This window comes from Lontra canadensis, unplaced genomic scaffold (genome assembly GCF_010015895.1).
Source record: "Lontra canadensis isolate GAN:19392208 unplaced genomic scaffold, GSC_riverotter_1.0 scaffold37, whole genome shotgun sequence".
Lineage (NCBI taxonomy): Eukaryota > Metazoa > Chordata > Mammalia > Carnivora > Mustelidae > Lontra > Lontra canadensis.
In genome coordinates, this window is record NW_022631031.1 from 3,820,615 (window position 1) to 3,964,793 (window position 144,179).

At 34.1% G+C, this 144,179-nt stretch overlaps 1 protein-coding gene and 1 pseudogene across 1 annotated transcript; both read right to left on the reverse strand.

The window, feature by feature from the left end:
• Positions 1-8,709: 8,709 nt before the first annotated feature.
• LOC116874442 lies at positions 8,710-9,959 on the reverse strand (annotated as a pseudogene).
• A 17,766-nt stretch (positions 9,960-27,725) lies between these two features.
• On the reverse strand, positions 27,726-117,641 carry LOC116874523 (cyclic nucleotide-binding domain-containing protein 1-like). Its single transcript, XM_032869231.1, has 6 exons — positions 117,503-117,641; positions 90,523-90,713; positions 41,451-41,588; positions 40,099-40,231; positions 30,098-30,180; positions 27,726-27,941 (listed from the first exon to the last, which is right to left on the reverse strand). The coding sequence occupies exons 1-6, from the start codon at positions 117,603-117,605 to the stop codon at positions 27,726-27,728; spliced, it is 864 nt and encodes a 287-aa protein (XP_032725122.1). The 5' UTR covers positions 117,606-117,641.
• Positions 117,642-144,179: the final 26,538 nt, after the last annotated feature.

Sequence of the window (144,179 nt, forward strand, 5' to 3'; positions counted from 1 at the left end):
ACTTATTCCCCCATCTGCCTCCCTGATAGACTACTATGTAGCAGAGGCTGAACACCTGTCCTAAGGTCACCAACTGCTACAGCAAAGTGCTTATACCTATAAATGCTATCATATATATCATATGATAATTTCTTTCTAGTCTTTCCCCTTTAGACCTAGACATGGTAGTGGTTTTCTACTATACGTGTCTCTGTGTTTCATCATCTTTTGGTACGTTTCCTTAATCTTACCCTCACCTTTGCATGTAGTCTCTTCCTTAAACTCTCTTCCAACACTCCCAAGTAATATGTTGTCTGCCAGACTCTTACTGATACTGATGGGCTTCAAGTCCCATAAGATATTCTATCAATATTTTCATTAGCATTCTATTCAATTCATGTATTTGTTTAGGTGGAATTAAATATTTACAATATTCCATTCTAATTTCTATTCCCTAAGTATTCTTTATAACATTCAAAAGAGTGTATAGTTTGGACCATAAAGGGGTTTACACTTTTCTAACTGAGTTCATTTCTGGGTACTTAAATTTTTTATATTTTAAGTGATGTTTCCCATTATTTTGCAAAGTTAGTTACTGTTTCTTGTACAAACTATGACATATTGATGTAATAAAAGAAGAGTTTTGAGGAAAAGACTGACACCTGACCCAAAGTCAATTTCAATTACAGTGTCACAGAATAAATAAAGCATAGTAATTGTTATACTCGAGAAGTTTATTCTACAAGAAAAAGTAGTATTGCGCAAATGTGGATCAGATGGAAGATCCACAGAGGACTTCCTTTTGTGCAAGATGTGTGGATCATCAAAGAATTTCGGTGGCATTACTAATGACTAACTTGATGCTAAGCAAATAGAAATATTTAAAAGGAAACATTTCAAATAACACAGGAACTGTATAATTACCATCTTCCAAAAATATTTCTGATTTCACTGGTATCATCGTTTTTTCCCCCAGAACTGTGATTAATGTTGATATATATCATATATATACATATATATATATATATGTATATATATATGGAGATGGATGATTAATCTTGGTATATATATAAGATATATATATATATACACACACACACATACATATAGTTAAACACATAAGTAGGTATATATATATATATATATATATATATATATATATATTTCATTTCTGTGGAATACTGAAATGAAACCCATTTCAGTGGGTTATTGAAAGTAACCATTGTATATAGCCAATTTTCAGTTGTAATGGCAAAAATAACTTTATCTTACAGAATTACCTAGAGGATTAAAGAGATAATCTAACCTAATCTGCAAGAGACAGTGCTTTATAAATAGCACTAATTTAATAGAAGAAAATTATTTTGTATTTATGTAGAAAAATAGAAGTTCTTACGTTTTCACCTGATAATCATATATTTTAATCATAAATTCTATTTAATCATGGTAATTGTCCATTTAACAATGATACTCTGATTAGTTACTTCATTTTGACAGTACCTAACGATCCTACATTGATTTTATTTCAATTACTTAAGCAACATCATCTCAGAGATGAATAATCACATACTAAATGGACTGGCTCAAAGGAGTACATGGGTAGTATGATGTATTCATAATTTGTATCTAGTATATATGATAATTAAATTTATTCATTATTTGAGATAATGATTTACTTCATTAATTTCATGATAATTAATTTTGATTCAGGAGATATTCTATTTGGTATATGTTAATGTAATCTGGACCAGCATAGCTAAACTGTTCAAGTAAAGAGATTTATTTTATTATATGCTTTCAGAACATTGGTTATTTATACTCAAATTAGTTCAATCATTCTCTATATTTATGCAAATGTATACTTTAATATATCTATTAATGATCCAGTCATCATTTTTGTGCACAATATTCTGGCTTGAAAAATATGTGAAAATTTTCATTTTTAATATTTTAGTATTTCTCAAAACAACTTTAAAAAGATATGCTAAATCCCATTTCCATTTTCAAAAGTGGAATATTAATGTTTTTCCTATAAGATTTTATTTAAAATTTTTATACTAATCATTTTTATATATATATTTGTTACCCTGAAACTATTGATTTCCTTTAATCTCATTACTTTTACACATTGAACTTTCAATGTGAATTGTATACCCATAATTTTCCTATTGTCATCTCTATTTTTAACCTAACGACTGATAATTTTTCCTATTGTCATCTCTATTTTTAACTAACAACTAACATTTTAAATTGTTTTTGCCACATGACATCTAATTAAATATCTTCTTCCCCACATGTGCAAATTGTTTTCTAACACCCTTTATTTTCAAGAAAATACTAGTCTTTCCCATGATGCATGGTACTTCCTGTTATATACTATACAATATTCTTCTGCATGTTAGTGTCTTATATAAGATAATACCCTAATAAAAACCCAAGCCAAGAGTATGAAAAAGTTGTTGGAAATTTTATAAGAAGTAAACTTAAAGCATTTGTCAAGAATGATATAATTATACACATTGATGAAATATTTCTAAGAATTTTTCCTAAGGAAATAATCAGGTAAATAGGTACTTGGGTATTAAGTATTCAAAACCAAGCATGTAATATTTTATGCAACTTAAATGACAATCAAGAAAGAAATGTTTAAATAAATTATAATAAATCATAAAATATATTATGCTTCCACTAAATTCAGAACTCAAAACTGTTATTGGTGTGCATATATTCATTTTATAAGAGCCAGTGAAAAAGAGTTCCATTAACTCTATAGTATTCAGCTTTGACAAAATATATAAATATTATTTGCTTTTGAATTAAAACACTGGAAAAAACATAGGTAAAGTTTAATAATTCTATAAGAGCATAATTAGAAGTTGCATATGCTTTATAATTTTTTGGTTTCCCAAAATGTATACACTGAGATATAAATTACTTTCATAAATAGATGTCTGGGGCCACTGAGAACAAATAGGAGGTGTATAGTGTGCTGCTTCTACAGAAAACTCATGGTATAGCATATAGGCCAATAAAAAATAGCGTGGTAGTCTTTCCCTCACAGGGAATGAGAATTATGGTACATCATTCAGTGTTCTGCTTGCTGTTTGTTAGGCTGCTTGATGGGTTGGCTTTTGCTCCATTTCTCTTGGATTATGGGTGGTATCTGGCATCTTCTTAGATGTATGGGGGCTGCTAAGAACAAAAAGGACAGGGTGGCATGTTGCTAGTTCAGAGGACCCATTGTACATCAGAAGATACCAGAAAGTATAAGAGATTATGAGTTCCTGAAAAAAAATCTAACCAGCAAATTCCTCTAATTAAGAATCCACACACATAGATCCAGAGAAGGCATACCCACAGAAAAGTTTGAAAGGTCCCAGATTTCCTAGCTAGATGGACTGGTGAAAGTTTTTCCCTGTATAATCATAGTTCATAAAAACTGGGAGAGGTGGATGTTTTTTTCAAACGTACAAATACGGAAAAATAACCCAAACAAAGGGACAAAATGAATCTTCAGAAACCAATCCCCCCAAAATAGAAATATATGAATTACTTGGCAAAGAATAAGAAATAACATGCATAAACTTTTTCAGAAAGTAGAAGCTAGGAAGATGGTAGAGGAAGCCTCAGACCTGTATTCCCCTCAGAGAAATGGAATTAACATTACACGACTAATTGCCTTTGTGAGAAATCCAGAAAGCAATTAAGAAGTTCCTGTAATGTAGACAAGCACAAAACCAACCACATAAAGTCTGGTAGGAAAATTCATGGCACTTTCTCACCAGACTCACTCCTAGTCGTGTTGTGGCATGATTAGGAAGAAACCACTAACACCCAGATTCTCCCTGAGTAGGGAAAGAAATGGAAGGTACATACAATGTTCTGAATTTTGGGAAGCTGCCCAGGGGACTGATTTCTGTCTTGCCTGAATTTAAGCACTGATGGGAAAGGAATGCCAGGTTGGGATCCACTAAGAACAAAAATGTTCAACATATACCAGAGTATACAATACCACAGACAGACACTAACTAGGTACTGTTCATTAGTAGCACTTGGCAAACTTCTTCAGTAAGATTACACATATAAATTCAGAGAGACTATATCCCAGAAAAGCCTTGAAAGATGCCTAGAATATCCAGCTGGGATGATTTAAGAAAAACCTCCCAGGCCAAAGACCATAACACAAAGACTGGAGAAGTGACTGATTTTTTTTTTAATTTCCAAAGTCCCAACAGAAGATAACAAAACATACAAAGAAACAGGGGGATATGAACCATTCAGAGGGACAAATTAAATCACAAGAAGCTGGCCCTAAAGAAATGGAGACAATAACTACCAGACAAAGAACTAAAGAAAAAAAAAGGTCATAGAGATGTTGAATGAATTAAAAGAGAACACAGAGAGGCAATTATATGAAATCAGGAAAATGATGTATGAACAAAATGAGAATATCATCAGAGATAGAAAAAATATAGAAGAACCAAACTGAAATTCTAGAACTAAAGAATAAAACAAATGATTGAAAATTTCACTAGAGGGATTTTATAGCTATTGACCTGACAACAGAAAGAATCAGCAAACTTGAAGATAGGACTTTTGAAATTACCGATGTACAGGAGCTAAAAGAAAAATAATAGAAAAGAACAAAGAAAACCTGAAGTACTTGTAGGACAGCATTACATAGAACATGCATATTATAGGAGTCACAGAAGGAGATGAAAATAAGAAGGGGCAGAGATCCTATGTGAAGGAATAATGGCTAAAAACTTCTCGAACTTGAGAAAAAAAATGAATATATACATTCAAGAAGCTCAATTCACTCCAACTAGAAGAAAGCATACACACAGACAAATCATAATAAGATTGTCCAGTCACATAGAGAATTGTGAAAGCAGCAAGTAAAAACAGCTATCACATACAAGGCAACTCTAGGGATCTGCTGTATAACACTGTGCATATAGTTAACAACACCATATACTACAAAGTCGTGTAAGTCTGTGTTTGGTGTTTATTACCACAACAAAAAAATAAATTGGTGCTAAGTAACTTGAGTTATTACTATTTTTTTCATTATTTCTGCCTTAAAACCTAGCCTGAGTAATACACACACATACACACAAGTGCAATTTCCTATCAACAAAAATTAGTTTTTGAAATATTGTTAATCAATCATTGACTGGGGGAAGATGGCACATAATTTTAACTTTGACAAAGTAATTTTTCTCTATTGAAACTCCGAATTATAATCACACCAGATGTGTTTAGAGAGACACCTGAGAAAAGTCTCAGAAATATTTTTAGTTAAATTTTTAGAGTTGTTGAAAATATCTTATTTTTCAAGTTTGAAGACTTGATCTTATTCCCCTTATCTAAAAATGCAAATGTAGAAACAAAAGAACCTGTGAAATTATCTAATTTAATTAAATGATTAGTATGTACCTTTCTCATGCACAAAACACTATTAATCATGTTTTCGAAAAGCCTGAAATATAGTTACCGAGAAGAGGCAAATAATGAAAAATAAAGCAGTAGTATAGGACAGTAAAATGTTTATTTGCTTCCACATACATTTTGTTCTTTTTTTCTCTTTTGGAGTTAAAATAACATCTTCACAATGTAATGTAATGCAAAAAGCAGCCATTCAATATATTTTCTTCATATGGTGTGAAATCTGGACTTGGTCTTGGGATGTGTCACTATTCTAAGAAGCTTTCAAGCTGGAGGACGTAAATATTTTTTAAAAAATTTATTCAGGGGGCGCCTGGGTGGCCCAGTGGGTTAAAGCCTCTGCCTTCAGCTCAGGTCATGATCCCAAGGTCCTGGGATGGAGCCCCGCATCGGGCTCTCTGCTCAGTGGGGAGCCTGCTTTCTCCTCTCTCTGCCTGCTTCTCTGCCTACTTGTGATCTCTGTCTGTCAAATAAATAAATAAAATCTTAAAAAAAAATAAAAAATTTTAAAAAAATTTATTCAGATCACTTTAAAATAGTGCAATTATCAAAAAGAAAAAAGACATAATTCACTGAAAAGACATCAAAATAAGTTATACAGGGTCATGTACATTACGTTTATCAAAATATAAGCATTTATAAAATGGTTTTATAATAAAATAAAAACATTTATAATCTACATAGAATCTTTTTCCTGATTGGTTAGCACTGTCTCTATTTTCAAACTCTACAACTTTCACTGTTAATTTCTTTCTCACAGAGCAATGTTATTTTGTAATTAATCAGTATTTGTTGATTAAAGTATTAGAATTAAATTTAGATAAAATTATGTTAACTTCCTCTCTCTCTACATATATGTATAATTATCTGTATATATATTATAACTAATTTTAATAATAAATACAAATATATAAAAATATGTCATGTATAAATTAATATATTATAAATTATAATATATAATATCTGTGTGCATATATATACATATGTATATGTGTGTGTGTGTGTGTGTGTGTGTATATAAAACATCTGTTGAGAAAAAGTGTATTTTTCCTGTGGCTACAGAAGATATAAATCTAATTTCGAGAGATGAGAACTAAAATGACTGGGTGGAAAACACAGGATATGATTTGTAGTAAATTAGATAGTGCCAAAAAATATTAATAAAATGAAGACATGGTAATAGCAAGAATCCAAAATGGAACACAGGGGGATAAAAAGAAATGCACATACATACACACACAGAGGACAAAGCAATAGTGAAACAGAGGACAAGTTCCATCAGCCTAATATACATATAAACTGGGGTATCCCCAAAAAGGAAAGACTATTTGAAAAAATATCAGCCCAAAATAGTCTACATTTGATTGAAATGAATTTTTCACTCAATAATATCAGAATACATATTGTTTACAAGTTCACATGGAACACTTACCATATAGACCATATTATGGACTATAAAACAAGCCTTGACAAACTTTAAGGAATTCACAACACATAAAATATGCTCTTTGACAAAAATAAAATTAAAATATAAAATCATTAACTGGAAAAAATACTTGGAAGTGTAATAACATATTTCCAGATAAACTATGGGTCAATAAGTAATCAAAAGGAAAATTACAAAGCGTTTTGAGTGAGATGAAAACAAAGACCAATAATCAACATTTGTGCAGTACATCTAAAGCAGTACATAGAGGGAATAGCACTAAATGGCTATATTAACAAAGGAAAAAGTTCTTAAGTCAACAACCTCAGTTTCTATCTTGATCCTATAATGGTGTATGAAACTCAACATATGCAGAAAAATAAATATTAAAGAGAGGCAGAGAAATCAACCAAAGGGAAAATAGCAAAATACAGAAAATCAATAAACAGACAAAGCTGATTCTTTGAGAACGTCAATAAAATTAATATACCTCAATCTAGACAAATCACAACAGAAAACTCTGATAATAGGCCTCAGAGATTAAGTACTATTATTATCCCTATTTCCAAAGGAGAAAAATGAGGCACAAAGTTACATGACTTGTTCAATATCTCACAAATAATAAGTAGTGTAGCCAGAATTCAAACCCAAGTGATTATCCTCCTCCAGTGATGCTCTTTAATATATATTATGCTATGTAATGTTTATTTATATAATTATAAATTCATATTCATTAGTATTTCTATAGTTACATAATTATTATGGATATAATTCAGTAAACAATTACATACCACTAGAACCAATCTCTAAACACATTCTACCTCTTTTTCACTTTTAAGCATATCTTGAACATCTATATACATCTGCATATATGACTCGCTTCATTCTTTATATTTGCTTCATTCTTATATTCTTTATATTTCCATTCAATGAATGTCCCATAATTCACTTAACCAGCCCTTTCCTGATAGACATTAATTAGTTTCCCACTGCTAAAAAATGTACAATTAAAATTATTATACATATACCTTTGAATTAACAAGTGTATATTTACTAGTAGTATAAATTTTTAGCAATAGAATTTGCTGCTATAAAGTTTTTTTTTATTTTTTGTAGATTTTGACAAATTAGTCTTGAAACATGCTGTACCAGCTGACATGCCCACCTAAAATGCACAAGATTCTTGTTTTTAACTTCCTAGAGAATCTTGTATATTAAAATTATTTTCAATTTTTGTCAATGGGATAGGTAGAAAATTCTAATTAAAATAAAATTTTCAAATTATGAGTGAAGCTGAATTATGCAAGGTTTTTATTACCTCATAGAGACTGTCTTTTTTTTTTTTTTTCATTTAAGACAGGAATACTTTATTCAAACCCATCAGAGAAATGGACAGCTTGAGTCTGTAATAAAGTATTGTGGTTTTGTTTGTTTGTTTCTTTTTTTTTTAAAGATTTATTTACTTTAGAGATACACAGAGAGAGAGAACGAGTACATGAGCAGGGGATGGGGCAGATGGAGGAGAGACAGACCCTTAAGAAGGCTCTCTACAGAGGGTGGAGCCAGAAAGTGGACCCTGAGATCATGACCTGAGCCAAAATAAAAAGCTGGTCACCCAACCAACTAAGCCACCCAGGTGCCCCAGAAAGTATTGTGTTTTAAAGCATAGGTCAGTCGTTTTACATGAAAGTATACACTATTATATACAAATCAACTGACCAGAGCACAACTTTTCAGTGTTTAAAACAGAATAAGCTACCCTGTAAGGGCAGAACATTTGTGACCTTTTTACTATAGTATTCCTCTCCTTCTTCATCCTCTTCTTCAACAGAGTCCACAACAACCTCCTTATAATCCTACTTAAGAGCAGCCATATCCTCACAGACCTCAAAAAACTCTCCTTCCTCCATGCTTTCACCCACATACCAGTGAACAAAAGCAGTTGGCACACATCAGGTCAAACTTGTGGTCCAGGCAAGCCCAGGCCTCAGCAATGACTGTGATGCTGTTCAGCGTGCACACAGCTTGTTGTACTTTGGCCATGTCTCCACCAGGTACAAAGGCTGGTAATTAATGTTGACTTTGGAACTGGTGGGGCAGCAGTCCACAAACTGGATGGCACATTTGGTCCTGATAGTAGCAATGGCAGCACTGACATCTTTGGAAACCAAGTCACCATAGTACAACAGGTAGCAAGCCATGCATTTGCCATGGTGAAGGTCATATTTCACCATCTAGTTGGCTGGCTCAAAGCATTCATTGGTGATTTCAGCTACAGAAAGCTGTTCAGAGTCAGCTTTCTCAGCAGAGATGACAGGAGCATATATGGCCAGAGGAAGGTGGATGTGAGGACAAGTCACCAAAAGTTGGTCTGTCTGATTCTGTCAGATCAATATTCAGGGCTCCATCAAATCTGAGGAAAGCAGTGATTGATGATACAATTTGACCTATCAACCAGCCTACTTAGGTTATTGTAAGTTGGGCATTCAGTATCAAGGTTTCTACAACACATATTATAGATGGCCTTATTGTCTACCATGAAGACACAATGAGTGCTCCCAGGTGGTGTGGGTAGTGAGGATGGAGCTGTAAAGCTCAACTAAAGCTGTGGAAATTGGTGGGTGCGGAGGCAGGGGATGAGCTGGGTAAATGGGGAACTCCAGCTTGGACTTCCTGCCATAATCATCAAAGAAATGTTCCATCAGTAGGTTGGTGAACTCCGAACCATTCCCCTCCAAAGTTGTGGAAAGCCAAGAAGCCCTGAAGACCTGTGCCCTAGTGGGCCAGTTGGTGAATTTGGTCCAACACAAGGTCACCAATTTCCTTGTAGAGCCCTAGGGTATAGTTATTGGCAGCATTTTCCTTGCCTGTAATGAGCTTCATCAATGACTGTAGGTTCCAGGTTTACAAACACTGCCTTGGGCTCATGCTTTCCATTGCCCATCTCACTGAGCAAGGTGTTGAAGGAGTCATCTCCCCCAATGGTCTTGTCACTTGGCATCTGACCATCTGGCTGAATGCCATGTTGCAAGCAATAGAGCTCCCAGGAGGTACTGCCAATATGGACACCAGCCTGGCCAACATGGAGGGAGATGCATTCATGCATGGTTGCTGATTCGTGGCTGCTGAGCAGATGGCAGAGAGGAAGAGGTTGTTTCTTCTTATAGTGCAACTCTCAGATGGTCAACACAAGAGAACTTGCTGAGAACTTTCTATTCTCTTTTTTCTTCATTCTCTTTCCCCTACCCATCCTCCTTGAGATTTTATGACTATTGGTAACAGCCATTTTTAAATTAAAATAATTTATTTCTTATGTGTACAGCAACTTTATTAGCCTGATATTTATATATTAATAGTTATGGAACATTTTTTCCATTTAGAATACTGAATTTTTGTTATACAGAGATAAATATTTCAATTTGTCTTTTACCTTTTTCTGTTGTCATGTTTTAAAGGATTTCCTCCACCAAGGTTAGAAAATGAATTTGCTATTGTTTTCTTATAGCAATGTTATGACATCATTGTTTACATAGAGGTTTTTAATCCACTTGAGATGTATTTGTACACTACTTGTCTAACAATCAGATATTTAATAAACTATCTTTTTTCCTACTCTTTTGAAATAACACCTCTATATTATACTAAATTTCAACACTAAATTTGTCATACGGAATTGCCATGTTTTCTTCCTTAGTCTTTCAATTAGTCGGCTTGCCAAATAAAATATTTTATTTATATTATATTCTCTTAGTATTTTAAGCCCTTCAACAGATGAATGGATAAAGAAGATATGGCACATAGATACAATGGAATATTACTCAGCCATCAGAAAGAATGAATATCCAACTTTTGCATCAACATGGATGGGACTGGAGGAGATTATGCTGAGTGAAATAAGTCAAACAGAGAAAGTCAATTATTATATGGTTTCACTTACTTATTAGGAGAAGGAAAGGAAAAGTGAATTAGGGGAAATCGGAGGGTGAGACCAACCATGAGAAACTGTGGACTCTGAGAAACAAACTGAGGGTTTTGGAAGGGAGGAAATGGGGGGTTGGGTGAGCCTAGTAGTGGGTATTATGGAGGGCATGTATTCCATGGAGGACTGGGTGTGGCACATAAACAATGAAACTTGGAACACTGAAAAAATAACATAAAATTTTTTAAAAAAAGAAAAGAAAGCACTTTTAAAGTTCACTTATTTTATTTTGTATGTAGATATCAGTATAAACATCAACTTTAAAAAGAATTCCTGCTGCTGTTTTTTATTATGTTTACATTAGGCTAACAAATTTGTGAAAAAAATCATCTTTGCAGTAATGTAGTTTCCTATTCAAGAAAAAGTTTTGTTTCAATTTGTCTTATTTCATGTAACTCAGTTGACTTTTACATATAGTTCTTATTAAGTGTGTTTCTAGATATTTCATATTTTTGGTTGCTATGATATATATAAAATCTCTTCTTCCTTTAAATTTTTAAATAGGATTTATAAAATAAAACTTAAATATTAAGCTTGCCACCAGTAGTTTCACTGAATTCCATGGTTCCTAATAATTTTCTCATTGACTTCACAAATAAATAATATAATTCGTAAGTAATGATGATTTTACTTCCCACTTTTATAAGTTCATATTTATTACTTATTTTATTTAAAAATGTTTTACTGAGTATTTTATGTAAGTGTTGAATCACTAAATTATACACCTGAAACCAAGATTACACTGTATGTTAAATTCTAAACTGGTATTTAAATAAAAACTTAAAAAAATAAATAAAGAAAAATGTTAGTAAGTTCATCACTTTAATAATAATTCTTTTGCTATTTACTATTAAGAACCTAGCTAACTTATTTTTTGAGATCTGGATCATTTTATATTATAGAACATTTTATCTATTCTTAATTTATTAGGATTTTGTGTCGGAATTTCCTCAAAGGCGTTTTAACTGCCATGAACACAAGTTATGTTGCTACCTTGATCTATATTTTAGTAAAGATACTAATGGCTTTTTAAAAAAAATTATTTTGAGTTAATTCCCATTGAATTCCTTGAATGAGTCAACTTTTTTAGTGTCTTATTCCTTAAAGTGCTACTGGATTATGTTTTTCAATATAATTTTCAGGATTCTCATATTGATACTTACATTTGAAATTCCTAGTCTTTTTAATATTTTTATATACTTTTTGTATTATCTTCATCCACTTTAACTTCCATGTTTTACTAAATTTGAAAGAGACCATTGGTATCACTTGTTCTTTACAAAAATTTAATCATATTAAATTTAGCCATATTAAAATATTCATACTGTTATTACAGTGTGCTTCTGATACTCAGTAAGAAATTTTCCAATATTCTAGAAAAGGATGCTATGATTAGTCTTCTGAGACAAACAGACAAAGCAAAACCAACAATTTATACTAGAAAACATGAGATAGAAAACTGGGGCTAAGACAAATTTTTGTCTTGATGTACCATTATGGAAATTATTTCTGTTTCTGACAAGTTTTTTCCTACTGTCATTATATAAGAAAAGTGAGTAAAATGTTAGAAATGTGAAATCTATATAACTATTATAATGTATTTTCTTATATTTTTCTATTTTTTTAACAAGTAATTCTACAAGTAACTTTCAATCTAATGAAGAAAGCATATGAATAAAGTATAAGGCATCAGATCTCCCTGTGATAAACAAAAACATCACTTATGCAGGTTATGCAGGACATTAAATAAGTGGCTGAGGTGGTTTGTTAAGTGATATTCTTGTGGTTCAAATGCAATAAAAACTATTGATAGTTTCTTCACAACTGAAAGATTTGTTCAAGTAAGGTATAGTTCTCTTTAAAACTGTGTCTTAAATATTTAACAAATAGCATGGATATATAAGGGTCCAAAGTGCTTCTTGAAAATAACTACTTAAGCACATAAACAAAATTATTCTGTGTAAAATGCCTAAATAACTATTGTCACATTATTCGAAAACATATCATTTATTTTTGGAGAGTAACTCAAATTTGATTTATATTTTATATTCTATGGCAAATATTATCTCAAGGTAAGTTGCAGCAATATTTTCTAAAATAACATTTGTCAAACAAACATAAGTGGATTAATATTAATACAGTATGTGCAAAAAAGAAGCAAACCTCTCAAGTTCAATATCACTTTGTTCTGTCTGAAATGGAATTTAAGTATATATTTTAATATAAAGCCTTGCCAAGTTTTCTGGGTGAAGAATTGACTTAATGTTAAAATAAACATCAGAAGGGTGCCTGGGTGGCTCAGTGGTTAACATCTACCTTGGGCTGAGGTCATGATCCCAGGGTCCTGGGATTGAGCCCTGCTCAGCCTCCTTGCTTAGCAGGGAGTCTGCTTTTTCCTCTCCCTCTGCCCTTCTTCAGTCTCGTGCTCTCTCTCTCTCTCTCTCTCTCTATCAAATAAATAAATAAAATCTCTAAGTAATAATAAATAAACATCAGAAAATAAGGTTATTATTATAAAAACGGTCAAAAATTAAGTATTAAAATAATTCAGAAAATAAAAAGTATGTTATTTGAGATGTTTAAACAGAACTACTATAGCACTTCAGCCTAAATTTATGTTAATGCTCACATTCTTCTCAGAGCTGTAACTATCTCCTAACGTCTCCTGTAAGATTTGGGTATCTACAGAGACCAAAAGGGAAATACAGATCTTTGACATGGCTGCCCTCCACTAATCCAAGATTTGTCTTGATTCTTGATTGAACAAACGACTATATGGACCATTTTTATTTGAAATATTTAGTTTTACCAGAATGCTAGATTTATTTTAAAAAATTATTTATTTATTTATTTGACACAGAAAGAGAGAGAGAAAGAGAGCACAAGCAGGCAGAGCAGCAGAGGGAGAGGGAGAACCAGGCTCTCCACCCAGTAAGGAACATGATGTGGGGCATGAACCCAGGACTCTGGGACCATGACCTGAGCTGAAGGCAGATGCTTAACTGACTGAGCCATGCTGGTGCCTCCCAAAATGCTAGATTATAAAAAGATGCAAATAACATCTTTTATTAAAGTCTGAAAAGCAACATGTGCACTTATGAATAATTAATGACTCGTGGCTGTCATTTGCATGTAGAAATGCAAAAAAATTGAAATAGTAAATAAGAATGCTATAGGCAGAGGTAGACTGCACTTAGCAGAGATTTTTTTTTTCTTTTCTTTTTATAAACAATGTAAATCTCCACTATATTTCACTAGCGCTAAGATCCGCTCCTTTTGTTATTAGCTAGTAGCTTGGAAAATCTTGCATAAACATTTGTTTGATATCCAAAATATATAACAATGCCACTGACATAAATTCAGTACTGCTAACATCTAAAGAAATGAAACTAATCATGTGCTATCATGTGCTATTGACCTAAGAACACACAGGAGGTTGTGCAAATATAACATATATAATTCTCATATATAATGAGAAATGATTAAAACAAAACCACTAGTACCTTGGAGCAAGGTATCAATTTGTTAAAATAGATTATTATTGTGGTGCCTGGGTGGCTCCGTCAATAAAGCATCTGCTTTCAGCTCAGTCATGATCTCAGGGTCCTGGGATTAAGCCCCACCCAAATCAGGCTCTCTGCTTAGTGAGAAGTCTGCTTCTCCCTCTCCCTCTCTGAGATCTCTTGCTCTCTCTCAAATAAAAATAAAATATTTTCAAATTTTATAAAATAAAAATAGATTATTATCTTGAAACTACTGATACAATGCTTTGAGGAGACAGAAAGTACAAGAGAGTAACTTCTAGGTGCTCAGTCCAGAAGAAAATAGACATGATAGATGATAGCTAGATAGTTAGATAGAGGTATAGATATATAGACTTTTGCTTTGTTTAAACTATGGAAGCCTGCAAAACTCTTCTTATAATAATCCTGAGCAAGAGTCATTCTATAGATTCCAGAAAATTCATGCAGGGGATTATATTTCATGAAGTCATATAAAGGCAGTTGCAAATACAAATACCCAAAATGATATCATTAGAAACATTGCCTCTGAGAAAGTTAGAGGATGATCTGTGATTTAACAGCTAAACAGCAGAAAATGCTTTTATGTACTGGAAAATGCCAGGTCTGATGCAAGTTATAGTGTAATACAGCAGGAGAAATGATTTGGGGTCATGAAGAAATAAAATCATAGAGAAGACAAAGCATATCTGGGTCTAAACGGAGGCAGTCCTCTCTGCCTTTACGTGCTGCCCCAAAGCTTTAAAAGTTAGATAATGCCACACTTTACTTGGATAAAGTTTGCATTTTTTGTTGTCTCAGCATCTCTGTAGAGACACACTCAACCTCTTTGGCAATCCAAGTGGTTCAAGGAGAACTTTACCATTTTCCAGGGGCAGGGCTGTGATCAAGCTCCAGCTAAATGACAAAATCCCTCTCCTAGCCAGAGTGAGTTGTTGAGTGTATATGTGACTCAGACTCAGCCAGTGAGACTTACTAGATTTTTCCTGGAACAATCAGGAACAGACCTTTTCACAGTGATTGTTTCCTGTAACAAAAATGCATCCCCTAGATATTTTTGGCCTTAACATGGGGAAACTTGCTGGAGAAGGGAATGAATACAAAGCAAAACAAAACCAAGGACTGGAACAAACAATCATAGTGCAATTAGGTCAGATTTTGCATCAAGTTTTCCTGAAAGATAAGTTCCTGAACTTCCCAATTACATATACCAATAAATTACTTTTAGTTTATTAGTATATTTTCTCTTGATACATGAGTTCAATTTCTGTCATTTAGGATGCAAATATATCTAACAAAACACATTAAAGTAAGAATTCATGAAGCCTTTCTTGAATACCCTTGCTAGGTTCTGATCATTTAAGTTTTTACCAAAAGTTCTCCTAAACAGACTCCACTTAAGAGAAATACCAAGATAAAAAAAACTATAGGGGGAGGAGTCAAGATGGTGGAGAAGTAGCAGCCTGAGACTACATCAGGTAGCAGGAGATCTACATTTACAAATCCAACAGGAGACCAAAGAGAAGAACAGCAACAATTCTAGAAACAGAAAATCGACCACTTTCTGAAAGGTAGGACCAGCAGAGAAGTGAATCCAAAGCGACAGGAAGATAGACGGCAGGGGGAGGGGCCAGCTCCCGGCAAGCGGCAGAGCAATGGAGCACAAAATCAGGACTTTTAAAAGTCTGGTCCACTGAGGGACATCACTCCAGAGGCTAAACCGGGGTGAAGCCCATGCGGGGTCAGTGTGGCCCCAGGTCCCGCGGGGTCACAGAAGGATTGGGGTGTCTGGGTGTCGTCGCAGAGCTTGCAGGTATTAGAGTGGGGAAGCCGGCTACAGAGACGGAGCCGAAGAGTGAGCCTCAGCTCAGGGTTACCTTGAATAGGTCGAAGGCTGGGTGAGCTCAGAGTGCAGCCAGAGGCCAGGGACACGGGACTGATTGAGCGCTTGTGTCTGAGGGTGCACTGAGGAGAGGAGAGGAGCTCTCAACTCCTCCAGGCTGGAGATTGGGAGGCCACCATTTTCATTCCCATCCTCCGGAACTCTACGGGAAGCATTCAGGGAACAAAAGCTACGAAAAGCGAACCCGAGCGGATTACTCAGCCCGGCCCCTGGTAAGGGCAGTGCAATTCTGCTGGGGCAAAGACACTTGAGAATCACTACAACAGGCCCTGCCCACAGAAGATCAACAAGAAATCCAGCCAAGAACTAGTTCATGTACCAAGGAGAACAGCAGAATCCCAAAGAAGGAGAAAGCAAACCATGGGATTCATGGCTTTCTCCCCATGATTCCTTAGTCTTGCAGTTAATTTAATTGGTTTTAATATTTTTTTTCTTCTTCTAAATTTTTTTTAACTTTTACCATTTCCTCTTTTAATATTTTTTAACTAATTTATCTTAACAATACCTTTCATAAAAAAATAATAATCATCATCATTTTTGAACCATCATTATTATAGTCATATTTTATCCTTCATTGTATCTAACTTTATTTTTTGTATACACATAGGATTTTTTCTTCTAAAAAATTTGTGGTACAACTGCTACTAATAGATAAAAATATGCCCTAAATCTAGGTCCAGGCTAGTTCTTGTCTTCAGCCCGAGCAAAATCTCTCCACTTTCTTTTTCTTTATTCTCCCAACCAACTTACTTTATCAACTCCTTTAGAAATTAAAAATTTTTTTTTCATCTTTATAGGCAAATTCCATCCCTTCATTGTATTTAAACTTATATATGTTTTTCATTCTTTAAAATTTTGGGAGGTAGTTTCTTCTAAGAGACCAAAATACTCCCAAAATTAAGTGGGTGACCCTGTTCTAGTCACCAGTCTAGTATATAAAGTTTTTTTTATATTTTTTAAATTTCTTTTCTTTCTTTCTTTTTTCTTTTAATTTTTTTTCTGAACTTTTTTTTATTCCCTTTCTTCCCCCCATGATTTGGGGTCTCTTCTGATTTGGCTAAAGTGCAATTTCCTGGGGTCTTTGCCACCCTTTTAATATTTCATTTGCTCCTTCATATACTCTTATCTGGACAAAATGACAAGGCAGAAAAAATCACCACAAAAAAAGAACAAGAGGCAATGCCAAAGGCTAGGGACCTAATCAATACAGACATTGGTAATATGTCAGATCTAGAGTTCAGAATGATGATTCTCAAGGTTCTAGCTGGGCTCGAAGAAGGCATGGAAGATATTAGAGAAACCCTCTCGGGAGATATAAAAGCCCTTTCTGGAGAAATAAAAGAACTAAAATCTAACCAAGTTGAAATCAAAAAAGCTATTAATGAGGTGCAATCATAAATGGAAGCTCTTACTACTAGGATAAAGGAGGCAGAAGAAAGAATTAGTAATATAGAAGACCAAATGACAGAGAATAAAGAAGCTGAGTAAAAGAGAGACAAACTAATACTGGACCACAAGGGGAGAATTAAGTGACACCATAAGACAAAACAACATTAGAATAATTGGGATTCCAGAAGAAGAAGAAAGAGAGAGGGGAGCAGAAGGTATATTGGAGAGAATTATTGGAGAGAATTTCCCAAATATGGCAAAGGGAACAAGCATCAAAATCCAGGAGGTGCAGAGAACCCCTCTCAAAATCAATAAGAATCGGTCCACACTGCGTCACCTAATAGTAAAATTTACAAGTCTTGGCGACAAAGAGAAAATCCTGAAAGCAGCCCGAGAAAAGAAGTCTGTAACATACAATGGTAAAAATATTAGATTGTCAGCAGACTTATCCACAGAGACCTGGAAGCCCAGAAAGAACTGGCATGATATATTCAGAGCACTAAATGAGAAAAACATGCAGTCAAGAATACTATATCCAGCTAGGCTATCATTGAAGATAGAAGGAGAGATAAAAAGCTTCCAGGACAAACAAAAACTGAAAGAATTAGCAAACACCAAACCAGCTCTGCAGGAAATATTGAAAGGGGTCCTCTAAGCAAAGAGAGAGCCTAAAAGTAGTAGATCAGAAAGGAACAGACAATATACAGTAACAGTCACCTTACAGGCAATACAATGGCACTAAACTCAAATCTCTCAATAGTTACCCTCAATGTTAATGGGCTAAATGCCCTAATCAAAAGACACAGGGTATCAGAATGGATAAGAAAACAAAATTCATCAATATGCTGCCTACAAGAAACTCATTTTAGACAAATACACCTCCAGATTTAAAGTGAGGGGGTGGAAAACAATTTACCATGCTAATGGACATCAGAAGAAGGCTGGGGGTGGCAATCCTTATATCAGATCAATTAGACTTTAAGTCAAAGATTATAACAAGAGATGAAGAAGGACACTATATCATACTCAAAGGTTCTGTACAACAAGAAGATCTAACAATTTTAAATATCTATGCCCCTAACATGGGGCAGCCAACTATATAAACCAATTAATAACAAAATCAAAGAAACACATCAACAATATTACAATAATACTAGGGAACTTTAACACTCCCCTCACTGAAATGGACAGATCATCCAAGCAAAAGATCAACAAGGAAATAAAGGCCTTAAATGACACACTGGGCCAGATGGACATCACAGATCTATTCAGAACGTTTCATCCCAAAGCAACAGAATACAATTCTTCTCTAGTGCACATGGAACATTCTCTAGAATAGATCACATCCTGGGTGCTAAATCAGGTCTTAACCGGTATCAAAAGATTGGGATCATTCCCTGCATATTTTCAGACCACAATGCTCTGAAGCTAGAACTCAATCACAAGAGGAAATTTGGAAAGAACCCAAATACATGGAGACTAAACAGCATCCTTCTAAAGAATGAATGTGTCAACCAAGAAATTAAGGAAGAATTGAAAAAATTTATGGAAACAAATGATAATGAAAACACAACAGTTCAAAATCTGTGGAACACAGCAAATGCAGTCCTGCAAGGAAAACATAGCGGTACAAGCCTTTCTCAAGAAACAAGAAAGGCCTCAAATACACTACCTAACCCTACACCTAAAGGAGCTAGAGAAAGAACAACAAAGAAAGCCTAAACCCAGCAGGAGAAGAGAAATCATAAAGATCAGAGCAGAAATCAATGAAATAGAAACCAAAAAGCAATAGAACAAATCAACGAAACTAGGAGCTGGTTCTTTGAAAGAATAAGATTAATAAACCCCTGGTCAGACTTATCAAAAAGAAAAGAGAAAGGACCCAAATAAATAAAATCATGAATGAAAGAGGAGAGATCACACCAACACCAAAGAAATACAAACAATTATAAGAACATACTATGAGCAACTCTATGGCAACAAATTTGACAATCTGAAAGAAATGGATGCATTCCTGGATACATATAAACTACCACAATTGAACCAGAAAGAAATAGAAAACCTGAACAGACCCATAACCAGTAAGGAGATTGAAACAGTCATCAAAAGTCTCCAAACAAACAACAGCCCAGGGCCAGACGGCTTCCCAGGGGTATTCTACCAAACATTTAAAGAAGAATTAATACCTATTCTCCTGAAACTATTCCGAAAAATAGAAATGGAAGGAAAACTTCCAAACTCATTTTATGAGGCCAGCATCACCTTGATCCCAAAACCAGATAAGGATCCCATCAAAAAAAGAGAATTACAGACCAATATACTTGATGAACACAGATGCAAAAATTCCCACCAAAATACTAGCCAATAGGATCCAACAGTACATTAAAAGGATTATTCACCATGATCAAGTGGGATATATTCTAGGGCTGCAAGGTTGGTTCAACATCCACAAGTCAATAAATGTGATACAACACATTAATAAAAGAAAGAACAAGAACCATATGATACTCTCAATAGACGCTGAAAAAGCATTTGACAAAGTACAGCATCCCTTCCTGATCAAAACTCTTCAAAGTGCAGGGATAGAGGGTACATACCTCAATATTACCAAAGCCATCTATGAAAAACCCATCACAAATATCATTCTCAATGGAGAAAACCTGAGAGCTTTTCCACTAAGGTCAGGAACACGGCAGGGATGTCCATTATCACCACTGCTATTCAACATAGTACTAGAAGTCCTAGCCTCAGCAATCAGACAACAAAAAGAAATTAAAGGCATCCAAATTGGCAAAAAAGAAGTCAAACTATCACTCTTCGCAGATGGTATGATACTATATGTGGAAAACCCAAAAGACTCCACTCCAAAACTGCTAGAACTTGCACAGGAATTCAGTAAAGTGTCAGGATATAAAAATCAATGCACAGAAATCAGTTGCATTTCTCTACACCAACAACAAGACAGAAGAAAGAGAAATTAAGCAGTCAATCCCATTTACAATTGCACCCAAAACCATAAGATAACTAGGAATAAACCTAACCAAAGAGGCAAAGAATCTATACTCAGAAAACTATAAAGTACTCATGAAAGAAATTGAGGAAGACGCAAAGAAATGGAAAAATGTTCCATGCTCCTGGATTGGAAGAATAAATATTGTGAAAATGTCTACGCTACCTAAAGCAATCTACACATTTAATGCAATCCCTATCAAAATCCCATCCGTTTTTTTTTTTTTCAAAGAAATGGAACAAATAATCCTAAAATTTATATGGAACCAGAAAACACCTTGAATAGCCAGAGGAATATTGAAAAAGAAAGCCAAAGTTGGTGGCATCACAATTCCAGACTTCAAGCTCTATTACAAAGCTGTCATCATCAAGACAGTACAGTACTGGCACAAAAACAAACCCACAGATCAATGGAACAGAATAGAGAGGGGAACCCTCCTACACTGTTGGCGGGAATGCAAGCTGGTGCAACCACTCTGGAAAATAGAATGGAGGTTCCTCAAAAAGTTGAAAACAGAACTACCCTATGACCCAGCGATTGCACTACTGGGTATTTACCCTAAAGATACAAACGTAGTGATCCGAAAGGCACGTGAACCGGAATGTTTATAGCACCAATGTCCACAATAGCCAAACTATGGAAAGAACCTAGATGTCTGTCAACAGATGAATGGATAAAGAAGAGGTGGTATATATACACAATGGAATACTATGCAGCCATCAAAAGAAATGAAATCTTGCCATTTGCGACAATGTTGATGGAACTAGAGGGTATTATTCTTAGCAAAATAAGTCAATCGGAGAAAGACAACTATCATATGATCTCCCTGATATGAGGAAATGGCGATGCAATGTGTGGGGTTTGGGGGGTAGGAAAAGAATAAATGAAATAAGATGGGATCGGGAGGGAGACAAACCATAAGTGACTCTTAATCTCACAAAACAAACTGAGGGTTGCTGGGGGGAGGGGGGCCGGGATAGGGGGGTGGGGTTATGGACATTGGGGAGGGTATGTGCTATGGTGAGTGCTGTGAAGTGTGTAAACCTGGTGATTCACAGATCTGTACCCCTGCAGATAAAAATGCATTATATGTTTATAAAAAAAATTAAAAATTTAATTAAAAAAAAAAAGAAAGAAATTGAGTCTCAGATTTGTCTTATATCTAGCCAAGGATAGAGCTGGGATTCAGACTCAGCCAGTTTAAGTTCAAGCTCCATACTCCTCATTGTCATGTGCCACTTAATGGCACAGGAACAGATGGAGGTGGAGAGTGGAAGACTTGGAAGGCATGGTAATGGAGTTTTAAACTCCCCAAGGCCAATTTTAAACACCAGAGATCATAATTCCAAGTATGCTCTATGCCAAGAGTACAGATACTTTTTTATGTGAGTGTATTTTTTAATGGCCAGGTGATTCAGAACTTAAACTTATAGATTTGTTCTATTGACTTAATAAATGGGGTTCCTAGACAAAAAAAAAAAAAAAAAAAAAGAAAGAAAGAAAGAAAAGAAAAGAAAAGAAACTGTAGAACATGACCGATGCCCATGTCTCATTGAGTATTGGCAGCTAGTAAGTTATACTTTAACATATTCAAATATTCAAATGTTTCAAGTACAATCAAAAGAGCTGTATTCTAGGCAACAGTTGATTGTGTTCGTTTCAACACAAAAATACACTGTTTATGTCCGTTGTATTTCTCATTGTAATCATGTTTTAATAAAATATTAAACCAATAAATATTCTATGTGAGAGTTTATTTCTATGAAATCTAAACATGAGTGCATTAGAAAGACATAATAGTTGTGTGCTGCACAGGAAAATATCCTAATTTGATAAAGGAAAGAACCTGGACAAAAAGCAAAATCTAATCCTCACAAAATATTTTATTTCTTGTTACTCTTTAAGTGTATTAATATTAGAATTCATGGCTGTATTAAAAAAGTAAAGATCTCTAAGGTAGATTCATATTCAAGGAGGTCTTCAACTTCCATCGAAACATGGAAAATAGGGAATATGTAGACTATTTTAAGTTAAAATAAAGTTCTTAAGCTACCTATATGTCATCTTACACAATTATTTAATTTTTCTCAATTATGTTACCAGTTGCTGGTTCTAACATACCAACCCATACTCCTCACTCTGTCTCATATTGGATTGTCTACTGTCCTTATTCTATTTTTCTCCAACAAGCCAAGGACCCAATAAATTTTACCAAATTTACAATATAAACTTCTTTCAATCTATGATTTTCTGGGTAACATATTTGAGTATAATTCAGAACTGTAGATACCCGAAGATTTATCATTTCATTTATACTGTCCTCTGTAAGGCCTAGGTGAAAAAAAAAGGAGGGGGGACAGAATATTGTGAGGAGCTTTTTAACCATATGTCTATTTCTCACTGTTTATTATAGTAATAAGAGTTTCCTGAAACATCAAACACTTTGGTATATCCTTCTGAAAGAGAGAGCAAGGCAAATTCTGTAAACTGCATGGCATCTAACAAAACCATGGGGACTACAGAAGTCTGGCCATCAGCAGAAGCGGAGTAATAAACATGGGCATTGATGAAGGAAGGTTAATTCTCAGAGTGCACAGAGGCAAATACGTGAAAATGACAGGAACCTGACAAATTTAAAAAAAATTAAACTCCAGATTTTTTCTTCCTGGAGTCTAACATGCCTACTTCTGCTAACAAATAGGCAGCTGCTTCTGACTCTTCCAAATACTAGAAAATCTCTTGGAAAAATAACATGATGGAAAGAAGATTTTCCATTATATCATATTTTCATTTTGTCATTAATCAGTTCTGGATTTCAAATTTGAAATTTACTAGAAGTCTAACCTTGGAAAAATAAATTTTTGAGCTTTTGTTTCTCTCTCTCATGAAGTTTCTTTTTATTAATATAAAATATACTTACCTGATAGAGATTTATGAGAAGTAAATGAGAAAATACATATAAAAGTAACCAAAAAGTAGCTGACATAGAGTGGATGTTAAATAAATGCTCATTTTCCCCTGACCCAATCAGTTGTATTCCTTTTTTTAGTGGAGTGAAGTAACGAATATAAATTTGAAGCTAAAAGAATGACCAGTTATGCTGTTCAATAGCTCAAGGTGGTAGTGATGGGTTGGGTGAAGGGTTACTTTTTATTTTTAGAAACAGAGAAAGATATTTTTCAAGTCCTCCATCATAAGTAGGGGTGACATGATTTAAGAAGGTTTTGCTCACTGTCCTAGGAACCTAAGCAACTAATACCATTTTCTTGGTGGGGTGTAGTGAGGGAGGGGATGGGAGGTATTACAGGTTCCAAACATATGATGTAAAGAATATATATATCTGCAATTAGGGCCCAGTTTTGTGGAAAATCAAATTATCTTTATGATAAAAAAATGTATGGCAATGGTTATATTCTTAATAATGATGAACAGATTTATAAAGCTTGAAGATTCCTCTCTCAAACTGTTAGAGAATGCCTTTAAATGCTAACTTCCTTGATAATTATAGAATACAGTTTAGAATTTATGTAATTCTACCTGAATAAGTTTAGAAATATGAATATCACTTTATAAGTCATTAACATCTGTGAAGATAAAGATCTGTGGTATTCCATAGGTTTATTGGTTTAATATAGTCAACATAGCCTGCTAAAAAATGAAAATACAAATATTGCATGTAACTATGTTTTAATTTTTCTGAGATTATCTTAAAACCCGCCCCCCAACACACGTGCTTTCTCATCTGTAAACATGACATTCCAGAAAAATTTAGGATGCTCAAATGTCAGAGCAAAGAAAACAAAACTATAATGACATGGTTCGCTTTCTTAGCTGTATTCACTCTTTAGAAAGTAGTCATTAAAATGATATATGAAATCTTTAAAAATGTAGCCATATAGTTACCCACTGTTCAGTAGATTTAAAAAATCCAGTTCTGCAATTCTATTACACCATTATTTTTGTCCTTTTTTTGTTTTGTGATATCAGAAAAAGTATTGCAAATTCTACGTCTGCACTATCTAATATGGAGCCACCAGTCACAGGTACATATTAAGCATTTGAAATGTGGCTAGACCAAATGGAGATGAGCTGTAATTACAAAATATACACTGCATTTTGAAGATTTAATATAAAAATTTAATACAAGGAAAATTATATAAATTATCTAGTTCGTAATTTTATATTGACTGCCTGTCAAAATTAGACATATTGAGTTAAAATATATTAAATTTAATTTCATCTGTTTCTTTTCACTTTCTTAAGTGTAGCTAGTAAAAACTTTAAAATTATATATGTACCTTGTATTATATTTCTTTTGGACAGCATTACTCTAAGATTTATACTTCCTCAAAACCAAATATTATTACATTATGATCCTTTATAAATTATAGGTTCTGTTTTAGGTTTTTAAATCTTATTTCTATTTTATAGCCATCATAAGTGCAATAAAAAAGAAGTGAGTCATCACTGGTCAACACAGTCTTACCAAACTAATACAGACACTGCTTCTAATTATTATGGCTATTACTATTCATGTCTTCTTCCCGTGTTTTTACTGGGAAGTAAAACATACTCTTCTTTTTTGGGTGTTGAATTTGATTAGTTCTTTGTAGATTTTGGATACTAACCCTTTATCAGATATTTCATTTACAAATATCTTCTCCCATTCTGTAGGTTGTCTTTTAGTTTTGTTGATCATTTCCTTTGCTCTGAGGATTTATATCTTGATGAAGATATAAATCATTTATTTTTGCTTTTGTTTCCCTTGCCTCAGGAGACCTACCTAGTAAGGATTTTTATGGTTTCCTGTCTCACATGTAGGCCTTTCTTCCATTTTGAATTTATTTTTGTGTTTGGTGTAAGAAAGTGGTCCACTTTCATTCTTCTGCTTCTTTCCAGTTTTCCCAACATCATTTGTTGAAGAGACTCTTTTTTCCATTGGATATTCTCTCTTGCTTTGTTGACAATTAGTTGACCATATAGTTGTGGGTTCATTTCTGGATCTTCTATTCTGTTCTTTTTATTTGTTGTTATTTTTCTAGCTTCTTTAAGTGTTAGGTTAGGTGTGTATTTGGGAATTTCCTGCCCCTTGAGGTAGTCCTGTATTGCCATATATTTCCTTTTTATGACTGGTTTTGTTGCATCCCAAATGTTTTTAACCATTATGTTTTCATTTTCATTTGTTTCCATGTATTTTTTATGTCTTCTTTAATTTCCTGGTTGACCCATTCATTCTTTAATACTATGCAATTTAACCTCCAAGTATTTGTGGTCGTTCCAAATTTTTTCTTATGGTTGACTTCAAGTTTCATAGTGTTGTGGTCAGAAAAGATGCATGGTATGACCTCAGTCTTTTTGTACTTGTTGAAGCCTAATTTGTGACCTAGTCTGTGATCTAATCCAGAGAAAGTCCCATGTGCACGTGAAAAGAATGTGTACTCTGCTGCTTTAGGATGAAATGCTCAGAATATATCTGTTAAGTCCAGCTTGCCCTGTGTGTTATTCAAACCCATTATTTCCTTGTTAGTTTTTGCTTTGATTATCTTTGCATTGATGTAAGTGGAGGTTAAAGTCCCCTATTATTATTGTATTATCATCAGTGAGTTCCTTTATGTTATTATTAATTGTTGTATATATTTCAGTGCTTCCAAGTTGGGGGCATTAATATTTACAATTGTTAGATCTTCTTGTTGGATAGACCCCTTAATTATGATATAATGCCCTTCTCCATCTCTTGTTATAGGCTTTGGCTTAAAATCTATTTTGTTTGATATAAGTATTGCTACTCTGGCTTTCTTTTGATGACCATTAGCATGATAAGTATTTCTCCATCCCCTCTCTTTCAATCTTCAGGTATCTCTGGGTCTAAAATGAGTCTCTTCTAGGCAGCATATCAATGGCTCTTTCCTTTTTATTGATTCTGACACCCTATGTCTTCTGATTGGAGCATTTGGTCCATTTACATTCAAAATAATTATTGATAGATACTTATTTATTGCCATTTTATTATTTGTATTGTAATTTTTCCTGAAGATTTTATGTGCTCCTTTTTAGTCTTTGTTGCTTTTTGACTTTCCTTACTACTCAAAGAATTCCCTTTAATATCTCTTGCAGGCCTAGTTTGGTGGTCATGAACTCCTTTAGTATTTGTTTGTCTGGGAAACTCTTTATCTCTCCTTATATTCTGAATGATAGCCTTGCTGGATAGAGTACTTTTGGCTGCAGATTTTCCCCTTCAGCACATTGAATACATCATGCCACTCTCTTCTAGCTTGCTAAGTTCTGTGGAGAGATCTGTTGCTAACCTATGGGTCTTCCCTTGTAAGTTAGGGACTTCTTTTGTCACTTTGCTTTTAATATTTTTAAATTTATCACTGTATTTTGCAAATTTACCTACAGTATGTCTTGGTGTTGGCATGCTTTGTTGACTTTGATAGGAGTTTTCTGTGCCTCCTGGATATGGATATCTGTTTCCTTCCCCAGATTAGGAAGGTTTTCAGCTATTATTTCCTCAAATAAAACTTCTGCTCCCTTTTCTCTCTTCTCTAGAACTCAGATGATATGAATGTTATTATGTTTGATGAAGTCACTGAGTACCCTAAGTCTACTCTTGTGATCCATCATTCTTCTTTCTCTCTTTTGTTCAACTTCATTATTTTCCATAATTCTCTCTTCTATACCACTTATTCATTCCTCTCTTTATTCTATTCTTGTGGTCATTACATCTAGTTGGTTTTGAATCACAGTTATTGCATTTTTCATTTTGGCCTGATTGTTTTTTAGCTCTTTAATGTCTGCAGTAAAGTTTTCCCTGATGTCTTCCATGCTCTTCTCAAGCACAGCTAGTGTCCTTATCACTATTGCTTTAAATTCTGTATCAGGCATCTTTATTATATCTGTTTCAATTAGATCTCTGGCCATTGCCTTTTCTTGTTCTTTCTTTTGGGATGAATTCATCTTGCATTTTGTCTAGGTCTCTCTCTGTCTTCTGTGTGGTAGAAAAACCTGTTATGTTTCCTGCTCCTGAGAGTAACAGCTTTATGAAGAAGAGATTATATAGTGCCCAGGGCCTAGTGCTTCAGGAAGTATCTATGGCGTGTGCTCTCTGCACTCTGCTGCTGTGTTCTGGCTGCTTTATCCCTCAGGTCAGTCATCTGCAGTTTCTCCTTGTCTGCAGTGGGCAGTGTTTGGACCTTGGCCAGAATGTGGCAAGTTTTAATTAGGTGTGCAGGATTTGTTAAAAGAGAACTGATGCTATTTCCACAGAACTGAACCTTTGCAGAACCCTATGGTCAGTAGATGTGGTACATATGAGGGAATTCTGTTGGTCTCTGGGGACAAGGGACCCATGGCACTAGTCCTTAGGGACACCAGCTAAAGAAAAGCAGTCCCAATGGAGTGCAAGGGGTCAGAACTTAGTCTAAGCAGGTTAGGCAACAGTGTTGGCTCTGTGGTGTTTAACGAAGTTGGTTTATGCTGAGGTGTGGGAAGGGAAATGGCACCAGCCAGTATCTTTGTTCCTGAAGAAGGGAGTCTGTGCTTGCTGCTCTCAGGGAAGCACTTTCAGAAGAACAAATAATTTCCCCTGTGCATCACAGGCATTTTTCAGATCATTGCTTTCATACTATCTATCTCTGGGTTGTTTGCTTGCTTACTTGGAGTGGTACAGCACACTTCTATCACAGTCAAACCTACTGACTTTTAAAACTCAGGGACCTGGTGTGTCAGGGACCTGTGCTGGTCCTCTGGGAAAGGATCTCACCATGCTGGGATTGATGCAAGTTTGACCTAGAAAGGCAGTCATGCTAGAGCACAAGGACATGGGATTTGGAGCACAGCAGGCTAAACAGGTTAGCTGCCTTCAGCAAGTGTCTCTGTGCTTATGTTGAATGGCAGGGAGAGAAATGGTGCTGGCTAGTTCTTTTGACCCTGAAGAGGCAATCTCACTTCTCACTGATATGCTCCAAGAAGAAAAGTCTCTTCCTGTGCACCTTAGGCAATCCTCTGATCGTGCCGCATGCCTCAGGGTTGCCTTGCCTTCCTTCTCTCCAGGAATAAGGAAGCACCCTGAGGTCTCTGTCCCAGCCAAGCCTGAGACCTATAAACCTCCAGTCTTTACTGGACTTACTTATATCACTGCCTTTCTGCAGGTGGAAGACCGGATGGGTGCATCACAGGATCCATCATAGATAGCTTCTTTATTTAGCAGATTGCTCTGGGTTTTTATAAGCCAAATTACAATTATACTTATTTAGTTAGTTAAGTATAAAAATAAATAATTATTATGGAATATCTTCAATATACCAGAAAGTTAAAAATCATCCATACTATCAAGTAACAAAGATTGTTTTTAACAATTCAGTTATAAATAATAGTTTTAGTGTAGTTCAATAATTAGCATTTAAAGTTCTACTCTGAAATTTTTAGAAATTACTTTGATTAAGGTGAATGGTATTTATAATTAACATTTATATAGATTTAAATGTCCATGTATTTGGTGTGCTTCGAAAAAAATTATGTCATATATTTGGTTTTTAAAATGTGAGAAAATGGAATTGTGCCATTTTATTTTTTTGATGGAGGAAAATGCAACTTTACTTCTAAATGTAAAGAGATAGAATGTCAAAATTCAATTGCCTTAATAAGGAAGATTATAATTTCTATAACAACAAAATAAAAGAGACAATGGTCATATGTGGGAAGTAGAAAGAAGTGGAGGAAAGTGCTCTATAAAGAGCTTCAGTATTGCCTGGTTTGCTCAAGAAAAGTTCTATTTACTCATGAAGCAGTTGAATAGATGAGTGCTCTATTATTAGAAGATATTTAATTGTACCTTATCTATTTCCAAAGGGCTTGAATTAATTAAATAAATGTTTAATTTATTTTAATTTAATTTCCATCTAGCAGCTGGATCATTATTTAAATGAGCAAATTTTTTACTTTACATAATTATTTAAGATATTGTTCACCTTTCTTATACTGTTGTTATAATTAAAGGGCTAAATTTGAAGTTAAAAAATGAAACTACATACTTCCTACAAAGCATGTTTAGATGTATTCTATGGATATTAATATATCTTTGTCAAATTACAAAATCAATTGAGAACAAAATCAATGGTTTTATAGTGCAGGTGTTATAGTTTCCAGCAGTTACCATAACAAATTGTCACAAACTAGGTGGCTTAAAATGTGAACTTTATTTATTGGTAGTTATAGAGTCCAGATCTCTGAAATCAAGATGTCAGCAGGGTCCTGCTCCCTCCAAAGAATCACTAGGTAGGGAAACTATTTCTTCTCTTTCTTAGCTGGCATGCTTTAACGTTCCTGGCCTGCTGGCTCATCACTCCAATCTATTCACATCACCTTCTCTTCTGCTTGTGTCTCAATGAAATCCTTCTTGGACCCTTCTTATAAAGATACACAAATGGCAGATAGAGCTTACCTGATTAATCAATGATAAGATCTTCCTCTCAAGAGCCTTAAGGTTTCCATATCTTTTGCCATATAAAGTAATATTCACAGGCTCTAAAATTAGGAAGTGAATATATCTTTGGGAAGCCTTTTTTTCTGCCTATCACAATAATAAAAAGCATAATCTAACTACAATATTTAAATTTGTATTTATCAAGCTGATCAAATGTTTGCAATTTTTCAAAGATTTATTTATTTATTTATTTTAGAAAGAGAAATTAAGAGAGATAGTGCACGGTGGGGAGAGGGAAAGGGAGAGAAAATCTTAAGCTGACATCCCTCTGAGTGCAGAACCCAATGAGGAGATCAACCTTACAACCCTGAGATCCTGACCTGCGCTGAAATCAAGAGTAGATGCTTAACAGACTGAGCCATTCAGACACTTGCAATTTTTCAAACATGAGTGCTGTCTAACAAATAAGAACTTCCCCAAACTTATATTTTCAAGCAACAAATATGTTTAGGTCTTAATAGTAATGCATTTTATTTCTATTGGCAAAATTTTCAGAATTTTGCATCCAGACTCTAATAAACTTGACTTAGTTTTAGAGATCTCATGCACATGCATCCAAATCCACATTTTATATAATTATTTATATTAATTATGAAGTGAAACAAAATTTCATAATGAAAACTAACAGAAACATTATATTTAATGATCTTTCGACTCTAATAAACTTGACTTAGTTTTAGAGATCTCATGTACATGCATCCAAATCCACATGTTTTATATAATTATTTATATTAATTATGAAGTGAAACAAAATTTCATAATGAAAACTAACAGAAACATTATATTTAATGATCTTTCTATCCACAATATTTCTGAAGTAAATTATTAAATTACGTATGATAGTAACAGTAGCTATTTTCATAGAATGTTAAAATTACTAAATTTTACCTAGTTGTTTTACATTTTCATTACTAATTACTTTTAGCAAAAAGATTTACTAACAAATCATGAGGAAAGAGCTTTAAAAAAAAAAAGGAGCAGAAGTTTCATGGGAGAAAATTAGTTTCTTGAATTGCAAAAGAAACTGTAATATAGAAAGATCCAGGTAGAAATACTGGATCATAATTAAATGATCTTGACAAATAAATTTAGAAAATAAAGTAATAAAAACACATAATCTGAACTTGTATCTAAAGATAATATCACCATAAATCCTTTAATGGAAATAAAAATTAAAGATGAAACTGTAAAGTCAAGTGGTAAGGACCTTAAGTAGTCTTGGGAACATTTGCAGATGGCAACAACTGAAGGGTTTGAGTTTTAAGGACCAAAAAGAAAGGGAAGGAAAAATGTGTTCTCTTACACATTAGAGAATAAGAACAAACATACTACATAATAAAAACATAAATTATAAATATCTGTCAATGAAAGCATGAGTTATAAATATCCACCCACAGCCAAACAAGTTATTGAGAAAGTTATGTTTAGCTTGAGTTCTGGAATAGGATGAAAAGAAACTCTCTCGTGAATATTTATAAATAATGGCTTATACTGACAAAAGACTTGAGAGAGGGGATGGGGTGGTCCGCATTTAAATATCTCTGGGAAATACTAGGATAGTTTTGTTCCATCTTTGAGGTAGTAGGTGAGAGCACAGGTTTACTTAAATTTGTACTTGAGGATCCTGCCTGCTGTTTGTAGTTTAGGCTGACATACACATATTTGCATATATCTATGCAGCAACAAAGTATTCTGGTTGAAATTAAAAATGAAACAAAGCATCCCATACAAGTGCATAACGCCAAAGGTACTAAGGAATAGAGAAAATGTATTTGTAAATGTCCATTCCATACAATACACTGAATAATTAAAATGCTTCTCACATTAATTTCTTGCCATTAGTAGTATCGCTGTTGCCTTTTATCTCTTTGCCTCTGCACTACCAAAATGGACTCTTAATTGTTTTCCTGGTTTTCTACTGCCTCTCTCCTTTCAACCATCATTCATATTGCTCTACCTGATTCATTCCTCTAAAACTTTTACTAGGTATCTTTTACTATTAAAAAATCTTTAATGATACCATGTTAGCCATAAAATAAAGTACAAGTACATGAATATGGCATTTAAAAAGCCTCAGACTATCTATAGTTTTGACTGAGCTCCTAATGATTACAATTGAGCACCTAACCTCAGTTGGGCTATTTGATCCACTCTTGTGAATCATATGCAAGGCATATACTGGCTCATGTTATTTTTCCTTTCTCTCCTAGAATTATCTTTCCTACTCTCTGTCCAACTATATCCAAAAAAATCCTTTCTTCCATTTAATATTTATTGTATCTGTTGAAAATAGTAATTTAACAATTATCATGATAAATAATATATATGTCTATGAGTTACCAAAAATTATTTTAATGCAAGATATTTGTGACCCATCTCATTAATTTAAAATCAGTCATTATTTTTTATAATTATTGAATCTCCTGAAATAAATCCAAACTACCCTACATAGTATTGAATGCATTGTAGCTACTCAAATATTTGATTTTATGTAATTTTAGAATGCATTTCTTTTAATATTCACAAAAGCAACTAATACAATGTTTTGTACATAATAGGTATTCAATAAAAATATTAATGATTAAAGCCAAATGAAGAAATTCTTTAAAAGCACTTACAAAAGAGATCAACTTTGGTAGAATGGATAATTAAAGTACTATTTTTGGTTTCTAAGTATATAACATAGACTCTATCTAAGTTTAAATAGAAAAAAAATTATTAGAAGGTATTAGCAAGTTCTAGGAGGACCATGAAATTAGGTTTCAATGCTACAATTTAAGAAAAAAGCCAATGGAAAGGTCCACCCACAATATAGAGCTCTTCTAAAAGAAGCCTCTCTCCTGCACATCGCTCATAATGCTAGGGGGGAAATCAGAACCACCATCCTCATCACCATGCCTGTAAAGAGTTGCTCCCTGACTTCTTCCAAACATTGTGTTTGTTGGAAAGAATTCAGGCCATAATCAAAATTATGTCTTTTCAAAAAAGATTCTAGGAGATGTAGTCTTTAGCTTTTCTAGCCTCTACAATGGAAGAAGGCAGGTTAAAGATGTTTGAGAGGGGTATTGAGCAAATATAATCTGCAGTATCTATCATACTAAGAAAATATTTCTTACAGAGATATTTATAAAAATAGTGTATACGATGACAAATATAAAAAGTATAAAGGAGATTATACTTGAACTATATTTATCACTGAACTATATAATCATTCCATGCCTTATGTTTTAGAAAGTTGGCTGCATATATAGTTCACAAATTTGAAAATAATGACTAAAAATACAAATGATTAATTGACAGATTCTACAAATTTTTGGTCCTGGTGATTTCTTGAGGAGAACATTCTTTCAACTGCCTTTAACTGGTGTTAATGTAACTACCATGCTAATGCTTGTTTTATTTGATATCATCTCAAGTTAAGGTTAGCTTTTATTATCCTTAGTTTAAAACACTGTGATCCACCCCCAGCATTCTTCATTGTTGACTGATTGAAATCATATAATTCTCTTAAATTTCTACTCAAAGACAATAAAACAACAAATTTTGTTTTGAGATTTAACAACAAAAGTGTGTTCAAATATACAAAGGTTTATTTAGTGAATAAATTCCCTCATATAGAGAAAATATATTCTCAAAAAAGTGGAAACAGCATATATAAAGATCTTGAGGGGAAGGAGCCACTAGAAGTCATAAAAATCCAGAATTTTCAAGGAAAATTGAAACATGAACAGAAAAAAGGATGATTCAATATAAAACGGAGACACAGGCAAGGCCCAGATGCAACTGGCCTTTTAAACTATATTAAGGATTTTGTATTTTAATCTAATAACAATGGGAAGAAAGAATATTATTAAGGAGATGAATGATAAGATAAATTTTGATGAATGATATGATAAATGATGAATGATGAGATAAAATTTTATTTTAGTACCAGTCAGTATACTAAAGTGTATAGGATATAGTGTAGCTGAGAGAAAGGAAGGTGGGGAAGACAGGAGAGAAGACAGGAGAGAAAAAGTTAACATGGTTTCTGGAACTAGGTAAGATGAAATAAGTGGAAGACACATTATAGTAAAAATGATACAAGTCAAAGACAAGGAGAAAATCTCAAAAGCAACAAGAGAAAAATGACTCATCAATTAGAGTGAACCACAATAAGATGAAGACCTCACTTCTCAACAGAAACAATTTGAAACCAGAAGACAGTGGAATAATGTCTTCAAAGTGTGTCAAAAAACAACAACAACAACAACAACAACACTACCAACAAAGGTATCTTTTAAAAAAGAGAAACATTCCCAGTTAAATAAAACCTGAGATTATCTGTTGTTATCACAAATAATAAGGGAACTTCTTCAGACCTAAAGCAAGGAACACCAAACAGTAATTCAATTCTGCTAGAAAATTAAAGAGTACTTCTAAAGGTAAATATGTAATTATAGAGATCAGTGTTATGTGCATATTTCTTCTCCTTTCTTCTTTTAAATGACTTAGAGAGTGATTTTAAGTACATAATCCTGGTTTGGGATCTATTATATATGAGTGTATATATATTTGCCAATAACAGCACAAGATGGTAAACTGGAGTAAACTAATACTGGACTAAGGAAAGGATATCAGGTGATACTTCAAATCCACAGAAATAAGTGAAGATAGCTAGAAATGGTAAATAAGTCATTTAACATTATAAACATATACTTTTCCTCCCTTTTCACAGTTCCTTTAAAAGATGTAAAATCATATAAAATAATAGCAATTTATCGTTCAGTTTGAACATATATAGATGTAATATGTATATGATAATAGCATATGAAGAATGAAAACAGAGTTATATATAGTAATATTTCTATATCTAACTGGAATTGTTAGTCAAAATCTGAAGTAGATTCTGGTAAGTTGTGATGTATATAGTTAGCTCTGGAACAAACATAAAGGAAATAATAAATACAGTGAAAAATCAGTTTTTCTGATCCAGCTTCCAAGGAACTCGGGAGTCATTACTTCACTCTAATAATAAGTAAAGAGCTAAAAACAAACAAACAAAACAAAACAAACAAAAAACCTAAAAAATAAAGAATTTTTAACTTCTAAGAGGAGTGAGATCAAAGGAAAAACTTCTGCCCCACAAACTGGAGCAACTAATAAGTAAATACAAACAATCGCAACTTGCCAGAACAGAAATCTCCTCAGGAACCAGTGCTGGGGTAGAAAAATCAAAACTGTACTTGACAAATTACTGAAGGTTCACTGTGGCCAAATCTGAGTTTGAAATTCCAAGGAGACACAGGATTCAGGAAATCCCACGCTTTTGTGAGTTTTACCTTCTGGGTCTCTGTTAGGTTCCTACAGTATATATTAGAGTAAAATTCCTTAAGCTTCTGGAATGAAATAGGCAAGGCACTCTGTGTTTAACAAGACCTGCCCTTGGGGAAAACTAGTTAACCAGAGCCTAATCTAGTAGGATTTTTTTTTTTTTAAGATTTTATTTATTTCCTTGACAGAGACAGATCAGATGTAGGCAGAGAGGAGGAAGCAGGCTCCCTGCCGAGCAGAGAGCCCGATGTGGGACTCGATCCCAGGACCCTGAGATCATGACCTGAGCTGAAGGCAGAGGCTTTAACCCACTGAGCCACACAGGCGCCCCCCTAGTGGGATTTTATCAGAACCTAACTGAACTAGAGAAGGGACGTACCTAACTAACATCAGTCCACTCTACACCATTCTGTTCTATCTAATGTGGGGGTAGGGGTGAGTGGAGAGAACTAAGAAGTATAAGTGAAACTCCCATTCCAGAGACATAAGCCCACTAAAAGACTGAGTCCTAATGACAAGACTATAAAACATTTCTTCCCCTACACCTTATAACCATATTACTAAAGCCTATTTATAGTAGTTCTATTTACAAAGTACCCCATGTCCACCAATCAAGAAAAATGTCGAGAGAATGAGAAGACAAAGCACAGATTGGGAGAAAATATTTGCAAAGCACATATCTGAGGGAAAAAAAAAAAAACAAACTGTTATCCAAAATATACAAAAACTCTTAAGAATAACAAAATATCTGGGCCCCGAGGGGCACCTGGGTGGTTCAGTGGGTTAAAAAATGGGCCCTGATCCAAATAGACACCTCAACAAAAACATGTATAGATTAGAAATAAACATGTGAACAGATGCTTCACTCAAATGTTTTCAAGGAAGGGCAAATTAAAACAACAGTGAAATACCACTATAAATCTACTTGAGTGGCCAAAATCCAGAACACTGACAACACTAAATGCTGACATGGATGTGGAGTAATAGGAACTCTCACTGACAATGGAAATGCAAAATAGTACAACCACTTTAGAAGACAACTTGTAGTTTCTTACAAAACTAAACTTATTCTTAACTATCCAGGAAGATTTTTTTTTACTATTATTATATTAGCCATTTTATCTTTCAGAACTAAATTGGTTACTACTTTTCTAAAGTATCTCTAGTTATTGTTTGCTACATCATATGCCCGGAAAAAATGGAGCATAATGATGTATGCAGGATAATAATAAGATATACATAAATAGTTCACTGCTACCAAGTTAACATTTTTTTTCTTATATACAATAACCACAGAAACAAGCTGATTAGTGAGATAAGCTGGTTGTCTTTTTCCAGCAAGTCATACTTTGAAAAAAATAACACCTGGGAAGAGTTTAATTAGGGTGATAGGAGCTGTACATGCCCAAATTACCAGTAGCATTGTACACATCTATTATAGTGAGGATCCTTTGGCAAGTGAAGCAAAAGTAAGACGACTTAGGAAGTTAACAAAGGAAATAGAGCCAGAAATAAGCCTTACTTATTTCATAGATTGCCAAGGATTAATCCTAAATTCTATCAAGCTTTTGAGTAATTAACTAAATCTCTCTGAAACTTCATCCAATACACAACCCTAAAAGAAGATCAAAACACACATAATTATGCTTTGGAAATCATACTAGTGCTAATTTTAAACCAAGATAATAAAAGTATAATTTGAGCTAGAGTTTTTACACTTTCTGATAAAAATTCAAAATAAATCTTGAGTAAAGTCCAAAAGTATTACATCTAATGCTTCTCTTTGATATATCATGTTTGTCACTGCCATATAAGAAAATTTGATTAGGTTGACAGAACTTATTCTTCACCTACGTATGTTTATTTATAAGAACCACAGTATTTCACAGCTGAAAGAGGCTTTAAAGATCATTTATTATAATTGTCATTCTTCTCTAAGGAGGACAAATGATTTTTAAAACTGTATAAATGTAACCACTACATATTTTTATTTGGGAATCAGTCAGAAAATGATGCTACTTTTGACTTATTCAATATAATCACAAACTGTCCAATACAATAGATGGATTCCACCATTATTTTTAAAGACATTTGTAAAAAGAACTTGAACCCAGCATTAGCCTAAGAAACTACTTTAATTCTGATGATAAATTTAAATATTTTTTGATATTTTAGAGTGAGGCACATATTAGTCATCATTAGTAATCAAAGACATTAAAAGCTCATAATTATTCCCCTTTTTAAAATTCCATATTCTTCTGTCTCACGTACATAATTGAAAATATCTTGTTATAGTTTCTTTTCTCCTTTTTATTTTATTTATTTTTAAATTATATTTTATTTATTTGAGAGAGAGAAGGAGCGAGACAGACAGCATATGCAGGGGGAGGATCAGAGGGAGAGGAACCACCAGACTCTAGGCTGAGCATGGAGCTCACCGTGGGGCTCAATCTCATGACCCTGAGATCATAACCTCAGCTGAAATCAAGAGTCTGATGCTTAACTGACTGAGCCATACAGGTGTCTCTTTTTCCTCCTTTTTAATCACCTAAAAATATTAATGTCCTTACAGATAGGTAAGACTGAGACATTGTTTGTTATACAAAATAGCCCTGGAAATGAGGCATGGACCAAAATGTGACATATCTGATACAAAAAGAGGAACCAATGATAAATCAAAACACCCATATTAAAAAAAAAGTTTCCATACAGGGGCACCTGGGTGGCTCAGTGGGTTAAAGCCTCTGCCTTCGGCTCAGGTCATGATCCCAGGGTCCTGGGATTGAGCCCCACATCGGGCCCTCTGCTCAGCAGGGAGCCTGCTTCCTCCTCTCTCTCTGCCTGCCTCTCCCCCTCCTTGTGATCTCTGCCTGTCAAATAAATAAATAAATAAAATCTTTAAAAAAAAAGTTTCTATGCAATAAATATGCAGACTTTAGAAATGTCCAATTCCTAATTTTTCCCAAGTTAGGGAATTGCTTTCTTAAATATACTGTTGGCCAAAAGTGGCATTAATAACACATTGGAAAAAAATGTCTCATAAACAAAAATACATCTAAAATTCAATTTTTGCAAGCAAGAAAAAAATATATATTTGGCTAACTATGGGTTAAACACTATTTTCAAAAAGTGATAAATAAAATATAAAAATAAGCACAGGAAAGAAATTTGGAACAAATTCTGTAAACGAGTATAATCTCAACAAATTTAACAAGTTTATTAGAGAATCTTGGTTTTTGAAGCATAACCTCGTCTCTAGTGATACTTACTTTTCTTCTAATAAAAGAACCTTCTGCATTGGTTCTATGCTACACCTCACCTTTCTATTACACAGTGACTCCCTCAAAGGATATCTTAGCCAGATTTTTCTTAACTCCACCATATTTTTATTAACAGTCACATTATGGAATTTGCAACTCAACTCATCCTTTTTAGCATTTTAATTTTAAATTTAATTCAGAAATTTTCTCCTCCTGGCAACATATCCCTTACTACATTTATGGCTCTGTAGCCTTGAAATGGAAGTATTTCTCTTGAACATTATATCTTCTATTATAATCCACTGTCCAACTAAGAGAAAAGCCAGGCAAGGCTGCAAACCTCTCTCTGTTATTTGTGACTATCTCTTGTAGGGCAGTAGGGATTCTTACTAGAAGGAGATCTAAAGCTGCTCTGACCCACCTACCACAATTCCTCTTGTGTCAGTGTCTTAGTCAGTTTGGGCTGCCATAACAAATATCAAAGCTTGGATGGCCCAGACAAAAAGCATTTATTTCTCACAGTTTGGGATGCTGGGAAGTTGAAGATCAAGGTGCCAGCAGATTCAGTGTCCAGTAAGATCCCTCTTTCTTAATTGCAGAAAGCTGCCTCCTTCTATCCCTTTATGGCTGAGAGAGAGATCATCTCTCATGTCTCTTCTTATATAAAGAGACTAATCCCTTTCATGCGGGCTCTCCTTTAGTGACTTAATCACCTCTCAAAGGTCCCACCTCTAAATAGCATCATATTGGGGATTAGGGCTTCAATAAATGGATTTTGTGGGACACAAACATTCAGTCCATATCAGCTGACATCTCTCATTTAATAGGCTTTCATAGATAGAAACAATTATACAAAATGACTTAATGCCACCTACACTTTTTCTGTACATGTTAGCAGGAAATCCACACATCCCTGCCATGCCAAATACTGGAAATGTTGGCGGCTTCACTGTTGCTATTCCTTCTCTCAGCCTCACCTTTTCTCTATATTTTCCACTGATAATGTGTAGTGCAAGTACAGAGAAGCAAATTTGCTCCTTAAGTAGGTGTTCAATCAGGAGAACAGGAAAAATGAATAAAACTTCTCACTGCATTTCTACTTTTGTCCTTACATTGACTGGATAGGGCAAGAACGGCAGGGCCATGAGGAAATACAGAGGGATATGAAAGTAAGGCAAGTTCTGAGATCACTCTTCAAGCCAATACATAATGATTTTTTAATAAAAAACAGGCAATAATCTAAATGTCCAATTAAAAGACTACATTAAGAAGTTAGAGAAACACTCATATGAAGATATATTATATAAAACTTTAAAACCATGAAAAATTACTAATTCCAATAATATGTTATGTAACGAAAATGATCCAAAATTGCATTAAACTCACCATGACCTGGAGGAAATTTTTTCCATTTAATGAGTGCAACTAGCTCACGTATGGATAAAGTGGGCCACTCTTCATAATATGGACATTTACAAATTAATTTCACCTTTTCTTTATTTTCGAGTTTTATTTTTTCCTGAAAAAGGTTATTAAAAAATAAGGGAAAATGTACAGTAGATAGATAAATGGCAGTAACAGAAAAATAAAAGTTATACGAGTGTAAATTGTATAAATTACATTTGAATTTTGTAGGAGCATCATTCTATGATCACATAACCATATTGAAATTTTAATCTTCAGATTTGCTACTGAAATTGTATTTTCCCCCTTTCATAATATTTTTAGACTTCCATAAGTGCTTTTAGCATTTTTAAGAAATCCTGTCATAGTCAAGACTAAACTCAAAAGTTGTACTTGATAATATTGAATCCTTGACTCATATTTTGAAAATAAAACATACAAAATGATTTTTTTTAAGCTAGCCACTCTGAAACCAGGGATTTAGAAGGAAGCTGAATTCTGAGAAAGTCATCTGTCCCACTGACACTGAGACAACTGTATCAAAAGAAACCCTAACTATTAGAGACCTAAATCTAAAAGATGGATGTCTCTTCATCTCCCTCTAACCTGAGCACATAACCGTAGCTGATACCAGTGCTCTGTTGCCCCTGCACCAGACTTAGATCCTATCAGAAAAGCTGGCAGAGTAGGACAATGGGGGCCTTTCAATGCAGTCATTTATAAAAAAAACTTTCTCTGTCACTAAGAAAGGAGAAATCAAAAAAAGGGAAAATTTTGGAGTTGATTAAAGGAGACTAAATTGGTAAACTTGAAGTAAATAAGTTATCTTAATGTAGCAGCATTGGGGGGCCAGAATTAAGTTGTGATCACCTATTCATCCAACTCTGGGTTTTTAATATCTATTAGAACAATGAAATAGCATGTCAGCCACTCCCAAGTATTTCTTTTTCCTCAGGTGGACTGTACAGATTTAGAGATCTCTCTGTATGTTTGTCTGGTATCCCTAACACGTGACAAGCTGTTGACACCCAAAACATATGTTTGTTGATAAATATCTGAATAAATGAATGTATAAATGAAGGGATTTGAAATTCATGTAAAACCCAAAGTGCTAAAAATATACATAAAATATACCCATAGAGACCTTTCTTTCCACTCCAACTACCTATCATCATCATAAGCTTAAATAATGTTCATCAAATAAGCCATATTTTTGTCTCCAAGTTAAGTATATTAAAACATTAAAAAGATATGGACATCTTCTGTCTAAAGGCAAAACTTAGCTTGAGTTTACACACATATTGTGTGTGTGTGTGTATTAGATATGGTCATACCGATTTAAACCTTGCATAATTCTTTGCAGAGATTTTAAGAATTTCACAATCTTCTTCTGTGATCACTGAGTACTCCTTTGTTTGTGATTCAGTCTGAGCTTCAACTTCTAGGGTTCCAAAGGTACTCCATTGTCGAAGCTGTAAAAAATACAGAAGTAGCTTAAACTTCATTATCACTCATCAACATAAAAATACTAGTGATGATGAAAGAAACAATCTAGAAGAGTCTGGAAAAGAGATGATGGCAGATCAAACTCCAAGTCTGTGAAAGAAGGAGATCTAAACAGTTTTGCATGGATGTCATACTTCTACCCAATGTTACCTTCCCAAGGCAAGAAAAAAGTTTCCATTTTTTCACTAGAATGAAAGAAATAACTTATAAGAATAGATCTTCTGGGGGCACCTGGGTGGCTCAGTGGGTTAAACCCCTGCCTTCGGCTCAGGTCACAGTCTCAGGGTCCTGGATCAAGCCCCACGTTGGGCTGTCTGCTCAGCAGGGGGCCTGCTCCCCCGCTCTCTCTGCCTGCTTCTCTGCCTACTAGTGATCTCTCTCTGTGTCAGATAAATAAATAAAACCTTAAAAAAAAAAAGAATAGATCTTCTGTTTTATCTCCTGATTCATTTTAATTACCTAGAATAATGCTTGGAACATAGTAAACATTCAATAAATATTTGTTGAAAGAGTGAAGAAAAAAGTACACTTACATACTTGGTCTTCTGTTTATTTTATTACCCTCATACGTTAGTAGTAATAATGAAATGAATATATTGTTATGCAGTATATAAATTATAAGTGTATATATTTATACACACTCATATTCACACATAGTGTCTTCTAATTTTATATGTAAAGGATAAATATTTAGCATCCTCCAAATTTTGCACTAGGATATGTATTGTAAATTATTACCATATAATATATATATATATATATATATATAGCTACAAAGAGACCTGTATTCATGTTTGCCTGGGGAAAAATATATAGCATAGATAATCTATATCTATGAAATTGAGAAGCTTCTTAGGAAAAACATCAGGTCTATATGCCTAAGATAATATGAGAGGACATCCACTCTTCCATTTCAAATCCATAGAAAGGCTGAATTGTTTTCTTTGGAGTTGAATGGATAGCTGAGCTTGAATCTGCAAGTTCAGAATTAAAGAGGAATTTTAAACAGACACTGATGAAGCTGAAGTGGTTCACAGTGATATCAAACTAGGATAAAGGCCTAAAGGGTGGAGCTCTGGGATTTGTCATACATGTAGGAATAGGAAATGAGACCCAGGACCACACAAAGCAAGGAACTGGAATTGAGCCCTCTTACCTAAAGCCTAAGACCTTGTGTAACTGTCCGCAAGAACAAAGTACTGCTTAAAATATAACCTATGACAAAATACACTAGTTATGAAGCATGCTTAGATATAGCCTTAAGAAAAACATGTACCGGCAATAGGCCTCTGGGGGAGAAGATGATATACGACCTTGAAGCCGAGCAGCTGGGGATGCCTGGCTCACTCAGGGCCTGCCCAATGCCACCTGCTTCATTTTTCTGTTATCTCCCCTTCCCTGAAGAGCACCAGTAGTTAGTCAGACAATCCTTTTGTTTGGGCTTGCTTACTGTAGGTCATGTACTACATGACAAGACATACTTTGTCTTTCTTCTTACGCATCTACAAGACTCATGGTCAATGTGTTATCTCCGGTTTCTTTGTTGATTGTTACCCACTTTCTAGTAAACATGAGACCAAGGAGTTGTTTGGGGCGACAGTCTTTTCTACTGACCCCTGCTCCCCTTTCCTTGCAGCTGCAGCTGACTTGTTTGTGCTTCATTCTTCTCCCGTGCGCCATCAAGAGGCAGCACCGTGGAAAATCACCTCTTTGTGAAATGGAGGCAACAAAGTCTAGTTTGTTGCTTCCACTAGTCTAGCTAGGGAACTGGGTAGAGTTGTCACAAAATCAGGATCCTAGGTCTATAACTTTTGTAGGTGAAGAGTATACATTTATACATCGTACAGGACTCAAAGCTTAAAAATTACTCTACAATCTGGTATACATCTAGTACCTAGGATCCAGAAAGTGCAAATTTAAAACCCTATGGATGAATTGAGGATAAAAGGAACTCACATAAGCAGCAATCCCTACTAATAACAAAATCACAGTAAAAACTTACAAGCTTCACAAGTGACGAAACTCCTATGAGGGTAACTCAACAGAGAACTTGAAAAAAAAAAAAAAAGAACCATCTAAAAGAATCTATATACAATTAACTTATTAGATCTTACTGCATTTGCATTTCATAAAAGAACAAAATTAAACTTTTATAAGTAAAAAGTTATAAGAAGTTATTAAAAAACTCAATTAACACATTAATTAAAACGTAAGAAATAATTCACAAAATGGATAAAACATGAGAAAAGCATTCAGAGTAAAACATAAAATATAGAAGAAATTTGAAATAAGAATTTAAGAGATATGAAAGACAGATGGAGAGCATTCGGTATACATGTACTAGGATTTCTAGAAGGAACTAAAAATAATGGGAGATGAGTAATTATCAGGTCAGTGACAACAACACCAAATTTTCCAGAAGAGGGAAAAGATGAGTCTTAGAAATGAAGGAATATACAAAACTTAGATATATATTTGTATTTTGTATTCCTGCTCAGATTTTGTTTGGTGTACTCTATTTATCTTTCTCCTCCAGGTACCCCTTCATCATCTTGTTAGTGCTCAGTATATTCAAGTAGATATTTTCTATATATAGTTTTCCAGATTTTCTAATTGTTTTCAGGATAAGACTTAGTTTGTGTTACCTAATAAACCATTATGAAAGCATAAGTCCTTTATGACTTTAATATTCTTAAGGCTTTCTTTCTTGATGTGTCAATGATATCATCAAACTCCCTAATATTATTAGGAAAGTATTACATTTCCAATATCTTTTACATATGGTCTATATGTAAACATTGTTGTATAACTGAATTACTATATTATTGAATTATTTAAATTATTAATATTTATATTTCCATTCTGTCCTATAACTATCTCATCTTCAAAGTGCTCAGAAAAAATAAGTTTCAAGCTAGAATTCTATATTTACTTAAAATAGGAATATGGAATGAAGAAAAGCATCAAGCTAATTTTTGGCATCATGTGAAACAAATTTAAAAAGGAGAATTTTAGTTAGAACAATACTGAATCCAAAGAGGAGTACAAAACAGTTGATAAAAAAATTGGTGAATGTAAATAAAATTTATCAGCATATAATATTTTTAAAATAACTAATTTTTATAGCTATTTTTAAACTATCTTTAAAATAACATACTAATATGTGATACTTTAAAATAACATAGATTTAAAATAGTTTTACAACAGTAACTCCAAAGAGAAGAGCAAGAAGACAAAAAAAAAATTGTATTAAGAGTGAATCTTTATAGTTTGGAACTAGGAAAGAAAAAAGATTATATAGCTTTTCTTAGTTAAAATTGAAAATTTAATAATATAGAAATTAGACCTTTATGGATGGCAAAAGAAAATAAACATAATGACACAAAAATAAAGTGATGAAATTTACTATGTCCCTAAAATATCTAACACCTATAAGTTGACTTAATTATGAGCAACAAAAACAAATAATTAGAGAAAATGCCAAATTATTTTAAAAAAAGAATTTATAGAAGAGAACAACTAAATAAACCACACATAAAAGAAATATTCTCAACCTTACTAGTAGACAGAGAAATATTTATTCATCTATCAGATTGAAAATATTAAAGTACTCTAACCTATGAGATCAGGGCAATAATTTTGTGCATAACTTGAAAATATAAAAACCTTTTAAAATGGGAAATAATCTAGCAATATTTACTAAAATAAATAAAGAATATATGAAATGTTTTATCCATCCATAAAATGGGTAAAATATTTTTATGGATAAAATTTTATCCATAAAAATGTTTTACCCATCTCCTAGAATCTATCTACCTTATAGAAATAAATGCATTCTTAAGAATATTTATAAGAAGTTTAATGCAGCACATTTTAATAACCCCCAACTGGAAGCTTTAATAGCCACCAGTTAGAGTGTGTATGCGTGTGTGTATTCAACTAAATTTAAATTTTTACATACTGTAGAAAATTAGTGACATCTATGTATCTTATCCTGTAAGAATTCTTATAATGAAAAAAACAAATAGCAGGTAAAAATATATGTTGAAAAATTTTATAAACTGAACAGTCACAAAAACAGTAATCTGTAAACATTTATATAATTGTTCATATGCTTATGTGAGCTCAGAGGAAGTTGTGCAAGTGTGAGCACCAACCTATTCAGGGGAGAGGTGGAGCTAAAATGACAAAAGACTTACTACCTTTTCCTTAAAACTTATATTTTTCTTTCAGTTACAACACTGAGTATGTATTAATTTTAAGTTTTGGACATTTTAAAATACATTTAAAATGCATATTCAAAACAACATGCTGTGTTATTTTCCATACCTGTTAACCCTCTTGATATCTTTATACTGATATAGGAAATATATTAAATGATACATATTAGATGTGTATAGTTACTTTTGAATGATTAAAGTGCAGGTAACTATCATTGTCTACTTTGTAACTCTGTGTTTTCTGAAATTTTCAATAAATAGAGAAATTTTGAAATCTGGCAACATTACAAAGCTATTTAAATTATATTCAAGAAAAGCTTACTCAGGGGCACCTGGGTGGCTCAATGAGTTAAAGCCTCTGCCTTCGGCTCAGGTCATGATCCCAGGGTCCTGGGATCAAGCCCCATGTTGGGCTCTCTGCTCAGCAGGGAGCCTGCTTCCCTATCTCTCTCTGCCTGTCTCTCTACCTACTTGTGATCTCTCTCTCTGTGTCAAATAAATGAATAAAATCTTTAAAAAAAAAAAAGAAAGAAAAGCTTACTCAATTTGGGGGGAAACATTCATTAAAGATAGGTAGATAATCTTATTTTGCTGAAGTTGGTTGTTGGAAGTGCACAAAAGAAGCCATATCTCTCACTTCTAAATTCTCATGTTATTTTAATGAAAAATAAATTGACAATGCCCTCTATTGGAAAATGACATATTCCTTTTTTTTTTTTTTAAAGATTTTATTTATTTATTTGGCAGAGCAAGAGCATGCATGGTGGTGGGGCGAAGGGAGCAAGGGGAGAGAGAGAGAAGCAAGCTCCCCACCGAGGAGGGAGCCAGATGAGGGATTTGATCCCAGGACCCCGGAATCATGACCTGAGCCAAAGGCAAACACTTAACAAACTGAGCCACCCAGGCACCTGGAAATGACATATTCCCATGATTAAAAATGGTTATACTTCTCTAATAATACATGAGTCAAACATTTGCTTCTGAATGGTAAGAGTTGGTAAATCCTTAAGATTTCCTTTGAGTGGGGGCACCTGGGTGGCTCCGTGGTTAAAGCCTCTGCCTTCCGCTCGGGTTGTGATCCCAAGGTCCTGGGATGAAGCCTCACATCGGGCTCTCTGCTCAGAAGGGAGCCTGCCTCCTCCTCCTATCTCTCTCTGCCTGCCTCTCTGCCTACTCCTTGTGATCTGTCTGTCAAATAAATAAAAATCTTTGAAAAAAAAAAAAGATTTCCTTTGAGTGAAAACATTGAGATTTGTTTCAAACAGCATTTTACTGTTTCTGAAAAACAGTAGATTTTACAGGTATAATTTTTGTTCTTCCTGTCTTATTTTTCCAGTGCTTCTAGCTTTCAAGCATTTACACATTAAACAAGATCAATAACTAAAATTAGAATTGCTATTTTTAAACCAAGGAAGGGTACTATTTTTAATCCTGTGGATCATTTTTCCCCCCTAAGGGGCTAAAGAGGCAGACAGAAAATACAAAGCCTCTCTAGATCAGGGATTCATAACCTTAGACAAGGATGGATTTCTAGAGTATTCTTGAACTCCTAATGTCTCATCCCAGTTAGTGGTTATTTGTAAATCTCTCTTTTTTCCTTGAATGATTGTCTATAGCTTTCATTAGATTCTTAAAGTTGTCTATGTCAACTTTAAAAAAAACCAACATTCCCCTATGATTTAAATGACTTATTTAGAAAGTACATTTCATAGCCATTTAATGTTGTACAATAAGAAATTGATATGGAAATGCTGCATTTTATAATCTCTCATATACTTATGGAGGATTTGGGCCATATTAGGGGTATATTATGATATCTAACAGGTAGAAACAGGAACCAACCTAAATGTGAGGACAGCCTGATTGGGATCACTCAACCCACTGGCTGAGAGACTGGCCTTCCTGCTTAAATTCTCTAGGTACATTCATTGTAAATCCATATGCTGAGCCAAAGAGGAAGACATTTCCAGTCTGTAGGAAAAGAATTGATATTTGAAGATTATATGAATAACTATGCAGTCTCTAAGTAAAACCTACAACTCGAGTCAATTTGTAGATTTGGTAAATAAAGTCCTCTTTAAAGTCAACTAAATAAAGCTTCCTATTATGTCCCTCATGCATTTTGGCAAGAAAGGTCTAGATGGATATCAGACCAGAAAAGTAGAAGAAGAAATTTTTTTTTCTTCAAAAAAGAGTAGTTTCTTCAAGCATTCTCAAGGCACTCCTACCTCCTACCTTTCATTCACATGAAACACTTGTCTTAATTACTTTACACACTGAGTGTTGACTTGAAATTCTACCTAGTTTAAAACCCAGTTTAATCCCTATTACTTTTCTAAGGTTCCCTGGGTAATCCAGTTACCCCTCTGATTTCTAATAAACTATGTACTCTATTGTTTGTTCTATAATATGCAATGCTCTCATAAGTATGGGCACTCTATCAAAAATATTATATTACTATCTTAAAACTTTAAGGATAAAGAAATGTGTTTCTTTCTCTCTAATATAGGAAGATTTTCAGCACCAAAGGGGCCTGGGTTGAATAATCATCATTTGGTGACATGTTAAGACCAGTACAATTATAATAAAATATCCTTAAGTTTTAAAAGTTCAGTTGTAAAACATTAATTGATCTTTTAGATAAATGTTAAACTTGGTATGTGGAGTTTATCTGATGTTTGGTTAATTCTACTGTGGTTGTAGGACATAATCATTTGAAATTTGTTGAGACTCAGTTTATGCCTTAATATCAAATCAATTTTAAAAATGTTCCATGGGCACTTAAAAGGAATATACATTTTGCAATTGTTGTTTGCAATGTTGAGTACAGGTCTATTAGATCAAGTTTGTTAACTGTGTTGTTCCGAATTTCCATATATCCACTGACACTTTTTTTTGTGGGGGGTCTGGTCCCTTATCAGTTACTCAGTGATACTTATTAAAATTACCCTTTATAGTCATGGACTTGTTTACTTATTTTCTTTCCTAACTTCCTCTCTTCATTTCTTTATCTTTCCTTTCCTTTCCTTTCCTTTCCTTTCTTTTCTTTTCCTCTCCTCTCCTCTACTTTTTTTCTTTTCTTTTCTTTCTCTTTCTTTCTTTCTTTCTTTTACTTTCTTTCTTTCCCTCCTTCCCTCCCTCTCTTTCTCTCTCTCTCTCTCTTTTTTTTCCATCAATGTTTATATATTTTGAGGTAACAATTCTTAGTGTATATAAATTTCACACTAATTATGAAATATCTCTTTTTACCTATAATAATATTCTTGCAGTAAAGTCTACTTTGCCTGCTAGTTAGTAGAGCTTCACCAGCTTTCTTTGGGTTAGTGTATTCTGGTTTACCATTTTTCCATTATTTTATTTTGCAATTTCCAGTATATTTTTAATAAGGTGTGTCAGCATACAGGAGTTTTTTTAATCTATTCTGAAAATCTTTGTTTATTAATTAAAATACTTAGTCTTCTATATTTAATGTAATTACAGACATATTTGGTTTAAATTTGTCTTCCTAATATTTGCTATGTGTCTATTTTTATTTTCCATGTGTCATTTAATTCTTTTTATTCAGTGCTGAACAGAGTATGAAAAACTGTTATTGCTATAGATATCATTTTCCTCTGAGATGCTTTTCCTACTGACAGTTAAGTAGTGAGTTGTAGAAGCAGATTAACATGATCCAATCGTTGGGTATTGAGGTATTTGAGGCTGGTTTTAGTTCTGGTTTCTACTGATAGACTAACATGTATCAGAACTTCTTACCTTACTAGACATAGAACTTCTTTTTTTTTTAAATTTTATTTATTTATTTGCCAGAGAGAGAGATCACAAGTAGGCAGAGAGGCAAGCAGAAAAAGAGGGGGAAGCAGACTCCTCATTGAGCAGAGAGTCCGATTTGGGGCTCGATCACAGGACCCCGAGATCATGATCCAAGCTGAAGGCAGAGGCTTAACCCACTGAGCCACCCAGGTGCCCCTAGACATAGAACTCTTAATTGCTACCTGTCAAGCACTATGAGACTGATGACAGTTCTTCTTGTTAGATTTTTAGCTGCATATTTTTACTTGTGTTCTGTGATGGTTAATTTTATGTGTCAACTTAATTGGGTCATGGACTATCCGGATAAATTGGTCAAATATTATTCTGGGAGTTTTTGGTCAAATATTATTCTGGGAGTTTCTGGGCAAGTTGAACTTTTAAATTTGTACACAGAATAAAGTAGATTGCTTTCTATACTGTGGCAGGCCTCATCCAATCAGCTGAAGGCCTGATTAGAACAAGAGACTGATCTGCAACCAAGTAAGAGAGAATTTAGGAAATTCTCTCTCCAGTGGCCTTCAAGCTGATCTCACTAAATATCAGTGATTCCTGGTTTTACAGCATCTTCCAGACTTCAGACTCAAACTGGATATTGGTTTGGCAGATTTTGGATTTGCCAGTCTCCATAATTGTCTGAGCCAATTTCTTACTATCTATATATCTACTTATCTATAATCTATCTATCCATCTGTCCATCCATCCATCCTACTGGCTCTGATACCCCTAGTTCTATAAAGCTTAGGAATTAGCAAATACCTGAAAGAAAAGAAAGGCATATCAAGCTACCTTTCCTCTGCTTTTCTTTTTCCAGTATCTTGGCTCCTCAAATCCTGATTGTCTAGGTAGATTGAATTCCAAATTTTGTCACTCTTGTACTGCAAGACTCCTGAAAGTCCTGAACTACTGTTTTCTTCTTATGCATCCCTATAATGCTTAAAAATTGGCAGATGCCTCAAAGGAAAGCAACAGGAAATGTCTGGCTCAAAATGTTGTATTTCCTTTCTTTCTTGAATCATGGCCCTTCAAATCCCCTGGTTCCCTTGCTTGCTCTCAAATACCTTCAGACAGTTGTTTGGTTGGTTGCTGTTATCCAACCTTTTTAGTGTTCTCAGCAGGGATATTGGGTTTATGCAAGCTACTCATCATGGTCAAAAGCATGAGCTTTGGCAAACTAAAGTGACTGTTTCTTTAAAACAAGATCTACTTCTCTTTGTATTGTTTAGATTTTGTTAGCTTGCTCTTATCATTCCTATATAAAATGAGTGACAAAAATCACTCAGAACAATCAATGGGACAATAATATCTAAACCCTTTTCATAGAAGATAAAGGAAGGATAGAGACTCTGGCAAGATTGTCCAGGAATTTTTATATAAATTAGTATCTGTAATTAGAAAAATATTCTGAAGACCCTTATCCTGGTTTTGACTTTCTTTTCCTAAAAAAACAATGGAGAGAAATTAGATGGCAGCTTCTTAACACAAGGAAGGAACTAGTAGGCATACAAAGGGGGAAAATGCTTCATATTTCAAAATACTTCATATTTCATCATTTTCTCTTTCTCTGTAGATGGATAGATCACATAGATGATTAATTAATCAATTAATATTAATGTATTGATAGCAGAATTTCTAATGTCTGAATTATTCATACACATCAGATACTCATAAGAATAATGTAAGTACAAAGCACTCTTTGCTACTTGTCAGGTTATGTATGTTGTATGTACCTGTGTGTCCTGTTGAGTTTTCTCTGTCAACTGAATTTTTTTAAGTCTTTTAAAAAATCATAAATTTTCTAGTTCATATAAAAGATATATCTACAAGTGCAGGAAAGAATTGGATCAACAATGAAAAATAGTACCTGATGAACACATTGGAAACATGTTCCTCTATAAGTGTCACAGTACCTACAATATAAAAACTCGTAACGGCCCAGACTACATCCTATTAGTACATGAGCACAGCTTAGCCGATAACCATGAACTGAACATCAGATACTTCCCAAATATTTCTTTGTGCATTAATTTTTTTTTTGTTTGGGAGGGAACAACTCATACAATATCTTCAGCACTGGACTGCTGATTTTTTTTTGCCAAAGAGATACAGTTTTTTGTCTATGTCCTCAGAGGTCTTAAATGACTACACTTAATTCTGAAGGAGTCACCAGCATGATTCAGCACTTTCATTTATCTAATTTGAAAATACTGAAATGTATAATTTAATCAGAAGTATAGTTCAAAAATTAAACCAATTAATTAAAAGATAACATTTGGACAAATAAAATATATTTCATAATTTTCTAAACATCGTTGGTGCTCAATAAGTATTACTGACTAGTTATAGATGAGGAAAAACATTTTTATAGCATTATTATATGAGATATTTTTATTTTCTTATTACAAAGGAGAAATTAATCATTCTGATATGTAGGAATATACCATTCAACCACTAGAAATAATCATTCTAGCATATCATTTAGTGATATTGCTCTTTCACTGCAATATTATACTGCAGAAAATATAAGAGTGGCATAGTCACAATTATTTTAAAGTAGCACTAAGAGCTAAAAATACTTCTATATTATGATATGAAATGCAATGTCAGTTAAAGTAAAAGCTAATATTACTTTAATCATAAATTTTTAAAAATTAGCATGTAAATCTTAGTAAAAAATTAGTGGAGCATATGTTGAAATGCATACATTATAGGTATTCTTACGTAAGTGCTCATCACATGTTCACTAGCTATAACACTTATGAAATCTAATGTTCCTTAATGGATCAACATCATTCATGTGTTACATGGTTTCTCCTTTTTAAATTAATTGCTCTGATGTGATTTAAATTTTATATGAAAAATGATATATTTTGGTAGCTTTGTATAGCAGACTTTCTAATAAAGCAGAAACACGGCTTTCTGACTTTATATTCAAAATAGAACATTTTATCCACATAATGGTAAATTCAATGGCTCATATATCCATTTATTCTGAGTTTAATATGATCTTATAAAGAAGATTCAGTTGAACAAGCTTAAATATAAAGTGAAATAACTGTGTCAGCCTAATCTAAATGTGGAAATGATTTAATATTTACATTTTTGCTTATAGCCAAAATAAGTACTTTGAACTGCACTTTGGGATTTTCCATATTCACCATTAAAGAACTATAATTTTCTTAACTATACTCTCTACTTTTATAATTATAGAGCCTACTTCTTAAACTTTTCAATGAATAATAAGCATATAAAAGTAACAATAAAATGAGCTTCTATGTGCTCACCACCTGACTAAAAAAATCAAATTTTCCTAGTTAGGCAGAGGTTTCCATTATGTTAATTATTAGGATATTAATTTATAACTATATCTTGGTAAAATTGTATGTAACTACAATATAGTATAGTTTTACTTTTTTCTTCACCTATTACCTTCACCTATTCACCTATTACCTATTACCTTCACCTATTAAAACCTATAGCTTTAAATTTTTCTACAAGAGTATATACCACACTGCCTATTTCTATAACCTATAGTTTTACCTATTATTATAGTATAGTTTTACCTATAGTCTAGTTTTACCTATTTCTTCTTTACCTCTTATTTTAAGTAACATTAGAATAAACATTATTATATTTTTGCTGAATATTAAGTTTTTGAAATATAACCATGTTGATGTAGTTCATTCACTTTTCATTGTTGCATGACTATGCTTAGATTATTTATTAATTATTTTGCTGATGAACATTTGTGTCATCAGTATTTGGCTATAAAATGATAATATAAACATTATTATACGTGTGTTCTTATACAATATGTAGCTATTTTTCTAAGATACATGCCTAAGGATGCAGTTTCTGTGCTACAGGATGTGTTTTCACTTTAACATCTAACATCCAAACTGTTCTGAAATGCATGTTATAACGTATACTCTTACATACATCATAAATGCATGCAATGTCTTTCTGCACAGCTTCTCCAAAATTATGCATTTTCTGATTTTTAATTTTTTCCAATTTGGTAGTAAGTAATATTATTGATTATACATTTTTGTTATTTATTTGCATTTATTTTAAAGTGCAAAAATATTTACTATATATTGACTGGATTCCTAAAGTGGTATAACTTCATTGAATTTGTCAAGTCTTTAATTCATAATTTCTCTTCTGCATAAGATTGATGTATATGTTTTGTACTTTTCTTTATGATTTTCCTTTGGATTTGTAGATGATTATATAGTCCAAATGTTGGTTCTTTCCCATTTATGTGTGTTGAAAAAAAACTTCATTGAAAGTGTGCCTTTTCTTTACTTAGGGTATCATGGGATGGATAAAACCTAATTGGTATTTTTTTATGCTTCAAGTTTTTATTTAGATTCTGGTTAGTTAACATATAGTGTTGTATTAGTTTGGGGAGTAAAATTTAGTGATTCTTCACTTACATATAACTACCCAGTGGTCATCAGAAGTGCCCTCTTTAATACCCATTACCCATTTAGCCCATTTTCCCACCCACCTCCCTTCCAGCAACCCTGCTTGCTCTTCATAGTTAAGAGTCTCTTATGGTTTGCCTCCATCTCTTTCTTTCCCCTAAGTTCATCTGTTTCATTTCTTAAATACCATGTATGAAATATATGGTATTTTTCTCTCTGACTTATTTTGTTTAGCATAATATGCTCTAGCTCTATCTGCATTATTGCAAAGGGCAAGCTTTCATTCTTTTCGATGGCTGAGTAATATTCTTATATATACCCCACCTTCTTTTTCCATTCATCAGTCAATGGACATTTGGGTTCTTTCCATATTTTGTCTGTGGTTGATAATGCTGCTATAAACATTGAGAGCATGTGCACCTTCAAATCAATATTTCTGATTTATTCTCCAGAGTGGCTGCACCAGTTTCTATTCCCACCAACAATATAAAAGTGTTTCCTTTTCTCCACAACCTTGCCAACATATATTGTTTGGTGCTGTTAATTTTAGCCATTCTGAGAGGTATGATGTGTTATCTCATTGTAGTTTTGATTTGTATTTCCCTAATGAGGATGTTGAGCTTCTTTTCATGTGTCTGTTAGCGATCTAGATACCTTCTTTGGAAAAATGACTATTCATGTCTTCAGCCCATTTCTTAACTGATGATTTAAGAATTTGGGGGGGTATCAAGTTTGTTAAGTTCTTTATAGACTTTGGAGACTAACCTTTTATCAGATATGTCATTTGCAATTATCTTCTTCCATTCTGTAGGTTGCCTTTTAGTTTTGTTGATTGTTTCCTTTAACATGTAGAAATTTTTTATCTTGATGAAGTCCCAACAGTTTATTTTTGCTTTTGTTTCCTCTGCCTCTGGAGACGTGTCTACTAAGAGGTAGCTATAGCCGATGTCAGAAAGTTTCCTATGTTCTGCTCTAGGATTCTGATTGTTTCCTGTCTCACATTTAGGTCTTTCATCCATTTTGAATTTATTTTTGTGCATGATTTAACAAAGTGGTCCAGTTAAAACTTTGATTTTAAATTTGTTTGGGGGGAGGGGTAGAGGAAGAAAAGATAGGATCTTAAGCAGGCTCCATGCCTAGTGCAGAGCCTGATGCATGTTCGATCTTACAACACTGACTGAGATCATAACCTAAGCCAAAATCAAAAGCAGGACACTTAACTGACTGAGCCACCTAGGTGTCCCAAAACTTTCTTGATTTTCAACAAGTATCCTTAAAGTATACTTCTGTAAGTATCTCATTTCAAAAGCTTTTGTTATCATGACATCATGAGGAAATTCTGCTACATATTCTTTCAGAATATTTTTTAGCTAATTCCCTTTATAATTAAGCTTGTGATCCTAAATTGATCTTTATGTATGATGTGAAGCAAACAGTAGGTTTATTTATTCTATTTGCATAGGTAACCAATTTCCTTAGCTCATATTATTGAATCATCCCACAACTTTCCCCACTGTTTTTCATGATACTTGTTTATATCAAGAGTGTTTACATATGTGGATCTTATTTTTGGACTCTGATTGCTCATATGTTCATCTAAGCTACTATTAATCATTATAAAAGCACTATATCAATTAGATAGCCTAGTTTTAAGTCTTGATATCTGGTAGAAAAAGAATCCCTTCCCCAAGTGTCATCTTCAGAGTACCTAGCTATATTTAGCTTTTGGCTGTTTAGTATAATTTTTAGGACCAAATGGCAAGTTCTACAAGAAAACTACTTGGATTTTTTTCACTGAAATTGCATGAAACCTAAAGATCTTTTTGGGAGACTTGTCATCTTAAAATATTAAATGTTCCTACCCCTAAATGTAGGGTAACTATATTTAAGTATTCTCTTATATGTTTTAGGAATACAAATAATGTTCTCCAAAAAGTATCACAACAACAATTTTTATTATTTTTCTCATGTACTCAATATTTTACATATCTATTTAATAGAATCTTTTTATTAATGATATTTTCTAACTATACTTTTGTGAATTCTTTTATTGTAATATCAACAATGCACTTAGGGGTGCGTGGGTGGCTCAAATGGTTAAGCATCTGCCTTCAGTTCAAGTCATGATCCCAGGTTCCGGGGATCGAGTCCTGCATCGGTCTCCCTGCTCAGCAGGAAGACTACTTCTCCCTCTCCCTCTGCTGTCTGTCTATCAAATAAATAAATAAAATCTTTTTAAAAATGCATTTATAACGTAAATAATGATTTGTTACATTTTAGTCAGTTCTTTAGTTGTTTTCATTTAGAGGAAGGGGTTGGTAAACTTTTCCTGTAATGGACTAAAACGCATACATTTTCAGTTTTATGGGACCTATAGTCTCTGTTACTATGATTCAACTCTTCCATTTTGGAATAGAAGTAGTCACAAACAGTATATAACAAATGGGTGTGGTTGTATACTTACAAAACTTTATCCACAAAAGAAAAAAAAGCTGTAGTCAGATTTTGCCCAAGGACTTGAGTTTGTCAACCGCACAGAGCTTCATTAATATTATTAAGTCCCATATACTTTATTATGTTTTAACCTTAAAAATGTATAAAAAATCATTCTGTAAGATGAAGTAAAAATGACTAACATTTAACATACAATAATATATTTTACATGATATACTATATGGTATAAAAGAGTACTACTAAAATATGATATTCATATAATTTACATTTTAAAAATTATAGTTTCCAGATTTTTTAATTGATATATTTCCTCCTGTAGTAGCCCTTCTGTTCCTCAAAATGTTTTACATTTAATTTTCTTTGGCCTTGGAAGTCATATTTTCAGGCTTATTATATGTTAAATATAAGTAAACTATGTCATCTAAACATCTATTGAACTCTCCTAGGAGTAAAGTATGAAGCTTGGGAAATTTGTTTGCTTTGGTAAAATATAACTAATCTGCTATAAAATCCTTTAGGTTTATCACTCTGTTCATCTTAGAAGAAATTGACAGATCTACTCTTGTTAGATGAAATATTATTGTATGTGAATATAAAGCAAATCCTTTTAGAAAACAATTACACAGACAATTCTTTCTGAAAATAATTGTGCATGTGTTTATCTGTGTGTATGTGTTCATTCATATGTTGGCTGAGTAAAGTCTTAGCCAACTTTTCAAGGAATTATCATCATCCAGAATGTGTTACGGTGGAGGTTTACTAAAACTTTTACTAAACATTTTCTGATTTTCAATAATATAGTCTGTTAGCTGTATATTTTGTCCAGTTTCATTTATGCAGATGGATTTCTGAAGATGGGTAAAAGCAGCTTCTTAAACAATTGTTTGGGGAAAAATATAAGCCAGTTAATTAAGCCAGTTAAAAATAAGTAAGAATTTATTTCCAGTATTATTATACATACACGAACACACACACACATAGTTTCCATACAAATGACAAGCTTATAAAAGAGAATAATGGTCATCATAATTGACAAGGACACTAAGTAAATACAAAAATTATTTTAATTAAAGAAAAACAGAGTTGAGACCACCATATACCACTACGGTTGTGATCATACTTTTCAGGCAATATCATGTAATAAACATATATAAATGGAGTTCCACATAAATCAAGGAAGTTCAATCCTCATTCTCAAAGCAGGGCCTGGTGCTCTGAATTTTTTCTCCCACAAAAAGGCGTTATTTATTTATTCACCAATTCACACCATCAAACTGAAACTTTCAGCTGCATTTCCAGCCATCTCCACCACATCATCACCTTCTTTAAGGCCAAGACAATTTCTTATTTATCCCAGTACCAAACACATAGTAGGTGTTAAAAAATGTCTGTTGTAACTAAACTGAACATTAGAAAAATGCCAAAATACAATCTTTTATCAGAATAAAGACCTCTTCAAGTATTCAAAGGTTTTGGATGCTAAAAAGTGGCGAATTTCATGATTCTCTATCTCAACTGGCAGAACCAAGTGGAAGTTTATATTCCCGCCTTTGACCAGGGCATATGTTAATGGGATTCTCAAAAGCAGGGAAAGGAAATAAAATAATTAAATCTGTAATTGAAAAATAATGCTGTTAAAGGGAGGAACCTTGCCTGAGACTCAGTCAGAATGTTTTTGCTGTTCTAATTCCAGTTTTTAAACTTCTAATAATTAATAAAAATATAATGTTCAGCCATCTATACTGTGTTCAATAAAGAATTTATTAGGAAAGAAGCACAGTTCTTGAATTACTTTTTGCATCAACAAAGCAAATAGAAGCACAAATTTCATTTCTGTGATACTCCAAGTGGTATCATCACACCTCTAGCTGTCACTAATCTGCAAGAAATATACCAGTCACCAAAAGAACAGTTTTCATGGTCAAGCCAGTCCTATAGGGAAAAAAAAAAAAAAACAAAACAAAACAGTTTTTGATCTTCAGAGAATCACTATGCTCAGACACATCTCAAATAATTGGTGGTTTACTTTCAAATGCTTCCAAAGAAAGAAAGAGTATATAGTAAGAAAGCTCCATTACAAAGAACTTGAGGTGAATTGAAACGTCAAAGAACATTGAATAAAACAGTGAGGTTGTTTGTTGCTTGAACAAGTGGGAAGAATCAAATAACTCTTAAGGAAAACCACCCATTAAGGAAGGCAAACTGATGGAGGAACTTTTCACAACACAGAAAGGCAATTTCAAGGAATTTATTACTATGTATTTTCACCAGCTGTAAAGAATCTCAAAAGAGCACTTTAAAGATTTACAGTGCTAGTGAAGAAAACATTTGCTATACAGAACAAAAAAAAAATCATTCTTATTGTTTAAGATCTTTTTTAAAAATTACTGATCTTTAGACGTGGAAAGAAAGACATTGGTCCTCAAACTGCTGACTCAGAGAGCAAGAGGGTTGGATTCGTTGAAGATGAAATAAACTATTGGAAATGGTGGAACAACGGCAATGGTGAGACACTTTTATCAATCTGAAGAGCAACCTGGGATAGAGTAAGTCTGGTCAACTGCATAAGTTTCCATTGCTGGCCAATGAAAGAGCTTCCCAGGATGCCTGGATGCAAAAGGTTTAATTATGCAGTTATTCAAGTAAGTACTTCTTTCACATAGATATGAGTATAATATTCTTAATTTGAAATTGTAGTTTTATAGTTATGATCATATTATTAGAAAACAATTTATTTTTTTGTTTTTTTTTGTTTTGTTTTGAAAACATATTTTATATGCACATTAATCTTACAGCATCTATTCTGTTTATTGTGTCTTATTCTGCTTAATAAAGACATAAAATATTTTCTGATACTAGGCACCATACTCAAGACTTTATAAATATTAGCTCACCGAATACCCATAACAACACTCTGATGTGAGTTTGTTACTATATTCATTTTTTAAGGATGAAAATTAGACTCAGAAGGCTAGGCAACTTTTCCAAGGTCACACAGCTGTTAAGTGGCAGAATCAAAATTGGAACTCAAGCAGTCAGTCTGGCTTCAGAACCTGAGCTGGCTCAACCACTTCTCTGTGCTATCTGTGTATGCTCAAAGCCAGGTGCAGAATAGGTGAGGAAAGATAGCTAGTGAATATTGAAAAATGATAATTACAGATATTGATTTTCATATTAATTATCTTTTTAAAAATTGGCTGCACACATATTCTTCAAAAATTTAGGAATTTGAAATCTATGTGTTAAATGAGAGGAACAAATTATTCTAACTGGCTTTCCTTTCTCTTGAAAAACTGTAATCATTTTTTCCCTCTTTACAGCATAGCTCTACTTTCATGCACAGATGTACTTTAATCAGGTAAATAAAAATCAAAGAGTAAATAAAAATGAGAATTATTCAGTAAATTTTCCACATGCATGAGGTTTATTTCCGGTACCTTTAACATCTTATATCCTGTGATCTTTTCTTAATTTTCTTTTTTTTTTTTGTTTTGTTTTTTGTTTTGTTTTTTTGTTTTTTTTTTTTTTGTTTTGTTTTTTACAGAGAGAGAGAGAGAGATCACAAGTAGGCAGAGGAGCAGGCAGAGAGTGAGGCGGAAGCAGGCTCCCTGCGGAGCAGAGAGCCCGATGTGGGGCTCGATCCCAGGACCCCGAGACCATGACCTGAGCCGAAGGCAGCGGCTTAACCCACTGAGCCACCCAGGCGCCCTTTTCTTAATTTTCTATGCCTCAGTCCTTTCTTCCCACCACCTTCACTGGCCTCAAACTGTCCCTGACTCCTTGGGTCACAACTGTTGTGCCTCAATTACATTTTTGGAGATTATTTTTTAGAGTAATTTTAGGTTTACAATAAAAATGAGAGGAAGGTACAGAGATTTCCCATATATTCTCTGCCCCACACATATATACTTTCCCTCATCATCAACGTCACTCAACAGAATAGTAAATTTTTTAAGCAAAGATGAACCTAAATTGAGACATAATTATCACCCAAACTCCCTAAGTAACTGTTTGGTTCATTTTTTGGTGTAGTACATGCTAAATATTTGGACATTAATGTATAATGACATAGATCATAAAATCATACAGACTATTTTCACTGCCCTAAACATCCTCTGTGCTCTGCCTATTCATTTTTCCCTCTCCCACTATTACTCCTGGCAACCACTAATTTTTTTAAAGTGTTCATAGCTGTGTCTTTTCCAGAAAGTCATATAGTTAGAATTACACACTATGTAGCCTTCTCAAAGTGGCTTCTTTCACTTAGTAATATGCATTTAATCTTCTTCCATATCTGTTCATGACTCGATAGCTCATTTCTTTTTAGCACCAAATAATATTTCATTGTCTGGATATACCACAGTTTAATTATCCACTCACCTATTAAAAAACATTGTATTCCTTTCAAGTTTTTGGCAATTATGAGAAAAGCTACTATTAACATCTCTGTGCAGGGTTTTGTGTGGGCCTAAATTTTCATTTGGGCAAATATCACAAAGTATAACTGTTGAATCATATAGTAAGAGTATATTTAGTTTTGTAATAAACTACCAAATGACCTTCCAAAGTGGCTATACCATTTTGCATTTCCATCAGCAATGAATGAAATGCTGTTGTTCTGCATCCTCACCAGCCTTTGGTGTTGTCAGTGTTACAGATTTTGGCTCTTCCAATAGGTGTATAGTGGCATTTCATTGCTGCTTTAATTTGCATTTTCCTAATGAAATATGATGTGGAGTATCTTTTCATACGTTTATTTGCCACCAGCATATCTTCTTTGGTGAGGTCTCTGTTAAGGTTTTTGATCCATTTTGTTTTGGTCCAGGTTGGTTGTTTTCTTACTGTTGAGATTTCATTAGGAGTTCTTTAAATATTTTAGGTAACAGACCTTCATAAGATTCATTATTTGAAAATACTTCCTCCCAGTCTGTGGCTTGTCTTCCCATTCTCTTGATATTATCTTTTTGTAGACCAGAAGTTTGTAATTTTAGTAAAGTACAGCCTGTCAATTATTCCTTTCACAGATTGTATCTTTGGTGTTGTATCTAAAAAGTCATAACCATACCTAAGGTCATCTAGGTTTTCTGCTATGTTATCATCTAGGAGTTTTTATCATTTTGTGTTTTACAATTAGGTCTGTGATCTATTTTGAGTTATGCTTTGTGAAGGGTGTAAGGTCTGTGTCTAGACATTTTTTGCATGTGGATGTCTAGCTGTTCTAGCACGATTTGTTGAAAGACTGCATTTACTCTATTGTATTGCTTTGCTCCTTTGTCAAAGATCAGTTGGCAGCATTTATAAGGCTCTATTTCTGGCCTCTTTATTCTGTTCCATTTATCTATTTATCTATTTTTTCAGTAGTAACACACTGTCTTAATTATTGTAGCTTTATAGGAAGTCTTGAAGTTGGGTAGTATCAATCCTCCAACTTTGTTCTCCTTCAATATTGGGTTGGCAATTTTGCAGTCTTTTGTCTCTTCATATAAACCTCAGGGTCCATTTGTTGATATCTATAAAATAACTTTCTAGGAATTTGATTGGGATTGCATTGAATCTATAGATCAAGTTGAGAAGAACTGTTATGTTGGCAATATTGAAACTTCTTATCCTAAACATGAAATATCTCTTCATTTATTATTTTATTCATCAGAATGTTGTAGTTTTCCTCATATGGATCTTATACATATTACAGTAGTTTCATATCAAAATATTTCATTTTTAGGGGTGTTAACACAAACGGTTTTGTGTTTTTCATTTCATATTCCACTTGTTCACTGTTAGTATACAGAAAAGTAACTGACTTTTTATATTAACCTTATATTCTGTAACTTTACTGTATTAAGTTCCTAGAGTTTTTGGTTGATGTTTTCAGATTTTCTACATAGATAGTCATGTCCTCTGTAAAAAAGTTTTATTTCCTCCATCTCAGTCTGTATACCTCTTGCTTTCCTTTTCTTTTTTCTTCCCTTTTCTTTTTTCTTTCCTTTTCTTTATATATTGAATAAGCAAAGACTATCACTATAATGTTTAAAAGGAATTGTGAGAGAGAACATATTTGCCTCATACCTGATCTTAGTGGGAAAGCTTTATGCTTCTAATCATTAAGTATGATGCTAATTGTAGGTTTTTCTGTAGATAGTTTTCATCAAGTTTAGAAAGTTTCCTTCTCTTCCTGGTTTACTGAGAGCTTTTGTCAAGAATGGGTATTGAATTTTGTCAAATGCCTTTTATGCACCTGTTGTTATGATCATGTAATTTTGTTTTTTGATCTATTGATGTGATCAATTACATAAATTGATTTTCGAATGTGGAATCAGCCTTGAACACCTGGGATAAATCCTACTTGGTCATGATGTATAATTCTTTGTATACTTTTTTGGACTTGGATAGTGTGAGTACTTCATAATAACAATCTTAATTCTCCCTCTTACTCCTTTTATCATCACTGTCATTTGTTTACACATAAACATAGTGAAACATTTATATATTTATACACACATGTGTATATATATTCATAAGCATACATAGTCAAATACAGTGTTGCTATTATTATTTTGGACAAACTGTTATATGTAAGATAAAGAAGAAGAAAATTAAGGAGTTTTTATTTTGTCTTACTTATTCCTTCTCTGATCCTCTTCCTTTCTTTTGTGTAGATCTTAGTTTTTGACTTATATTATTTCCTTACTCTCTAAAGATTTAACATTCATTGCAGGCATCTACTTATACCACCAACAAATTGAGAAAGTCTTTGTTTCTCATCAGTTTTGAAAAATAATTCCCAGGGTAGAGAATTTTAGGTTGGTGGGGGTTTTTTTGCTGAACATTTTAAATATTTCGCTCCACTCTCTTCTTGCTTACATGGTATCTGTTAAATCAGAAGAAATTCTTTGTTGCCCTATATGTAAGATGATTTTATTTTCTCTCTGACTTCCTTCAAAATATTTTCTTTAAAATTTTTCTTTTAAATTTTTTTCTTTAAATTTCTATAATTTGAAAATGAAATGCCAACATGTAGGTGTTTGTTGTTTTGTTTTGTTTTGTTTTGTTTTGGCATTTATCCTGCTTAGAGCTCTCTGAGGTTCTGGATCTGAGGTTTATTGTCTGACATTAATTTGGAGAAACTTTCGGTCATTATTGCTTCTAGTATTTCTTCTGTTCCTTTCTCTTTCTCCTCCTTTTGGTATTCTCATGATGCACATGTTACACTTTTTGTAGTTGTCCCAAGGTCCTTGAATATTCTGTTCTGTTTTTAGTCTTCCTTCTCTTGGCATTTCACTTTTGGAGATTTCTAATGAGATATCCTTAAGCTGAGATTCTTTCCTCAACCATGTCAAGTACGCTAATAAGCCCATCAAAGGTATTGATTTCTGTTACAATGTTTTTGATTTCTAACATTTTTCTTTCTTTCTTAGATTCAATCTATCTACATTGCCCATTCAGTCTTACATGTTGTCTACTTTACCTGTGAGAACCCTTAGCGTATCAGTGACAGTGATAATGTGTAGTCTTGTTTTTGTTTGTTTGTCTGTTTGGTTGGTATTTATCCTGCTTTGTGTTCTCTGTACTTCTGGATTTCACAATATTGTGTAGGTTCCACTAAGACCAGGTTTCCCTAGAGATTTTAACTCTCAGAGTTGTCTATACTAAGCTACCAATAATTTGTCAGGGTACCCCCACACTGGTTCCCTACCTGGTTTCTACTTCTGAGTTTGTGCTCCTGTAATCTTGTGCCATATATTTGCCTCTGTCTTTCTAATCTTACAGGCTATTTGCCCTTTGCCCTCCCTTCTTTCATGGATACAAGTAGAGTTGTTGATATTACAGCCTATTCAGCTTTTTACTTGTTGATACAACAGAGTGGGGATTTCCAAACCCCTTACCCCCACAAGCGCTTCTATTTACTTTGTGTGAGATAGACGACATAAACCCAAACATGTGATTATAACAAATAATTGACTACTGATGATAACAAATTACTTTGATTGGACAATACAAATAAGCTAGACGGCACTGAAATAACATCTTTGTTCACTGTTACAACAGTCTTTCTGAAATCTCTTTCTCTGCTTCTTTTTACCACTCCTACTTTCCTCTCATGCTCAGTGAGTGGGAGCCTTTCCCAAAGATTAGTCCTCAAGTCTCTGGTCTGCACTCTAGGTAGCTCTACTGTCTGAGAACTTGATTCTAATGACACGGTATCACCATTATTTGGAATACTGTTAAATCACTCTACATTTCTGACCTGTATCTACAATGCCAGTCACTTCTCAAAGTGCCTAACTGGGCATTTCTCCATGAATATAATTCATATAAAACCCAATCTAAAATTGTTTTCTCTAATTTAGAGACCTTTCTATTTTCTCTATTTTGTATATGATAAAATAATTTTATCAATGACTTAAACTCAACCCTCCAGTTGTTGACATCCCTAACTAAATTCTCATTTTCTCATAAATCCCACATCTTGCAATCATGACTATTCAAGTCATGTTTAGTATTTTGTTTTTCTTTATTATCTGTCCCTTTCTGTCATTATTTCCCCAATAGTGGTTCTAAATCTTCATTCCCTGAATTTGGTCCTTATGTGATCAATTCTGTTTATTAATTCTCTCTGCAGCTCTCATTTACCAATCTATCTCTGGATCTCTAATATAATAATAATCATACTATAACAGCTACTTCAATATTTTCCCATTTATCAGTCAGGGGAGAGATACAATGTGCCTTTTGGGTAATATGAGAACAATGAAATGAAGGAATTATTGCCAGGGGCACAGGAGAGACCCCAAGCCCTGAGTCCTCAACCTAGACAATACCAAAAATGTTGCCAAAGATCTACTCACAAGAAAGAATTCAAGGACAAATTAGCACAGTGGAGAGACACAAGTGGAAAAGTTTATTAAAGTGAAACTACACTCCTGAGATATGAGAGCTGGTGAGTTCAAGACAGAGAGAGAGAGCGCGCGCTATGCCTCTGGGGTTTGGATTTTTATCTTTTATTGACAGTTGTTAACAGGAAAGTGGAATATTTATTACTTGGAGTGGGAATTTCTTTGAAGCAGAATTTGGTGCTTTTTCTTCCTTATTTGGTCAGGGGTTTCTGGCCTACTTTTTCAGCCATCTTGATCCTTGTGGCTTGTTGTGGCTTTATTTTGGAGTACTGCCAGGACAGGCCTCTGACTTTTCCAATAGCTGGCCATGACTTCTTCTAACAGAACTACTTATTAAGGATATTGGGAAACCAGATGGGATAGTGTCATAACCTGGGGTTAAGAAAGGCAGAGCACATCTCTCCTAGACCTGAAAAGAGAGAAGAACTTGAAGGCTTGGAGAACTGTGTTGTGAGGATCATTTGATCAGAGCTGTGACCTTCAGGTGAGAGATTCAGTCAGTGACACTGCAGACAAGGAGCCAGGGAATAAACACACATATCTCCAGTCACCTACCTCCTTCTGATCTCCCACTGGTCCCCTTCCTGGACTAAATCCAATTGTAGATCAGTGGGGAAAAAGAGCCCTTGGATTTAATCCCTACAGGCTAGCCTCGGGGTAGAGAGGAAGGTAGAAAAGAATGGGAGACTGGTTCTGATGACTAAGAGAAAGGAAGGGGAAACTCATTGCCTTAGATTTTCAGCTTATCCTTTAAACTGGCCTTGAATATCGGGCTTAGCCCTACCTTACTACTTTCTCTCTCTTTTCTCCTTCTCCAGATCTGCTTTTTGTTCATTTACCACTGAATTTCCTGAATTCTGCACATCCCGGATGCTTGCTCATTTTCATTTCTAAATCATTGCTTAAGACAGGATTCTACACAGAAATTTTATGTGCCCTCTCTCTTTTCTATATAATCAAATCTTACTTATCCTTTAAAGATATCATAAGATCCCCCTTATCAACAGGCATTATTTGAAACTCAGCCCATAAAAATCTACTCCACCCGTGACATACTATCCAACTTTGTGTTCCAGTTATTACACACTTGAATAGGGACTATCTCATATTATCATTTAATTTGTATGTGTACATATATTGAGCCTCCAACCAGATTGTAAGCTCTTCAGAGGCAAGAAAAAAAATTTCTCTAAGTTTTAGACTCCCCACATCTAACAGAGCTTATAAATACTGTGTATTAGATGTTAAACTTAAGAATAAGAATGTCAAATTCATTTTTGCTTCACCAGTACTCAGCAGTCAATATATAGCACACAGTGGATGCTTATTTAAGGTTTGTTGAATTAACTACATTAAAATAACCAGTGAAAAAAATAAATTATGTGCTTCTATTAACTTATTCTCTAAATAAAGTAACAAACTATTTCTCTGATTATAAAGAAGTCTATAGAGTCTAGATGTGAAATTGTTTTTCTTCATGTAAATATAATCATTGAAATAAAAACATAATTGATTTTGAATAATGTTAAAACTCCTACTATAATAACAAAGTATTGAAAGTCAATTATCATTGATATTAGTCCACCAATTTCATTGAACTGAATATAAAGAAAAAGTACACCTTGTTTCACATTTATGTAAACACAAAAAGGAAAAAGACTTTTCCTTTTTCTGTATAAAACCCAGTATATCTTGAACTACAATTGAACCATATTTAGCATAATAATGTATATAACTCTGGCTATAGCAGCAAGGAAAAAGTAGAAATGAATGTCAGAAGGGATACTAGGGACTTAGTCTAATTTAAATGTTTTTATGTATTTGTTGTTCTATCAAAAACACTGATGTTATTATCAGTTTAGGTGGGAATACATAATCTGCTCATCAGATTATAATCAAGATAGATTCTATAATGATGCTTTTCAAATATACTTACCCACCACAATATTTGAAAAGTATTTACTTCAAGAAATCCTACTAAGAAGAATATTAAAAGATAAATACAGAAGGGTTCTTCTTGACATAAAATATGGGTGCCACTGTGGGCAGCAATGAAATGTTCTACCCAAACTTTGTCCTCAGTCGTCCTAAAATGACTAAGGAGTAAATTTAGAAAAACTGTTTGATGAAACATATTTATAGCCACCTGCCTTTGAGTACTACCACAGAATTTGAAAAGAATAAACAGTAAATGGTACCTAGACAGAAGTGGTCAATTCAGTTTCTAAGAAAGAATGTCATATAACAAAAACACCAACCATATTCAACATTCAAAATACTAGGAAGTCAATACCACAAAAGCTAGAGAACTGAAATTACACCAAAGGTCTCACGTGTCCTGTTTTTATAGTTTTACCAATCTGCCGAATGATTAAATTACCTTGCATAATGTCAAACTAAATCTTGAGAATTTTGTGTCAGAAACATATTCACTCACTCAATAGCAATTCCTCAGTCCTGCCTTATTTGCTAAGCCTGATTTTGTTCAGGCATCAGGTTACAAAGTGCACAGAGATAATGACTAAGCCCTTGGATCTGAATCTTGATTGCTCTAAGCTTATAAATGGTGATCACATTCAACTTTGTCAATTTTCAATTGAAAAGTGAAATGTCTTAATCCATTTGGGATGTTATAATAAAATACCATAGATTGGGTGGCTTATTAGAAATTAGCAGTAGAAATTACTGCTCACAGTTCTGGAAGCTGGAAGTCCAAGATCAGGGTACAAGCACGGTTAGGTGAGAGCTTTCTGGATTGCAGATTTATTGCTATATCTTCATATATAGGAAGGGTCAAGAAATATCTCTGAAGCCTCTTTTATAATGTCACCAATCTCATTCAAAGGGCTCTGCCCTCATAATTTAATCATTTCCTATAGTCCCTACCTACTAATATCATCACTTTGAGAAAGAGTATTTCAACTTACACATTTTGAGGGGATACAAATAATTCTGACCAAAGCATGGACCTATGACCCTGTCTGGCCAATGAGAAAGAAGTGGAAGTCTGTGCCTTGTGTGGATTTTGTGAAAATGTTTTTTTCACTGATAAAAGGACACATGATGAAGAACCATCCCCCACTCCATGCCTGGAAAAGTGACAATTGAGAGAAAAATCTGAAGAAGAAAGCCAGCATTCTAGGGATGGCAGGATGAAAAGATAGGCAAGTTCCTGCATCCAGGTGACATCGTTATGGCCCTATATTAATAACTGAGCCATCTATCTCCAGACTTCCCTTATGTAACATAATAAATATACTTATTGCTTAAACCATTACTGATAAGGGTTTAGATTATACACACTGAAAAATCTTAACTGATACAGGGGGTAAGACCAAATTCTCTAAACACATTTCATAACTTGGATTTCAACTGTAAGAAAAAATTTTCTATTTTCAAAAAGTGACAACATATTAAAAAATTATGCTAATGTAAAAATTCTAGCAGTTATTGCATGATCTAGTTTGCTAAAAATTAAACCCTATAGCTTCCCAGTATGATCAATTCCCATTCCCAGTATGATCAATAACCAAAAGACATCATGGAAATAATGACTTTAGAAACAAAAAGAATGTAAATTAGCTTATTTTAGAAGTAGTGGGAAAATTACCGAACAGGTTTGCCAGTGCCTTAACCCTCATCATTTCCTCATTCTGTGTCTGTTAGAAAAATTTAAATACCAAAATAGTGAAGAATTCCAAGATAGTTGCAAAAAAAAAAAAAAAGAACTACAACCTGAAGACATTATTTCTGGAAACCTTTCTACAGGTGAAATAGGCACCAAAGTAAAGCAAACCTGTAACTATGACACAGCAGTCCAAGAATCTGCTGGATTTCTAAAAAATGAACCCATTTTACATGAATAATTACTTTTATCTAATAGTGTAAGTTGTAAAAGTGAATCTTACAAATAAGAAATCTATTTACTGGGGCACCTGGGTGGCTCAGTGGGTTAAAGCTGCTGCCTTCGGCTCGGGTCATGATCCCAGGGTCCTGGGATCAAGCCCCGCATCGGGCTCTCTGCTCAGCAGGGAGCCTGCTTCCTCCTCTCTCTCTGCCTGCCTCTCTGCCTACTTGTGATCTCTGTCTGTCAAATAAATAAATAAATAAAATCTTTAAAAAAAAAAAAAAAGAAATCTATTTACTTACTCAAAATATATACCTGGGAAATAATGGCAGCTGGGATGCCTTCTCCTGCTTAACTCTCTGATGAGAATATTGTTTTCTTTCTTTCTTCTTTTTTTTTTTTAATGTAAAGCATAATCTTGAAAACATGAAACACCCTGAAAAAGGGTGTTTGCATGGTGTTGGTATTGAAGTGTGTCAGGGGCATTTACTGTTAACCATTTTAGGTGGGAATGAGCACAAGTTACAGACATTCGAAAGTAAGAAAGTTGCTTTACTAATACACTATTTTCAAAAGAAGTTTGGTATGACCATCTGCAATTGCAGAAACTGCTTGAGGAACCTGGGATGGACGAACTATATCAATGACCTCATCACACAGAAGTAAACTGCCCCTTAAGATAGAATAAATAAAAAGTCCAGGAAAACATTAATTAAAAATGTAATAGGTGTGGTGCCTGGGTGACTCAGTTAAGTGTCTGCCTTAGGTTCATGATCCTGGGGTACTGGAATTGAGGTTCACATTGGGCTCCTTACTCAGTGGTGAGTCTGCTTCTCCCTCTTCCTCTGTGATCTCTCCCGCTCTCACTCTTTCTCAAATAAATAAAAATCTTTTTAAAAAATGTAAAGGGTGAAAAATGCTTTGGGTGATTTCCTGTGTCAATGTAGGCTCATCAATTGTAACAAGTGTATCACTTTTGTGGGTGATGTTGATAATGGAAGAGGCTATGTATGTGTGGGGTAAGAGGGTACTTTCCTCTTAATTCAGCTGTGATCCTAAAACTGCTCTTAACAAAATTAAAACTTTTTTAAAAATGTAATTTTTTTAAAGCAGATACAATGATAGAAGCAAAAGAGTATCTGGATTCAAACATAATTTTTCAAATTTAGCAAATTTAGTAGAGGAACTGAAGAAAGGGACTGTTCCAAAACTGAATTTGTAATCTGGAAATTAAATTGAAGAGCATTTACATAACAAAGCAAAATTCCTAAGAAATAGAATCATTAGTGAAATTTTTTTTTAAATAGTGAAAGATAGCTGAAAAGTATTGAATACAAATTCTAACATATCTTAAGGAGAAAAAGTGGAAGCTATAATTAAAGATAAAAATGTGATTATTAGGGCAGGTTAAAGAAAGTTGTGCTTAAATGCTTAGGCTTCAAAACCAGACTGTCTAGGTTTGAGTCCAAATCCCACCATTTTTGAGCTATATATTTGCAGTTTACTTGATTTTTTGTTACTTTGGCTTTTTCTTTATTATAAAATAAAATAAAAAGAATAATGCCTAATTCACAGTTATTTTTTATTATATGATCAAAATATTTAATTATTTAATACCTATTAAGAGTTTTAAATAAAAACCTGGCATATGGTAAACATTCAGTAATTATTAGCACACTTGTCATAGTGAATGTTATTAATGATGGGAAAATAAACATTACTAAAATACATAAATAAATAGTAAATCTTCCAAAAGTACTTGGGAGAAGAGAAAATTTGAAAATGTTCAATTTAAAAGTATATTAAAAACACTTAAAATTATGACTACTGTTTCATTAACATGCAGTGTCATTTGGATACTTTTAATAGAACATTTTCAGAATTTGACAAATCAAGCACACAAAAAAATGTGTATAATAGCAAGGAATATAATGATGCAACCAAAATTTTAAAAAGTTTGTACAAAATAATTTTCAAAACAAAGATGAAGTCAAACAAACCCCAATTATTTGGAAATTTAGTGGTTGTGTTGGGCCAATAGGGCTCCCATTGAAAAACAACAAAGTTACTTTGCAAACCACATGAAAAATACATTTGAGAAAAAAAGGATGCCTGCCTGGGTGGCTCAGTTGGTTAAGTGCCTGTCTTCTGCTCAGGTCAGGATCCCAGAACCCTGGGATCCAGCCCTGCATCCGGCTCCTTGCTCATTGTGTAGTCTACTTCTCCTTCTGCCTGCCTCTCCCCCTGCTTGTTCTTTCTCTCTTTCTCTGACAAATAAACAAATGAAATCTTAAAAAAAAAAAAAGAAAGAAAGAAAGAAAAGAAAAGAAAAATATATTTGAGATCTTCAAAATCTCTAAATGTAAAAATAGAATCAACAAAGGTATGGATTGAAAAAAATTTTTTCAAACATTTTTATAAAATCATGGTGACACAGGAACTCAGAGGCCTTTAAGACAAAAATCAATATATTTGATAGCATAAAAATTGATATACCTGTAATGATTAAAGAACCATAAAGTAAAAGCACGAGCAAAAAAATAGATTGGAAGATCATATACGCAATACATGTAATAGAAAAAAGTTAAGTCACTAAATCAAAGATCTTACAAATTAATAAGCAAAAGGACAAAGAAAAACTTAAAGGTAAAATAAGCACAATATGAAGCAGGCATTACATAGAAGACATGCAAATACCTACAAACAAGAAACTATACATAGTTCTCTACCTCCAAATAAATGTTAAAAAATTAACACCTATTTTAAATCCTATATAAAGTTGAAATTATTTTTCACACAAGTTCCTTAAATCCACTATTAAAAAAGGTAAGAAAAACAATAGTATACTTGAATATATTTTGATGTCTTCAAAATTCTAGTTAAATGAGAAATAGTCTTTTTAAAAAAATGATCAAGAGAATATAAAACAAATTGAAAGCTTTAATTCAATTAACTATATGTTTTTGAAGTAAAATATATCTGAATTAATGCTGTTGTATGAAGTCCTTTTATGATGTTATTAAAAAACTACTGGTAAACAGACTTAATATGTACCAATAAACATCTCTCTTTAATTGCTTTTATAATAGAAGAGCTGTAAGAACATCTTATAGATAGTATAATTTTTATTCTTTCTCTAATTTATTTTCCAATAGTGGCAATTGTGCTATGACCTGATCTTTACCAGTTACACAACACATTCTAACCCTCTGTAAAAATAAAAGACCACTATGTGTAGTAATGATAAGAAATATCTTTATGTTTTAAATAAATCACAAGCTATTAAATTTTTAAATGCTGGAGGGCCACCTAGATGTTGTTTCAATTCCATTATTATAGCAAAAATATTTCCTATGTGACTTTCTAATTTTTAACTTTCAAATATTCCAGTAATCACATTTCATTTTTAAGAAAATAACTGCATGTGTTTTAAACATACCAATTTAGAGATAATAAATGCAGTATATAAAAACAGGAATTTTAAATCATTGGAGATTAAATCTTATATCATTTGCAATTTAATTGAATCAAAACTCATTTCATAGTTCATCTTTCATATTTTAAAGTCTCTCCTTGATTAAACTGAATTTAATTTAAGGTTTTCTTATTGAACACCTTAAAAATTTCTGGAATACGGGGCACCTAGGTGGCTCAGTGTGTTAAGCCTCTGCCTTTGGCTCAAGTCATGGTCCCAGGGTCCTGGGATGGAGCTCCACATCAGGCTCTCTGCTCAGCGGGGAGCCTGCTTTCCCCTCTCTCTCTCTGCCTGCCTCTCTACTTGTGGTATCTCTCTCTGTCAAATAAATAAATAAAATCTTTAAAAAAATTTTCTGGAATACTATAGTACAGGCATCAGAAAAAATAAGCTCCCTGATTCCAAAGAAGTCACCTTCACATTGGGGGTGAAGTTCATTTGGCAGTTTCTTTAGGTATCTGGGGAGAACAACATCTAAGATAACAGCAAAGAAACATTCAAAACAATATATGAATAAATGAGATAGAGATGGAGGGGATTAATAGAAGTCTGGACTGGGACTGAATCTCTGAGGAGCATTGTGATATGGAGAAATGAAAGAAAAAGAATGAGGGTAACTTAGAGAATAATATACCCAGAACCCAATTAGGCCGTACCCATTCTCAGAAATCTGGAAGCAGATGAATTAGATACCTAAAGACAAACCCTTATCTTTATCAAACATGATTTTCTCTTTACTCTTCTGAATATTCCAATACCCTGCTGGGCTCAGAACTTAAAATTAATTGGAATAAATTCCCATTTGAAATTATTGGTTGAGTTTTATTCTGGGTCTAGAGATGAAATTCTTATTCAACTGCCTTATAAGAGAGGTGCATTATTTATACTGTGGGAACAAACATTTATCAATGCCTCTGAAGTCACTCCCATTTTTTCCCAAATATCTGATAAAATCTGAAATGTATTGGACAGTATGAATAAGACCCTCACATCTCAATTACTCTCAGGTAAAAAAGATATACTCTGTGCTGATAACACAGATTAGAAATATTTCGCAGTTGGGAAACTGAAAAATTAGGCTTTAATAATAGAGTTATTAACTTACTCAAAATATTTTCACTCTAAATTAAAGATACATGCATACTGGCAGCAAACTGGTTTTAACAAACTCTGACCTCCACAACCCCTATCACCTACTTCTCACTCACACAGCTTATTATTGACTGACTAGCTAACAAATGATATAAACCAATAAGGAAGACTTTAAAGTGTGGATCAATTCCCATAAAACATAGAAATTAATGTAAATATCAATTAAATTTCTGCAGCAACCATTATATTATACATATGTGCTCATTATCTCTAGTTATCCAATTTATACTATTACAAAGGGAGGTAGAACCCTTGCCTTTTCCTATTTTAATAAGGATATAAATGGTATAATTAAAGCCCTCCAAATGATTGCAAATAAATATCATTTTGTTTTCTTTATGCACTGTACTGATATCATATTATTTAATTATTTGATTTGCACAGGCACAAGCTAAGAATTTAATCACTGTATTCATGTCCTCATAATATTACTTCTGGGCCACAGTAGTGATCACATAATTATTCTTCCATCTTCATGTACCAGACACCATACTAGGTACTTCTATTATTATTCTTTCAAAACTATACCTTATATAAATTTTTGTGTTCAAAGCAATTGTGGCTGTAAGTCAATATCCGTAATTTTATGCAATGCCCAATTTAAGTATGAACCTTTTAAACTTCAAATACAAGATCCACTACTCTCCTACCTATTTTTCTAGCCCTATCTCCAAATTATTTCCTTAGATGGATTTATCATTCTAGTTAATTCATTGTCACCAACAATATTTTGTCAAATATTTTGTGAATTCTGACTTAGTTGTCCTAGCAGCCTTTATTAACCATAGAAAATACTTCCTCTAATATGTTATGCCTATCCATTTTAAATTTAACTTTTTAAATCTTTTTTTTAAATTTAATTTTACTTTTTCAGTGTTCTAAGATTCATTGTTCATGCACTACACCCAATACTCCATGCAATATGTGCCCTCCTTAATACCCGCCACCAGGCTCACTCAACCCCCCACCCCCTCCCCTTTTTTTAATCTATTGCCTGCTAAAGCTACTATCTTTCCTTTAGACTCTTAAATAATTATTTGTTGCCTACAAAATTCATTTGGCAATTCATATATATTGTCAATGCATAATAATCAAAAACAACATTAAGCCCTTATTGTGTGTTAAGCACTTTCATGTATCATTTTATTTCATCCTTAAAACAACACTACTTGGAATATATTGATAGTACTATTACTACCACTAAATTTATCTTAGAAATAAAGAAACAGGGCACCTGGGTGGCTCAGTGGGTTGAGCAACTAACTCTTGGTTTCAGCTCAGGTCAAGATCCCAGGGTTGTGAGATTGAGCTCCTTATGGGGCTCCATGCTTGGTATGGCATCTGCTTGAGATTCTCTCTCCTTCTCTTTTGCCTCACCCCCTGCTCACTCATGTGTGCATGCTCTTTCTCTCTCTCTAAAATAAATAAATAGAAATAAAGAAAGAAAGAGAGAGAGAGAGAGAGAAAGAAAGAAAGAAAGAAAGAAGTAAAGAGGAACAAAGGAAGGAAGGAAGGAAAGAAGGAAAGGAGGAAGGGAGGAAGTGAGGTAGAAAGGAGGAACAAAAGCCTTTAGAAAAATTAAGGAGCATATCCAAGGTCAAACAGCCAGTAAATAGCAGAGACAGGCTTCAAGTCTAGAACTGTCTCATACTAGGCTCTTTTATCATTTTTATCACACTTTTACTATTATTTCAAATTGCACTTAGTATTTCCCTTAATCTCTACCTTCTCTTTCTTGTAAGTATAGTTTCCTTTTGGTATGAATGTATATATTATGGTATGAATGTATTACATTACAGGTGTTCTATACATTCTGTCATCATATAAGTACCTAAAACACAAGAGAACTACTTCAAAGTAGTAATATTAAATTTTGGAGATTGTGACAAAGCTAGATAGCCACAACAAAACTAAATCCTATACAGAAAGCACTGGTGGTTACACATAATCATGTTAAACAAGATCCAAAGATGAGTTAAGATTATGAATTAGCCAGATACCCCAACTGGAAAACTGACTAAGCTTCTTTATAACCTAACAAATGAATGAGAAGCTAATAAATTCTAACAAACAAACCACGGAAGTGAGAAAGGACTGACTCAGTAGATAGGGGAGCACAGAAGGGAAGTAGCTGTGAACTGATATAGAGGCAAAGGCAAGGAGGAAAGAAAAACACAGTGTCTCCATATTTTACAAGCTTCTACTCCCATCCTTATAACATCTGAAAATGAACTCAAGAGAGATGTTCTCAAGTAGGAATGAAAATACTTAATTCCTGATACATTGAGTAAACTTATTGCCAAGGAAGACCACTTGTATGTGTCAGACTTGGGAAATGATCACCCCAATAGAATCTGATTAGGTGGAAGTGTCTCAGGGCCTTATGCAAATAAATCCACTCTACCACAGCAGACAAAATGACTTTTCACACATAAAGTATACAATACTCCTCTGCTTTAAAAAAAAAAAAAAAGTAAATATTCAAAACATAGCATTGTCATTTTCATATTCAAATGAAGAATTAATGGAACCCAAAAGATAGGATTTGATCATTTCTTTAAAATACTCATAACTTCTTTGTTTTAGTAAGCCCTGCACCCAGCATAGAACCCAATGTGGGGCCTGAACTCACAACCCCTGAGATCAAGACCTGAATGCTCATAATTTTTTATTAAAAAAATGTAGAGCAAAGACAAGGATTATTTCCACTTAAGTCTTAACTTTTCTATCCATTATGAATATTAATCATATATTAGTTAGGTTGTTTATTTTTATCACAAAATTTATTAAGGCATTCTTTGGGAAAGGAAATGTTTAATTTTAAAAGCACATCCTGACACAGAGCAAAGTGATTAAATAAGCAGGGAAGTCCATTGGCTCTAACATGAAAATATTAAATTTGCTCAAAATATTATAAAGATTAGCTTTCTGTGAGCATACATCAAATATCTTGAAAACAATAATAATCAAAAGACACCAGCGTATGCCATGAACTGTCAGGCTAATCTAAAATGTATAAAGTTAACGTTCTTTTCAAGTGATTAGTATAGCTCCTTACTGTACTTTTATCAAAGATGAATTCTTCCCACTGGCTCTAAAGATGAACTACAAACTTACTGAACCTGCCTAAGTTACCTGTAACATTTTCATTCCTAAAGACCATAAGTTTTCCTCACTGTCCATATTATCTCTCCCTGTTCATATTGGTTTTCCTACTTGGAGTATTTCCATTTACTCACTTATTCATTCTCTTAGTCATCCCCTTATAAATGCTTTTGCTTTAAACAATGTATGTATCTATGTCCATCCCTATACCTATGGAAAAGGGGTATAAAGATTAGATTAATTTCAATGAGTTTACAGTAGAATGAAAACAAAAACATAACAAATTAAAAAGTCACATGACAAAAACTAACACCACAATCTAGGGGCTTACACAAAATAAATCAGGGCACAGGGGAAAGTGAGAGATCATTTTGTCAGAGAAAGGAAACTTGATGAGTTTCTTGAGAATGCATGAAAGTTTGTGGAAAAAAAACAAAAGAGCATGTCATTGCAGGCACAGGAAACAAGATGTACAGAGGCATGGAGACAAATAAAACCTTCAGTGATCTATAAGTAGTTCTTCATGGCTGGGGAAAAAAAGGTGCACTGGACAGGTGAATTCATTCATGAAGGGCCTTGAAACCCATGCAAAGAAATTTAAATTTTATCTTAGAAGTAACTAGAAGAGACTGAAGCATTTTATGCAAAGGAGCAACATAATCATATATGACTTTTACAAAAGTCATTCTAGTGACAATGTGGATGGTGAACTGAGGGGTTTCATATATTGGATATCCTTCATATAAGATAGTGGTGGTCACAATGTATTGGCAAGAAATAAGGAGAGCCCATGGGGTGCCTGGGTGGTGCAGTTGGTTGAGTAGCTGACTTTTGGTTTTGGCTCAGGTCATGGTCTCTGGGTCTTGGGATCAAGCCTTGCATGGGGCTCTGCACTCAGTATGGAGTCTGCTTAAGATTCTTTTGCCCTCACACTCTTCCCTCCCCACTGCTTACTCTCTCTCCCTTTCTCAAATAAATAAATCTTTTTTAAAAAGTAAAAATGAAAGAAGAATTAAGGAGAGCTTGAAGATAAAATTGGTATTAAAAAAAGATGGAATGAAAAGTAAAAACACCAATAATAATAATTGTAGGTAAAAATTCAGTTCTTATAATGTGCTAGACATTGTTCTCAGGCTTATATAATCTCATTTAATACAATGATCTATGAGGTAGGCATTATTACTAAGCTCAGTTTTTACTGATAAGGAAACTGAAGCATAGTGTCTTAGTAAATTTTTCATTTCTAGAGCTATAAAGTATGGTCTGACTGCATTACTTGTGTTCCTAGAGTGGTGTTATCATGGTCACTGCATAACGCCACACAATGTGAGCAAGGCACAGATGACCCTGGTGACTCCTTCAATATATGTTCTATTCTATGGAATTCTAGAAAATAAAGGGATAGTGCCTCTCTTCATTGATTTATAAACTATCTCTACTTAGAGAAATAACTCAAGCTCCTTAACTTCATGACATGTCCCTGGCCACTCTAACTAACAAAGAACTTGCTCTTCCTCCAAATACCATAGTCCTAGTCAAAACCAACTTCCACTTAATCATGTACTGTCTTTTCTATTCTTGTAATAAGAGTTGGTTTTGTTTCCCTATTACAGATAAGTAGAATTTCTCGGGTTTTATTTCAGTAATCCTTGGCTCCACCACAATATTGTCAAATAATAGTGTGTGTGTGTGTGTGTGTGTGTGTGTGTGTGTGTGTTTTGATTTGTACACCTGTTTGGAGACATGCTTACCAAAATCCAAAAACAAAGAGCCAGCTCTATGAGAGACATGAATAGAATACCATTGTCTCAACATTAATAAGAGCAGGGGGAGGAGACAAAAATAAATATTTTATGATTTATAATTTTTATTATTGAGAAATACTAGTTTTGTAAGAATTATCAAGGCAGCAAACCATCCAACCTGCTAAAGAATAATGTACAATTAGTTAAGTCACTCAGGTCTTATTTTTAGATTTAATGAGCTAACTTGCTAAAGAAGAGCATTAAAAAAAATTCTCAGATTAAATGTTTGAACTTTATTAGTTAAAATATATATATTCAAGGGAAACTTATTTTCTCCCATCAAGGGTGCTATCAAGTCATCTAACAAATGCTCACAATAGGTCAAAAGATACAACCAGGCAAGATGGCTCCATGCAAAGCTCTTATTGTTAAGAAAGGGCCTCAAAATGTCAATGACTATTCAATCATCTCACCTTTTTGGAAATCATCTTCTCCCTTGGGTCTAGGACCCTGTCATAGTTCTAGTTCTGCTCCTTTGCTGGGTTCTTTGGTGGCTCTTTTCATCTTTTGAAGGATGGAATTAATCAAATTTGCTCCTTGAATTCAGCACTTTCTTTTTAATACTGTTTTTATCAGAGTCTTTATTTATTTTTGTGGTTTGAATATTATATTTCTTTGTACATAATTCCCAAATCTACATCTGTAGTCATTTCAAGATTGTATCATAAACTCACCACAGCACTTAACACACAAAAAAACTTACACAGTGTAAGTACTTAATAAAACTAGTGAATTTAACTGTGAATCTGTAGTATCAGAAAAAAAAAACTTTCCTTTTAAAAGCTAGTTTCTTAAAACTGATTTTTTGTATAGCAAAACACACATGGTAAAGAGCCACAATTCAATATCATAGCTTTTGCCAAATTGTAGTGGGTTTCAAGAAAAAAATAAAATTATATGTAAAATTTCTGTGGAAATAAGAAAATAGAAAATGTGCCCTGATGCATTCTATGAATTATACGTATCTTATGTGTATATCATAACATTCTATTATATATATGTAATAGGATATATATAATTATATAATATGTAATATAAATATAATAAGCTATATATGATTACAGAATATATAATAAGTAACAATTGGAACATTCGCATTTAATGTTCTATGTGTTGTGGATAAGCACATATTTTATTACATATGAATTTTATTACATATATATATACACACACATATATAAATAAAATGGGATGTTGTATGTATACCAATGAAACACAAACTATTAGGTGGAATTTTTCCAAGAATTTTCCCAGAATGTTAACCTTATATTTTTATAAATTTAAATTGTATAAAATAAAATTTATTTATATAAAGGCTAGAGAGATGATAGCTACTTGTGTAACAGTACTTGGTGAAATTTTCTTATTGTGAAAGTACTTTTTTCCTGTTGTTTTGGAGTTACAAGGATTTAAGTCTGCAGAACTTGCACAGAGATTTAGAAATTGTAAAATCGGTTTTGTAAACTTTAGCTCACTTTCTAACTCAAGAGATTATAAGCTGAGATCAGGAAACTGATGACAATGCTTGTTGGGTGAGACTTCGTCAGAGTCCCACAGTCTTCTCCTTTCTGACTTTTTCCTCTCTGCTGGGGAATCAAAGCGATGAGATAGGAATTTGAGAGAGTAAGTGTGTGATTCTCCCTCTCCCATCAGCCAGGAGGGCTCACAAGAGGTAACCAGTGTAGGACTGCCCAGAGAAAGGAATAAAACTGGAGAATTGCCAGAAAATGTAAACTGATGTAAAAGAAAGGCTGGTAGGTCTTCCACTACCTGAAGCCATGGATGAGTTAAATAGTCCCCTATAGGAAAGAGCACACTTCCAGGGAGTTACAGGAAAAAGAATATATAAAATACTGCATTTGGACATCAAATCACAAAGGATAACCATAGAATTTTACCTATAATATCCACCCTCCCTTCCTTCTTGATCCTGGCTGACAGGAGACTGAAAAAGCATCTAGTAAGTTGAAAGGGATGCACAGTTAAAAAACAGGAATAACCCCTTCTCCAATGCAGAATTATGGCACAATAAGGCACAGCCTGTGCCTACAAACAGCACAGCAGTTTGAAATTTTGATATGAAGACAGGACTGGAAATTTTAATATATAAAAAGATGCAGCTTTTTGTTAATACATAGGATCTGACTGAGATTTCATCCAGAGAGCAGAGAAGAATAATGCTACATGGCCTGTTTAAAAACTTCAGTATGAAAAAGAAATAAAGCTATTTTATAATTCCACTCTACTGTGTTCAACTTTTTCAATACACATTTTTTAAGTAAATGATTTTCTCTTCATGTGATTTCAAATGTGCATTTTTAAAAGAAAATTTCTATTAACTGGAAATTTCTTTTAATAATTACTGAGTTTCTTCAACTTAAATATTTAATAAATATTTTTTTATTAAAATATTAAAATTATTATTATTAAATATTATATATAATATTTAATAAATATTATATATAATATTAAATAAATATAAAATATTAAAATTAAAATATTAAAATATTTTATTAAAATATTAAAATTTAATTGTTGCTAAATGTTATAATGTGAAAAATACATTTTAATAAAAGATAGGGCATAGAAATATATATATATTAAATACAAAAGTTTGTAAAGTATAAAATATGGTTACAATCGCATGTGTGAGGGGGTGTGTGTGTGTTATCATTATACCATATCATACTGAGATGACTCAAAAGAAATTTGATTTTCTTTATGATTGTTCTTTGAAAAATTAGAAAGGATAAAATGAATTTAAAATTTTAAAATACTTAGAATCATTAAATTGGTGGTCTTATAAAGGAATATAATTTTTTCTCTCCTTATCTAAAACAATATAATAGAAAAATATTTTGCTTTTAATGTACAAATCAATTTCAAGAAGAGCAAAACCAAACATTCTTGCTATATATACTTGTGTCACACTAATTTTTTTTTAGTCCAATTTACATTGATAGCAGGGAGGAGGGACAGGAGTTTGTATCTAATGAAAAATGAACTTGATCCTTAAACTGTATTTTTTCACCTATGTTCATTATACTCAGATAATGCTCACTTGTTTGTAAAACTGTTAGAAGTTTAAATTGAAGAGTAAAGATATCATTACTTTTTATTTTCTTTGTAGTGTTTGATTCTCTGGTAAACATAATAAAAAAAGCAAATAATGGCAAAGAAGCCAAGTAGAAAGAGGGAAAAAAAAAATAACCTTTTATTTGACAAAAATTAAAAAAAAAACTCTCCTTAGCACAAACCTTTGAGAGTCATAATATTTTTATTTGTTAATGTCCCATTAAATAAATAAATAAATAAATAAATAAATAAGTACAGTTACTAAAATTAGGCAAAGAGCAACATGTCTTAAAACTTTTCTTACAGTGGGGTGCCTAGGTGGCTCAGTGGGTTAAAGCCTCTGCCTTTGGCTCAGGTCATGATCTCAGAGTCCTGGGATTGAGCCCCACATCAGGTTCTCTGCGCAGCAGGGAGCCTGCTTCCTCCTCTCTCTCTGCCTGCCTCTCTGCCTACTTGTAATCTCTGTCTGTCAAATGAATAAATAAAATCTTAAAAAAAAATTAAAAAAAAAAACTTTTCCTACAGAGGACAGTGTTGGGAAGGGTAATTTAAATTTTTAGCAATCTGAAATAAGTTTTAGTTAATAATCACATACTTGTTCTTCAGCAGACTTAAAAGCCTTAAGGTTGCTAACAGTCAATGAAATTGTCTGCCTTTATTTCTATCCTATTTTTTCAAAATATTCTATCAGAAGTAGAAAAAAAAAAAAAAAAGGACTTTAGAGCTGTGAACTGCCTGTCAGCCAGTTGGCAATAAAAATCTATCACTGTAGTACTGATAGTCCCAGGCATACTATAGTACTACAACTGATAAAACTTTTAATGGTGTTAAACAGGAATGGGGTATTGGCAGATGAGATTTCACAGGAAATTATGATATTTCAGACCTTGAGATATTAGGGGATGAGTAATTTTAAGAACCACAGAATAGAATGACTATTGCTTGGTGATATCAATACACTTGAGAAAGACCGAGAAGGTTGAAGAAAATCAATCATCTGCTTAAGGTGAAGTATGCAATCCAAGGGCTCCATGGCAGGATATAAATGAAATCTCCTCTTCTATAGTTGGAAGATAGAAAAAGCTGAGTATTGGGCCTAGTATTTAATTATAAGGATGGCATATCTCAAGACAAGGTTGTAGTCACAGCCCAAGCAAGTATTCTGTTGAACCTAAAACTTGGAATAATGGCTTTAAAATCTGAATACAAAAATAAATAAGTAAATAAATAAATAAATAAATAAAATCTAAATACATTAAGGGTCACAATGACCACCTGTTACATGAGAAACATGGAGAATGCATTTTAAAATGGAGTTTTCCCCTAGGTCTAGTTCACAGTAACTCCATGGGGTCCACAGACCTACCTCATGGCAATTTCCATGGGCCTTAAATGTATAATTTGAATGGAGACATGGTAGAGCCCTTACATTGGTTTCTTGGTCTTTGTGATAAGAGCTCTTATCAAGGAAGTTTATGTGGAAGCCTCTGAAACGGTCCTCTTCCTACCCTCTTCAACTTTAGCCAACACAGTAAATTAAAACAATATCACAGACATCATCAATATTGCAGACTAAGGGGCCTACTCTGTCCTAATTCCCTCAAAAAAAAAAAAAAGATTTAGCAACTATCTACAAATGAAAATAGCTGTTGAGAGAATGCTGGAATATAATTAAGATGCTGCAACACACCACTAAAGCACAAAAACCAAGAATGGCCATATAGAAAAAGGAAGGAAACATTTCACCTGTGTCACCTTATTTCCCAGGCCAGCATATCTCAGTGCCAAGAGAAATCCTCTCCATGGTAAATTCTCTGGCAGGTGTAAAGAAGAGCAGGTGACATGATCATCCTTCACCACTGAGGATCTCCACAGTATTTGCCAGTGTGGACCCACCTGTTGGACACAACAGAGCCGACACTGCTGGGCTTCCCTGGAATTGGAGCTACTTTGTGCTTCCAGAGCTAGCATCTCCATAGCTCTCTGAGTATTGACACGTGGACACTTGGACCCAGAGCCATTACTACACACATACCCTAATCTGAGGAGGATACAGAAAGCCTACTTAAATAAATAATGACCAAAAACTTCCAAAGCATGGAGAAGGAAGACATCAAGATTTGAGAAACAGAAAGAACCCAAGTAGGCTGAATATAAAGAGGTCTCTATCAAAACAAACTATGATTAAATTTTCAAGTCAAAGACAAAGATGGTTTTGAAAATAGCAAGAGGAAAGCAATTTATCACACTAAAGATTATCAAGAGAGAGTAGAACAATATATTTCAGTTACCAAAAAACAAACAAACAAACAAATAACAACCTGCCAATGACCGTATCTGTCAAAAATGAGGAAATTCATCACCACTAGACACACCTTAGAAGAACTGCTAAAGGAATTTCTTCAAATTGAAAGAAAGGCATGCTAAACAGCAATGTGAAAGCACATGAAAGCATAACTCTCACTGATACAGGTAAACATACAGTCAAATACAAAATAAGACAACATGGTAATGGTGGTATAAAAATTTCTTCAAATCCTAATATAAAAGTTTAAAAACAAAAATATTAAGAATAACTATAACCACAAAAAATTGTTAAGGGATAAACAATATAAGAAGAAGTAAACTCTGACTACAAGTACACAAAGTAGGGGAGGGGTGAAAGTGTAGAGACTTTATATGTGATTGAAGTTAAGTTGTTATCAATTTAAGAAATGAAATTACAAGATATTTAGTGATACACAAAAGATGAAAAGAAAAGAATCAAAGTAAATCACTATGAAAATATCATCAAATAACAAATGATGATGACAGTAAACAACTACCAAACAGAAAGAAAACAATTAATAAAATGACAATAGTAAATCCTCTCTTATCATTAGCACTTTAAATGTAAATGGATCAAATTCCCCAATAAAAAAACACAGAGTGGCTGAAGAGTTCAAAATAAAACAAGAACCAGTAATACTCAATGAGAGACTTACTTTAGATTTAAGGACACATATAATAATGGACTTTAATCGCCCACATTCAGAAGTGGACAGAGCATCCACACAGAAAATCAGCAAAGAAAGAGCTGACTTGAGAACACTATAGACCAAATGGACCTAACAGACATATACAGAACTTTCCACCCAACAGCAGTATAGTCTTCTCAAACGCACAAGTAATGTTCTTAGGATAGATCACGTGTTAGGTCACAATCATTACAAATATATTTTTCAACAACAGTGAAATACAACTAGAAATCAACAACTATAAAGAGATGGGAAAATACACAAATATGTAAAAATCAAACAACATATTTCACCAACCACTGGGTCAAAAAAGAAATCAAAAGGCAATTTAAAAAAATATCTCAAGACAAAAAAACAAAAAACAAAAAAACCACATCACATACCAAACTTATGGGATGTAGCAAAAGCAGTCCTAAAAAGAATATTCATAATGCTAAATGCTTATATTAAAAAGATTTCAAATTAACTTTATGCCTTAAGGAACTAGAAAAAGAACAAACTGAGACCAAAGTTAGCTGAAGGAAGAAAATAATGAAGATTAGATCAAAGATAAACCAAAAAGAGGATAAAAAAAATTTAAAAATCAATAAAACTAAGGTTTTCTTTTAAAAAAGATAAAATTGACAAACTCTCAGCCTAAGGAAAAAAGAGAAGTTTTAAATATATAAAATCAAAAATGAAAGAGGAAATATTACAACAGATGGTTCAGAAATAAAAAGGCTTATTAAAGACTAATATGAACAGTTATATACCAACAAATTGGATAACCTAGAAAAAAAATGGATATATTTTTAGAAATATACATCTTACCAAAGTAAATCAGACAAATAGCAGCCTGAGCAGATGGGTAACAAATAAGGAGACTGAATCAGTAATCAAAAATCTTCCAGTATAAAAAGCCCAAGACAGAATAACTTCATAAGTGAACTCTACCAAACATTCAAAAAAGGATACCAACCTTTCTTAAACTCTTCCAAAAAATAGAAGAAAGGTCACTTCCAAACTCATTTTATGAGGCCACAGCACTCTGATATTAAAGCCAAAGACACCATTAGGAAAGAAAACTTGGGCCAATATCCCTGAATAACATAAGCACAAAAACAAAAACAAACCTAAATAAAATAAATTCCACAATACTCTGAAAGGATTATACACTGTAACCAAGTGGATTTTATCCCTGGAATGCAGGGATGGCTCAATATTCATAAATTATACAATGTGATTCACCACAGTAGAATTAAAGGGTTTTCATTAATTAACATGATAATGTTAATAGATACAGAAAAAACATTTGACAAATTCAACATCCATTCATGATCAACACTGAGCTATAGAAGGAATGTACCTCAATAAAATAAAGGCCGTATAAAAAATGCTAATAGCTAACAGTATAATCAATGAAAGAAAAACTTGAAGATTTTTTTCTAGTAACTTGTCCAAGGAAGAATACCCAGGCTTGCCATTTCCACTTAACATAGTCTGAATTCCTTGACAAAGAAATTGAATGGAAGATGAAGAGGAAGGGGGTGGGGGAGGAGGAGGAGGAAGAGAAGTAGAAGTAGAAGCAGAACCAGAAGCAGAAGAAGAAGAAAAAGAAGAAGAAGAAGAAGACCACCAACACCGATGATGACAAGGGGGAGGGAGAGAAGAGGAAGAACAAAGAAAGAAAGAAAAGACATGCAAATAGGAGGGAAGGAAGAGAAATTATCTCTGTTTACAATCCTTAACTTCCTGTGAAATCACAAAAGACACCAAATAGCCAAAAGAATCCTGAAAAAGAAAAAAGCTGGAGTCATTGCACTTCCTGATTTCAAACCATATGATAAACTTACAGTAATTATAATGGTACGATACTGGCTTACAAATAGACACGTAGACCAATGGAACAGAATAGAGAGTTCAGAAATAAACTCCCACATATATAGTCAACTAATATTTGCCAAGGGTACCAAGAACATTCAGTGGGGGAAACGATAGTCTTTTCAACAAGTAGGGCTGGGAAAACTGAATAAACACATGCAAAAAAATGAAATTGGACTCTTACCTTATTCACAAAAATTAGACTAAAAGATAGGATCTGATACCTTAAAACTCCTAGAAGAAAACATAGAAAAGAAGCTTCTTCACATTGATCTTGACAATCATTTTCTTGGATACGATATCAAAAGCAAATGCAACAAAAGTGAAAATCAACAACTGGGACTATATAAAAACTGAAAAGCTTCTTAACAGCAAAAGAAACAATCAACAAAATGAAAGACAAAACACATAATGAGAGAAAATATTTGTAAACCATATATCAGATAAGGAGTTAATATCCAAAATATATAAGGGACTCCTACAACTCAGTGACAACAACAATAAAACACAATCTTATTTAAAATGGGCGGAAGAACTAGATATTTTTCCAAAGACAACTGAGTGGCCAATAAATACATAAAAAATGCTCAACATACCTAATCATCAGGGGAATGCAAATCAAAGCCAGAATAGGAAATCACTTCACACATTGTAACAGAATGGCTATTCTCAAGAAGATAAGAGATAACATGTGTTGGTGAGGATATGGAGAAAAATAAACCCTTATACAATGTTGGTAGTAATATAAATTGGTCAGCCAATACGGAAAGCAATATGTAACTTCCTCAAAACAGTTAAAAAATAGAACTACCATATAATTCAGTAATTCCACTTCTGGGTATATACCCAAAAGAAATGAAGACAAGATATTGAAGAGATATCTGCACTTCCATGTTTATTATCGCATTATTCACAATACCCAAAATATGGAAACAACCTTTATCTTCCAATGGATGAATAAGAAAGAAGATACGTTATCTATATAATAGAATGTTATTCAGCCATGAGAAAGAAGAAATTACTGTCATTTGTGACATGGATGGACCTTGAGGACATTATGCTAAGTGACATAAGCCCAAAGACAAAAACTGTATGATATCATTTATATGTGAAATTTTAAAAAGCCATACTCAAAGAACAAAGGCATTACATTTCTTGATTTCAAATTATATTATAAAGCTATGATAATCAAAACAATATGCTACTGGCATAAAAGCAGACATGTAGACCAATGGAACAGAATAGATATCCCAGAAATAAATCCATGCAGTTATGGTTTCTGATCTTCCACAAGAGTACCAAGAAACATACTGAGTAAAGGATAGTCTCATCAGTAAATGTTAGGAAAACTAGATATCCATATGCAGAGCAATAAACATGGACTCTTATCTCACATGATATACAAATATCATCTCAAAATGGGTTAAAGTTTTAAGATAAGATCCGAAACCATAAAACTCTTGGAAGAAAACAGAAATCTTCTTGACCTTGTTTTAGGCAATGATTTTTTGGATATGACACCAAAAGCACAGGGAACAAAAGCAAAATAGACAAGTGAGACTGCATCAAACTAAAAAGCTTCTGCACAGCAGAAGAAAAAAATGACATAGTGGAAGGCAACCTACAGAATAGGAGAAAATATCTGTAAACCATATATCTGGATGAGGTTAATATATATCCAAAATATATAAAAAGCACAACTCAATTTAAAAAGTGAGAAAAGAGTCTAGATAACCATCTCTCTCTCTCTCAAAAGAAGACATAAAAATGACCAACAGGTATATGAAAAAGTGTTCAACATCACTAATTACCAGGAAAAAACAAATCAAAACCACAATGAGTCATCACTTTACACCTCTTAGAATGGTTATCATCAAACAGACAAAAGGTATTGACAAAGATGTGGAAGAAAGAGAACACCTGTACACTGTTTGTAGAAATGTAAATTAGTACAACCATTATTGAACACAGTGTAGAGTTTCCCCAAGAAACTTAAAAATAGAACTACCATACAATCCAGCAATCTCACTTCTGTGTAGACAACTAAAGAAATGAAACGATTTCTAAGAAATATCTGTATTCCCATGTTCATTGTAGCATTAGTCACAATAGCCAAGATATGGAAATAATTTAAAGGTCCATGCATGGATGAATGGATAAAGAAGATCTCAACTGCTACAACATGGATGAATCTTAAGGACAGTATGTTAAGTGAAATCAGCCAGACATAGACAAATTTTGTAGGATCTCACTTATATGTATAATCTAAAATAGTCAAACTCATAGGAGAAAAGAGTAAAATGTTGGTTACCAGTGGTTGGGGCTAGAGGAAATGAAAAGCTATTGCTCAAAGTTTCAGTTATGCAAGATGAGTAAATCATACAGATCTAATGTACAGCATGGTGACTAAAGTCAACAATACTGTACTGTATGCTTGAAATTTGCTAAGAGGTTAGATATTAAGTGGTCTCACCCCAAAAGGATTGTTAATTATGTGCCATGATGACTATGGTAACTAGTTTGATTGTTTTGATAATTTCACTTTATTTACATGTGAGATAAATATATACAATTTTTATTTTTCAATTACACCTCAACAAAACTGGAGAAAAAAATACTACATCCCAGGCAGAATGGCAGATAAATGCTACCTTCATAGACCCACTACAGAATTCAGAGGTGGTGGTCCCATCACATTCCCATTTTAATTCATGAGTTTTGCCCTCATCAAATGAACAAACAAACAAATAGATTCTGAAAGATTAGAGTTGACTACTACTTGGTCTACTACGTGGACCAAGAAGTAGCTCTCATTATAGCTGCTGTGCCAAGTGTGGTATTTTTTTCTAAAGCATATTGAAATGGCATCAGGTACATATTATGTGGCCATTGAATGGCAAATGTACTCTTTTTCATCTCTATCAAGAAAGATCAGAAACATTACCCATTCACATGTGATCAACAACCATATGGTTTTATATTGTATCATTTTTTATCTTTTTCTTTCTTTCATAGTTTTATCCATCCTCATTCTTTTTGAACCTGAGAATGTTGTAGGTTTTTTTCACTTCAGTCCATAGTGATAAATAGTTTGGCTTTATTTGGTTTCATTGGCTCTTTTCTACTCTGAATATCTTGACCACCTTAAATCTAAAACTGGCTTTCTCTTAGCCACAATTCTAGTGAAACCACATTTGATCCCCATGGAGAATATTCAGAGACCCAGAAAGATATTGAACTTTGATTTTTTGACCGGCTGATAGTGTCAAAATCATAAATACAAACCAAGGATTTTCCTCAGGTAAAACCTTCCAATTGTAAAGGAATCAATCCCTTGATCACCTTAGCATTGTTCCTGAGATTAACAGGATAAGCATGCATTCTTAATTTGTCAAAAAGACCTTTCATGATCTGTCCTGTTTTCCTCTCCTCAAACCATCTGTTCCCTCTCCCTGAACTCAAACTACCCTTCTTCCTCATTCAGTGATCCAACCACATTGGCTTTGTCCTAGTTATCAAATACTCTATATAATCCCTGCCAGTGGGTGGTATGTTGTTGAAGGCATCCCTCATTAAAATTTCTTAAACAAATTTCAAGTTCAATATTAATAGTATAATTTTCATTTTTAAAAGATATATTATCTTTAATACTTAAGAATTCACTGAAGATACTTGGATTTAAATATCTGAAAGAGATCAAGTTTTATAATAATGATACTTTGTTGTTTATGGAAAAAGCAAAAACTCATTTCTTACTGTTGCGTCACATGAAGGTGGGTGCATCTCAGCAAGCATAAAGTTTTTGAAGTCTTCATTGACAAATCCGTGAAAACGCTGAGGTATGAAAGAAGCTGCTGACTCATTTTTTTCAATCAGATTGCTATGTACCTTTGTTTGAGGTCTAGCTGAACCTTTCAGTATTATATAAAATCCATCATTTCCAACCACTGAAACAAAACAAAACAAAAAAGCTATACTATTGACTTTATTTCCCAGGCTTTCTGATATAGACATAACTACAACACATATTACAGTTGCTTTGCTTTTTGTAGATTTCTCTTAGTTTATGCAATGAGAACTCTGATGTAGCATTTAGGCATTCACAAATAATTTACTTAAATAAGAATAAAAAACACTATACTCAAATACTATACTAAAATACTATACCCAAAAAAGAATAGTAAAAACATGTCTCCATATTTGGAGAATTCTTTTCTGACAATTATAATAATCGATCCTCTTATGGAATTGATAGATTCTAGAAAAAGAACCATGGTAACATGTTACAATTAATAATTTAAGATATTTAAAGAAAAATAGGATCAGAAAATTCTTTGAATTTTTTAAAATGTTCTCTTCACCTCAAAAATGCAATTTTGCTTATTTTATTTAAGTAACTATATATATATTAATTTTTATTTGTCTTTCCTCTGGGTATGATGATGATTGCTCATAGACGCTCATTTGGAAAGAGAGATCATTATTAGAAAGAAAAGTTTTTTCCAGTATTTCTTTTGCTTCACATTGTAACTCTCCATTATCTTCCTAAAGTTTAACTATGCTCCTGTAAGTATGGTTGGTTTACCCACTTGTGAGCATTTTGAATGCAACTTAAATCTGTTCTAGTTCTTCTGAAGCCTTTTTTAAAGAAGCAGAGCATAGGACTGGATTATGTCATTTTCCAATTGTTTACATTATTTTATAGGATTGGAGCAAATTATTCAAGTGTTGTGAGAAGAACTTTTCTTAAATTTTACTTATTATCTTGCGATAAATAGAAACTTTACAAATTGATTTTTAAGAACAATTGTAGGTTTTTTGTTTTTTTTTTTTCCCTAAGAAATGACAACTGCTTGCCTTCTCTGCTTTTTTCTAAATGAGTGCTTTATTAGTGGGGCTTTCTTGGTAATCATCTGTACACAGTGACTATAGGATAGTGATTTTCAGTCTTCTTTAAAGCAAGGGTTGTGCTTGCTTGAATGCCTGAGCTTAAAATAGATTCCTTTCTGGATAGCACAATATCACTTCTTACTAAACATCTAATCTATGTGGTGAAAGCACTGTAGAAACATTGCTTTTAAATAGCTATCAGATGAGCTGTATGAGAACTACATTGTAGAAAGAACATTGTAAAGGTAAAAGGTAATAAAATTTTGTAAGAGTATTAATGATTTTGACCAATTACATAGGTGAAAAAAGCAGTTGGGTGAAATGTGTATTCTGATAAATAAATTTGTATTGTGTTTTTGTATAGATTTTTTTTTAAGATTTTATGTATTTATTTGACAGAGATCACAAATAGGTGGAAAGGCAGGCGGGGTGGTGGGGGGAAGAAGGCTCCCTGCTGAGCAGAGAGCCCAATGTGGGGCTTGATCCCAGGACTCTGGGATCATGACCTGAGCTGAAGGCAGAGGCTTTAACCTACTAAGCCACCCAGGCGCCCCTATTTTTGTATAGATTTAATTGGCATTTCTTAGCATAGAATAAAAATTGTAGAAAGAGCTACATTGTGTGAAATAAACTTATGAATTGTGACAAAAATATATTTATTAACAATGTAAGATAAATACAAGCTTTTGAAATTCATAAGCAATGAGAAGGAACCTATAACATAGGCTCCTTATTCAAATTTTCACAATACACAAAATTACATTATACAACTTTTTAGAAAAAAAAGCACTCCAAACATCTAAGAAAAATTTGACTATAAGAATTAAAATACAGATCAAAATGGCTTTAAATCTTGATTCCCAGGTCTTGCAAAAGTAAAAGAATTCAATAAAATCAAGTTGGTTAAGAATTAGTTTCATATTATTATTTATCTAGCCAAACTCCATGACATGAAAAGGCAAAAAAACAAAAACAAACAAACAAACAAACAAACAAAAAACACAAACATTTTCATAAGGGCTTCAAGAAATTTCCTAGTACAGGACAGACCTCATGTCTTAAAATATCTTTTAACCACACTTGAATTAGCTGAACAAAAGGCATTCAAAAGGAACTGAGAATACTAATAAGGGAAAGTTTACTCATTTTGGTACTGAGTTTTCAAAAGATCAAAGGCCAAATACGAAGTTTGATTAAAGGAAACACGTTTGTGAATTCCTGACTAAGAGTCTCCTGGTCTCTGGTTCAGCTAAAATTAACCATTTTAAAAGGATTTAAATGTTTCAAGGAACTATAATTGGATGAATAAAGTCATATTGTCACCTGGGTAATTCTTACTTGGCCTGTAAAATTGAGTTTAAGTGTTATCTATTTACCAGGGAAGCCTTTGCCTGACCTCTGCCTTGCTCCCATCCATACTAATTAATGCCCCTCCTCTGCGACCTTTTTTCAAAGAATTTCTGTCATGACACTGCGTTTTCAGTGTCTGCCAACAGATTCTAACCTCTTGGAGAAGGATCTCTAACTTTGCTCTCACTATTTCCAGCCCAGAGCATATTGCCTGGATTACTTTAGGCATTTAGCAAATACTCAAATGAACAAAATCTTAATTAATTGTCCTTATTGTATTTCTCTCCAAAGAATCTTTTAAAACATTTGGGGAACAACTCATTTTTTTCCTTAAAATTCTGTCTATTGAGAAATAAGACAAAATTCCTGGGTGGCCTAGTTTCTTCCCAGTCCATTAGGTGGGAATTTAGGAAAATACCAGAAAGTTATGTGACTTTTAAGCGAGGTGGTTTTATTCATGGAATCCTCATATTATAAGGTCTAAATGGTCCCATAGATAACATAACAAAAGCAATGAATAATTTTTCACAACTTTTATTATATTAAGGTATGTTAGGATTTTGTTCTTTGGGGCTATTTTTCTTCCCATAAGGTACCAGGAGAAGTTATATTAAGTATGTCTCATCACCTTTTTTTGAATACTGCTATAACCTGTGGAAAATAATCTACAAGTAACATTGGATATTTATTTTAAGATTTAAAAAAAAATTCAAATAAATAAATCTAGAGGTAAGTGGCAGGGATGAAGAGAAATTTATTTCATTTTATTTTGGGCACTGATCTTCCACTGGAATAGTATTAATACTGACACTTCCTGTCCAATATTTGCAGAGATTTCATAAAGGGAGAATTTATAATTTCACAAATTGTTGATTGTTTTTAATAACCTTAAAACATTATTTGATATTTTTACTTAGTTCTTCTTACAAAAAAAAAAAACACACTAAGAAAATTCCATATTTCAAATTGCTTGTTCATATCCATAACATGTTATATTAAGACCAAGGCTGGGGCACCTGAGTGGCTCAGTCCGTTAAGCATCTGCCTTCAGTGCAGGTCATGATCCCAGGGTCCTGAGCAGGCAGAGGGAGAAGCAGGCTCCCTGCTGAGCAAGGAGTCTGATGTGGGACTGGATTTTAGGACTCTGGGATCAGGACCTGAGGCAAAGGCAGATGCTTAACAGACTGAACCACCCAGGCATCCCTACAATATTGTTTTAAATTTTAGTGAAGAAATGGAACAAGGGAAAACAAGATGGAGGCAGGAATATATTAAATTACAAAACAAAATCTGTAAAATGCTATTTATTTGTGAGGAGATAGTACTGGGCCAATGGACAATTTTCACTCCATTTTCCTTACTTTAAAAGAAATTTTAATATTACTAGTTACCTGTAGTTTAGCAACTACAAGAGATTTTTACTCCCTTTTTTTTTTTTACAAATTTTTACTCCATTTTCCTTACTTTAAAAAATTTTAATATTATTAATTACCTGTAGTTTAGCAACTACAAGAGATTTTTTTAAATTGACTTGACTGGAAGTCTTAGTACCATTGAATTTCCTGGGAGTTCTCAAAAAAGGAAAACAATGTACTGTAAACACAGCTAAATTTTTCACAAAACACATTATTTAAAATATCTTATACCAGGTTATATCCAGAGTATTTCTAAAGATTTAAAAATCATTTCTACATGGGAAGATCAAAAGGATGGCATCTGGGTATATAACCATGGGATTCACTGATACAATCCAAAGGTAAGTGTTACTTTACCTGAAAAAATGAATGAATGACATCTATTCTCAGACTATCATTGAATATATTGACTAAGAACTGTGTTCTTAGACAAATTTTGAATTGGTACTGTGTATTCAAGAATGCAGTGGCTGGGAATGATCTGTAATACTAATTAATGAATACATTCATTTGTTAAAGATTTATTGAGTAGACTATTTTGTCCAAGCACTGCAAGTTAGGTCATGTTTCAGATTAAGAACCTAAGTACATTAGAGTCAGCTCTGTTTTTGAAATGAGGAGAGATAAGATAGCTTTGGAAGCTCAAGAACTTGAGACCAAATCATGCCTGAAGAATGTGTTATGGTATATATGCCTAGAGGTATGCAGGTGGTAAATTAAGAAATTTTTTATCTCTAAAAATAAGTGGAAGCATCTACAACACACAAAGAATGTGTTCTTTCTGACCCAAATTACATAAAATTGAACATTTTAAAGTAGTTATCAAAAGTTCTGGTCTATTAAAACAAAGAAAAGAAGTCTCAGTAAAGGTTTTAAAAAATATCTTCTCTTAAGAAATACAACTTCCAGATGGATTTTCCACTATTTTCTGATTTTTAAAATATATTTCTGGATAGCAAGGTCAAGTTTTTGTTCATGGCTGTTAATAAAAGTCAATTAATCTTTAAAGAAATCTATATAATTCATAATTTGAGCTTTAGAATTATTGGCTTATCCAGGGAGATTCTTTCTAATAATAATTAAATATCATGAAGAGTTGTCTATTAATGTCATTATTTCTATTGTCTCCAATGAATATAATATATAAATCACTTCATACATTGACATTTAAAAACTCTGTGGCTACATATCAAATACAGTTGATTAAAAATTTCTACTTTAAAATATACCAACAATTTTATGAAACATCATGTACCCCAAATTATATTCTAGCTTAATCTTGATTAAAGTACATAATTATATTCTAGCTTAAATCTTGATTAAAGTACATAATGATTCAAAATATTTTTTTCTGAAATTTTCACCATGATTCCAAACATTAAGCTAAACCACATTATAATCCTAAATGTATCAATTTTAGTAAATTTTTAAACCATATTCTAAATCTAAATGGATCAATTTTAGTAAATTTTAAAAATTCATGGCAACAATTATGGATATAAAACTGACGGATAATTTGACTCATTTCCTCTACAAAATACAAAGATTGGGGCCAATATATCACTTAAATAATTTTTATCATTTTACATGTTTTTTCTAACTTCTGGCTTATGAAAACTACCATTATCTTCCCTATAATCACATTTTTCAATGTTCTATTTTAAGTTTTAAAATAAACTTAAAGAAATATTTCTGTATTATTTTCCTTTACTACTAAAAGCCATCTTAACCATTATATTGGTGTCACTTTTACAAGATGTCACAGTATATTTTGGACACTTTAAAGATAAAAATTTATAGTAAACATTAAATCCGGGCCAGTGCCATGAAAAGGACATATCACATCAAGAACCATTCCAATAGTAGATAACAGCATAACCATGTAGAACTGTTTTCACACTAGGAAAGATCAGAAAAGCAAGACCGCTTTCTATGACACATCATGTGGGCAGACATTCTAGATTATCCATAAAAAAAAGTGTATCAGTTAATGATACATACTGCCTTTGTGAAGGCTTATTGATGATATGCATTAAAAAAGTCTCTTGATATTGTAGAATTGCAGGAGTTTAATTACTTAAGGGATTTTTTATTTTATTTTACTTTACTTTGATTTAATTTAATTTTACTTTATTTTATTTTTGCTTGAAGAGCCAGCAAAGAGCAAGAGAATACAAAAGACTGGCTTCAGGTTCAAAAGCCCTGGTTCAACCCTTTGCTAGAGTGAAACTAGTAAAGCTGAGTTTCAGTCTTCAAACACAAGAAAGGGATAGTCCTATAAAGCTACAAAGCTAAGATAACTCTCTCAAATAATTAATGGTGGTAGAAGGAATTTACACACCATGAAACATTATTATTCTAATATAAGGTATTTTTAAAAGCTAATAAGAAAGAAGTTTTTTTCTCCTATGGCAGTATTCCCCCAGATATGCTGCACAGAGCTGCTTCCTGAGGTGGGGAAAGAAAACACAGGGATAACTTATTTCTGAAGTCACTTAGTATCTATGTAGTGTCCTACAGGAAATAATGCGTGCTGGCATTTTGAAGTCTTTGAATTTTCACACTTCCATTTCCTCAGAAAACTCATTTCTGTTTGTTTGTTTATTCTTCATATTTTTAATGTTAAACATTTATTAAGATTTATTGACTTCAAATTTCAGGGATTTCCAGGTGCTGGCATGTATTAAGGTATTAGTGGTGTCCAGTGGTTTCTGATTGTTTAAAGAAAAAAGTACTTTAAAAAATAGCATATAGCTTATAGCCACAGAAAGAATGAAGTACATGATACAATGTGGATGAACCACAAAAATATGTGAAGTGAAAGAAGCCAGACACAAAAGGTCACATATTGTATGATTCTATTCATATGAATTTTCTGAAATAGGTAAATCTATGGAGACGGAAAGCAGGCTAGTGTGGAGCCTGATGCAGGGCTCAGTCTCATGACCCTGAGAGATCATGATCTGAGCTGAAACCAGAGTCTTATGCTTAACGGACTGAGCCACCCAGGCACCCCTTACTTTGAGTTTTAAAATGACTTTATTGAGATAAAATTCAAATTTCATGAAACTCACTTTTTAAAATACAAAGTCCATTAGGGTTTTTTTAGTATATTCAAAGAGACTTACAGTCAGCATCATAATCTAATGTTAGAATATTTTCATCATCCCCAAAGGGAATTCATACTCATCAGCAGTCATGCCTCAAGGCCCTATTCCCCCAAGTTCCTGGCAACCACTAATTGTTTTCTCAAATAAATTTGCCTAGAGATTTCTTATCAATGAAATTATAAATATGCATCTTTTGTAAATAGTTTCTTTCATTTAGCATAATGTTTTCAAGATTCATCCAGATCATAACCTGTACTTTATTCCCTAGTACTACCAAACAATATTCCATTATGAAGATATAGCACATTTTTAAAAATTCATTCATCTTTTGTTGGAAATCTGGCCTGTTTCCATTTGGGGGATATTGTGAATAAATCTCTGCGGACATTTGTGTACAAGATTGAATGAATGTAAGTTTTCATTTATCTGGTATATCTGAGTAGACTTGCTCAATCAAATGCTAACTTTATGTTTAACATTTGAGGAGTTGCCAAAATATTTTCCAGAGTGGCTTCACCATTTTACTATCCCATCACAAATGTGTGAGAATTTCAATTTGCCTACATCTTACTGGTTATGATTGTCTGTTTTTTATACTTAAATCATCTTAATGGGAAGGGAGTGGTATATAATTGTGAATTGATTTACAATCCTCTAATGACTAATGATATTGGTCACTTTAATATGCTTATTGGCTATTTGTAAATCATCTTTTGAAATGTACCTGTTCAAATAATTTGCTCATTTTTCAGTTTGGTTAATTGCCTTTTTATTATTGAGTTGTAAGTGTTCTTCATAATCTGGATATGAGTCTCTTATCAGAGGTATGATTTGCAAAAACTTTCTCCCATTCCAAGGGTTGCATTTTCATCTTTCTCGATTGTGCTCACTGAAGTTCAAAATTTAAATTTTTTTTTATTTTTGAAATTTAATTTTTCTGAGTTCCAAGATCAATTATTTATGCACCATACACAGTGCTCTATGCAATACATGCCCTCTTTAATACCCACCACCAGGCTCACCTATCCCCCAATCTCCATCCCTCCAAAACCCTCAGTTTGTTTGTCAGAGCCACAGTCTCTCTGCTTCGTCTCCTCTTACAATTTCCTCCAAGTCACTTTTTCTTTCCTTCATACTAATGTCCTAAATGTAATTTCTTATGCACCACAAGTAAGTGAAACCTTATGATAATTGACTTTCTTTGCTTGACTTATTTCGCTCAGCATAATCTCCTCCAGTCCTCCATGTTGATTCATCCCTTTTGATGGCTGCATAATATTCCATTGTATATATGGACCATATCTTATTTATCCAACATCTGTTGAAGGGCTTCTTGGCTCCTTCCACAGTTTGGCAACTGTGACCATTGCTGCTATGACCAATTGGGTACATATAGCCTTTTGTTCACTACATCTGTATCTTTGGGGTAAACACACAGTTGTGCAATTACAGAGTCATAGGCTAGGCCTATTTGTAATTTCTTAAGGATTCTCCACACTGTTTTTGAAAGCAGCTGCAATGACTTGCATTCCCGCCAACAATGTAAGAGGGTTCCCCTTTCTCCATATCCTCTCCAACACATGTTATTTACTGTCCTGTTAATTTGGGCCATTCTAATTTGTGTAAGGTGGCATCTAAATGTGGTTTTTATTTTAATTTCTGATGGTAATGATGATGAACATTTTTTCATGTGTCTGTTAGCCATTTGTATGTCTTCTTTGGAGAAGTATCTGCTAATGCCTTCTGCCAATTTTTGATAAGATTATCTGTTTTTTTGGTGTTGACTTAGAGGATTTATTTATAGATCTTGGATAACAGCCCTTTGTCTGTAGTGTCATTTGTGAATGTCTTCTACCATTCTGTATGTTGTCTCTTTGTTTTTGTTATTGTTTTTGTGTTTTGACTCTTTCCTTTGCTGTGCAGAAGCTTTTGGTCTTGATAAAGTCCCAAAATTTCATTTTCGCTTTTGTTTCCTTTGCCCTTGGAGAAAAGTCTTGAAAGAAGTTGCTCTGGATGCTGTCAAAGAGGTCACTGCCTATGTTCTCCTCTAGGATTTTGATAGATTCCTGCCTCACGTTGAGGTCTTTTATCCATTTCAAGTTTAGCTTTTTGTATGGAGTAAGGATGGTCAAGCTTCATTCTTCTATATATAGCTGTCCAATTTTCCCAGCACTATTTATTGAAGAGACTGTCTTTTTTCCACTGGATATTTTTCCTGTTTTGTCAAAGATTATTTGACCATAGAGTCTGGGTCCATATCGGGACTCTCTCCTCTGTTCCACTGGTCAATGTGTCTGTTTTTGCACCTGTACCGTGCTGTCTTGGTGATCACAGCTTTATAATAAAGCTTGAAATCAGGCAATGTGATGACCCCAGTTTTGTTATTCAACATTTCCTTAGCAATTTGGGTCTTTTCCGGCTCCATACAAATTTTAGGATTGTTTGTTCTAGAACTTTGAAAATGCTGGTGGAATTTTGACTGGGATAGAATTAAAAGTATACATTGCTTTGTGCAGTACAGACATTTTAACAATGTTTATTCTTCCGATCCATGAGCATGGGATGCTTTTCCATCTTTTTGTGTCTTTTCCAATTTCTTTCATGAGTGTTCTTTAGTTCCTCAAGTACAGATCGTTTACCTCTTTGGTTTGGTTTATTCCAAAGTATTTTGGGTTTCTTGCTGCTATAGTAAATGAAATCAATTCTCTAATTTCCCTTTCTATATTTTCACGGATAGTGTATAAGAAAGCAACTGATTTCTGTGCATGGATTTTGTACCCTGCCACATTACTGAATTGCTGTATGAGTTCTAGTAGTTAGGGGGTAGATTCTTCTGGGATTTCCATCTAAAGTATCATGTCTTCTGAAAAAAGAGTTTGACTTCTCCTTTCCCAATTTGAGTACACTTTCTTTCTTTTTGTTGTCTGATTGCTGTTTCTAGGACATGTAGTACTATGTTGAATAACAGTGCCGTGACTGGGCATCCTTCTCGTGTTCCTGATTTCAAAGGGAAGGCTGTCAACTTTCCCGCATTGAGAATGATATTCACTGTGGGCTTTTCATTGATAGATTGATGAAGTTGAGGAATGTTCCCTCATTCCCTATACGTTGAAGCATTTTAATCAGGAATGGATGCTGTATTTTGTCAAATGCTTTTTCTGCATCATTTGAGAGGACCACATGGTCTCTCTTCTCTTATTGATTTGTTCTATCAATCAATTGCTTTGCAAATATAGAGCCATCCTTGCAACCCAGTGATGAATCCCACCTGGTCATGGTGGATAATCTTTTTAATGTACTTTTGGATCCTATTAGCTAGGATATTTTTGAGAATATTGGTGTCCATATTCATCAGGAATATTGGTCTGAAATTCTTTTTGATGGGATCTTTGCCTGGTTTGAGGATCAGGGTAATGCTGGCTTCATAGACTGAGATGGAAAGTTTTCATTCTCTTTCTATTTATCTATTTTTCTATTTATTTTCCTTTTGTTTTCTGTTTATCTAAAGAACCCCTTAAGCATTGGCATGGGGTCATCACTTTGAAAGTTCCTACAGATGTTAGTATGACAAATTCTTAACTCATGTTGCCTGTACTTCTCTAATGGCCAGTCCTACTGGTAATGCCCAGAGGTCAAGACAAGGATTGTGAGTAATAAGCATCCACTTGGACACCGTGCCTTATCTTGAGAGAAGCATGGTGCTGCTTGAGCTTCTGGAGTTTATTGTACACTAAGTGCCACCTCAATAAACATGGTGAGATAATGTCATCACCACTGAAAAACTGGTTCACAGGGCTGTAAAGGAACAAAAATCATACTTCAGAATCTCTGTTACTGAGTCAGTAATAACTTCATTTAACAATAAACCTCACCTCTGAGCAGGCTTTATATTTCCCTCATGTTATTTGATCAAGCATGAGAAAAGAAAAGGCACCATCATGATCTTTGTGTGCTATGTGAGGGAACAGAGACTTGAGGACTACATAGGCATAGCCAGCATATGAGAAACAGGGCACTGAAGTTTTGGTGCCTTGATTCCAAACCTCACACACTTTCTCTCACATTTCCACTGCCAAGAAGGGGTGTAAATTTCTACTCTGAGTTTGGCATTAACTGTGGCTTTGGTCCTTGCTCTGGAACCTCCTGTGTGGAGAACATGTCAGATGAAAGACATCAGACCCAGTCCTTGCTCAGCATTCAAGTACTTTTAGCATCCAATGGGTATTTCCCACACTGATGTTTCGCTGTTCCTCCTTCCCTCACTCCAAAACTACTTTGCTTACAGGCAGATTCAGAGATAATCCTCCCACAGTCTTCAAAGTCTGGAGTTCTGGAGCCTTGCTCCTTGCTGTGGCAGTCTGGCCCCAGGGCAGTCACATCCCACACTGTACTCTGGAAGAGTTGAATAAAATTCACTGCAAATTACCCCAATTGGGATCTAACATTTCACCTCAGATAATGATGACAAAAGTGGAAATGCAGTTCTCTTGTGGATAATCTGTCTTCTTCACCTGTTGCAGCCATGGTTTCTACGTGATTACTAAAAGACACTATCCTACGAAAGGAAAAGAAAGAAAGAAAGAAAGAAAGAAAGAAAGAAAGAAAGAAAGAAAGAAAGAAAGAAAGAAAGAAAGATGTTCTTCAGGGATTGAGCATTAAGGTGGGCACCTGGCTTCCTTCTAAAGGGGAAGAAAGAATAGACTATGTGTTGCAAGCTGGAGGAAGAAAAACTCAGCAATGGGAGAGGAAAAGCACCACTTAGGTTTCTCTCAGAGTGACCACATAAAATAGCCTCTTGCTGTGTTATGTGGACATTTTGAAGGAAACAGACTTAAGTCATCATTTGGATAAATATAAAATGAAAAATTATGGACTGTAGTTCCCTTTTGATTATATATATATGGCATGTTGCATCTGAATGGACTTTGTTTGCCCTGTCAGTGTCAATATTTCCCTCCACAAAACAAAGTCTGAGACAGCTAGACTTCAGAAACTCCTAGAAATCCATTAAATCCAGATTATCATTCCCATGCCATCAACAGGGAGGCTCTAAGGATCAAAAGAGTTACCTGCTGCATTCCATGGGTGATGCAGCCCTCAGAGCCGAGGCTTGGACCTCATGAAGAAAAAGATTCCTGAGGGCATAAGGAAGACACTAGGCACATCAGATCATGAGATAGATGAAGGGTCTAAGGTTTCAAGATCAGAAGACTCGGTAGAGTGTCCTCACTTCCTGATACTGCTGAGCTGGGAAGGAAATATCTGCATGCGTAGCAGAGGACTTAAAGCCAGCAAGATTTTGGTGCTCATGTGCATCTGACTCAGCTGCTTGAGGGACAGTGTGGAAGGAATTTGCATAGAACAACTGTATGACTCATTGGATGCAGTGGGACTACAATGGCTGGGAGCTACTCCCTGATCAGGAAGTATAGAAGTTGGGGGCCTATGCTTCTGAGAGCAATCTGCTAAGTAGTTACTAAGTCCTCTGGCCCAGGCATGTTTGTAAGGGGCAGCTCAGGACATAGAATTGGGCCCAGTGCTAACTCAGCAAGTCCTGGGTCAGCTAAACCACAAGCTATGTCAAGATCCTCATGGGTGGTGGGCTGGGTCTTGACAGATTGGGGAAGACAGAGCTGTGGGTGCAAGGGGAAAAGACTGTGAGTTAAGTTCTCAGGATTTGAGTAGAGCTCTGGAGGACAGTTGACCTGAGACTAAACCTTAGCTTGGTGGCCTGGACCCTTCACAGTCTACTTCAAAGAAGCAGTTACTCTCAGTGCTGGAATGAAACAGCGGGGCAATATGCCTTCATTATATATACATATATATATATAATCTCGTATTTATTTATTTGACAGAGAGAAGGACACACAGAGAGAGAGCACAAGCACGAGAGTGGGGGAGGGAGAAACAGACTCTCCACTGAGCAGGGAGCCCAATGTGGGGCTCCATCCTGGCACCCTGGGTTCATGACCTGAGCCGAAAGCAAATGCTTAATGACTGAGGCGCCCAGGTACCTCTATACACCTTCTTTGTAGAAAAGAGAAGACTTGGCTTCATTTTAATACATAAGAGAATTGTTGGATGATATGGTTGTTCTATATCCATCTTTTAAGTATCCTTTATGCCCAGTGTGGGGCTCAACTTCATGACCCCAAGATCAAGAGTCACTCACCCTTCTGATTGCATCAGCCAGGTGCCCCTATGTTGAATTTTTTGAGAAAACTTGACACTGCTTTCCATAGTGGCTGCACCCATTTGTAGTCCACCAACAGAGCCCATTTACAGTCCCACGAATAGAGCACAGTTCCCTTACCTCCACATTTTGGCCAAAATTCTTGTTTGGTCTTCTGGATACTAGTCATTCTGACAGGTGACAGGTGACAGGTGACAATTTTGGGCTTTGATTTGCATTTCCCTGGTGTTAAGTGGTGGTGAACATATCTTCATGCATCTGTTGGCCCTCTGTATGCTTTCTTTGGAAAAATATCTAGTCTGAACTCTGCTCATCTTGTAACTGCTATCTGTTTTTGTGTTATTGAGTTGTATGAGTTCTTCAGTATTGTAGATATGAGACTTTTTTTTTAATTTTATTTTTTATAAACATATATTTTTATTCCCAGGGGTACAGGTCTGTGAATCGCCAGGTTTACACATTTCACAGCAATCATCATAGCACATACCCTCCCCAATGTCCATAACCCCACTCCCCTCTCCCAACCCCCCTCCTCCCATCAACCCTCAGTTTGGTTTGTGAGATTAAGAGTCACTTATGGTTTGTCTCCCTCCCAATCCCATCTTGTTTCATTTACTCTTCTCCTACACTCTTAACACCCCATGTTGCATCTCCTCTCCCTCATATCAGGGAGATCATATGATAGTTGTCTTTCTCCAATTGACTTATTTCGCTAAGCATGATACCCTCTAGTTCCATCCACGTCATCGAAAATGGCAAGATTTCATTTCTTTTAATGGTTTATAGTATTCCATGGTGTATATATACCGCCTCTTCTTTATCCATTCATCTGTTGATGGACATCTAAGTTCTTTCCATAGTTTGGCTACTGTAGACATTGCTGCTACATACACACATACATACCACATCTTCTTTATCTATTCATCAGTCTATGGACATTTGGGCTCTTTCCATAATTTGACAATTGTTGTTAATGCTGCTATAAACATCAGGGTACATGTGCCCCTTTGAATCAGCATTTTTGTATCCTTTGGGTAAATACCTAGTAGTGCAATTACTGGATTAGAAAGTATTTCTATTTTTGACTTTTCGAGGAACTCCATACTGTTTTCCAGAATGCTTGCACCAGTTTGCATTCTCAACAACAGTGTAAGAGGGTTCCCTTTTTTCCACATCATTACCAATACCTACTGTTTCCTGTGGTGTTAATTTTACCTATTTTGACAGGTGTGAAGTGAAATCTCATTGTAGTTTTGATTGGTATTTCCTTGTTAATGGGATATTGAGCATCTTTTCATCTGTCTGTTAGCTGAAAATTTTTAATTTATAGAAAATTTTGCACCTATCTGTAGATGTTCAAAAAGAAATTTATTATAGAATATTTTTAACTAGCAAAATTTGGAACCATTTAAAGCTTAATTTTACAAAAATTATTATATTCTCCTAAATTATAGTACCTCTACACCATGGAATCTTAAAAATAATGTATATGTATATGTACATATATACATGTATATCTGTATATACATACAGAAGTGGAAAGTTCACTAGAAAACATTGACAAGCATAAAAAAAGAAATAATTTAAAAAGGAAATCATACCACAAGCATAAAAAAAGAAATAATTTAAAAAGGAAATCATACCACAAAACAGTATAAATGACATGATGCCTTTATTTTAAAAGAATGTTAACCTGATGAAACAATCTTAAGATACAGCAAGATAGAATTCAATGAAATTATTGTGGTAAACAAATAAGGCATTATATATTGCTAATAGGAATGAGAGAGAGAAATGTGACTCTTAGGAACATGTACACATCCAAGAGCCTCAAAGTATATAAAAACTGATAGGCTTATAGGAAGAAACAAGTATCATAATCATTATAGTTAACTATTTATATATAGCTCTCTCAGGAACTGATAGAACAAATAGAATAAAACTGAGGACAACTAGACACTGAACGTTAAAAAGAATTCAAGCCATTATATATATGTAGAGCAGTTTTCCCCCAGCAAATAATACATAAGCAGCATTTACGAAAATTTAGGTAGAGTGTTCACAGAGAGTCAAGAGCAAAACTAAAAAAACGCTAAAACTGACTTTTTTTGTTTGTTTGTTTAAAATTTTTTTTAATTTTAAAATTTAAATTTTAAATTTAAAATTAAATTTAAATTTAAAAATTTAAACATTGCTGCTATAAACATTCAGGTGCACGTGCCCCTTCAGATCACTACGTTTGTATCTTTAGGGTAAATAGCCAGTAGCGCAATTGCTGGGTCATAGGGTAAGTTCTATTTTCAACTTTTTGAGGAACCTCCATGCTGTTTTCCAGAGTGGTTGCACCAGCTTGCATTCCCACCAACAGTGTAGGAGGGTTCCCCTTTCTCTGCATCCTCGCCAGCATCTGTCATTTCCTGACTTGTTAATTTTAGCCCTTCTGACTGGCGTGAAGTGATATCTCATTGTGGTTTGATTTGTATTTCCCTGATGCCAAGTGATATGGAGCACTTTTTCATGTGTCTGTTGACCATCTGGATGTCTTCTTTGCAGAAATGTCTGTTCATGTCTTCTGCCCATTTCTTGATTGGATTATTTGTTCTTTGGGTGTTGAGTTTGCTAAGTTCTTTATAGATTTCGGACACAGGCCTTTATCTGTTATGTCGTTTGTAAATATCTTCTTCCATTCTGTCAGTTGTCTTTTGGTTTTGTTAACTGTTTCCTTTGCTGTGCAAAAGTTTTTGATCTTGATAAAATCCCAATAGTTCATTTTTGCCCTTGCTTCCCCTTGGCGATGTTCCTAGGAAGATGTTGCTGCGGCTGAGGTCGAAGAGGTTGCTACCTGTGTTCTCCTCAAGGATTTTGATGGATTCCTTTCTCACATTGAGGTCCTTCATCCATTTTGAGTCTATTTTCGTGTGTGGTGTAAGGAAATGGTCCCATTTCATTTTTCTGCATATGGCTGTCCAATTTTCCCAACACCATTTGTTGAAGAGGCTCTCTTTTTTCCATTGGACATTCTTTCCTGCTTTGTCGAAGATTAGTTGACAATAGAGTTGAGGGTCTATTTCTGGGCTCTCTATTCTGTTCAATTGATCTGTGGGTCTGTTTTTGTGCCAGTACCATACTGTCTTGATGATGACAGCTTTGTAATAGAGCTTGAAGTCCAGAATTGTGATGCCACCAACTTTGGCTTTCTTTTTCAGTATTCCTTTGGCTATTCGAGGTCTCTTCTGGTTCCATATAAATTTTAGGATTATTTGTTCCATTTCTTTGAAAAAATGGATGGTATTTTGATAGGAATTGCATTAAATGTGTAGGTTGCTTTAGGTAGCATAGATATTTTCACAATATTTATTCTTCCAATCCAGGAGCATGGAACATTTTTCCATTTCTTTGTGTCTTCCTCAATTTCTTTCATGAGTACTTTATAGTTTTCTGAGTATAGATTCTTTGCCTCTTTGGTTAGGTTTATTCCTAGGTATCTTATAGTTTTGGGTGCAATTGTAAATGGGATTGACTGCTTAATTTCTCTTTCTTCTGTCTTGTTGTTGGTTTAGAGAAATGCAACTGATTTCTGTGCATTGATTTTTATATCCTGACACTTTACTGAATTCCTGTACAAGTTCTAGTAGTTTTGGAGTGGAGTCTTTTGGGTTTTCTACATATAGTGTCATATCATCTGCGAAGAGTGAGAGTTTGACTTCTTCTTTGTCGATTGGGATGCCTTTAATTTCCTTTTGTTGTCTGATTGCTGAGGCTAGGACTTCTAGTACTATGTTGAATAGCAGTGGTGATAATGGACATCCCTGCCGTGTTCCTGACCTTAGCGGAAAAGCTTTCAGTTTTCCTCCATTGAGAATGATATTTGCGATGGGTTTTTCATAGATGGCTTTGATAATATTGAGGTATGTGCCCTCTATCCCTACGCTTTGAAGAGTTTTGATCAGGAAGGGATGCTGTACTTCGTCAAATGCTTTTTCAGCATCTATTGAGAATATTATATGGTTCTTGTTCTTTCTTTTATTAATGTGTTGTATCACACTGATTGATTTGCAGTAGTTCAACCAACCTTGCAGCCCTGGAATAAATCCCACTTGGACATGGTGAATAATCCTTTTCATGTACTGTTGGATCCTATTGGCTGGTATTTTGGTGAGAATTTTTGCATCTATGTTCATCAAGGATATTGGTCTGTAATTCTCTTTTTTGATGGGATCCTTGTCTGGTTTTGGGATCAAGGTGACGCTGGCCTCATAAAATGAGTATGGAAGTTTTCCTTCCATTTCTATTTTTTGGAACAGTTTCAGGAGAATAGGAATTAGTTCTTCTTTAAATGTTTGTTAGAATTCCCCCGGGAAGCCGTCTGGCCCTGGGCTTTTGTTTGTTTGGAGATTTTTGATGACTGTTTCAATCTCCTTACTGGTTATGGGTCTGTTCAGGTTTTCTATTGCTTCCTAGTTCAGTTGTGGTAGTTTATATGTCTCTAGGAATGCATCCAATACTTCCAGATTGTCAAATTTGTTGCCATAGAGTTGCTCATAGTATGTTCTTATAATTGTATTTCTTTGGTGTTAGTTGTGATCTCTCCTCTTTCATTCATGATTTTATTTATTTGGGTCCTTTCTCTCTTCTTTTTGATAAGTCTGGCCAGGGGTTTATCAATCTCATTAATTATATCAAAGAACCAGCTCCTAGTTTTGTTGATTTGTTCTATTGTTTTTTTAGTTTCTATCTCATTGATTTCTGCTCTGATCTTTATGATTTCTCTTCTCCTGCTGGGTTTAGCGTTTCTTTCTTGTTCTTTCTCCAGCTCCTTTAGGTGTAGGGTTAGTTTGTATACCTGAGACCTTTTTTGTTTCTTGAGAAAGGCTTGTACCGGTACATATTTTCCTCTCAGGACTGCCTTTGCTGTGTCCCACAGATTTTGAACCATTGTGTTTTCATTATCATCTGGTTCCATGAATTTTTTCAATTCTTCTTTAATTCCTGGTTGACACATTCATTCTTTAGAAGGATGCTGTTTAGTCTCCATGTATTTGGGTTCTTTCCAAATTTCCTCTTGTGATTGAGTTCTAGCTTCAGAGCATTGTGGTCTGAAAATATGCAGGAAATGATCCCAATCTTTTGATACTGGTTGAGACCTGATTTAGGACTGAGGATGTGATCTATTCTGGAGAATGTTCCATGTGCACTAGAGAAGAATGTGTATTCTGTTGCTTTGGGATGAAACGTTCTGAATAGATCTGTGATGTCCAACTGGTCCAGTGTGTCATTTAAGGCCTTTATTCCTTGTTGATTTTTTGCTTGGATGATCTTTCCTTTTCTATGAGGGGAGTGTTAAAGTCCCCTATTATTATTGTATTATTATTGATGTATTTCTTTGATTTTGTTATTAATTGGTTTATATAGTTGGCTGCTCCCACGTTAGGGGCATAGATATTTTAAATTGTTAGATCTTCTTGTTGGACAGATCTTTTGAGTATGATATAGTGTCCTTCTTCATCTCTTATTATAGTCTTTGGCTTAAAATCTAATTGATCTGATATAAGGATTGCCACACCTGCTTTCTTCTGATGTCCATTAGCATGGTAAATTGTTTTCCACCCCCTCACTTTAAATCTGGAGGTGTCTTTGGGTTTAAAATGAGTTTCTTGTAGGCAACATATAGATGGGTTTTGTTTTTTTTAATCCATTCTGATATCCTGTGTCTTTTGATTGGGGCATTTAGCCCATTAACATTCAGGGTAACTATTGAGAGATATGAATTTAGTACCATTGTATTGCCTGTAAGGTGACTGTTATTGTGTTTTGTCTCTGTTCCTTTCTGATCTACTACTTTTAGGGTCTCTCTTTGCTTAGAGGAAACTTTTCAATATTTCCTGTAGAGCTGGTTTGGTGTTTGCAAATTCTTTCAATTTTTGTTTGTCCTGGAAGCTTTTAATCTCTCTTTCTATTTTCAATGATAGCCTAGCTGGATATAGTATTCTTGGCTGCATGTTTTTCTTGTTTAGTGCTCTGAATATATCATGCCAGCTCTTTCTGGCCTGTCAGGTCTCTGTGAATAAGTCTTCTGCCAATCTAATATTTTTACCATTGTATGTTACAGACTTCTTGTCCTGGGCTGCTTTCAGGATTTTCTCTTTGTCACTAAGACTTGTAAATTTTACTATTAGGCGACGGGGTGTGGACCTATTGTTATTGATTTTGAGGGGGGTTTTCTGAACCTCCTGGATTTTGATGCTTGTTCCCTTTGCCATATTGGGGAGATTCTCTCCAATAATTCTCTCCAATATACTTTCTGCTCCCCTCTCTCTTTCTTCTTCTTCTGGAATCCCAATTATTCTAATGTTGTTTCGTTTTATGGTGTCACTTATCTCTCGAATTCTCCCCTCATGGTCCAGTAGCTGTTTGTCCCTCTTTTGCTCAGCTTCTTTATTTTCTGTCATTTGGTCTTCTATATTGCTAATTCTTTCTTCTGCCTCATTTATCCTAGCAGTGAGAGCCTCCATTTTTGATTACACCTCATTAATAACTTTTTTGATTTCACCTTGGTTAGATTTTTGTTCTTTTATTTCTCCAGAAAGGGCTTTTATAACTCCTGAGAGGGTTTCTCTAATATCTTCCATGCCTTTTTCGAGCCTGACTAGAACCTTGAGAATCCTCATTCTGAACTCTAGATCTGACATATTACCAATGTCTATATTGATTAGTTCCTTAGCCTTCGGTACTGCCTCTTGTATTTTTTTTTTTGTGGTGAATTTTTCTACCTTTTTATTTTGTCCAGATAAGAGTATATGAAGGAGCAAGTAAAATACTAAAAGGGTGGCAAAGACCCCAGGAAAATATGCTTTAACCAAATCAGAAGAGATCCCAAATTGTGAGGGGGGAGAAAGGGGATAAAAAGTGTTTCAGGAAGAAAAAAAAGAAATGAAACAATTAAAACAAGAAAATGAATAAAGAAAAAATAAAAAGAAAAAATATATATATATTAGATAAACTAGTTAAAAAACGTTAAAAAAAAGAAAAGGGTAAAAGTTTAAAAAATTTAGCAGAAGAAGAGAAAAAAAATTGAAAGAGAAAAAATATTAAATTAAATTCAAGGCTAAAGAATCATGGGGAGAAAGCCATGAGTTCCGTGCTTTGCTTTCTCCTCCTCTGGAATTCCGCTGCTCTCCTTGGTATTGAAACTGCACTCCTTGGTAGGTGAACTTGGTCCTGGCTGGATTTCTTGTTGATCTTCTGGGGGAGGGGCCTGTTGTAGTGATTCTCAAGTGTCTTTGCCCCAGGCGGAGTTGCACAGCCCTTACTACATCCAGGCTGAGTAATCCAATCGGGTTTGCTTTCGGGAGATTTTGTTCCCTGAGCGCTTTCCGTAGAGTTCCGGAGGACGGGAAGGAAAATCGTGGCCTCCCAGTCACTGGTCCAGAGGAGGAGAGAGCCTGGGATCCCACTCATCAGTGTGCCTCAGAGAACAGCGCCCAATTACTCCCACCACCCTGGCCTCCGGCCACTCTCTAAGCTGACCAAGCCTGCGACCAGTACAAGGTAACCCCGAGTTTAGAGCTCACTCCTTGGCTCTGTCTCTGTAGCCGGCTTCCCTGTTCTAATACCTGTAAGCTCTGCGACACTCAGACACCCCCGATCCTTCTGTGACCTGTGGGACCTGAGGCCACGCTCACCTCGTGTGGGCTCACCCCGGTTTAGCCTCTGGAGCGATGTCCCTCAGCGGAACAGACTTTTAAAAGTCCTGATTTTGTGCTCCATTGCTCCGCCTCTTGCCGGGAGCCGGCCCCTCCCCCCGCGGTCTATCTTCCCGTCGCTTTGGATTCACTTCTCCGCCAGTCCTACCTTTCAGAAAGTGGTTGATTTTCTGTTTCTAGAATTCTGTTCTTCTTCTCTTCGATCTCCCGTTGGATTTGTAGGTGTTTGCAATCTTTAGATGAGCTATCTAGCTGATCTACCACTACCTGAAGTAGTCTCAGCTGCTACTTCTCCGCCATCTTGACTCCTCCCCTCAAAATTTAAAATTGTTATAAAATACAGATTATCTGGTTTTTCTTCTGTCACTTGTGCTTTCTGTGTCATGTTTAAGAAAGCATAGCTTAATCCATGGTCACATGATTAATTTGAAAATTTTCCTGTAAGAGTTTTGTGGTTTTGTTCTCACATTAGGTCTCTGATCCATTTTAGATTAGTAATTATATATAGTGTGAGTTAAAGGCTTGACTTCATTCTTCAGCATGTGGATTGATATACAGATGTGCCAGCATCATTTTTTGAAAAAATTACCTTTTCTGGAATTGAATTTTCTTGACACTCTTGTTGGAAATCATTTGGCCATGAAATTAAAGCTTTATTTCTGCACTTGCAATTTTATTCCATTAATCTCTATGTCTATCTTTGTGCTGGTATTATACTGCCTTAAAATTGTAGGTTTGTAATAAGTTGCAAAATCAGATGTGTGTGTCCTCCAACTTTATCATTAGTTTATAAAAAAAAGTTGCTCTTCAGGGCCCTCTAAATTTCCATATAATTTTAGAATCAGCTTATCAACCCCTACAAAAAGACAGCTGGTATTTTCATTAGAGATTGTGTTAAATCTGTAGATCAATTTAGACCATCTAAACAATATTAGGTCAAATTAGCTACCAGAAAGGTCAAATCACTTGGAAGGAACTTTTAAGAGGGATGCAAACCTATTCTGCCACCACCAGTGGCTGTTAGTCTGGTTTTTACAGCTACCGTAACTTCAAGGCTGCTGCTTTTCAGGTAACTGCAGAGTTAAGCTATAGTGAGATGGGAAGAGGGGAAGTCAAAATGTTGTAAAACTCATTCTTCTTAGTAAGATTCCACCATTTTTCTGGAATAAACACATCTGGATTGATGTAGGTCTTTTCCAGAGTTATGAAAAAGTTGATATTCACAGTTTTTGCCACTCTGTTCATTTATGGATTTTTTTGGAAGTCCTGAATGTTCCATTCCAAAAGTACTTCTCTGGCTTATTTATTTTTTGTAGCTGTTTGTTTTAATATCCATTATCTGCAGCTGGACTCCATGAAAACTCTTTAGGAATTGTCATCCTAAAACACTGAAGAAAATGTTACTTTCAAAAGTCTTGTTTTCTTTCAAATATTAAATTAACAGTGTCATTTTTTCAGTTCTTATCTTGCATGTTAACATAGCAAGGCATCTTATGCATGTGTTATCTGACCACTCTACCTGCATTACCTTGTCCAGCTTGCTTAATTTAATATCTCTGTCTGTCAAGTTCCTTTTTTGTAAAATGAGGATTATAACCACTCACGTCACAGAATTTTTAAAGTATTATGCAAGGTAGTACTTATAAATTATTAAGAGTAGTGCCAGATCAAAAAATATTTTATATAATATATAATTATTCCATGGAAAATGCTGTTGGTGTACTGACAGGGACTGCATTAAATTTGGGTAGCACTAGCTTTGGGTAGTACAGACATTCTAACAATATTTTTTCTTCCAATCCATGAGCATGGAATGTCTTTCCATCTTCTTATGTCATCTTCAATTTCTTTTATCAGTATTTTATAGTTTTCAGAGAACAAGTCTTTCACATGTTTGGTTAAGTTTATTTGTAGATATTTTATTGTTTTTGGTACAATTGTAAATAGGACTATATTCTTAACTTCTCTTCCTGCTGCTTCATTATTAGTGTATAGGAATGCAGATTTCTGTATGTTGATTTTGTATCCTGCAACTTTACTGAAATCATTTATCAGTTCTAGCAGTTTTTTGGTGGTCTTTAGACTTTCCTCTTTATAGTGTTGTATGACCTGCAAATAGTGAGATTTTTTCTTCTTCTTAACCAATTTGGTTGCTTTTTCTTGTTGTGTACTTTCTGTGACTAGGTCTTCCAATAATATGTTGAATGGAAGTGGTGAAGAGTAGGTATCCTTTGTCTAGTTCCAGACCTTATGGGAAAAGCTCTCAGTTTTGCACCTTGAGTATGATGTTAGAGATGGGTTTTTCGTATAAGACCTTTATTGTATTGAGGTATGTTCCCTCTAGACTTACTCTGCAGAAATCATAAATGGATATTTATCATAAATGGATATTGTACTTTGTGAAATGCTTTTTCTGAATCTATTGAAATGGTCAAGTGGGGTTTTTTTTTATCCTTTTTGTTATGGATGCAATGTATCATGTTAATTGTTTTGTGTATATTGAACCACCTAGGCACCCCAGTAGTTTTTTATTAATTGAAAATATTCCAATACAGAAATGGAGAAAGTTATGTATATGGGGCTTCTACATGGGTATTACTTATTAATACTCCTGTATCAAATGCTCAGAGCAGTTATTTGTTGTGCTTGGGTAACACACGTTCTGATCAGCTGTTGAATAATTCTATCATCTCTGGTTTTCAGTTTCACTATTTAGAAAGTAAGATTCCATGGCAAGATTAGAGAAATAAATATCATGGCAAAGGTTTCTGGTATCATCATGTAACTGAAGAGTTTGCATTAATTTTTGCATTAATTTTCTCAAAGTCTCACAACCATCTCTTGGATAGGGAAAAACAGAAATGGAGCTAGCCCCTCACAATGCAGATGAAGACTGAAAAAGCTTTCTTGTCAGATTTCAAGGACAAATCTTAATGAATCAGGGCACACCACCTTAGTTGCAGTGAAAGTATATCCATGCTTTAGAATCAATGCATGTTCTTCAAGCCATGTTTGCTTTTAAGAGAACATTTGTCTTTATGATAGGCATAAATATTTGCCTATTTCTATTACAAGAGCATATTATTTGAATTATGGTTAATTTACTTATGGAAAAGATGCCCGCTAGTTTTTTTTTTTTTTATGAGATTTGGCTACTGTGTTTTTATATGTTACATGAAATTCAAACCACAACAGAAAAGACAGTCTATATAGGCTAAATAAATGTTAAAATTTAGTAACATAAAAATATTTGTCAGCATTAAAAATAAATACAAGAGTTTACTTAAGTGAGGAACTGTGGTGTTTTTGAGATATAACCTCATAAACGGTGGAAGTAAAATTTTAAAAAAATGAAAGAAATAAAAGAGAAATAACTCCTAAGACATAACAGACTTCAAAAAGAAAACAGTAAAGATGATAAAGATATAAGATAAAAACCCCTTATAGTAATTATTTCATGGAAATCTATCAATGTTAATATAAAGGTAGACAGTAATAAAATTTTGATCTGGGATCTAATTCCATGTTAGCCACTAAATTGAATTCTGAAGTAAGTTAATTCTCTTAGCTTTCATGAGCTTTAGGTTGCCAATCTTAAAAATGCCTGCTGGTCAGGCCAAAATATAAGAGGCCCAATGGAAAACTATTGAAATCATTTGAATTAAGTAACATATATCTTTGGCTAAATATTTATATTATGTTGTAGTGCCATTTTCACTTAAACTAGAGATATGTATATGTGTTAGCCAGTACTTAAAATCATAATATTGTTATCCTGTTAATATTTTATTGTTTAAGAAAGCTGAGTGAGAGGGTGAGTGAGTAATGGGGAGTTTAGGAAGCTGCCTTAAATTCCAAAGTTCCAAAGAACCCACCAGAAGAGACCAGAAGGTGCAAACAGCTATGTAGGCTTGCAGGAGAGAAACCAAAGCCTCAGCCTCAGATTAAAGTCCACAGCCTGGTGACGAGGGGCTACTAAGGGGAATACTTTAAATAACTGCAGCAGAGGTGAAATGCACACATGAGTAAAGGAAAGAGAGAAAGACACTTGGTTATACCTTTTTTTTTTTTTTTTTAAGTTGGATGAATGAAGAGATTTACAAAGGTCAGATATTTAATGAATTGACTGCTTGGGTAGTGAAACAGATCTGGACTGTCTGAATCAGACGTCTTAAAAACCCAAGAGAAGGATTTTGACACAGGTATATGTAAAGACAGAGACTTGTATTTTTTATAAAGTGTTTGAAAATATGTTCTATTGAAATATGAATTGAAAAACCTTATTTAATATGAAAGATGAAATAAAAGTTGATATATATTTGTCAAGGAATGAAAGTTCACATTTTAATAGTCAATCACCCAACTTTTAAGATACCATCAGAATACAGTTTTTGCTTTGAAGTAATTTTAAAACCTTTTTGGAAAAAAAAAAAACGAACAGTTACAAACACTAACCCGTGAATATATCTTTATTGTGAAAAATTCAACAAAAATATTTGTAGAAGAGTTAATTCTTCACTCTCCCTCAACTCTTCCCTCCACCAAGGTAATGGTTTTTAAAATACTTATTTTTGGACTGTTTTCCTGGAGCTACTTCTATGTACTTTTTACTATTAATTTTTATATATGTATATATGCAGTACATCTGTATATATAACTTCAGATTCGTATAAATATGTGAAAATATAACCATATTATTTATATAACTCCACAATTGCTCTATTTTTATCTACTGTCTTTAATAATTTTGATAAGTTTCCAAGTCAATATACAGAGAGATCCACCTCATTCTTTTTAACAACTGCCTAGCATTTCATTGGATACATGTATCATAATTTAGTATGCCTTTTATTCCATGAAAAAGATGTATCATTGTAATCTATCTTCTATTGAAGGTCATCTAGGTTGTTTCCATATTTTTACCATAATAAGTATAATTTCAGGGATTTATGATAAAAACAAATTAATTTTTAAATTACTATCCTCAAGTTAATGCAAAGCAATGGTAAATGTTCTTTCTTGCCTTTCAAAATCATTTTGTCCTTTGCAAACTCCTGTGATTTAATTTTCATTGCTTGATGTCAGATTAAATGAAACTAATTATAAGAGATGACCACTGGGGGAAAAGTCCAGACATATGACATATTTCAAAAGACACATGCTCTCTGAAATCACAGTTATATTTTTAAGGCATGATCCTGATGAACCATTTTATAAAAACAGCAGAATATTAGACACAGAATGAGTTAAAGTGTGTTTGAAATTCAATTCTAATCAGGAATATTCTGCATGATATTTTATGCCTTATGGTTCTCATCTGTGGAGAAGAATAATAATACTTTTATTTGTGTCTGTGAGGAATAAATTAGGGATATCCCCTGACATAAATAATATATTAAATAAACTTAATTCTACTTTTCTAATAGGTATTTCACAATCGCAAAAAATGGTATTGAATTCTGTTGTGTCGGGTGTGTGTGTGTGTGTGTGTGTATTTGTATACCCCTCAAAAGTTACAATATGAAGTACTTCTATTAATGTACCCAATGTATCCTTGGTAAAGGGACTAGAAATTTAAAATTGGGAAACTAAAATCTGTCTGGAGAGGTTTTGTGCCCAATATCCGGGGCAATATCTGGATAAGTCAATTAATTGCTATGACCATTTGCTCTCTTAACTATGTAATCCAATGCTAGATTGTCATTAAATGTGTATATCAATGAGTGGTTTTCAAAGTATAGTCCCGTACTAGCAGTGTCACCTGGAAAATTACTGGAAATGCCATTAAGCCCCATCCCACACCTACCAAACCAAAAACTTTAGAACTGAACACAGCAATTTGAGTCCTCTGCGTGATTGTGATGCATGCCCAATGTAGAGAAAACACTAGTGTATATCATTAAGACGTCCATACTAAAATGTGGAATGTTATTCATTTCAGTACTAATAACTACAAACAAAATATATACAAACAGCGCATTTTAATGTATCAAGTGAAAATATCAATATTATAGAGAACTCAAAATAGTGACACACATTCTATGTTGCTAAATTCCCTCCAGATTAGTCTGTTACCTGTGCTGCCTTTTACCCAGGTTTCAGAAGTGACACTCTTACTAAGTATTTTCAGATGCTCCTCAGGTAACTGACAGGTCAAATCTGGAATTGTTTTCAGCATTTTCCACACAATTTTGTGTTCACGCAATGTCCTATAAATGGGCCTTAAAACAACATCAAAAAGATTAGCAAATTGAGAGAACACAGCTTAACTACAAAGAGACAAACCAAAAATTCCTGATTTTCGAGCTTTCAAATTTGCATTTCTTTTTTTATTCCAGGTTTGCTTAAGGATACCTATGATGTTACTCTATTTTTGTTTTGGTAATCAACTTTAGAATTTATTCTCCTTCCAGCACTAAGATGTACATCCGTGAAACTTGAAACTTAAGGAAATTACCTAATGCCTTTACCTTCTTTTTATAGAAAACTCAGTGCTTCAATTATAAGACTATATCTTTTATTATTAGTCATTATAATAATAAAGACCTCTTTCATTTAGTAAAAAGATTGATTTTTTAATCCAGTGTATACTTTAAATCCTTTCAAGTACTATTAAATTAAATGAAGCTACAATTTAACATTTGATAAATATTTTAACTGAAAAAAATGCACATGTAATTTTAAATAAAACACAGTCATCCTCTAATGGATGATATTTATTTGCTTTAATCATTAAATTCACTATTTAGTATATATAATACCATAATAAAGTTACAAAATTCATGTTGATCCTAAATTCTCAAGAGACTAACTTATCATACCACTGCTAAATGCTCAATATTTTTCAAGCAATTAAAAAAAATCTATTGTGAAAAATCAGTTTGGCAACAGAAAGGGAATTTGGGATACTCATAAATGCAGGTTTGCCAGAAATAGTCCCAGTTTAGATGTAATGTCCAATTGAGACACCTGGTATGCATGTGGTTGTGTGCACACATTTACTAGATGACAATATATTGTGCTTTTTGTTGTGGGTTCTAGCAAAATAGAAGTTGGAAAAATACTAATGTAGTAGATAGTCTTAAGAAACAGTCTTGAGGAAACTGGCTTCCTAGTTAACATCATTTAAAAGTGTGTACTTCAGATGCAGTAATAAAAATGAGTGTTATTAAATAACATTTTATAACCAAAACTTAAAATATGTATCATTGATTTAGCAATAAAACAGGAGGTGGTAAAAAAATAATAATATCACAGCAAAAAAAGTGCCAAACATTTGATATATAAGTTGTCTGCAATAACTTATTGGATGTTGGAAGGCATACCAAGTAACTAGGAAACCCACTGTTTCACAGAAAGTAGATGCAAAGAGCCAGAAAGTTACTGTTTTGTTTGCTCAAAGTTACTTCTTTCTTGCAATGTATTATCAGGGGCCTAAAATTGGACAGTTTTCAAGCATAAACGGAAAGCAATGGAAGAGATCTAGCAATGCGTGGCATAAATGGAAAAGCCAAGTGCTTCTTGATTCCATGCAATAACAACAACAACAACAAAATTGAAAGATATTTGACTATCAAAGATCTATTTTCTCAATTAAATAAAGCCCTTAACCTTGTGCCAAAGTCCTAATTACAAGCTTTGCCTTCTCAACCAAGCCTATTGTTACAGAAGAACTTAAAGTAGCCTACATTAAAAGAGAGGAAGGCACAGGGAGAAGAAATAAACAAGAATTTAAAAACATTGTCTAGCACAGAACCTTGGATTTGGTTACTGGTATGCAGAAGATACTGAAAACAGATCAGAAACCCTGACAAATGATCCACATGGTCCATTGTTCTGAAATTCTCATGGAACTTTTCATTTGATTCAAACATACACTTCTGTGTTTACCATCCTCAAGATGATAAATCAAGACATTCATGTCTGAAACTTGGCCTTCACTTCCTCTCTTTAAACACGGCCTTCCTTCACTTCTCTCTCATTTTTACCTTTACCATTTGTCAGGAATGTTTTTTACATACATCATACCCACTCTTTCCTTACCTATTCGATCTACAAAAGCTCTTAGGAAATAAATTAGATTAACAAAAAAAAAAAAAAAACATACATTGAAAGATGTTAGGAAAACTATAATGCCCAAATTATTACCAGTAGAAAGGAATTTTTAAAATTAATAGTGTCATTATTATCATTACGAGTTATCAGACCACATACAATGGTGTGAAAGAAAATGTTATTTTCTTGAATTTTCATTATCCACCTCTATGTCTATTTCTAGCTCTAAATACAGCTAATCACAAAAAAGCAAAATGTTAGTATATACTAAGTATTTAGAAACATATTAGTTGGAAACAAAATAATTTCAGGATTTTCCCTTTACTTCTTTTTCTCCTGGTGATTATGTCAAACCTAAGAGCTTATAGAGTCATGACAAGTTACTAACTGGCTTCTGATGACCAGTATCTATGCGCACTGACATCATAAGATGAAACTACTATGTATAACCATTGGCATTCATGCTGGCAACCACTGAATTCCTAAATGTTTCCAGTTGTAGGTACACAACATCTAGATTTTTGTTAAGCTCTTGTAAACCTGCTTACTTTTTCACTCTTGGCTAGTTCTTCACATTTCTTGTGCTAAGGAGAGAGTACGATTGCTCCAGTGAGTATCTCTGGACAATGGGACACTGGTTAGGGCTCTCTTAAGACCTTTACATCTCTAATACTAGTAAACTCACATTTACTCAGATGTGCAAATGAAACAGAACTTCTGCATATTTCTCTAATTATAGTCTAAGAGTCCACCATCTACTAGATTAGGGTTAAAACAACAATAAAAAAAAAATCCTTGCATTTTCCTCGTAAAATATTACATGCCTTCTGATACAGGCTCCATTTAACTTAAATGTTGAGGATACACGGAGCTTCCCATACTAGCTGATTTATATGGTTTTTCTTCAAGGACTTAAAGACTGTTTAGTAAAAATATTTAGTTTTCCAGAGTTACATTTTTCCAAGAGGTAGTGCAAGTATATCTCAGGATTGACTCTGTCCTCCTGGCACTGGTTGGAGAAACAGTTGGTCTGCATGTGTTGAAAATTTTGCCGAAGACATATAATCAACTTATATTACAGAACACATAAACACAGCTATTAAACTTGGGCAGGATGTTTGTCAATGAAACAAGAGTAAATCAGAGCAGTCAAATACAAATAAGGGGATAAAGTAAGGGGAATATGCTATAAAAAATAATATTTAAACTGGGGATCAAAGAGGTTAATTTCCTCAAGGACACATAACTAATAATAATAAAAAAGAAACTGAAATACTAAAAACTGTTGCGCTATGAGCAAATCATGCTGCTAGCACAAACACACACACAAACACACAGGTGCAGAAACACACACACACACACAAAAACCCTAAATTTAAATAGAATAATTCCAGACACTCAATTAGTTCTGTAATAGGAAAAAAGCACATAGTTTTCTTATTTAAAACAGCCAAATATTATATGTGGAAAGGTACACATGATAGCTTTAAGTAATATATTTAAAGTTGGAAATAAGTAGTCAATAATAGAGAAGAAGTATTCTACTTCATGTTTTCAAGAAGATATCATTTAGGTTATTACAGAATCAGGGATATAATACAGAATCCTAGGTAAAAAGACAAACCTGCAGTATTTGTGACATGTTATTAAGGCATACATTGCATGATTGCAAATATATCAGAAATACTCTAGGGGCAAGGCTATAACTAAATCTTAATGATCTGATTTTATAATTGAAAAATACCATAGTTAAAATATTCACTGCAGACATTCTATTTTATGAACCAGAACTTAATGATTCAGAAATTACTACCTTCTTTAAGATTGTTTTCCTTTACATAACTGTTTAAATTTAAAGTGTCAACTTATCTCATCAGTTATTGCCACCATCTGGTTTCCTCTTCCTTTAAAACAAGATAACTATATACTAGGCCATACCTGAAATAATAATTATCAAGTATAATTTCATTCATTAAACTATCATTCTAAATTGTTTCATATAGCTTGGCAAAAGAACTGCATGGTCTATCATTTTTTTTTTATTTACACTTAATTTAAAATACCTAAGCTGTTTAATTTGAAGAACTCTCTGAGTATGTAGGTATTAGAAATTCTGTTAAGACACCTTCCTATTCAGGGCACCTGGATGGCTCAGTCAGTCTTTTGATTCAGCTCAGGTCATGATCTCAGGGTCTCCATGAGATCCATGAGATGGAGTCCAGTGTCAGGCTCCAAACTGGGCATGGAGCCTGTTTAAGATTCTCTCTCTTCCTCTCCTTCTGCCTCCACAATCTTCAGCCCGCCAACCCCGTCCTTATTGGTCAGCTCACACGTGTTCTCTCTCTCTCTCAAAAAAAAAAAGAAAAAAAAAAGAAAAGAAAAAGAGAAAAGAAAAGACAGCTTCCTATTCCTGGGCGGTCAAATAGAAAAGAAAAATAAGCAAAAAAAACAGGAGTAACTGATTGCAAGACCTCATTCAGAAAGGGTTCCCAGAAGGCCTAAGAAGGTCTCTAAAATGAAAGTAAATGTCAGAAATGATAATTAATTTTTACTTTTCAAGGACTTATAAACATCAAAGAAAATATCTCTAGGTCCTGTCATAAAATAATCATTTCTTAAAGAAAGATTTTATTTATTTATTTGAGAGACAAAAAGAGCATAAGCAGGGGGAACAGCAGAGGGAGTGGGAGAAGCAGACTCCCTGCTGAGCCAGGAGCCCGATGCAGGGCTCTATTCCAAGGTCCTGGGATCATGACCTGTCCCTAAGGCAGACACTCAACCAAATGAGCCACCCACGTGCCCCAAAACAATCATTTTTTAAATTGGAAGTAAAGGTATATGGAGATAGAGCAGATTCAAAATTTGAAGAGCTGTCAAAGGAAAGAGGGAATAAGATTATTCTGTCTGGCAATTATGAAGAGGTTATAAAGAGGTCAATTTTTTCTAATTAAAAGGTACAATTAAAATATTAAGAACAATAAAACAGATCCTTGGGAAATGTGTGTGTGTGTGTGTGTGTGTGTGTGTGTGTACAAACACACAAAATTCAAGCATTAGTTCCCTATCAAAATCCTCCTACTGTTTGGGTTCACACTTTCTTTTAATAATGGTTAAAAATAACCAACTAAACAGAAATCTACAGGAGGCTCAGTCTCATGTGCTGTTGGAAACTTGATCATCCTCTAATATCCCTGAGAACTTGGGAAAGCTTATGTTTCTCCCAGTAGTTTCTTGCTGTTTTCCTATTTTCACTAAATGCTTAATTTCTGGTCTCAAAGGCAGAATCATCTGTGGTCAGTTTTATTTTGTTTTCTTTTAAATAACATTTTATTTATTTCTATGTATAAGTCAGGTCAAATAGAGAACAAATTACCACTTGTCTCAATTTTTGATATTTTCACTAATATCATCATGTGATTCTTTATACAAGGATTGTACAAGAGCAATAGTATTCAAAAACACATACAGTCACAGAGCAGTTTGTTCAAACTAAATCTTACATAAAGTATTCATAAAAAATGTCAATAAAAGCATAACAAAAAAAAGCAGAACTATACTACTTTAAGGAATAGGAGAACAGATCAGTTTCTACACAAGGTATAGTTTCCACGTGGACCAACATGTTCACCTGAAGGAGATGTGAGGAATCCACAAGGCTGATGGAAAATTATGGGAAATCCAAGCTTCCTTTCAACATGAATATTCTATTTTTTTAATTAGTTGATTTCCCACTGTATTTTATTTTATTTATATTGTCATATAATTATAAAAAATTACATTTTCTTTTTTTTTTTAAGATTTTTATTTATTTATTTATTTGACAGACAGAGATCACAAGTAGGCAGAGAGGCAGGCAGAGAGAGAGAGAGGAGGAAACAGGCTCCCTGCTGAGCAGAGAGCCCGATGTGGGGCTCGATCCCAGGACCCTGGGATCATGACCTGAGCCGAAGGCAGAGGCTTTAACCCACTGAGCCACCCAGGCGCCCCCAAAAATTACATTTTCAAATCCAACTTTTTCCTTTTAAAATGAGAAAGTTTAGTCTTGTATATGTTAAGTAACTTGCCCAAGGTCACATGGATAATAAACAGCAGAGCCAGGATTTTATCCCAGGTAGTCTCACTCTAGAATCCAGATCTCCATCTACTTAGCCACTATACTAAGTCAAGTCTTCTAGTGATTTTCATTTCTTTTCAGTTATTAGGCTAATTGAGCTAAGGCAGAGTCTGTTCCAGGTTTTGCTGAGTCAGACACATAAATAAAAAAGAACAGAAATTTATAAATTAAAAAATTGGTACAAATGGGAATACAGTTGACCCTTGAACAACACAAGAGTTAGGGGCACTAACCTCCCACACGGTCAAAAATACACATGTAACTTTAACTTCCCCAAAACTATGTACTAAATAAACTACAGTTGATGAGAAAATTTATTGGTTAAACATAAGCAGTTGATTAACAAATTTTATGTCATATATAAATATATATATTACATCTATAAATATATATAAATAAAACATTATTATGAAAATAATAATGAAGAGAAAATATATTTACCATGCCGTACTGTATTTGTCAAATAAAAATAATGTGTGTATAAGTGGACCTCCACAGTTTAAACCTGTGTGTTCAAGAGTCAACTATAGTTATTTACAAAGAGCAGAAAGCACTACAAATTATAATTTTTAAAAGTTGGGTGGTTTTAAATCACCATAAAAATCCAGAAAAAATGTTATAATATTTTTATTAATTAGTTGCCTACATACATCTATAATATTTATTTTTATAGAATTTGTCCTGAATTTCTTATATATTTTCACTTCTTTGCATGAGAGCAATTTTATATTAATTTTTATTGACAGAATAGAGTCTTCTCTTGAGCTTGATTGGTAGATTTTTTAAATTAGTCAATAACTTTAATTTTTTTTTAGCTTTACAACTGATTATTAGTAGAGTAACATAAAATTTCAGTATTCTTGTCAAATTTGGGAAAATCCGTAACCACATTTCTTTCATCTATGATCTATAAGATTTGGAAAGCTCTTCCACAAATTTAACTCTCTCCATACATTCTAAAGTATGTGCCAATCCATGGCCCACACGTGTCTGGTACCAGGCTTCCATAGAACAGTCGTATATGGTGATAAGAGCTCTGGTTCTGCTTTTTCAACTCAAGATGCTGTTGAGTCCACTGTGTTTGTAGGGCTATTCCTGATAGCCATTCATACACAAGCCTAACAAGCATTAACTGGCATAGGTAGCAGTGACTAAGAACCAAACCTTATATCTCACTAGACCAAATTGAAATGTATCTCTAATGCAATTTTCCATAAACTGAATCCCCCAAATGCCTAAAGCCACTCTAATGCCGGTACCATGAAAGTGAAATATAAGTAAAGGAAATTGGCAGGCAAAGGGAAAGAAGAGATCACAGTCAAAATAGCTCACTTTTGCAAATTTTACAGGAACTATGAACATGTGAATTCATTTCTAGGGCTTCTCCCAGTGTCTTGGATGGGACCCATGCAAATCAAATAATAGACCTACAGTTTAAGCTTCATTATCTTCAAGGTAAATCTACCTCTGAGTCAAGCAAAAGAAACAACAAGAAGAAAAATAGGATTGGCAATTAAGCTTAATTAAAAACAGAGGGCTTTGAATCTGGAGTAAAATATAGGTTAAAATAAAAGAGACAGAGTATAAGTAAGGAACACAGAGCAAAGTAAAATCATGAGCCTGAATCAGACGTTGTGGAGGAATTGCCTCAAATTTAAATTAGGGGAAAAAATGGTAGAAATAGCATGGTAATCATCAGCTGAGAGCAGAATACGTGGAAGTCTGTTAAATTTGGATACATCTGTCCCCAGAACACGTACCCTGTATGCCCAGTCACACGAATTCCTAAAAGTTTCCAAAAACTTGCTTGAATTTGATGCCCTGATGTGTATCCCCATAAAAGAACATTTTCAGAAACTGCACAACTAAAATCTCTGGGCTTTAGAAGGTACACATTTTTTCAAGTGTTTAGTGAGCCAGAGATGAGTGGGACAGAAAAACCTAGCTAAAAAGATAAAGGATACACACATGCATACCCTTGGGCCTCCTCAGTAGTTTTCAAAACAGCGTTTATGGCACTTATAAAATTAGTTAAAACAGTTTTAAAAAGTGACCCCCATGTCATTTATTTATCCATTTATTCTGTATGTTTTTGAGTAATTCACTATAAAATTATTTTTCTGGAATCTTGTGTGCACTTGAAATTTTTTGTAAATCATTAATCATTAATATGCACATCACTTTCTATCTGACTTCTCATTTGAATTGCCTAATCAGTCAAGGATGAATGAACAGAATAACAATTGATTTTATTTGATCATCCAAATTCATATGACAAATGTCAATTATTATCAGTTTTTCCAAAAATTGAGTTTGGTCATTCATATGGAGTGCATACATCAGAATCACAGCATGAGCTGGTTCTCTTTGCTATTCCAATACACAGTTGAAAATTGAAAGATCAGTAACAGCAACTTTAACTCTTCCTTTCAAGCTTAAAAAAATGCTTTTATGATTAGAAAACAGGTTATTTTTTTAAAATGTCTCTTTCTCCTCATTGTTTGGAAAGGATGATTTCTTTTCCTTAAAAGACATGGTGTACCACCAGAATAGAATTGCAGATTTCCCTTCACTTCACAAGGACAGGACTGAAGAAAATAATAAATTAGGCTGCTAATTGGAATTTTTGTAAAAAAGTGTGGGGGCATCATAAAACAAGTTTCAAACAGCTTAAGTTTCTACGTATTCATGATTCCACACTGAAACTTGAGAATTTTGAGAATCCTAAAAAAAAAAAAAAAAACCCTCATTAAAGAGCACTTTCACGAATTCAACCCATAAGACCTGAGTGTTTCCAAAAGCCACACAAAAAAGGGCATAAGTTAGATCTCAAAAACAGATGACCCTTGAACAACATAGGTATGAGCTGTGTGGTCAACTTACATGCAGATTTTTTATAGTACAGCACTGTAAGTGAATTTTCTTTTCTTTATGATTTTTCTTAATAACTTTTTTTTAGTTTGCATATCATAAGAATAGAGTATATAATACATGTAAAATACAAAATATATGTTATTAGACTGCTAATGTTATCAGTGAGGTTTCTGGTAAACAGTAGGCTATTAGAATTTTAAGTTTTTATGGAGTCAAAAGTTATACATGGATTTTCAACTACATAGTGATGGGGGTTGGGGGAGTGTTGGTGCTCCTAATCCCTACATTATTCATGGGTCAATGTATTTCAAAAGTTACCTGTAAATTCACTCCCAGAACACACTCAGCAGCCGTAAACAAAATATCCATGGGTTACTAAAACACACAGATGTTTAGAACTTTTGTTTAAGGTTTTCTATATTTTTTTATGCTTAGACATTTGAAATGACTGTTTCCAAGACACAAAATTGATGACATGGATTTTTCTGTAAAAGACATTGACAAGCAATTTTGTTAGGAACTTTAATTATTCTTAAAATTATCACCCTATTTCTCTCTTCAGTGCTCAAAGGAACGTAACAACTATGTGTCAGATTCAGAAGGCAAACAACACCTTCTACCCACATTTTGGATTTTTGAGGTCACCTAAAAAAGAGCCTCCACTGTTTAACCATTCATTCATTCTCTTATTGGACAAATAGCTTTGTGCAAAGGTTAATTTCAGGTATTATTCTAAATAAATAATTATTCTATTATTTGGCATCCAATAAAGTAAAGACAAATATGTTCCTTGCCTCATACAACCCTAAATCCAAAAAGAAAGTCAGACATTAAACACAACTTATGTCTGTGAAAGTGTACAGCACTGTGTCCCATGGAAATACCAAGACACACCTAGTCTAGGGTGCTCAGAAAATATTTCCAGAAATGAGAGTGTGTAAACTGACACCTGAAGGATAAATTGGGCAATGGAGAAAGGGAAGATAACAGTGTTGCATGCACAAGTAATTGCTTGTCCAAAGGTCCAGAATCAAGTATTCAAGAAATTCTTAGGGAAGAAAGACCAAAGTAGTTGGAGCAGAGAGGGCAATAGAGAAATTGGACATAAAGTGAGGCTAATACAAGAGGCCAGGGGAAATTCTAGAGGGCATGTAAATCCTGTGAAGAATTTTAGACTTTATTATAAGGAAAGGTAAAGATATGCATGGGCTTTAGTGACAGGAATAACTAAACAGATAACGCATTTTTGAAAGTTCACTCTGACTATAAAGAATGAATTAGAGTATTGTAAAACTAATGAACTAAAGTCAGGTTAACGCAGATTATATATGAAAAAATTCCATTTAGTAGGTTAAGTTTTTAAAATTAGTTTGGAATATGTTAAGTGAATTTAATGGACCAAGCAAAACACAATATAATTCATTGCTAGGCAGGCAAATCATCCTTCCACAGGAGTAACACTGGTATCACCAATATTATCGATATCATGACTGGAGAGACCTCCTTTGTCAGGATAGCTGACTGATAAGCCAGTCTGAAAATTTCCAGTCCAAAATAATCTGTTATGTTTAGTGTCTAAATTTCTGACCACATCTTAGTTACTGTCAAAATGCTAACAAGGAAAAATGAAATATTAGAAATATCCTGTTATTCCCCTCTTTAGCCTACTTTTCAAGATGTATTATATCCTTATCTAATGCTAGGACCATGAATATCTACAAACGTAAATTTAATTAAGTTAGTTAAACTTTTCCATAATTTGAGGGGAAATATAGGTTTACAAAGCCACAAATCATCACATGTATCTGATGGGTAGACAGATGGATGGGTGGATGGATGGATGGATGGATAGGTAGAGTTGCAGACATATGTGTAATTAAAATATTTACATATCTAGATTTCAATATCTACAGATATTTTGAACATCATATTTCTATATATCTGAAGATAGAGATACATTATCTGTAGGTAGACATTGAAATAGATATCGAAATCTATATATCAAATATATGCAGATACATATCCGTGAGACACATATCTATATCTATATAGATATAGATATATACCTGTAGGTATATGCTGGTATATGGCTATATAAATATTTTAACTTGTAAATATAAAAATGTTGCTTTTTTGTAGATTGATAAGAAAATGACAATATAGAGAAAATCCATTAGGCATTGAGTAAAAAGAAAAACTAAAATGTTGGATAATGTCAATTATGTACTTCAATATTTGCTTCTCAGCAGGAAACATTTGACACTCAAATGGATTTTTTTTAACTTGATAATAATTAATGCATTCCTATTTCCTTCTGGGATGCATAAAAATGCTTGAGCTAAACTTAGTGTTAAGACACATCAAGCATGTTAGATAAGGTATACTATATATTACATTTAAAATAGGAGTTGATTTATTTAAATAAATTTAAAATAAGAGTAAGGATTAAAAAAACCTTTAAAATAATAATCAAATTTATAATAAATTTAAAATAGGCACATTGTATTATGGTCCACTGGATAATATGAGATTCAAAGAACAGATTTGTTGTTGTTTTTTCCCCAGAAGTTTTACACACTTTTTAAGAATGTCTTTTGTTATTGTTGGGTGGTTTGTTTTTTTGTTTTTTCTCTTTGGAAGAGCTTGAAATGGATATGGCAAGAGCGATGGATGCCTAGGATGAGGGCATGGAATGAAGCTGGTAAGAAAGTATTTTTACTTCTTAATTAGATTGAGTAGTTGAAGAGAAAGAGGAAAAAATCTTGGAGGACCATCAGGTTCCGGACTTAGGAAATTTTAAGTGTGGTGGTGGAATTTAATGAGATGGAAAAGGCTTCAGAAGAAGCAAGTTTAGTAGAATGAACAAGAATTTAGTTTTAGATTTAGAAAGTAAGATATGCCAAGTGATCACTCCAAGTAGATAACTGATCCAAATCACTACAGAAGAAGAAAAAGAAAAAGAAAAAAAAAAAAAAAAAAACCTAGGAAAATACTTTCAGGCATCTGCTTCTGGGAAAGCTAGATTAACAGGGACTTGTTCTACTCTGTTGCCTGAAACAATTAAAACTGAGATAACATAGACAAAATAATGGTTTTAGAGACACTGAATATCAGGCAGAGGAAAAACCATGATCCCTAGAAACAAAATACAAATGAAGGTAAGATGCATGATTTCCCTACTGTACAGAAGAAAGAAAGAAAATTTCTATGCTATAGCATGAGTAGAGGGAACCCAGTCTCTCAGAATTGAAAAGTCATATCCAAGAATCAGGAGAGTTTAAGATGGCCAGATTACAAAGAGAAAATTATTGTAGAGGAGAAAAATGCAGAAAGAAACAGAGCTCCCAAAATTCATAAGGAGTACCTACTGAGTCTTTAGTATTATCATTGCTCCCATGTGAATAAATTATAATAGGATGGAAACTGAACCAGCTGAAAATGTCAGAGGGAACAATAAGTGGATCTCAACCATGTCTGGGAAGTTCCTTTTTCCAAAAGGCAGAGTGAAAAACTTATAATTCACAGGACATAGGATAAAGCACTAATGAAGCTTTGGCATTAGTATTAAGGAAAAATAACCCCAGACTAAATGCTCTACTGATCCTTCCTAACAAAACCTAAAGTTAAAACTTGAAGGGATTACTGTTTCCAAAAAAAAACTAATTCTAAAAGAAAGCTCAAAATTATTTATAATAATATAAAAATATTAATCAGGTAAAATAATCACAAAGACTGGTATCCAATCAAATATCACCAGGCATACAAAGCAAATACTATTAGAGCTTCAAAGATAGACAAATATATAATTATAGTGAGGATTTCAATATCCTGCTTTCAAAAATTGTTATAAAAATGTATCAAATAAGGCAGCTTGAGGAATCAAGATGGCAGAGGAGTAGCAGGCTGAGATGACATCAGGTAGCCGGAGATCAGCTAGATAGTTTAATCAAACCATTCCAAACACCTACAAATCCAACAGCAGATCAAAGAGAAGAAGAGCAGCAATTCTACAAACAGAAAATCGACCACTTTCTGAAAGGTAGGACCTGCGGAGAAATGAATCCAAAGCGACAAGAAGATAGACCCTGGTGGAAGGGGCCAGCTCCTGGCAAGCGGTGGAGCAAGAGAGCATAAAATCAGAACTTTTAAAAGTCTGCTGAACTGAGGGACATTGCTCCAGAGGCTAGCCAGGGAGAAGTCCCGGAGGGACAGCATGGTCTCAGGTCCTGTGGGGTCACAGAAGGATCGTGGGTGTCTGAGTGTAGCAGAGCTCACAGATATTAGAGCGGGGAAGCTGGCTACAGAGACGGAGCTGAAGAGTGAGCTCTCAACTTGGGGATTACCTTAAACTGTAATCCATGGCACAGTCATACCACTACTCTTTGAGCAGGGACTCCACAAGATCCAGGAGACCACCCTGGAAGAGTGCAGGAATCTGCTGGGTTTGGAGACTCCAGGTGGGGCTGTGTGCCAGAGACAGAAATGCTTAGTCACAGTCTGGGTGAGATTGGACCACAGCCAGGGGCCAGGGAGATGGGAGTGATTGAGCACATTTCTCTGAGGGTGCACTGAGGAGTGCGGCCCTGAGTTCTGGGCTCCTCTGGGCTGGAGATTGGGAGGCTGCCATTTTCATTCCTGTCCTCCAGAACTCTACGGAAAGGTTCAGGGAACAAAAGCTCCCGAAATTGAACCGGATCAGATTACTTAGCATGGCCCCTGGTAAGGGCGGGACAATTCCACCTTGGGCAAAGACACTTGAGAATCACTACAACAGGCCCCTCCCCCAGAAGATCAGCAAGAAATCCAGCCAAGACCATGTTCACTTACCAAGGAGAACAGCAGAATTCCAGAGGACAGGAAAGCAAAGCATGGAATTCATGGCTTTCTCCCCAAGATTCTTTAGTCTTGCAAAGTAAATTAATTTTTTAAATTTTGCTTTTTTCTTATGCTAAAATTTTTTTAACTTTTACTCTTTCCCCTTTTAATGTTTTTAACTAGTTTATTTTAACAGTATCTTTCATTAAAAAAAAAACTTCTTGAACCTTCATTATTATAATCACATTTTATCTGTCATTGTATCTAACTTTATTTTTTGTATACACATAGGGTTTTTTCTTCTACAAAAATTTGGGATATAACTTCTCCTAATAGATCAAAATATACCCTAAATCTAGCACAGGGCTTTGTTCTAGTCTCCAGCCTGAGAAAATTCTCTCCACTTTCTTTTTCTTTATTCTCCCAACCAACTTATCTTATCAACTCCTTTTTTAGAAATTTGTTTCAAAATATTTTCATCTTTGGGCCCCTGAGTGGCTCAGTGGGTTAATTAAGCCTCTGCTTTGGCTCAGGTCATAATCTCAGAGTCCTGGGATCGAGGCCCGCATTGGACTCTCTGCTCAACAGGGAGCCTGTTTCCCCTTCTCTCTTTCTGTCAAATAAATAAATAAAATCTTTAAAAAAATTTCTTTCACCTCTATACTCATATTCCATCCCTTCATCATGTTTACCCTTATTTTCTGTATGAGTGTGTGTGTGTGTGTGTGTGTGTGTGTGTGTGTGTGTGTATATATGTTTTTCATTCTTTAAGTTTTTGGGAGGTACTTTCTTCTAAGAGACCAAAATACTCCCAAAATTAAGTTGGTGATTCTGTTCTATTCACCAGTCTAATATATGTATTTTCTTTTTTATATTTTTTCTTTATTTTTTTCTTTAAAAAGTTATTTTTTCCAAACTTCTTTTTACCCCTTTCTTCCCCCCCATGATTTGGGGTCTCTTCTGATTTGGTTAAAACACATTTTCCTGGGGTCTTTGCCACACTTTTAGTATTTTATTTGCTCCTTCATATATTCTTATCTGGATAAAATGACAAGAAGTAAAAACTCACCACAAAAAAAAAAAGAACAAGAGGCAGTATTGAAGACCAGGGACCTAAACAATATGGACATTGGTAATATGTCAGATCTAAAGTTCAGAATGACGATTCTCAAGGTGCTAGCTGGGCTTGAAAAAGGCATGGAAGATATTAGAGAAACCCTCTTGGGAGAAAAGAAAGCCCTTTCTGGAGAAATAAAAGATCTAACATCTAACCAAGTTGAAATCAAAAAAGCTATTAATGAGGTGCAATAAAAAATGGAGACTCTCACTGCTAGGATAAAGGAGGCAGAAGAAAGAATTAGTGATATAGAAGACCAAATGACAGACATTAAAGAAGCTGAGCAAAAGAGAGACAAACAACTACTGGACCATGAGGGGAGAATTCAAGAGATAAGTGATACAATAAGATGAAACAACATTAGAATAATTGGGATTCCAGAAGAAGAAGAAAGAGAGAGGGGAGCAGAAGGTATATTGGAGAGAATTATTGTAGAGAATTTCGCTAATACGGCAAAGGGAACAAGCACCAAAATCGAGGGGGTACAGAGAACCCCCTCAAAATCAATAAGAATAGGGGGCGCCTGGGTGGCTCAGTGGGCTAAGCCTCTGCCTTCAGCTCGGGTCATGATCTCAGGGTTCTGGGATCAAGCCCTGCATCGGGCTCTCTGCTCAGCAGGGAGCCTGCTTCCTCCTCTCTCTCTCTCTGCCTGCCTCTGCCTACTGTGATCTCTCTCTGTCAAATAAATAAATAAAGTCTTAAAAAATTTTTTAAAAAATCAATAAGAATAGGTCCACACCCTGTCATCTAATAGTAAAATTTAAAAGTCTTGGTGACAGAGAGAAAATCCTGAAAGCAGCCCGGGAAAAGAAGTCTGTAACATACAATGGTAAAAATATTAGATTGGCAGCAGACTTATCCACAGAAACATGGCAGGCCAGAAATAACTGGCATGATATATTCAGAGCACCAAATGAGAAAAACATGCAGCCAAGAATACTATATCCATCTAGGCTATCATTGAAAATAGAAAGAGAGATAAAAAGCTTCCAGGACAAACAAAAACTAACAGAATTTGTAAACACCAAACCAGCTTTACAGGAAATATTGAAAGGGGTCTTCTAAACAAAGAGAGAGCGTAAAAGTAGTAGACCAGAAAGGAACTGAGACAATATACAGTAACAGTCACCTTAGAGGCAATACAATGGCACTAAATTCATATCTCTCAATAGTTACTGTGAATGTAAATGGGCTAAATGCCCCAATCAAAAGACACAGGGTATCAGAATGGATTAAAAAAAAAAACAAAAAAAAACATTTAAAGCCTCTGCCTTTGGCTCAGGTCATGATCCCAGGGTCCTGGGATTGAGCCCCACATCCGGCTTTCTGCTCAGCAGGGAGCCTGCTTCCCCCTCTCTCTCTGCCTCTCTACCTACTTGTGCCTCTCTACCTACTTGTGATCTTGTCTGTCAAATAAATAAATAAAAACTTTAAAAAAAAAGTCAATATGTTGTCTAGAAGAAACTCATTTTAGACCCAAAGACACTCTAGATTTAAAGTGAGAAGGTGGAGGGAGCCTGGGTGGCTCAGTTGGTTGAGTGACTGCCTCTGGCTCAGGTCATGATCCCGGACTTCCAGGATCGAGTCCCGCATTGAGATCCCAGCTCCTTGGGGAGTCTGCTTCTCCCTCTGACCTTCTCCTCTCTCATGCTCTCTCTCACTCATTCTCTCCCAAATAAATAAATAAAATCTAAAAAAAAAATTTTTTCTAAAGTGAGGGTTTGGAAAACAATTTACCATGCTAATGGACAGCAAAAGAAAGCAGGGGTGGTGATCCTTATATCAGATAAGTTAGATTTTAAGCCAAAGGCTATAATAAGAGATGAGGAAGGACACTATATCATACGCAAAGGGTCTGTCCAACAAGAAGATCTAACAATTTTAAATATCTATGCTCTTAACATGGAAGCAGCCAAATATATAAACCAATTAATAACAAAATCAAAGAAACACATTGACAAGAATACAATAATAGTAGGGGACTTTAACACTCCCCTCACTGAAATGGACAGATCATCCAAGCAAAATATCAACAAGGAAATAAAGGCCTTAAATGACACACTGGACCAGATGGACATCACAGATCTATTCAGAACATTCCATCCCAAAGCAACAGAATACACAATCTTCTCTAGTGCACATGGAACATTCTCTAGAATAGATCACTCCTGGGTCAAAAATCAGGTCTCAACTGGTATCAAAAATTGGGATCATTCCCTGCATATTTTCAGACCACAATGCTCTGAAGCTAGAACTCAATCACAAGAGGAAATTTGGAAAGAACCCAAATACATGGAGACTAAACATCATCCTTCTAAAGAATGAATGGGTCAACCAAGAAATTAAGGAAGAATTGAAAAAATTCACAGAAACCAATGATAATGAAAACACAATGGTTCAAAATCTGTGGGACACAGCAAAGGCAGTTCTGAGAAGAAAACATAGCGGTACAAGCCTTTCTCAAGTACACAACCTAACCCTACACCTAAAGGAGCTGGAGAAAGAACAAGAAAGAAACCTTAAACCCAGCAAGAGAAGAGAAATCATAAAGATCAGGGCAGAAATCAATGAACTAGAAATCAAAAAAACAATAGAACAAATCAATGAAACTAGGAGTGGTTCTTTGAAAGAATTAATAAGATTGATAAACCCCTGGCCAGACTTATCAAAAAGAAGAGAGAAAGGACCCAAATTAATAAAATCATGAATGAAAGCAGAGAGATCACAACCAACACCAGAGAAATACAAGCAATTATAAAAACATACCATGAGCAACTCTACGCCAACAAATTCGACAATCTGGAAGAAATGGATACATCACTAGAGACATATAAACTACCACAACTGAACTAGGAAGCAATAGAAAACCTGAACAGACCCATAAGGAGATTGAAGCAGTCATCAAAAATCTCAAAACTCAAATCTCAAACAAACAAGAGCCCAGGGCCAGACGGCTTCCCAGGGGAATTCTACCAAATATTTAAAGAAAAATTAATTCCTATTCTCCTGAAACTGTTCCAAAAAATAGAAATGGAAGGAAAACTTCCAAACTCATTTTATGAGGCCAGCGTCACCTTGATCCCAAAACCGACAAAGACCCCATCAAAAAAGAGAATTACAGACCAATATCCTTGATGAACACAGATGCAAAAATTCTCACCAAAATAATAACCAATAGGATCCAACAGTACATTAAAAGGGTTATTCACCACGACCAAGTGGGATTTATTCCAGGGCTGCAAGGTTGGTTCAATATCTGCAAATCAATCAATGTGATACAATACATTAATAAAAGAAAGAACAAGAACCATATGATACTCTCAATAGATGCGGAAAAAGCATTTGACAAAGTACAGCATCCCTTCCTGATCAAAACTCTTCAAAGTGTAAGGATAGAGGGCACATACCTCAATATCATCAAAGCCATCTATGAAAAACCCACCGCAAATATCATTCTCAATGGAGAAAAACTGAAAGCTTTTCTGCTAAGGTCAGGAACACGGCAGGGATGTCCATTATCACCACTGCTATTCAACATAGTACTAGAAGTCCTAGCCTTAATCAGGCAACAAAAAGAAATTAAAGGCATCCAAATCAGTAAAGAAGAAGTCAAACTCTCACTCTTTGCAGATGATGTGATACTATATGTGGAAAACCCAAAAGACTCCACTCCAAATCTGCTAGAACATGTACAGGAATTCAGTAAAGTGTCAGCATAGAAAATCAATGGACAGAGGTCTATTGCACTTCTTTACACCAACAACAGGACAGAAGAAAGAGAAATTAAGGAGTCAATCCCATTTACAATTGCACCCAAAACCATTAGATACCTAGGAATAAACCTAACCAAAGAGGCAAATAATCTATACTCAGAAAACTATAAAGTACTCATGAAAGAAATTGAGGAAGACACAGAGAAATGGGAAAGTTTTCCATGATCATGGATTGGAAGAACAAATATTGTGAAAATGCCTATGCTACCTAAAGCAATCTACACGTTTAATGCAATCCCTATCCAAATCCAATCCATTTTTTCAAAGAAATGGAACAAATAATCCTAAAATTTATATGGAACCATAAAAGACCTCAAATAGCCAGAGGAATATTGAAAAAGAAAGCCAAAGTTAGTGGCATCACAATTCCGGACTTCAAGCTCTATTACAAAGCTGTCATCATCAAGACAGTACAGTACTGGCACAAAAACAGACCCATAGATCAATGGAACAGAATAGAGAGCCCAGAAATAGACCCTCAACTCTATGGTCAACTAATCTTCGACAGAGCAGGAAAGAATGTCCAATGGAAAAAAGGCAGCCTCTTCAACAAATGGTGTTGGGAAATTGGACAGCCACATGCAGAAAAATGAAATTGGACCATTTCCTTATACTGGACTGTGAAAATAGACTCAAAATGGATGAAGGACCTCAATGTGAGACAGGAATCCATCAAAATCCTTGAGGAGAACACAGGCAGCAACTTCTTCAGGCTCAGCTGCAGCAACTTCTTCCTAGGAACATCGCCAAAGGCAAGGGAAGCAAGGGCAAAAATGAACTATTGGGCCTGCATCAAGATCAAAAACTTTTGTACAGCAAAGGAAACAGTTAACAAAACCAAAAGACAACTGACAGAATGGGAGAAGATATTTGCAAATGATATATCAGATAAAGGGCTAGTATCCAAAATCTATAAAGAAATTATCAAACTCAACACCCAAAGAACAAATAATCCAGTCAAGAAATGGGTAGAGGACATAAACAGACATTTCTGCAAAGAAGACATCCAGATGGCCAACAGACACATGAAAAAGTGCTCCACATCACTCGGAATCAGGAAAATACAAATAAAAACCACAATGAGATACCACCTCATCAGTCAGAATGGCTAAAATTAACAAGTCAGGGAATGACAGATTCTGGTGAGGATGTGGAAAAAGGGCAACCCTCCTACACTGATGGGAATGCAAGGTGGTGCAACCACTCTGGAAAACAGCATAGAGGTTCCTCAAAAAGCTGAAAATAGAACTACCCTATGACCCAGCAATTGCACTACTGGGTATTTACCCTAAAGATACAAACATAGTGATCCAAAGGGGCATGTGAACCCGAATGTTTATAGCAGGAAAGCCCACAATAGCCAAACTATGGAAAGAACCTAGATGTCCGTCAACAGATGAACGGATAAAGAAGATTTGGTATATACATATACAATGTAATACTATGCAGCCATCAAAAGAAATGAAATCTTGCCATTTGCAATGATGTGGATGGAACTTAGAAGGTATTGTGCTTAGGGAAATAAGTCAATCAGAGAAAGACAATTATCATAGGATCTCCCTGATATGAGGAAGTTGAGAGGCAACGTGGGGGCTTTGGGGAGGAGGAAAAGAATAAATGAAACAAGATGTGATCAGGAGGGCGACCAACCATAAGAGATTCTTAATCTCGCAAAACAAACTGAGGGTTGCTGGTGGGGGTGGGTAGGGAGAGGGAGAGGGTGGTGGGGTTATGGACATTGGGGAAGGTATGTGCTATGGTGAATGCTGTGTAGTGTGTAAACCTGGCGATTCACAGACCTGTACCCCTGGGGCTAATAATACTTTATATGTTAATTTAAAAATATATATCAAGTAAGGCTACAGAAATCTTAAACAACTTGGCCTAATTGATATTTATAGAATACTACCCTTCAATGAGAGCAGAATATACATTATTTTCAATATGTCTTACTAACTTCACACAAAAAATTAAGTCCTTTATATTAACTCTTAACTGCTTCTTTGAGGGGTATTTAATCATTTTTCCCCTTTTTTTCATATTCAGATTAAAGCTACATTTAATCCCTTTGTTAAAAAAATTAAATTCAGTAAATTTTCAAATAATATCTTCAAAATAATACTTTCTCTTCAAAATCATAATTATTTTAATAGTCTTCATACTAGTATATAATGTTTTAAAATGCAGCTTCCAAAGCAAACTATATCCAGGCTTATTAATGTCTTATTCCTTCAACTAACCTCAAATGTGATTTAAAAAAAAAATTATTTCTTCATTGTTTCCTACAAGTTTTAACTCAATTATTTTGTGGAAATCTTTAAATCTTTCTGCTTTATGGAAACTATTCAGAGATTCAATTAGTTTCTCTAGAAATCTTCAAGGCCTTACTTCCAGTTATTTACTGCCATCAAAGTGAATCTCTGCCCTTAGGTTTTATGAAATTTTTGTGTTCTGGATATATTTCAAAGAGTCAAGAGAATATGACCACTTCTTATCCTTCTATTGTAATCAGATTTATCTAATCCTCATTTTTACCCGTATTAATGTAATAATCGATTAAATTCTCCCTATTTACACCCTATTTAATACTACAGCCAATGGGCTACTTTAAAAATATCAGTTGGGGGGGGCACCTGGGTGGCTCAGTAGGTTAAGCCTCTGCTTTCAGCTCAGGTCATGATCCCGGGATCCTGGGATCGAGCCCCGCATCGGGCTCTCTGCTCAGCAGGGAGCCTGCTTCCCTTCCTCTCTCTCTGCCTGCCTCTCTGCCTGCTTGTGATCTCTCTCTGTCAAATAAAAAAAAGAAAAAAATTAAAAAATATCAGTTGGGGGAGACTGGGTGGCTCAGTCAGTTAAGTGTCAGAGTCTTGGTTTTGGCTCAAATCATGATTCATGGGTTGTGAGATGAAGCCTTACACGGGGCTCTCTGCTCAGTTGGGAGTTGGCTTGAAGGTTCTCTCCCTTTGCTCTTTCCCTCTAAAACTACTAAATAGATCTTTTTAAAAAAACAAAAATAAAAATGTTACGTCAGGTTTTGTCCCTGGATTTTTCTCGGGCTCTAAGTAAAAGCCCAAGTTTTTATAATGGATCAAACTGTCTGTCTTCTAAAACTCTTCCATTTATTCACTCCCATTTAGTCACATTGGTCTTTTTGCTACCCTTCAGACGCACCAAGCAAACTCCCACCTTAGGGCTTTTGCATTTCTTACTTCCTCTGCTTCAAAGGTTCTCTCTCAAGATATCTGCACTGTATCCCTCACTTCCTGATTCTGCTCAAATGTCAGCTTCTCAGTGAGATTTTTTCTGAGGACTTCTAGTTACAACTTATTCACCTCTACTCCTACCAAGACCCATAATTCCCTAATCTTTCTCCATAACACTAATCACTTTCTGAAACATCTTGTATTTTCTTTTTTCTTATTGCTAGTTGTCTTCTACAAGTAAATAAGCAAAATGAAGGCAGGGTCTAAATTAGGTTATGTTCCATGAATAGGGCTTGGTATTTAAGAGATGCTCAATAAATACTTATTAAAAAAATGAAATATTTCACTTTTTCCTTAAGTCACTGCTACTTGCTAATGAATTCCCCAAGTTGCTTTCAAGTTTCAGGACTATCAATTTACTTAAAACTAGTGAATTTTATTTTATGTTTATCATTACTACATTACATTTTGTATCATCTCTACATACTTTCTTAACTACCCAAAATCATGCCAAACCTTCTATTTGTTCTAATAATCCTTGTAACTATCTTCTTCCTGGTATGTTAGAAAGCTGATTATTTTTGTAATAATAAAAGTTTAGTATGGTATAAAATTTTGTAATTTTATTTACTGTTACATGATCAATTAAAAAGTATGAATTGTATTTATCTTACAGTTACTGGTTACAATGTGATTTAAAAAGATGTAAGATTTCTGGGTAGGAATAAAAATTTGAGTGCTTGGTGTTTTATTTATCATAAAAATGTGTGACAAAGATGATTAAGAAGCACTGCGTTAATCTCTGTGTCAGTGGTTTTAGGAAAAGAAAAGCCATTATTCTTCAGATGCTGATATTCATTATCAGTGCTAGACTGGTTCAGTGATGTGTAGAATTTAGAACTCTGCAATTATACTATACAATTTTTTCAGCATTGTAATTCCTACAGGAAAATATCTTCCTTATTTTGAAGATAAATTTCTTCATCTTCCAATCCTTTACCTTCACAGGAATAATCATTTTATAAAATAATTTTCAACATTGTAAAGTTTCTTCAGAATGAAACCATTGTCCCAGCAAGAGTCTATTCTTAGGAAGTAGCAGAATGAGAAACACTATTACAATTTAAATCCTAATGATTACTCCTTAAATGTTCCTGTTTACATTTTACTTCCACTTTATATCACTTTAATTTTCTCTATTCCCTTCCAGGAAAAAATGAATGCATATAATAATAAAAATAATTAACATCTGAATAGCATCTTAACATTTTCAAAGCACTTTTACTTATATTATCTCATTTACCTTAACAACAACACTGTAAATTTAAATAGTTTGCTGTTTTCCTATTATCTAGTCAAAAAACATGAAGAACCTCAGATTTCAAATAATACTGACAGTGTCAAACACAGCTTCAGCCTGGTTCTAAATATCATTTTCTTCCCTGTCTTGTCATTATGCATAAGGAAGTATAAACAAATGACATTTTTATAAGAATTTTATTCAAATTATTATTGTGTATCTTGATAATATAACCTACAAAGCCAGAAGAACTAAGAATAAACAAAAATACTGGTTATATCTTATATTTAAAATACTGACTTAAAACTAAAAGTCAGGAAATATTCCTAGTAAGAATTACAAAAAATCAGTTTTAATCTGGTTTAACTGACATAATCCTTGCCAGACTGCATTCAATGCAAGCATGAATTAAGGTTACCACTAGACTTGGGATTTGAATAACGGAAAACTAAACGAATGTAATAAAGATGCACAATCATATTTTCTGGATCAGTAAATCACAATATATTCATCTAGCAAAGCCACGTGGAACTATATTGGAACCTGAGGCAAAAAAAATATTTGCCCCCTTATATATTCATACTAAAATACCCTCCCATAATTTGAGCTATGTGGAAAATGTTAATAAAATGTTCTGCATTGGGGCGCCTGGGTGGCTCAATGGGTTAAAGCCTCTGCCTATGGCTTGGGTCATGATCCCAGGGTCCTGGGATCGAGCCCCACATCAGGCTCTCTGCTAAGCAGAGAGCCTGCTTCCTCCTCTCTCTCTCTTCTCTCTGCCTGCCTCTCTGCCTCCTTGTGATCTGTATCTGTCAAATAAATAAATAAAATCTTAAAAAAAAATGTTCTACACCAACAACAAAAATGAATAGATATAAAGCCCTGCATTGCCCAGTCAGTTCACACACCATTGTTGATTTATGAAAATAAATCCACCTAGCAAAGCCCCAAGCACCTGGTTATTTAGAAACCCTGGACTGGTGGGAAATGATAGGACTCATCATTGAACAAAAAGACAGAATCACAAACAAAAACAATTTGTATTTTGTAATCATAGTATTTTATATTAATCTAGATTTTTCAAAATATTCACCAAATATTTTACCTTGACTACTTACAGTTTTGGGTATGCCTCCCCTTAAATTTGGCATCTCATCTTAATCCTAGACCTGTCTCCAGGTACATTTTTAAGTATCATTGAAAAAAGATAGCTGAAAAGCTGTAACTACAAATTGAAATAACCTACTTCAAAACAAAACAAAACAAAAAATGTATGTTCTGTTACACCATATCATATTAAGCTAATGAGTTCTAGAGTCAGCTTTACCACTATGAAGAGGGTAACTTTGACCATTTTATTAGACCTCACTGTCCCTCAGTTTCATTTTCTATAAAACAAAGCTAATAAAAAAAATCTATGCCAGAAAATTATTTAATATGCTAGCACATAAAGCATCTTGAAGGGTACCTAGCAGAGTAGGATCCCAAAGATGATGACTATTATCATATGCATATCAAGTACTATGAAACTTTATTATTATTATTATTATTATTATTATTATTTTAGTTATCTTCAACGTGGGTCTTGAGTTCGAGAGCTGAGATTAAGAGTCTGGATGCTTAACCAGCTGAGCCACCAGGCACCCCTAAGCTCTACGCAATTTTAAAATAAGAAAAATATGTATCACCCTATTACCAGTTTATTCCAGAGACACAGTAAGAACATTTTAGTAATTGATGCCAACCATATCACCTATCTTTTTGGGAAAAAAAATAGCATTTTGTTTTCAAGGATTTATAATAAATATACCACCACTTCTACACACTTCCAAATGGATGTTTTAGAATTAGAAGCTTGGGATTACTTTCTTTTTTTAGCCCATGCTAGATGTAAGGAAATTATAAATGAATTTTTGTAAATGACTGGTATAAGACTAATGTATGAACACATGAGTACACAGATTGAAAAGTTAGGAGATAATAAAACAAAACAAGTGCATACTTCTTTTAACATTTCTTACACTGCAAAATAATGATTATTTCATGATGTGTATTCTTAACAGCACTATTTAAATTTTTAATCTGTCCTTAGTTCCTCACAACAAACCACAAAAAAGGACTCAATAATAAAGATCCAGCAGTGATTATTCACAGATGGAATCTGAAAACTTTTTCCCTCTGGCCTTAATCTTGTATACTTATGTCTTTAATATATATGTTCCCATCCACAGTGAAAGTTATCTTTCATACTTTAGCTTGTTAATACATTCCTGGCTATAAAGTAATTCTTCCCCTAATCAGCACACATATACAACCCTCAGCACTCTATCACTCCACCTTGCTGCTTGATCTTTTCATTCTTTTATCTATACTCCATGTATACTTTTCTTTATATTCTCTCCTGCTTTTTGAGGGGTAAACATTTATCCCTTTTGACCTAAGTTCTCACTAGATACAAGTGAGAATTATACATATTGTCTACAAAACCATGATGATCTTTATAAAACAAATAAATAAAAATTGTGTTTTATTAGTTCCTACCACAAAACCTTCACAAATACTTTGAGGGGAAAAAAGAAACAAACAATTTTTTTTAATTCCTTAATTTTCTCATGTAGCTGCTTTCTAAATAGCCAATGATCTCTGACCATTAGGTCAACCTTGCACGAAATGAGAGAAGAAAACTACATAGATAGGCATTCTCTTTGTTTAACTTTACTTGAGCTGCAGTTATGCAAGCAAAGCGTCAGAATACAGATGGTAAGGAGCACAGGAAAAAGGCAGATAAGGTAGTTAATGAGTAAAAAGTGTCATTTGGCTGATGAAACTGGTAGCTATTCAATGAAAATCAAGATTGAAGACCAGTAAAATTAGAAAGAAGTAGGTATCAGACTGCCACCATATAGGCAAGAAGAGAATCTAACAAAATCCAGTTGTAAGTATTAGTTCAAAATCTAGAGAATTGAACAAATGTACTATATGAATTCAAGGGCTAGAAAGCTCAGTAAGAAGCTTAGTAAGAAAGCTCAAGAACAAGTAAGTGCAGGTGTTCTTAACTGGAGTTAAGAGAAAATTAGGTCAGTTAAGTGGATTCTGTACCACATTCTTATAGTTATATTTCTCAGCCCATCTACTTTACCCCAACTTCTTTAGATTTAAATTTTTTTTACATTAATATTACTCTATTTTCTTCACTTTGAGCTTTTGCTCAATTTCACATTATCTCCCATAGACAAAAGTCTTTCAATTCTGATCTTAGGACTCCCCTCCCCCACCCCCCACCAAGTTTGGTGCTTTGATAAACATCACCTGGAGACTTCTTAGAAATGCACATTCCAGACCATGTGAATCAGAATGTCTTGGATTAGGATGCAGCAATACATTTAGTTCACAAACTTTCCAGGTGGTTCTGATGTATGTAAAGTTTCAAGAGCTCTTGCTTTGTCATGCACCATTGAATCAAGTACCTGGTGTTTAAGGTAACAAAATACATTTAGCCAT

Coding starts and splice junctions, on each gene's coding strand:
- LOC116874523 (XM_032869231.1), bottom strand. CDS start 117,605: ATGCTGAAAACAATTCCAGATTTGACCTGTCAGTTACCTGAGGAGCAT. Junction 40,232..41,450: donor ATTATGCAAGGTTTAAATCG/GTATGACCATAT, acceptor AACCTTTTTCAG/GAAAAAATAAAACTCGAAAA. Junction 27,942..30,097: donor TCTTATCATTGATTAATCAG/GTAAGCTCTATC, acceptor TACTGACCATAG/GGTTCTGCAAAGGTTCAGTT.